At 38.6% G+C, this 144179-nt stretch overlaps 1 protein-coding gene and 1 long non-coding RNA gene across 2 annotated transcripts; both read left to right on the top strand.

Annotated features, from left to right (window-relative positions):
• The first annotated feature begins 47510 nt into the window (after positions 1 to 47510).
• Positions 47511 to 121025, top strand: TAFA2 (TAFA chemokine like family member 2). Its single transcript, XM_075153407.1, has 4 exons — positions 47511 to 47619; positions 77485 to 77637; positions 78681 to 78805; positions 120431 to 121025. Exons 1-4 carry the CDS (start codon positions 47514 to 47516, stop codon positions 120836 to 120838), a joined length of 792 nt encoding a protein of 263 aa, XP_075009508.1. The 5' UTR covers positions 47511 to 47513; the 3' UTR covers positions 120839 to 121025.
• On the top strand, positions 90508 to 102967 carry LOC142083691 (uncharacterized). Its single transcript, XR_012674144.1, has 2 exons — positions 90508 to 92971; positions 100786 to 102967. It is a non-coding gene; the product is annotated as an uncharacterized LOC142083691 (long non-coding RNA).
• Positions 121026 to 144179: the final 23154 nt, after the last annotated feature.

Below are 144179 nucleotides of genomic sequence, written 5' to 3'. Positions count from 1 at the left end.
TTTTTATTAACTAGTAATAATATTTTAAAATGTTATACAAATAATATAAATATAAACAGTCACTTTATTTTTTTTTACAAGGCACACAAATTAGTGAATATTCCTTACCTTTATTTTATTTGATTGGATGACTGTTGGTCTTTGAGCTTACGAAAGCAGAAAGTCTTTAACAAAGAAAAAGGGGGGGTGGATAATTTGGACTATGCAGAGGAATGGGGGGAATGCTTGGCAAGAGGTGTGTTCTTGGTTGACCCGGGCTACTGAAAATATAAAATGTGTTGGAAGAATCACAAACCAAAATATTGTGGTTTTGAACTAAAAATTAAAAACTATTTTGTTTGGAATCAAAAGGAAATACTTTGATTTTTGAATGTTTTAAACTTAATAAAAAAGATATTTTTGTAGATGCATTTTGAAGTGAAATAGTCTTTAAAAAGTTACAAGTTGAAGCAGATGTTTGTTTAAAACATTTTGATTGATTCAACATGAATTCATGAATTGTTTGGTTTTCCGCTTAGGGAATGCTCTGCAAAAAAAAAGTTTTCCTGGAAAGTTTCATGGAGCTGTAGTTATGCTACAGCGCATTTTTCATCCTGTGTGCAGCACATATAGCTGTCACATTCCAAAGCTCATGGTAAGAATAGATTCTGTCTAAATAAAGCGATGAGATTTTTATAGCTGCCATTAATTTTTGTGAACTCTTTTTGCAGTTGGATGGCCAAATATTTCTTTCTGTATTGGTACGTGCAGACAATCTTAATAAGCTGACCAGTACAGGATACTAAAGGATGTGTGAAAATGTGTTCTTCAATCTAGGTTGTGTTATTGCCTTGGTGTTTACAACTCCCAAGGATCCTTAGGATGGGAGAATGGATTGTTTAGTGAAATAGTAACAGGATTGGAAGACTTTCACCTCTAGGGCATCGATTTATGTCCCAGGCTAGGTTGGCACTGTCTGAACAGAGTTATCACCTGAGAGCTTTTGTTTGGCCTATGTGAAATGAAAGTCTTAAATTTGTAGTGGACGGCCGTCCAAATTGCAAAATTACCATCTTGTTTTGCACTAATTATGGTCTTTCAAGTTTCAATAAAGAGACAAGGATTAAGTAGACATTAAAACTTCCCTCATATCCCTGGTGAGCAATCTTTGTTAAGGCACTTTGTCAGGATATCCTTGACAGTCAGATGCTGCTGTCACCATGCCAAATACCTGTTTAATCAGTAATGAAAAAACCTTCAAGACTCGAACAACCACAACACTACCTTAAAAAAGCCTTAGAAAAGGTTCAGGATGAGAATTTTTACTGTATAGAAAACTCTTATTCCTCAAGGACTTGGGGGCCAGCAATCTCAAACTCACAGTCACCTCAAATGGTTATCATGTGTCTGATTTCAGTGAAGGAACAGTAAAAAGTTGCATGCATGAATCACATTTATATTTTTGTATCTGCTGCACTACAGACTGATGCCAAATAGCATCAGGATAGAAACAATTCATGCTGAAATATGGGGAAAGTTCTTCTCCGAATTGGCCAAGCAGAATATTAAATACAAGAATAGTACCTGGTCCACTGAAGAAGGCTTTGCATCTTGTACCAGCTCGTTCATAACTTAGTGGGAGGGATATTAAAACTTTGTTCTGGATTTGCTAAAGATTAATCAGCTTGGGGAGAGAGAAATTGAATCTGACTGGAGCGCTCTGCGGGAAAGGGTAATTACTGCATAGTTATAGAAAAGACAGAGCCGGATTCTTCTGGGAGATGCACAGTGGTAGGATGCGAGGCAATGGATGCAACTTAAAACATGGGAATTTGAGCTTAGAAGGAATTTTATTTTATTACATTTTTTTCCCCCCGGAAGGATTGTCAAACGGTGCAACAGGTACCTGAGCAATGCGTGGTTTCAAACGTCAGCGTGTTCCCAAACCAAAGGATAGCGAACCCTACAGCCCAGCTGCTGCAAGAGTAGGATCCAGATCCCCAGGACGTGCAGCTTGAGGAAATCCAAAAGGGAATGGGCTATGTCTCCATAGGAGCTACATAGGTCAGATCTTCTATCTGACGGCTCAGGAATGACAGATGTGTCTTCCAGGGACAAGCATTAATCAGGAAGATTTTCTGAAATATATCAAGTAAGGGAGGAGACTTCTTGACTTTGGGTTCCTAAAACATCATCTAACAAAACCAGAAGACTCTAGATAATTAAAGGTTAATCCTTTTTTTTTTTTTTTTTAAGATCATGGAAGCTCTAGGCTGGTAAAGTACATGCCAACCTATGTACTTGTGGCCATGTAGCTGCACAGTCCCCTTTATTGTAGGAAATTAATAAGACTCAGTGTGAGATTCTGTGGAAGAGGAAGGTGGGTTTATTTTAGACAACACTGTTTTAATTCACATTCATTCTGTCACAGATTTCACTCATTCCTACTCTCACCCTCACATACTCAACAGCACTGAGATAAGTCTATCAAAGTGGTTTGGCCAAGATGACTCGGTGTGACACAAAGGACATGGGATGCTGGCTGCTGAATCCTCATCACAGCATTTGGGTTTTCTTGATTGGTGATGACAAACAGGGTTTTGAGCAGGCCTTTTATATCCTTATAAAGGATATATCCTTATATCCTTAGGATTCAGCTGTTACTATGGCATGATTCTTTTGCCTCAGAATTTTGCACACTTCAGCCATCAAAAATTTTAGGCAAGTTTGCTGGACATTGTTTACGTTTCCTGATTTTAGGTATCTCAGAGTTGTAACCTATCTTCCTGTTGGGCTTGCAAGAAGAGGAACAGCTCATCTTATGTGCTGTAACCTTGCTGTCCTCCTCCTTTAATCAAAGTGTAAGGTCTTCCTCTCTTGAGTCATCTGTGCTGTGGTCTTAACAGAGCACAGGCCCCAGTCTCGATGGAAACATCACGTCCCTGAGTGTTTCATTGCTGTTGTCTGTGTCCTTGGTTGTCAGTGCAGGCCATTCTTCTTTTAACCCTATTCTGCTGTTTCCTCTGGTGCTTTCTCAGGTATATTTGCATTCCTCTTAATATTTGCATTCAATATAATATTTCAGTTCAGGACACATCAATTTTGTTCAGCAAGAAGGCAAAATAGTGGAAGTAATAGGAATATGCAGAGTTTTCAGAGGTCTAGCTTTAAATTTTGTATGTACCTGTGATACACAGAAGGGGATTTTTACACTGAACGAGAATAGTGAGTATTTACTTAGTACAGGTCTGGGGAAAAAAACTCATTAGTGCTCTGCAAGGTGAATTGGTAACGTATTTGGGACTTCCAGTGTACATCAGTGACATTTTTTCAGTAGAATGGGAACAGAATAGCAATAATGTTTCACATGACAAACCAGAAAAGAGACCTTCTCCCTAAACTTGAAAAATGCTGGATTTTTTACAGTTGTTTCTCTAGTTGATTCATTTTACCAATTAAATCACATCTTGTAGATGCAGCTACACTATATTTACATCACCATCTCTTTTTATTGTGTAAGCTACTAAATTGATGATTGGTTCTTTGAAATTAATTGTTTATTACCTCATTTGGGTATTTTTTCTTCATCTTTCATATTTGCCAAGTCAACAAATTGCCTCATTTTTATGAAAGCCAGCTTTTAACATAGGCTCGTTTGTTGGTATCATTAAATAAAAGACATTAAATGATTACTGCAGTTGTAGGGAGTTACACAGTGTAGTTTCAACCTTTAGTGAGTAAAAATTACTATATTTGCAAAATTTTGCTACTGAAATCTATTACTAGCTTCATCAGCTGGCACAGCAATATACTAGAAGAAAAAGAAACATTCTCTTGGAATAGTGCCGTGATAAAGTATGTGTCATTGTCTTTTGGAGAAAACAAAGGTCAAAGGGAAATATGCTGTGGCCTGTGTTGCCCTTGGTTCTCTTTTCCTTTCTGGTTTCTTCCAGGTTCAGTGCTGAATGCTCAAGTCGTTGTTTATTTAAAAATGCCCTGAGGATCTTTTTGTCTGTACAGTTTGTATAGATCTAAATGGATTTCCCCCCACAGATTTCCTCTTCCATAGGAGCTTTCCCCCTTCCACTCCCCCCACCGAGAAACGTCTTTTTAGAGGCAATGCAGGAGGTGGCAGGGCCAAGTGGGGCTAGAGAAAATGGTTGCTGCAGCAACAAAATAAACTTAGCCGGACAGCTGGGGCTCCTGAAAATTGTATTTCAGAGGCAGCTGGGTTGGGTGAGTTCCCCAGGGCACTGCTCTGCCCCGGTGAGGGGCAGCTCCTCGGGCTCAGTGCTGCTGCCGCCTCCTTATGCTGCTGCTGCCCACGTGCAGTTGCCTCCTTATGGGGCTGTGTCCAGGCTGGCACTGCCACCCACGGTCTGGGCTGCCCTGGGACGTGCTGGGAGGGAGCAGTGGCGTAAAGGAAGGGGCAGGGCTGTGGTCCTATGGTGGCTCGATTAAAGCAGGAGGGATCCACTGCCTACCTGCTGCTTGCTGAGCAGACACAAGCTGCTCTGTATGTGCCTGTGAAGGGTGTAACACTAGGTCTGAACCAACATGTCCCATTTCTCCATAGGGCTGGTTAAGAAGATTTATCACTAGGACAATTCAACCACAGCTCCTGGCTGGAGAGCCTGCATAGAGCATGAGCAGGGCCAGCCCTTGCCTACTGGCAAAATTGGTGTTTCCCTTACTGAGCTTACTGAAGGAGGACTTACTTATTTTGCAGGCAGAGAAAAGACCTTAATCTCCTCCTGGAGTTGTTGTCAGAGCACTTCCTGATTACACAGAGGTACCTTAGAATGACTGTTAATTGTGTTCAGCTCTCAGGATGGGCTCTGTGCTGCCCTTGTCCGATTAAGGGCTAACAAGATGATTGCTTTCTCCCTGAGCTACTTATTGGACTCTGCTTATTGAGATTGCCATTGCCACTTCATTTGATAGCCTTAAGCAAGCCTTTGCGTTCTTGTCTGTACCCATCTTTGTTTTGCCTGGGCCAGCAGGCGCAGCTGTTTCTGCGGGTGCTGCTGCTGCGGCTGCAGCAGGGCCAGTGCCTGTCTGACCCTGCTGAAAATGAGAGACTTTGTTGGGCAGACAGCTATTACAAGAGGTTCAGTTCCTCCTCTTGGTGGTGGTCTCAGTTATCCATTTCAGCAAGGTGTTTAGATCCATATTAATTCAATGAGGAGAAATGCCCAGCGCTGCCCCTGGGGAGGAAGCACCCCTGCGGCAGCCCAGGCTGGGGGGGACTGGCTGGGGAGCAGCTCTCTGGGGCCCTGGTGGGCAGCTGAGCATGGGGCAGCCGTGTGGCCTGGCAGCAAGGATGGCCAACAGCCTCCTGGGTTGCACAAACAGGGTCACAAGCAGTAGACTGAGGGAAGGGATCATCCTCCCTTATTCAACACTCATTAGACCTTATCTCACTGTGTCCAGTTTGGGCCCCCCAAAGAAAGACACAAACTGGAGCATGTTCAGCAGAGGGTCCCCACGACGGTCAGGGCTTGAGCATTTGCTCAAGGAGAGCCTGAGGGACTTGGGCTTGTTCACTGTCTGGTGAAAAGGTGGCTTTGGGGGGACCTAACAACAGCTTACTGATACTTACTTGGAAGTTAATGAGAAGATGGAGCCAGGCTTTTTGGGAGACTGAGATAATGGGCATAAGCTGAAAGAGGAGAGGTACAGACTGGACATAAGGAAAACCTTTTTTTCACCATGAGGCTGCCTAGGGTGTTTGTGCTCTCTGTCCTTGGGGGTTTTCAAGACCTGACTGGATAAAGTCCTGAGCTCTGAGGTGACGCTGCTTTGAGCAGGGGGCTGCACTAGAGACCTCCTGCCTCCTGCCGTCCTTTCCAGCCTTGCCTAACTAAAATAACCTTTCCTTTGCTGGTGGGAAAGGAAGTGGATGAAGGAGGTTGAAGTGAGAAACTGTGCCTGTACATCCCATTTTTTTTCCTAGGTCACCAGGTATGGCGTTGACATAGTATTGCCATTGCCTATGGCTTGGACTGTTCTGCTAGTCTGCCAGGCCGATGCATTCACAAGGGATTAACCCTGCGACTGGTTATGTGAAAGTGTTTCTCAGAGGATTATTGGCAATCTGGAGGAAACCAGGCACTAATGGACTAGTATAAAACATGACATGATTCTTTTACTTGTATCCTGCATCAGTGTTGCAACCTTCAGGTCAAGCAGCGTTTCCAGGAGAGGCCGACTGTTGTCATGCCTGGGACTGACTCTGTGGCTTTGCCACAAAGAGGGTGGCAGGTTTTCCATGCAAGACTTTGCCTCGAAGTCAAGCTATGCTTTTGTTCTGTTGTTTTATTACCTGACTGTGCTGTATTCTATTCATTATTGGAAACATTTTTGTTCTCGAATATGTTCTTTTGCATGCCTGTGGCTCAAAAATATACCTTTTACCTGATCAAATACTTCTTAGCAGTTCCTTTAATGCTTATGGGTCATGGAACATTAGGCACCAAATAAGGGCTGTCTCCAATAGAGCAGAATGAATGGTCCTCCTGCTGCAAGGCCTTACTTATCACTGTCATAAAAGAAGCAAAACAATATAGCGCAGTGGGCACTGGTTTTTGCTGCTCAAAGAAATCAGCAAGGCACTTGGAGCAAGCGTTAGGGTGTGGGGGAGAGCCTTGCAGCTGTGTCACAGGTGTTATGGACTATGTGAAGACCTGGAGCTCTTTTTGCAGGGAAATGTGAGTCCAAGGCTTTGGCACCGGTACCCTTGTGAAACCTCAGCTGCTATTGCTAAAGGCCAGGATGAAAAAACAAGAGGCTAGGAAAGGAGGTGGCTTTATTTTTTTATTACATAAAATCTCTCTGCTCAGAAGCCTTTTGGCTTTGATAAAAGAAGAGCTCATCACTTGTAGATTGCTGTCCTGAAATTCAGAAAACAAAGTAATAAGTTCGATTTACTTTGTGGGCTTTTAATCTAGTAATATTTTTCAATAATCCTAGGAAACAGGTTATGCCATCACATGGATTTGCACTAAAGGATACACAGTTTATTTGCTCATGTTCCAAATGTCTAGCTTGTAAATAATTTTCTCTAACTTTGACAATTTACATACAGAGCAGAAGAAAAAACCAAAAAAAGTTATAATTGTAAGCTTGCATCTCAGTGTTCACTGAACCTAGTGCAGACACTGATGCAATTTTTCAGGGATCAGTTCACCAGATTAACTCATAAACAACCAGCAATATCTAGCTGTGAACTGTATAGTGTTTCCTTTCATAGTGTCTTTTGAAATCAACTTCATCTGAAAAAGGTTTTGTCAATACACATCATGTTAAATGCAAGTGGCACTGCACACTTAACATTTTTTCTTTAATTTAAATTAATTTTATTTTTATGAAAGGTTGCATAATTTTGTAGATATCTGTGTAGGTGAATTTTTAATCTCTCCCATCAATTAAAGACAAACCAGTCTGTTCCTTTATTTTGAGAAAACCTATGATTCATTATATAAAACAGAAATGAGATATGCTTAACAAAAATTCTGTTTTTTTCAAATGATATTTCAACAATGAAAGGGTTTGTTGGCATTGCCACTTGCTTACTCAGAAAGATTTTCTGCTGTTATTTACTGTGCTTCTGTTGACACGTGTTCACACACACACACTCACAGACACTTTTCATATATTCTGAACAGACTCGATTAGCAAGAGTTTACAGTCAAAGAGCTGATATTGCATGGTGCTAACTTCCCAAATTGTCTGTACTTGGAGTTGATCCCTTTGTAGGATCTGATTTTCAGGAGAACATTTGTTATAGTTCTAAGCTTTAATTTATGACTCAGTTCTCCAAAGCACTAGTGTTCCCTGCTAAGCTTTCAACAAACATGGGATGTGAAGCGTAATACAGAATGGATGTTTTACTGTTTCTCAGTATTTTGTTAAGTATAGACACTTTATAGTCACTGCCTTTAGTGTTAGAGGTAAGGTTTGAAAATGTTGAACTCTTTGAACATCACTTTATCATGGAGAAATTATGCAATTAGAAGCCTAATATAAGATTCACATTGCTAATACATAGCAAGAAATACCAACAGTTGCTTGTGTTATACACATCAAAATAAGAATGAATTATCTGAAAGACAATGATATTGCATATGAAACTCAGTTATGACTGTACTCTGGCCTATGGATTGTGCATGTGATGAAAAAAAAATTTGCATTTTAATCAGTAAAATAAATACTTCACTTGAAGTAATATAAAATTTCTAGAACAAGCAAACTGGAAAAAATCACATAAGAAGACTTACATATCAAAACATCATCAATAATGTACACTCCTGGTGGTGTTGATGACCAGCATGCCAGAGCCAGGAGAAGGTTGACAAAGAGGTGCAATAAGTTTGCGAGGCCTCGGAGAGAACATAAGAGGAAGAAGTGAGGAGACCTGTGCATCCAGAGTATCAGCAGGAGGATCTGGAGGAGCTGGAAGGGGGACAGTGACCTGGAGCTCTCGGGGTACATGTGTGCCAGGGTCTTCCTTTCGCCAGTGACGGCACATGAATCAGGAATCTATGATCTGCTCCACAAACAGCATGTCTGTGCCCACTGCCTTTGGAGGATTTGCCAGATGATGTCCTGGCATCCCATGGGAAGAGGTCTGAGCAGAGGATGGCTCTCCTAGGCAATTACAAGTACTCTGCCTCTAGAGGGGAAAACAAAGTAGGAACTTATGATAAATCAGTGTAGTTTGGGAAATAGAAAGGGACAAACAGAAATATAGAAAGTTAGAAATCTCCCAGTGGGGGAAGCTAGAGGATATGCCATGAAACAGATGTATTGCAATATAGAAAAAGTAAGGAACATAAAGAAGGTGGGGGCACTGTAGCAGGGAAGAGAGATGAGAAATGAGAAATACAGGTATTACAGCTAGGGTAGAACTCTCTAGACCTACTCAGTTAAGTACAGAAAAATAGAAAATAAGAACCAAAAGAAGTCTACTAATCCAAACCCTGCTTCAGTGCAAGGTTACTACCTAACCATGCATACTTAAATAATTTACACTACTGTATTTCTGGTATGATTTCATGAGAAGCATTCAGCATCATTTTAACAAGTACTGCGTTGCCTCAGGGGTCTTTCTCCTTGGAGAGGCACAGAATAACTACCTTCAGAAAATTGGTTTTTGCTTGTCTTGCAGCGGCCTCCAAAATTCTCTCTCCACGTGAAGGTGAAATTAAAACAGATATCAAACTCCTTCCCTAAAAATCTTGAGAAAGAGTACTTGTTCAATATAATAACTAGAAAATTAAGCTGTGTAAGCGATCTGAGTGGATAACTGAGAGAGCAAAGAGGATTATAATACCACAACCGAAGTGTAAGGGTATATATACTGTTTAGAATGAATTCTGCTTAGGCAGAATATTACTGTTTGTTGCAAGAGAAGAACTTGTCCTTCTTTCTGCTTTTTATTTTATTTTGAGTATTTCTGCTTTTTAGATTTGATCTTCATCAAATGAATTAATATAGTCTTTATAAAGAAATAGGAAACAGTATCAAGTTGCATTGTTATATATGCCAGAGATGGTTATTACAATTTCCAGATTAATTTGCATTCTTCCACTGACTTGGTCTTTGGAGGAACAGCAGATTAGCCCTTGATTAGTAGGGGGTGAACAATTCACAGTGAATAATTTATTTGGCAAATAACTTATGACTTAGAATAATTTATTTCCCTAAATGAATTCATTGTGTGTTGTACAGGGCTTTTAGGTGAACAATTTTCATTCTATAGATTATTCATAATTGGTTATACAATTTCCATAATTACATAAATTTGTATACTGAAAGCAAGATAACAGATCAAGTTATCTCAGTCTCTTTACCCTGCTACTGGATGCCCTACAATGGCAGAGGTTTAGCAAAACTGGAAATCTGCAAGAGTCAACAGGAATTCTGCAATTTGGGGCCAAATGACACAATTTCCATTGACTTCTTTCTATTCCAAGTATGTATTTTTGCTAGCAAACATTACTTTCAACTTGTATCTGGTCACCATGGACAAATGTTTATTGCAACTGTGGAGCTATCTGTGTGATATATTTGCTGTTTATCTGCAGATGGCTTAAGTACAATGTTTACTACCGATACTGAACAGCTTTTCCAGTAGTTTTGGCAGCTGCTTGTAGTGGCTGAAGCAGCAACAGAGTGATGGAGAGCAAGGACAGCATGTGGAAGAGGAGCACACAGAACAACTGTATCTGAAAGTCTGTGTCTTAGATCAGTTTTATTCAAGGCAAAATACAGGCTTGGAGGCACTGGTGGCTGACAATAATGGTGCAGATCTGGAGTGATTAGCAGTGGCTTCCAAACTTGAGAGTAACAAAGACTACTTCTTTGATATTTATGGAAGCCATATACCACTATGAGAGCTCTTAAACTATTTAGTAGTAAGTGGTAACACTCTCCAGAATTCCTACCATTCGTATTAGTCTGTAGGTAGCAGTTAAAGTATAGGTAGATAGACTCTAAGCTCCTGGGAAGGAGATATATATGTACTGATAGAGAACTCAGTACTCAGGCACTGGCTCAGGCATTTGTAGATTTGAGAATGTGGGATTGCAAAATTAAAGTAACTGCTGATAAAATCCATATTTCTCTTTGCTTCTGAGAAGCAGAGAAATCTGAGAACCAGACATCTGGTTATCAGAAATAAATAATTTTCCATTGAGCTGCAAGGTCCAGCTGATCACAGTAGAAGACTCTGATTGTTGTCTGATTGTTGTTGTTTTTTTTTTTGTGTGTGTGGGTTTTTTTTTCTCTTTTCTTGAAGGAACTCAATTCTTTGCTTGGACATTAAAGTGGTGCGATTATCACTACTGTCCTGGGAGACTCAGTTGACCTTTCACTATCCTAATAGAGACACTTTCTTGTTACACAATAGGATTGAGGAAAAGGATTGTTTAACTGTTACCTGCATCCTGACCAACTGTGTATTTGGGAGACTGTAAGGGAAATGGTGCTTTCTCCTGACAAAGATAGGATTTGCTGAACAATAGTTCCTGGAATTACGGCCGTCTGATGTGTGCTGCAAAATATCTGGCAGTGCAGAGAAAGCCTTACTGCAATTTAAGAAATAATATTTGGAGACTTTTCAAGATTTACAAATGGCCAGTGAGATATTGATGCAAAATTACAATCTCTAGGGATATCTCATCAGAGATATTTTGTATTCCTATTTTGAGAAAATAAGATTATTTTAAAAAATTAAGTAAAATTTATTTCATTTATAGTCCAGACTATTGAAAATTTCAGGGATTAGTTCATGAGTGCTTCATGGACTATATCATAAATTGTTCAGTTGTCACTGAAATATTTAAGTAAGAGCATGATGATAGAATAGGAATTGGCAGAGCTGACACTTAATGGCTGTATTCATACTATTCTCTTCACCCTTTTCAGGACTCGAAAAAGAACCAAAAATGATCATGAGATGTTGCACAGTTTGGGATAGGAACTCATCTTCCTACTTAAAACTTTGTTTATTTTTAGAATGTTTTGCATAATTTCTCTTGCTTTACTCATGAATATTTCATGAAAAAAATCAAGGGACATTTCATATACATTTAAATAATTTTTAAATGAAAAATCTTTAATATGGAATTGTATTTTCCTTCTTGGGGATTTTTTAATGGCACTTTTTACAGATTTTATGGAAGTTTTATTAGATTGTTATTCTTTAAAATAAAATTTAAACCAAAAGTAAAAATGAAAATACTTTTATTGCCTTAGGAACCTATGCAAATGTACTGAATTAGAACAGGAAGAAAAAACTGTGACAACACGGCTACAACTTAAACAACAAATGTGTACTAAAAAAATTTGAAACTTGCAGTCGGACACTCAGAGACAGAATAAGACTTGCGGCTGAAGACTTTCAGCTCTCAGCAAGGAGTTGCCATACGCTCTGTGCTTGGCTGCCTCTGGAGAAACTGAAGGTCTGAAATGCATTTAGGCTGGATGGCTGCTGATGCTGAGGAGTGTTGCTTGCAGGGGTCTGCACAGGTTACTGATTATATTTTGGAAAGTTCCCTGCATTCAGCAGTACAGGACCTGAAAGCAGTGCTGGCACAAAACAGAAGTGTGAACTGTAATGGTACTGTTTCCTGCAGTGCATGACAACACTGTTTGAATTTTCATCGTTGCATTACCTCCTTTTACTTCCTCATCCCTGAGACTCTGGCCCCACATCCTCACCTCTCCATGCTTCAGCATAGTCTAGCCTTGTTTCTTTGAGAATTTGAGGACTTCATCCCTTTTCATTCCTTTTCTGTTTTTCCCTTTCTTCTTCTAAAACGTCAGATACTGGGAGTTTAGGTGCCATGTTTTGGAGTTCTGGCTTACTTTGCTGCAGTTCTTCCGGAAAGCGTGAGAAACAGAAATGAAGCAAGTTTGCTCTCTATTCTGTTCCATGTCACTAAAAATATTTCCCCACCCTCATTTCTTTTAGTATACAGCCTCAATTTTCACCGTCTATGCCCTTTTGAACCTTGTTCATGTGAGTTACTGCCTTTTTTTTTTTCCTAAACTAAAGTACCCTGAGGTGCATGGTTTGTTTTTGTATTGAGAAAACTGAGCAGTTAAGGTCACTGGTGGTTTGCGCGGAACAGGTGAATAATTGCACTTGAACCTCTTCCAGTGTCTTATGTTTTGGACAAGCTAATCCCTGTGGTTTGATTAGTGTAGCTAATCCCTGTGGTTTGAAAGCAAAGAAGGCACCTCTCTAGGAAAGCAAAGGGAAGCTTGGACACTGAGCAGAACAGTTCTTCCAGTTTCCCTTCGTAGTTGGAAAGACTATATCTGTTGTGGACTGAGTGACAAGGTTAGTTTGCCCCACAGTGATTCAAGCACTATAGAATAATTTCTATTGCTAAAAGTCCTGAATATACTGTGAAGGAACTGTTTTGCAGCAACTGCTGAAGTTAGATATTTGCCTCATTACGAAGAGTGCAAGACAGCAAGCTGACTAAGCTCAATTTGTTTATTGATTAGGACTATAAAGGCTGTGACCAAGTAGAGACATAAAGCTGTCCTACCAGTTCATCTTTCCTTTGTGATGCTTCAGTGACCGAAACAGAGAAAACTCTGCATCCAGTTTTACAAATCACATTTATATCTTGTTTATAAAATGTAACACTACAGTTTCCAGCCTTCTTCAGCTGCTTATCTGAAAAACAAAAGCACAAAGAAGTATTACCTTCACAGATCATCCGCGTTTGGTATCTGTTTGGCAATCTTGAAAGGGTAAATATGAAAGCACAAAATGCACAAATCATCTGGCTAGTACAAAATGGAAAAACTAAACAAATTTTAAAACCTCTGAAGAATAATGGTCATAGAAAGTTCAGCTAAATCTCTCGATATAAATCTTTTAGTGTTGTGGGGTTCATGTTCATAATGTGCCAGCATAGTCTTATAAATATTTGAATTGTACTGAATGAAAATAAGGTTAGCATAAAACACCCTGAAGGTATAGGACTAGTGAACATTTAAGTCCTAGGAGCTAACATTGAGCTGTGCTTCTGATTTTTTTAGCAGATTACTAATGGTACATTTTCTTGCATTTCAGAAACCATTTATTGTTACTAAGGTTTACTCCACCTCATTTCGAACAAGAAGAAAGAAAAAGTGTGTCACTGCTTTGAGAAACTGAAATGTTAAGATAGGTAGTAAATGGTCTTTTGGGTGGGTGTTGAACTCTCATTATGGAGAGTTAGTTTGGAAACTGGCTAGTAGCACCTTGATAAGGCAACATTATGAGTATGTAACGCAAGAAGTAGGCATGACATTGTGGGACAGGGAAGAGGGAGACCTATCGATATGTTTTCCAAGATTAGCAAGTAACCACAGTAGTTAATGACAGATTTCCTCTATAGCATGATTGCCGTTTTTAGCAGATAACAGGAATGTTAGAACTTGGACAGACTACTAACTCTTAATGTAGCAGCATCCACCATGCATGAAGAGCCAGGGTTATAATGGTATGAGTCCAGAGGGAAATAATTGCTGGCTGTGACTCTTTCCTTGAGCTTCTGTGCTGTATGCATATGCCATCCTTTTACATTTCCAGCATCCTCTTGGATTCTCATGTAATGAAGATGCCTTGCTTTATTAGTGATACCTTTTGACTATTTGGATTTCTGTTGGTATTGGAATCCTTGCCATCCTTTGCTGACCTGGCATTTTCTCCAGTAAACTGTAGCTCACAGCGATATCCTGGGAAAAAAATCCTGATATGCTTCCTGTTACATAGAGGCCAGTGCCACGAGCATTGCTGTTTTTAGAACCTAGCTAAAGCTGAAGTTTGTAAGCTGTTCTGCATTCTTTGGTCTTGATCTGGTACTTCTAGATGTGCCGGGATTTGACCATTCCATGCCTTTGTCTTTGGTAAAGTTTAAAAAGTCTTCTCAACTATGATCTATCATCTCACTAGTAAATGACTTATAAATAATGATACTGTATGGACTGTGGTCATTTCAATGTATAGAAACTGAAAGCACCGAGAACTTGCATCCACTGCCATGTGAGCAAACCCCATGTTTTGGTTTTTATTACCTCACTGTTTGGCCCAAATTGTAAAAAGTTCATTCTTGTGAAGTACTTTTTTGAAGTTCTTAATTGAATAGAACCACGTATATACTTAAAGTTAAGCTCCTTGCCAAACGAAGACCAGAGAGCTTTCAAAGAGGCCTCTGGAGCACTTCCAGAGCAAAAGCTATTATGAATATCGCTTTATCCTTGGATTCATAATGTACATTCAATTCCCTTGAATATTACGAGAAAGCTTTACTTACCAAATTTTCACAAAAAAAAAAAAAAAAAAGGAAAGTGGTGTAATACTATTGAAATGAATTGCTAGGGTAAAAAAAGACCCATAAGTAATTTTTGTCATATTCAGCCAGCTCAGCTACTGGCCAGTGTGATTCAGCCATTTACTTCCAATTAGTTCTATTACTTGGCCATCATAAGAAAGAAACAGAAAATGTCTAACTGACATAAGATTTCTATATAGGAATCGGAAAAGATTAACTGAAAATTATTATTCTTATTAGCACATAATGAAATCAGACAGGATTATTTGATCCTGTATTTTGAATTTTTTAAATGTCCTAATGCCACAATGCACAAAAATGTACCAGAAGATCATTCTGAGGCAGCAAAGTAAGCAAGAAGAAAACAGAAATGAAAATGATCATAAAAAATATTTAATCAACTTATGTAATTTTATGGAAAATTCATTTGGTCAAAAAATCAGAAAATGAAATTCAAATTCACAAATAAATTTTCTTTCACCAAAATAACAAAATATTTGCAAATTATTTCTCAGTTGCATTTGGAAGAGAGGTTTCTAGGAAGATTGTTCATCAAAGCTAGTGAAAAATTAAGCTGCAATGAGATAAGAGGGAGGGTCTTCCCTTAGACTAATAAATGGTTAAATGGTAGGGGAAAAAAAAAAGAAATTATAATTTTTTTCACTAGGGAAAGATCACTGGTGGAGTCCAGAAGAATCTGTGCTAAGCCTGTCTGTTCAAGATGTGCATAAATGATCTGGAAAAAGAGGTGAATTGCGAGGTGACAAAGTGTGCTGATACTAATCTATTCAGTGAAGTGAAAATGGATATTAACTGAGGAGAGTTGCAAAAGATTTCACAATACAGAGGGACTGTGTGATAAAGTGCCAGATGAAATTCAGTGTTGATAGTGATGCACCTTGGGAGAAAAAGCTAACTTTATAAACATAATGATGGGCTCTGAATGAGTTATTTCCACTCAGGGAAGAAATCTTGGAATTATAATAGATAGTTCTATGAAAAAGTCAGCTCAGTGCTTAGAAATAGCCAATGATTCAACAGTGCACAAAGGCGGCACATAAAATGAAAAGAATTGCTAGGAAAGGAATAGAGAACAAAGTTGGCAACATCATTATGGCATTGTACAAATCTCTGGTCTGTCTTCACCCTTAATAATTTGTACACTTCTAGGGTTCTAGTCCTGAAAACCATATAGAAGAATTAGAAAAGATACAGAGAAAGAAGTTGTGACTCATGAAAGGTGTGTAATGATTTCTTTAAATACGTGAAGAGTGACTTTCTATGTCACTGTACTTCAACCTGAAAAAAAGACATTTGACCAGCCCTGTGCTGAAGTTTTCTATAGTTAGGGAGAGTTTATCACGGAATTACCATTACATGCTTTATTTTATACTGTTCCTTGGGTATCATTATTCACCATTGCCAGAGACAGGATATTGAGTTATATGAACGTTTGATCTGACCTATATGCCTCTTCTCCTTTTATGTCTTGTTACTATGAAGAGAAACAACATGAAACATTTTGTTGTGATTCCATGTTCACTTGTCAACTAAGAGTGGACCAGAATTTCTGGACTGAAAAAAAGTTATATGTCTCTCTGTCTGTTTATCTGTCTATATATCTGCACAATAGTTATCTTGGCCTTGACAGTCTGTATAATCAGTATCATCTGTTGTATTCTTGAAGGGGAGACTCTTCTCCTCCAAGTATGACATAATAATAGCACATACTAGGGACTGAAAGCCAATGAAGTGCATGTATAATTTTATATTTTACTCAACCTCTAGAAGATAGTTTGAAATGTGGTGTTCATAGTATAAACCTACACTTCCATTTTATTTGCCTACGACTTCACTATTGTATATGATTAGTTGCAGTTTGACCAGCTCATGGTTGTGATTTGCTTTGCATTTGAGATTTCCATTCAATTGGAAGATTCAACATAAATTAATATCGCACAACTTGAATTAGGAAGAGGACAAAGGAGATAGATACTTACACAGCCTTAATTTTTTGCAAGTACACAGCAGTTTATACAAAGCCTCTTTTAGTGTCAGTAAAGTGTTTAGTTACATGAAATGGGTAACACTGTGTTTGATTTGTATAAATTCTTAGAGAAAAGTAAAACAGCTGTCATTGAATATTTATGACCTAAGAAAATTAAGAATTTGGCTGATGAGAGGTATTTCTGAAAAGTTGTTTTCAATGCAGTCTTTCTGATTAATGCCATATATATATATATACACTCTTCTGGAAATTATTTTGTAATAAGTTCTTCTTGTTTTAGAATAAGAATAGCCACACATGGAATTAATCAGATATAGTTAATATCTTGCAAATAAACACCTTTTCCCAGTTAATGTTTGTTCCCAGCTTTTGGAATAACTGTTTATTAATCTTGCACTTATCTTGAGTAATCAGCAATACAGCGATTTTCCATATACCTCCCTATGTATGTCTTCCAGGTTCAGTTCCATCTCTACATTTCAAGTCTGACCCCCAAGTGAAGAAATGAAAATGGCTAATTTTCAATGAGCGTATTGGTATAAAAGGCATCTCTGAAGTAAAATGGAGAGAAGATAATCAGAAAGACATGTATTGCTGGAGTAGAAAGTAAATAGAAATGACACACTAAGTCATGACGTGGATGGTGCTTAACAGCGTTAAGTCATATAAGGTATCTTTGTTAAAATAAATCACAGATTTGCTAGAGGCTGACATGGCATACCTAAGTAGGGAAAGGCTTATTATACTGCATTACTGAACACCTACCTAAATGCTGACAGTGAATTCCAAAGTCTGAAGAAATACTGGATGAAAAGAGTCCTTCCCATTGCCTGTTGTCAAGTTTCTACTTGACAGTTTCACGTGGCTGCCCGTAGTTCTTGTACTGAAAGAGATAGTAAATGACCATTCCCTAGATGAATAATCATGGACTAGAGAATTTGTAAAAGCAGAAAACACAATGATGTTTAGAGATTTCAGTTGCCTCCAAATATGTTGCACAAAAAAATCTAAAAAGTTCCACTGTACCTTTTAACATTAAAAAGATGGATTGTGAGAAAGATAGAGTGTAAAGACGCTAATTGAAGGGAGTGGCAACAAGGATAAAAATGCTTGCAGGTAACCTTGTACGTTTGAATAAACTATAAACTTAAGTACTAATTGGAGAAATTACTTTCAAAATACTGAAAACATGTTAAATAGCAACCAGAGAGAAGCTGTTAGAACTCATGGACATGCATGTCATGTCCAAATGAGGAAAGTGAAAAATGTAAACTTGGCAGTTTAAATGTCAAATTACAATGAAACAAGCCAAAAACATTTTGAGGGACAACTTGCTAACAGAAACCTACAAATAACCCCTGCCCTCCCCCCCTACATTGGAATTGGGAAGTCTGCCAGAGAATGTTGGTGATAGCTAGGTAGGTAGATAATCAAAGTCATGGAGCGTAATAAGGCCATAGTGCAGAAAATCTGAATTAATTGTATGCATTTATGTTCACTGCAGAGAGGTCAGGAAAATACCTACTCCAGAGTCATTGTTTATGGATGATAAATCTGAGGAACTGTCTCAAATTAGAATGTCAATAAAAGACGTTTTGGAGCAAGTCAATAAAATGAATAGTAACAAATTACCATGATCTAAGGGCTTTCATCCAAATGTTCTAAGGAACTTAAATATAAGTTGCTGAGCTAGTAATAGTGATATGCAACCTACAATTTTGAATGAGTAGAAGGTGGAAAATGTGATGCCAGTGTTTAAAATGGGGTCTCAGGATAATTCTGTGAATTACGTACCAAGAAATCTGACATTTGCATTAAGCAATTTGATGTTATTATAAAGAGCAGAATTAGTGGACATACAGATAAATATATGCAATAAGCACCAAGATGGCTTGGAAACTAGAGGGATGTCATGAGTCAAAAATCTGGAGTTCTTTGAATGTGTCAGTAAACATGGGATAAAGATGATCCAGATGATATAATGTAGTTAGAACTGTGAAAGAGATTATGACAAATTTCTTCAACAAAGACCCATATTGCCACCTTATTAAAAGATTGCTAGTTAGAAATCAGTGGTTTGGTCTTATAATGGAGTGTAGTTACAAACAAAGTCCTGCAAAAGTCTGTGCTGAGCCTGTGCTGTTCAGCATATTCATAAATTTGAATTTCGCAAACTCATAAATTATTCAGAAAACGAGATGAGTATTGTAGCGACAAAGTTTGCAGACAAAACAAAGTAATGCTAGTATTTAAAACAGTCTGTGATGAGATTCTGATGGTACAATACTGAGTTACTGGGTAATAAAATGGCAAATGAAATTCCATGTCAATAAATACCAAGTGATGCATGCAGAGGAAATGGTCTTAACTACACATACAGAATAATGACCTCTAAATTACCATTATTATTATCATTTAGCAATATTAGAATCACATCAGATATTTCATACAGAATGTCACCTCAGTGCTGAACACTGAAAAGGAGAAGTAGATGTTGAAAATTTAGAGGTAAGGTTTTGAGAACAAACACCAGAACTTCATTAAACTACTACAATTACATGTTGCACAAGCTCATTTGAATACTACATGCAAGATTCATTCATTCAATCATAGAAAGGTGTAGCAAAACTAGAAAACGTACAGGGAATTTAACCAAATACGAACCAGAGGCATGGAGCAGCTACTAGAAAAGACAATGTAAATTAGGACTCTTTCCTTTGGAAAACAGACAGCTGTGAAGAAATGTGAAAATATGTACAAAATATGTACAAAATCATAAATGATTACTCTTTTTTGTTACACTACAACTAAAGAGCACCAACTTAATTTAACAATTTAAGACAAAGAAATGGAAGTGCTTTTTCCTACAACTGATAAGTAAATTCTAAAACTCACCACTATAGGATATTTTGAAAGGCAAACAAAGAGATGGTTTCTGAAAGTGATGAAACTAAATTATGGAAAATAGGGCATTTATAGTTATTATTTTTAATGGTCTTGGTACAACATCAGACCCAGTGAGACCCTACGCTGCTGGCTGCTGCATGAAGGAAACACTGTGTGTGAAGTCTGTCCTCTGTTGGAGATTTTTCAATACAGGACAGTGGCCAGACTGAGCAGTCCTAAAGTTGACTTGTCTCAAAGTTCACAAATGAACACGGAGAACCTCATTCTCAACAGCCTTGTGCACGTTTCCCCATGCAGTCATCAGCACTTATGCAAAGAACATCTAATATAGTGCCACTCTTTTTTGGAAGTGGTTTTCTTTTTTGGCTGGAATAGTGTTAATTTTCACCATAGTAGCTTGTAAGTTACTTTGGTTTGCATTTGTGATGAAAACAGTGTTGATAACACTGTTTTAGTTATTGCTGAACAGTGCTTACACAGTTTCAAGGCTTTTGGGCTTCTCATGCTGCCATGCATGCTGCCATGCCAGCAAGTAGGCTGGGGGTGCACAAGAAGTTGGGAGGGGACATAGCTGGGACAGCTGACCCCAACTGACCAAAGGGTTATTCCATACCATATGACATCATGCTCAGCATATAAAGCTGGGGAAAAGAAGGAGCAAGAGGAGACATTTGGAGTTATGGCATTGTCTTCCCAAGAGACCGTTAAGCGTGATGGAGCCCTGCTTTCCTGGAAATGGCTGAACAACCTGCCTACCGATGGGAAGTAGGGAATGAATTCCTTGTTTTGCTTTGCTTGTGTGCCAGGCTTTTGCTTTACCTATTAAACTGTCTTTATCTCAACCCATGAGTTTTCTCACTTTTACTTTTCTGATTCTCTCCCCCATTCCGCCAAGTGGGGGAGTGAGCAAGCAGCTGGGTGGGGCTGAGCTGCTGGCTGGGGTTAAGCCACTACAAGCAGTTTTACAGTACTGACACGCATATAATGATGTTTCCAAACAGCAGTCTTGAGTCCAGTATCTTGTTTTCTGTGATGATTCAGGCACTTAGACACATTGTTCATTGCATAGGAATCCCTTCAATAATGAATCCCTTTAGCATTGTGCAAATTATTTTTTAATGGCTTATTGTACTGAAGAGCAAACGAATTCATTTTAACCAAAAATATCTGACAGCATAGTATAGGTTCAGATTCAGCATGCATTTTACAATTTTACTCCAGCTAACAGTGTATATAAGGCAATGCTTTCTCGCAATTGCAGAGATACCATGTACGTATTGTTTACTTACAGGGTAATATTAATACTTAATTATGTGTGAAGCAGTGACAAAGCTGGGTAATTATCCTGAAAGGACAATGTAATTAACCAGGCTCAGCCCTCTTCTCCCTTTGAGGAAAGGAAGGGAACAGAAAAATTGGAAAGTTTATAGTCTGACAGCTGTATTTTATCTGCAAGGAATTTCCTCTGTGCTTGGACTCTCTTTAAAGTTACCAAGAGACTTGGCCTTCAGTCTCCTTTGTGCGATGTAGAGATACTTAATCTCCTGCTAAATGAACTAACTGGAGTAGCAGAAGCAGTCCAGCTGGAGTGGCGTGGAGCTGTATTTAGGCTGGCTGCTCCATTACATACAATGTATAGGTCTATCCCAAGCACTGGGATTGCTAGTTCCAGAGAGACAAGTGAGACTATAGGCAAGGTAATGATCTTTTTTTGAGTGCTGCTTCAGCAGAACAAGGTTTTCTCTGTGTTGCTTTTAAATTATAGAAATCATCACCAAGATACATATTTGGAAATACATGACATTTAAAAGGGAAAGATTATGTTTAGAACCAACTGTATTTAAATAAAAGTATTTCATTCTTTTATCCTTACGTGTGTCCAAAGCTTTGGCAGTCTGGAGCTCTCCTGGATGGATATCTAAATTACACCTTCTAAGCAAAGAAGGGATAAGAGGCTGGAAGGAGGGGAACATGCAGGAGAAATGCTTCAGGTCACCACCATTATGTGGGGTTTTGTCCATTAGAAGTCAAATATGCCTGCTGTATCCATGTGCAGGTATTTAGATTAATTTGAATAGGAGTTTTATAAGGTAGATTATGTGAGATAGATTTCCATGAATCTTATTTACAATTGGTTTTTCCTAATAATAATTTCAGAATCAAAATTTCCAATTCATACATACATACTGGTGAAAGAAGATGCTTAACTTCACACCTGAAACCCAAGTGAAACAAAAACTGTGTCTGCATCTGTCAGTGTTACAAATTGTGATAAAATATCTAGGAACCAGGACTGATTTCCATGTGGGTGCTATTTTGCATTGCTTTTGTCTCTGCATAAGAAGGAAGGTGAATTAATTGAATACTGTTCTTGAAAAAAACAGAACTGTTTATAGTAGCAAATGAACCCCTTCTAGGTAATGAAACCTGCTGTATTTTAAAATCATAATGTTATCTGGCCTAAAAAGTGGGAAGAATATTGCAGTGCATTTTTCTTCTTGCATTAGGTTCAGGTCTATATTCCTGGAAGGAGTGTCTCAGTCTGTAGAACTTGCTGGCGGTGGCAACTCACTCCTCATGGATTTTGCCAAGGTAGAATCAGTGATGTTTACTAGTTTAGTGAATAAGATCAACCTTATTCTTTAGTATGCTGAATATCTTTGCAAAATAAAAAAAAAGTCAACATTTAAGAAAAACAATATATAAGTGACCGAGTCCTCTCTCTAGAAGTATCTGGTTTGTGTCCCAAATGATATTTTCATCCCTGATCTGAGGCCCAGCCAGCACGGGTTCATGAGAGGCAGGTCCTGCTTGACCAACCTGATCTCCTTCTATGACCAGGTGACCTGCCTAGTGGATGAGGTAAAGGCTGTGGGTGTGGTCTACCTGGACTTCACTAAAGCCTTTGACACTGTCTCCCACAGCATTCTCCTAGAGAAGCTGGCGGCTCACGGCTTAGACAGGTACACTCTTCGCTGGGTAAAAAACTGGCTGGACAGCCAAGCCCAGAGAGTTGTGGTGAACAGAGTTAAATCCAGTTGGCGGCCGGTCATGAGCGGTGTTCCCAGGGAACTGTGTTCAGTTTTGGGCTCCTCACTACAAGAAGGACATTGAGGTGCTGGAGCGTGTCCAGAGAAGGGCAACGAAGCTGGTGAAGGGTCTGGAGAACAAGTCTTTTGAGGAACGCCTGAGGGAACTGGGACTGTTTAGCCTGGAGAAGAGGAGGCTGAGGGCAGACCTCATTGTGCTCTACAACTACCTGAAGGGAGGTTGTAGTGAGGTGGGTGTTGGTCTCTTCTCCCAAGTAACTAGCGATAGGATGAGAGGAAATGGCCTCAAGTTGCACCGAGGGAGGTTTAGATTGGACATTAGGAGAAATTTCTTTACTGAAAGAGTGGTCAGGCCTTGGAACAGGCTGCCCAGGGAAGTGGTGGAGTCACCATCCCTGGAGGTATTTAAAAGATATGTAGATGTGGCGCTTAGTGGGCATGGTGGTGTTGGGTTGACAGTTGGACTCGATGATCTTAGAGGTCTTTTCCAACCTTAATGATTCTATGATTCTATGATTCTATTCTATCTCCCTGAGCTGTAAGCATTTGTATTGTGATAATCATTGTGGGAAATAAAAAGAAAGCGTTACCTGCCAGACTGCCTCCATTGATAGCCATAAGAAATGGAGAAGAGTCCTGGCTGGTCTGCGTATTCTCTGTGTGTCCTTCAAGGGTAGGAGAGGAAGCTGACTAGATCTAACTGTGTTTCTGGAGAGAATGGATTGTGTTCCCTAAGCTTTTTGGATGCAGTGTTTCTGGCCTTCCAGCAGAGAGTGATCAAGACTAACTGAAATGTTCAGATTTATTGGTCAGACATAGGACATCCATTATAGCTCCATCGCAGTGTTATGGTGGTACCAAAAGAACAATACTGAAAATGAGAATGCAGTTTGCCCTGTGAGACCAAAGAATTGTCATATGAATTCTCAAAACTGTGAACTGAGGTTTGAACTGAAATCTGATGTAACAGACTAATTTCCATATTGTGTCACACCATGGACAGCATTGATTTCCGTGTAACTAGAGGAGACCTGAGTCTAGGCAGAAGATATGAATCTATGATATGTTTTTGTATCCCGTTCAGGCTGCAGAGGTAAAGATTTCACATTTTGAACTGGAGATGGTGTATTTTGGCCTGGTATCAACCTGCATGCATTTCTTTGCAATTAATTATTTAGGTAGTGTCTTTGATTCTTTTTCCCTCTAATTTTAATGTTGGCATTTCACCTAGATTTCGCTGAGGTTGATATTGTCCTCTTTGATAGTAGTTCTTACTTTTGAATGTTTCATCCCTAAAGCAGAAGCAGTGAATTCAATTACGTATTAAAATCAAGGATATTTCCTTTTTTTGATTTAACTGTCAAAATTATTTTTTTATGAAGCCTTTCATTTTTTATATTTTTTTGTAGGTTACAATTCTTTGAGCCAGCCACAAGTCCAAAGAACCATTCTAGGCACTTAGGAAGGAACCAGTACAGTTCTTTCACTGATTTGCTCTGCCTTTTTTGTAGTAATATCCAAATTTTAGGCATCTGCTTAACTTTGTGCCCAATGAACACCTTCAGTGAAGCTGCTAGGAACTGGTTATTAAAATCCATCCCACAGGTTGGAAATTCTGTGGCAGTTCCCCCAAACGTAGAAGAAACCAACCTCTGGTATTGCTGCGCTGAAAGGCTGACAGAGCCGGCACGTCACAAACGCTGCCATCTTCTACTGCCCAAGGGGGCAGGTACCACTTGTGCAAACGTTTAATAATACCGTTTAGATGACAATGGAGTTCGACTTTGTAAATAATGAGCTTGTAGTGTTCTGTGGTTAACAAGCAGATGAAAGCACATATCACTTCACTTGAAATCCATACCTGACAGTTTTGAAGATTGCAAGTCTTTTTCAGGCTAATTGTTTTGATATCCTATTCCCTTTGGATGTTCATATGTAAAGACGTGCCGTAGCTAAGATGGCATTGTTCTCTGGACATATAGGTTGTGGCCATAATTTGGCATTCGTCAGATCTCCTGACAGGTTTATGCACGACTGTTTACATTTACAGGACCTAATGCATTCTGAACATTTAACTGGCTGTGCGGATGTTCTGTCATTAGCATTATTTTCATATATAGCTTTCTGTTTGACAGAATATTGCTATTGTAACTGCTAGGGAAACTAACCGGTAATAACTGATGCTATTACCAGGCAGTTAATTTGCAAAAGGCCAAGAATTAACAGTTTTGCTATTTATGTGGCACACTAATTTTTCTGCAAAAGGAAATCCGCATTGATAAATAATTTAAATCCCAGTCTCCCTGCAAGTCTATAATCACGTGCCCTACAGAGACTGGAGTACATTCTACTGTGAGCATTGTGCAAAAGATTAGTAGCTCCGTGGTGGCAATGCTGCTATAACAGTGTGAATTGCACTTTTAATTTGTCTTCCCATCTGACAGAGCATCTCATTATACTTTACAAATTCTATTTTAAATTATACTTTTTAAATTCTCAGTTGAAGGATATTTACATAAAAAAGGTGAAGATTAAATAAATTGTTTTAAGTCATATCAGCAAATCATTTTAATGAGAATGTCCTTTCTTCTTGCATTTGGAAAAGAATGTGCATTTTATTCCCACCGTGTTTAGTTCCAGTCAGTCAAAAGCAGCAATGACTAAGTACAATTTTTTTACAACACAGTCTAGATGTGAAATGTGTGATAAGCCCTACTTTGTGTCATAAAATTATGCAGGCTCTCTAATAAGTAACTTGTTAGCTATCTTGAGGCTGAAAAGCATTTTATACAAAATCTTATATAAGATGAAAACTTGTTTTTTTCACAAGCACTGAGCCAAAAAATACTACTTTCTGTTAATCAGATTAAATTATGAACGAGTATACACACAAGGTCCTTAGGCACACATTTTAAATAACAACATTACATTTCTTTCACTCCTCCTTTTTGCCCTATTTGCTCTTTCTTAACTACATTATTGAAATTTAGGAAGCATAATAGCTGATCTATTTAATGGCACATCATTATCTTCCCATAGCATAATGCATACTATTCATTCTCTCATATTATTCATTAATCCATTATATTTATTCTCTCCTAGTCTTTGTGTAACTATGTAAGGAAACAGACTTTCACTGTACAAATGAATAATATTTTGTAATATTCAAAGATCCCTATTAATATCAGTGACCTGTTAATTTGATGGTTCAGTTGTTGGTAGGATTTCATGTTACGTGGACACTATTTGTTATAGCTCTTGTTTATTTTTCTGGGCATCAGCTGTTAGCGTTAGTACTGTGCTAAACACGGTGCAAAAGCCGTGGATTGACAGCCTCAAAAATATTGCAAACTCACTGAAAATAAGTGATTTGTTAACAACCAATGGACATTTATATAAGGCTTCTGTGTGAATAGGGTTATATTTATGTGAGACAATTGTATTTAATACTTTCTCTTATAAAATATATGGGCCAGGTCCTTCGAGGTAAGGGGAGGTTTTGGAGGCAGTTGCCAGGGCACTTTGCTTCTAGCAATTCCTTTCCAGCAGAGCACACCTTGTGGGCCGTAGCTGCTGATGTAGCCTTGGCTGGGGGCTGCCCATGCCTCGGTGGGGTGGCAGGAGCTCGCTTTGCTGGGGGACAGAGCTCTGAGATCAGGTCAGGGCAGACAGGCTGCTCCAACTCATGTCCCTAGCTGTATTCCAGTGCTGTATATGGGTTGGCAAGAGGTGGTTCTACCGCTTGTAAAGATTTTTTTTATTTGCACACAAGTTATTCTAAAATATTTTTTTACAGTTATTAATGATTGGCAAGGCAATCATTAATCAGTTTGGGTTCAGATCCAGATTTGAACTTCAGAGAGTGCTGGGAGATACTTGGACCTACATTTCTGATTTATGTCACCTATGGTTTTTTCGTATTTCTTATTTGCCAAGCTACAAAAAATGAGTTTATGTAAATTCTTTTTTTTTTACACCGTTGTTTTAAGTTGCTCTTCATTTTGCAGAGCCCATAGATTTGGCTTGGCAGTTAAAGTAGAATTCATTTTAAAATGAGTTTTTATATACCTTTCTGACTTGTATTGTTGTAAATTACCCATATTTAAAACTAATAAAAGAAGATATGTATAATGCAAGGATAAACAACAAAGTCCAAAATGGACACCAGTGTTCATTAAGACCTCGTGTCTCAGGAACTGAAGGTGTATCCCAGTTCCACAGATACTGGAACATGTGCTGAGTTTTAGATACAAAAAGTTGTCCCAGTGCAGAGTTCTAGGTTAGAGTGCTCAACACTTTGCATATTTGGCCCCTAACTGCATACATGCTCATAAGCTGATCTTCTATGTGTATACTGAGCAGCAATTAGACTTCATAAAGCTATGCAAGCATTTTGGAAAAGAAGTCTCACTACAGTTTTAAAAACAACTTCCACCATCTGCTTGGGAAAAGCAGTGGGTCGGTTTCTTGTGAACTTGGCAATTAAATATGCTAAAATATAGTAGTAGCAGGATAAAATGTTTGCCAGACCTATTAAGAACAAAAACTAAAATCCAGTTAAATAACACCAAAACCTCAGACAAAGAACTGCCATCTGGTTACCAGGTAAAAACAAAACTCTTGATACTCGCAAAACACCCTCATTGGAATAGATTTTTAGTGAGGAATTTTAAAGCAACAGGACTTAATTCTGATTAGAAAAGCAAATTTCTTATTTCAAGTCTTTAAAAAGCTGTAAAATATGTAAGGCTGTATATTATGTGCTCTTTCATTTAGACTGTGGTTTTCTGGCTCTAAAGAGGACAGCCAAAACTGCAGAAATTTCAGCAATTCTCTGATCTTACACAGATTGAGAGCTGCACAGAGACACAGTAGACTTAGTGCTCCAGCTCTTGGAAAAATGAAATCACAGCTTTCACTGAGTGAAATGTCATTTCTTCTCCTTACAATAATAAAGGAAAGCTAGCAAACATAGAATACCTTTTAAGGATATGTCAGGACTTCAGATATTCTGGAAAATGGTGTTGAGACGCTTCTAAATCTCAGTGGGGTGTTCAATTTCCAGAGTCGGTGCCTTGGGGTATTCCATCAAGAATAACTTCAGTGGAGAACTCTGTGTATGGCAGAGGAAGAATACGGTGAACACAATGCTCTCAAACGAATACATCTCAGTGGCTGTCACAGGTGTGCAGTTCATTGCTGCTGCTCCTGCCAGGAGGAGGTAGTTGTCTGAACCGTGTGAAAGGAGGAGATCGCAGCTGTTTAATATACTCTTGCCGGGTAAGTAGAGGACTCCATAAGTGGGCTTCATGTCATCTAGCCTTAGACTTCTAAAAGGCAGATCTGTCTGTCTACACTAGTTTCTCTAACTCCTTTTATAATGAATGGAGGGAAACTTGCAATTGCAGGAATGATTCAGCAGCCCTTAGATACCTGTGTTAAGCTGTGAACCAGCTCCTGAAGCTGTCTTTTCCCCTCCATCAACTATAAAAGAAATGTAGACATTTAGATACTTAATCTTTAAAATGTTTTCGCTAGAACAAGTGAATCCCAGCTTATGTGGCTAAAACTATGTTGGTTCTCTACTAAGAGCAGACTACTAAGAGTGGTTGAGGCTGCAGCTACCTTTCCAGCACTGTGCTTGCAGACTGTTTCCAAATGCCCTTTCCAAACTTTTCTTTCCTGGATAATGTTTAATTGCTATGATTAATAGGGCAAAGATTACTTGTACGTAGCTCAAGTTGGTGACATGTCCTTAAGTGTTCTGAACCAGCTTGTCTGAAGGTGTTCTTGCCAATTCTAAGCTACTGATCCTTTTTTAGTGGTGTGACACTCATAGTCTATGTCCCTTGGGGAATGAGGTGGAGGAATCTGTTGTTAAACTCAGCTTTTCTTCTGGGTGTTCAGACCTTGAAATACGCTTCTACAGTCTCTGGAGTGCCAGACGTGTCCGCAGTTACAGGCTTGCCTTCCCTCTGACTTAACTAATTCTGATGTGACACTGAGATCAAATCCCTGACCTTGACTTGGCTGGGAGAGAGTGTCAATCTTTGCAGTCAAGATGTTGTTGCACATCATAGTCAAGTGTATTAGCTACTGAACTGAAAAAGTCCCCTGATAATCTCTCTCGTGTTTTAGAGATTACCTGCATGTTCTCATTGGATCCAGAAATGATTCTGTTGCCCAGAATCAGCAACAAATCTCATTTCTTTACTTAGAGATGATTTTTCAGTGTTTTTGGGATTACTCCGTGGTTAGCTCTTCAGTTTAGCTGAGCCAAATGTCTTATAAATACATCTAATTGCATATTTACAAACATGGCATCAGCCTACTTCAGTGAAGACACACTGAAAATTTAGGTATTTTAAAAGTGACTGCTTCCATGTTGTTGAGCCATGAAGCTCAACTAGATCTTTAATAATCTTTAATAAAAGAGTTGCTTTCAGGGGAATAAACTTGCAAGTAATGTCTGGGTGCTTATTTCAAACCTTCAGTGTGTGTTTGCCATGTAGGTTCTATGCAGCCTTCTGGACAATAATTTTTCTCTCATCTCATGAAGTGTTGAAAACTTCTGCAATTTTCATAAAAAGATGACAGGCTTGTAGTCACTGGATATGTTTTCAATTTATCTTAATACTACTCTGACACTCAATGGCACAATCAAAAGCAGTGATTCCATTTCCCAAACCCAAACTACTTTTCTCCAAACTACTATCTACAAAATATCTAGGTGGACTTTCAGAGACATGTGCATAAACCATTATGGCACATTCAAAGATGCATCATAAATACCCTCTCCTTGCTCAATGGATGTACAGAACAAAATTTAAGAGTAAAATCAAGTCAAGGTCTTTGCAGAAAAGTTTAAAAGTTCAGATTTATTTAAAGCATATTGACAGTGCTTATAAAGAATCATAGAATTGAATGCTCTCTTCTTCAAATTGTGAAAATCCAGTATTCTGTCTCAAAATTAAATTTTGCCTGCCAGACAAAGGCTATGTATGCAGTTAAAACTTTAACATGAAAGACACCAGAATTCTGCATGGCATGGTCATCAGAGGTTTACATTACAAGATGTCAACTGATATGAAAAGAATATCTGGTTAATGAGGACTCTTTAAGTCCATGAAGAAAAGTCTCATTTGCTCTGTGCCCTGTACACCCTGGTAGTTTTGGTGGAAACAGTATCAATGTTCTACTCTTTCCTGGTTATGATGTTCATAAATTCTGAGCCATTCCACATTGTACTGAAGTAGTGGGGACATTTAAGAGGGTAGGTAGATATGCATGGCTTCTTTTTAGTAAGTCTAAACACTTGGCTCACCTTACTTCGATCGCTTCTGGAAAGCCTTTATCTTAAAAAAAAACCCAAAACATAGATCTTTCCTCTCATGCTACTGAAAAAAATGCTAGAGGGATAAGAAATATGGTTTCTCTCACTTTTTTTATATAATGGCCATTATAAACTTAAATACTTTTTGTAATCACACTGAATATTTTTCAAGAATCAGAGTTTGAAGAGACATTGAGTAGATTTTAAATCAGCATTGCACAACACACCAGCTACAGCATAGGCTCATAAATAGAGAGATTAATTATTTCCTTGATTCTTGGATTATAATGGCGTTTTGGTGTGGTGTCTTTTTTGATGAAATGTAGCTAGGTGATTCTTTTTCTGATGAATTGTGAGATAGGCAGTTGCTTTCTACTGATTCTTTTATTGATAGAAAAATAGTACTTCTGGGGATGTCAATTTGAATAATTTCTAATCACTCTGATACTTTGATTTCTTGGCATGCGTTATTGAACATGTAGTTAAGAGATGTTTTTCACACTTTTTTTTTTTTTACTGTGTAGCTGTACACTCCTTTTCTTAGTACTTGAAGTATTCTGTGCACTGAGTTTTAAATTGTGTCTCCAAAATTTGTTTTAGCTGTAGCCAACTAATTCATAATTCTGTAGGTACTCTAGAATTCTGCAAAAATAGGGGAAACTGCATATGGGATTTTACAGTGACTAGATTAACATGTATATAGTATTGTCCACTGTTTGGGGTACATTAGTCAAAAATTAGCAGTTGGAACTTAGTCTTTGAGTCTCGTTCTGAGAGTTTGCAGTGGCTTCTTTCAGCACTATCTAGTGCTTTCATGGCATGGGTATGTCCCACTTTCTTCCTTCACACATGCTCAGATACAATGGCCGTAGCTGTGGTTATCTGTAGAGAGTAGATTGGTCCCCAGAAATGCTGAGAAAAGGAAGTAGGACAGATAAAAGTAGGACAGCTAAAGAGTAGGACAGATTCATCATAAAGCTCCCTGGTTGCACCATACAGACTAAGGTTTTTCTCCAATTATGCAGGACCACTTTCCTCTTCTACTTGAAGGGATTTGAGTTCACTTTTGATGATTATGTCATTATCTTAATGACTGCAGCATATAGTTTTCACTTTTGTCCTGCACAAGGCAGAGTTGAACCCAGCCCTTTACCTGAGGTCAGTGTCGTAACCACCAGAAGAGAGGGTCTTCTGAGGTAAGGCTCCCGCAGCATAGGCCTATGGCGCTAGTACACTACATATATATTAAGTAGTCTTTGAATCAGGGAATGACTTTTTAGTGTGATGGCTGCCTCGGATCATTCAGCTTTCAGTGGAATACAGGTTTTTTCTGTCTGTTCTGATGAATATTTGATCATCTCCTCAAATTGGAACACCTTTAATCAGACAACTTACAAAACTGCTGTAATTCAAGAACAGATTGTGACCAAAAGCTGAACACGAAGTAAAACGGTGTTTTATTTCTAAAACTCACCTCTTCCAATAATATGGTAGAAACCATATTCTGCAGTATGGCAGGACATTCACATATGACTCCAAGCTAACTGAAACTAAGGCTCAGCTTCTATGAGAGTATTTTATTATCACTTTGTCTGTGTAGCTTTCATATAATGTGGTTTTCATAAATGGCCTTAAAGATTCATTTCACCTGCATTGAAAAGTACTACTTTTGGGGTTATAAGAGCTTAATGTTTTGTATTTGGATAATTTTCAGATTTAAGGATTTAGATGCAATAGGATTAAAATAAAATGTGGAAATACTGAAACAGTTTCAGGTTGTTGGCAGTCTATCTACTTGCCTCACCAGTTATATTGCCCCATTGAGACTGTTCCCTGTGCTTCAATTCTACCCTCTGATTTGCCCTTTTTCTCCCTATCTGCATTACATGGTTTCCGTGGGACTGAACAATTGTTATGCCTTGGGGGAATATTCTATCTCCAATTGCCAGAGTCCAAAGGATAATGTGCTGGTGGAGGAGTGACCATTACACACCCAGGGCGATGTAGATGTAGATATATATAGGCGAAAGGGCAGAAAAGGTGAGGTTCTGTGGAAGCTCAAGATCTCAAGATATCACTCGATTTTCATCAAATTTTCATTTCATAAAACCTAAATGAAAGTATTTTTCTGTTTTGCTGTTGCTGAAATACTTTTTTGGGGTTTTGATGCATTTTGTGTTTGCATTGAACAAAATGTTTGAACAAAAGAAAACATCTTACTTTTTTTACAGACAGTATAAAATAACAAAAGGCCTAGTCTTAGTCCTCAAAAATGAGAAGAAACAGCTGCTTCTGTATAAAATTCCTTTAAGACATAGATCACCTGTGTTTAGATCTCTCTTTTTACCTTGAGAAATTTGATCATGCAGTGAAGGTGTGAATGGTTTGCTCCAAAAATTATCCCGTGATGCTTTTTCTGTTTTGTATCAAACATAATTATTCAAAGAAAGAGTGACAACAGTCTGGTGGGTGGGATATTCACCTAGGAGGTGAAATATATGTTTTTGATGTTGCAATGAATAATAAAAGTTTCTAGGGGCAGCATTAGCTATAGAATCTGAGAGTACCGTACACTACTGCATACTCAGCGGGATATTTTTCTGGAAGATGAAGGTTCATATTCCTTCAGCTACATTCAAGGACCTCAACATGGATTTTTCCATATTCTGGATGAATGATTTATGCAGTATTATTAAATTAAAAGTTCTGTTGCCCTGTCCTTCATTTTGTGTATTTAGTTTGATTTATTTTTTTCCTTCTCACAGCTGTCTATGTGACTTCAGTGCAAATTTCTGCATAAATTTTAATCAATGAAACTGTATTTTTTCAGCAAGTAAGCTATAGAACTTTATTCCTGCTATAAAGAATAAATCCCTCTTTTAATGCATTTCACAAGCTGAAAAGAAGAGTTAGGGTGTTTTTTAAATTAGTTCGAACTAAAATTCTCTTCTGGATTTGAACTTTGCTAAAGCACTGTGGTTCTCTGATCTCAAGTTTTAATGTGGGCTCATTTTTATTTTTATCCCCTACTTTTCAGATCATTAATGCATATATACTTATTGGCATCACTCAAGCTAGAAGGCAACAATAATAAAACATAGCATTTTCATTTTTAAATAGTATTTGGCAACAATCATATTTAGAAGAACAGGCCAAAATAGGAAAAAAAAAGTTATACTGAGGCTCAGAGAAGAACTTTTTTTGGTGTGGAGGCTCCTTCTTATAGTGCCTGTAGATGAGTATTTCTGGATTACAGCAATCAGGAGAAATGTCCCATTTATCTTTTGCCTCACGTAGATTTTCATTATAGCTGAACAAAGAATTGATATTTGATGAGCTTAATCTGGCTGACAGTACACTGCAAATATATAGTGGTTTATATTTATGGAAGCAATATATTTTGGGTGAGTTGCTTTCCCACTACATTCCATTGTTTGTTCATGTAAATGCTTTGCACATTGTGCAGTTAATGAGATGATGAATAGTTCGAGATGACTGCTAAACTTTCAGGTCATGGCATACAACTGAGGTTCATCAGCTCTATTTTATCTTAGGTGAAGTACAATGAAAACATAGGATTGGAGAATGACACTGGTCTCATTTAGTGTGTAAAGAAGTGTCCATTAGACACTTATTTTCTTTCAACTAGATTTTGGTGCTCCTTGTTCTTGAAGAAGCTTGAATTGCTACCATCAAATACAATATATTAGACTGGATATACAAGAGCAACCCAGCTACCACTGAAATATCTAAAGACAATAACTTTACAAATTCATGGCTTTTCTTTTTTCCAGAAATATGTCCATGAGAATTCATCCTCATTCCTGCTGTTCACAGGAGACTGAGGCTTAGCAGCATTTGGGTTTGACAGGGAAAACAAAATATGCATTGCTGTGATACCAGTAAAACAGGAAGTGACACCTACTATTACTTATTAAAAAACAGAAGAAAACAAAAGTAGCAGTCTTATTTAATATGCCTTTATTTCCATTTATCTTAATGACTTTTTGTTAAAGATACATATTTCTGTGGTAAGTAATTTTCATCGTTTAGGCAGCATTTTTTAATTCACTTGTGGGCTAACCCATCTTGACCTTGAAATTTCAATTTCATTTTTCGCTGTGAAATTTCAAAACTTACATAGGAAAATGAGGGGAAAATTCCCCTTTCCAGAATTTGTGACTTGATTTATGCAAATTCTTTATATTCCCAGTTGGGCATTTATATTAATTAGACATGAACAACAATGATGTAAGTGAATTTATCATAGTTAATGTAGCTATTCAGAATAAATTTCCATACAGCATCTGTAGCTAATTTGAAAAAAGAAGCATAAAATAAATACATAACCTCCACTGATTGTTTCCAAATGAAAAATTTGGCAATACTTGCCAAATCTGATTGTCCAGAAATTTAGGTTCATCTTTCTCAAGTTCTCAAGGCTTTAATACATGAAAATGGATTCTTTTGTTTTGTGGCCTTTAGAAATCACATTTTCTCTGCAACTACAAAGGATAATTAAAATTGCAGTTCTTATCTAATTATTGGACTCTGGGAGCTTTCAGAGAAAGCAATATCAACCAAATATCAATGGACTAAAGAAAACACTGGGGGAGCTGTGCTTGCTTCACTGTGCAATAGGGTACTGAAACGGAGGCCCATTGTTAGTGATCACAACTGCAAATTATGCAAGGAGGAATATAAAAACAGCAAACATCCTTTGTTGCATCAATGTCATAAGAAGAGTTTTCGCCTTTTACTGGCAAGGATTATGGAAAATGCAAGGCAGATAGCTGTTAAAATGAAATAGAATTAACCGATGCAGAAGGAAATACACGTTGGGTTAGACTGCGCTTTGTTTCTCTTCAAGTTATGAAAGCTGCAGTGATTTTCCAAAATTAAAACAACATCTAATGAACTGCTGATCTCAGTATCATACATATAGTTTCCTGCAAGTCTGGCAAACACATAATCATTTCCTTTGATGGTGATGGCAGTGCAATATCTATAATTGTGACTGAAATGGTATGGAAATATTATTATAACAGTTTTTTCTTAGTAAGTAATGTATGTATGGTATTATACCTGTGCTTTAGTAAATTATAATGCTCCCTTATTAAAATTAAATCATGATTTCACAGAAACAACATTCTAAACCTTTCTATCTCACCATTTATCTTCAGAAGTTTGGGTAATTTTCTGCTGTCTTTCAGTTATGGCTCTTCCTATGTTGCACTAGCTAATTCTCATTCTTATCTGAAGACCCTTGTCAAGTCTTGCACATTTAGAGAATAATGCTCTCTTATACAGGAGACACATGGAAAGCCTTTCTGACACAGCACTAAAAGAATCGTAGTGGACTGTACTGCTCTTGTATGTTATCAAATTTAGATTGTTACTGACAGATGAATAGGCATTACTTGGCTTAGTCCTCAGTTCCAATTAATTATTATAAAATGAAGAATGGAAAGAAAAAAAAAAGCTCTCTTTAAGCATAAATACTACAAACACTGGCTGTAATCCCTTCTTTTGAAACAAGGTGCATGGAATCCTGAACATCTTTGTGTCTAATACTGGTGCTGTTAATGCAATTGTTATGAAAGTATAATGACATAACCCTATTTAATAATGAAATACAAATGAAAGTAAATATTTTTTTTGTTCCACTGAGCATGCATAAGAATGCAAATGCAGAGTTTGTTAGATACAGTTAATCCTGTTGTAAATATGGTAACATCTGAGGATTTTCTTGGCCAAATCTGTATTAGGGAACAAAAAACCTCTTGAGTCAGATTTAATTTACTCTAATAAACTTCTAATTTAAGGACACTTTACATTGCTAGGCTGGAATAAAAGAATTTTAATCTAATTATAAATATGACCTTTATTTTTTTTTATAAGTCAACTGAAATGTACTTGGGCTTGGTCCTTAACTCAAGTTCTGTCTGCCAGGGCAACATGAAGCCGGTGCCTTCCCTCTGGGCCAGGGCACGTAGGGTAGTGGTGGGCAGGGCGGGTCCTTGCTGGCCAGGGGCTGTTCCACCTCCAATCAGTAATTTCTTAGGCTTTCCCTTCTGGCCCGTCGTTTTCTGTTGTTCACCTAAAAGGTCAACCTACACATCTTAAAAGTGTGGTTATTGGTAGCTTGGCTACCAGACTCAGGGAAAAACTGTCAATAATCCAATGGCTGAGAATGGCAGGTATGGAGCCAGTAAAGTATCCAGTTTGACAGTTTTACAATGAGTTGTACTTTCCTTTGACAGTAAAGTTGCTTGTAGATTAGGTAGTACTCAGTGTGAGAAAAGACAGCAAAGCTCTTGTCTTTAATTTTCTGCATTGAAAGACAAGGGTTTTGCTATTTTACAAAAAGGAACAATTCACTGAGTAATTTGAAGTAATTTATTCTGTACTCTGTGCTCTAAATTAGGGGGATGTCCTGCAGGTAGCTGTTCCCTGATTTTGGCACACGAACAGTCCTTCCCTTTGCTGTGGTGTCACAGTAGGAATAATGGCCCTAAAATGCAGATCAGAACTTGTTGGAGGGCCTTCTGAGTGACAGGTCCCTTTCAACATGCCATTGAGGTTTGCTGAGGATTTGAAAATGCTTTTCAGATTAATCACAACCAAAAGGGCATCTTATCCAAGTATAAAGTAACGATGATAATTATCTCCTTTCTCAGGAGATTATCGGATTGCATCTACATTAGCAAATAGTTTATCCCTACAGAAGTGATTTTATAGACCCAAACTGTTGCTGCTGAGAGCACGATGTCCACATTATATTCATTTAGTGGAGAAGGAGGTTGTTTTCAACTAGCTCTTCTCCCCTGAACTGGACACCCCTAAACTGTTGGAGTGCATTAGGTGCACTCTCAGGCACATCTTCTGCTTTATTTTCATCTAAAAGGGATTAATTTTGTGTCCTCCAGAATCATTCCATGATGTGATCCAGATCATAGTAAATGGAGGCAACTCAAAAATTTGTTTGAAAAGTGAAGTCCAGCTCCAAACTGAAATGTTAACACAAATGCAGCTCGTAAGAGTCTCTGATCCAGGGCACTAGAGGAATGGAACACTATTTATTGATATGTTGTGTCATTCACCCTCCTGTCGTGCTCTGCCCGGAAATCCCAAGCTACATATCCTACATACCAGCAGGAAGCTAGGTATAGACTTTTAGGAAGTGCAGGTTTTGGCTGGCTATTTAATGAACTGCCGGGCATATTAAAATGCCATTGCAAGGTTGACATAGTACATGCCAAAGTGAGTGCATTGTTTCTGGAGGTACCCTCACTTGGATGAAACTCAGGATTGTATGGTCGGTATGGCTCTTATATAGCTGCTAGTACCCTTCAAAAGAGGGTGTTTGAAAAGGGGCTGGGAATTTGATTTGATTTTTCAAGGAAGACTGGGTGCCATTTAGATACTTCGGCATCATTAAGCAAATCCTGACCTGACTTGAATCCATTCTTAGCAAACCATCACAGGAATACTGTGATTTTTTTTCCATATGAGCTGGTTATTAATAATTTCTTAACTGTTTCAGAACACTGATGAGGAAATAGAGACTGAGAGGAGACTTCAAAATTGTGTGGCATATAGCATGATTCTCAAGACAGCATTAGTTATTATAGTCTATGTGACAGATTAGATAGCATGCCAGGGCCAAAAAAACACCAATATTTGACAAAATCCTGTGCATAGACAGAAAAGCCACCATACTTTTCTACAAGTAACTTAAAAATTCATGTTTTCCTTGTGTGCCTACGTGGGCATACCTCTGCTGAGTACAAGGCTCTGTATCTGGATTAGCTGCTGGACTTTGTGTTCTACTTCCCAGCTGGTAGCTGCATGTTGTTTGTGCAGCCTGGCTTCCTTTCTTTAGCATCTCTCAGAGCAAAAGAAATCTTTTCCTATGCACTAGCTCAGGAATAGAGATTTGCATTATGTATCAGATCCATATTTTGGAAGAGCCTGCTCTAAATTTGGTCTCACTCTTTTTTCCCTGGAAGTGGTGCCAATGGTGGCTGTGACGAATGAGCATGTGTTAGGACTTGACACTAAAAGAGCGGAGGAATGTGTTCCAACTGTGTTTCAACTAGGTTTAGTCCCAGTGAACAACTCTCCTGTCTTCCTAGTGTGTTATGTCAGCTCTTAGAATTATTTTGGTTATTGCACAAGCAAGCTTCATATTTTTCTGTGATTTGAGCAACCTATCATTTTTTATTTACATTTGAACCCTTGCCTTCAAGTGTGGTCTAAAATGTGTAGGAGTCAGATATAAAACATAGATTGGGCTCAGACCTACCCATTATTTGTCCGAAGTGCTACTATGCCTACTGGCAGATATAATTGTCATGAAAATAGCAGGGGGGAACTTAGTCTGAGTCTTGCTTCCCTGATCATCTGCAGAGGTCTGTCACAGTGTTATTTGCCAGAAGAATTCTTTGGAAGAACAAAATTTAGCCTTCAGTAGGGAAGTCATGCAGTAGAATCTGAACGGTTCCTGTGAACATACTAAATTCCAGGTCTGCCAAGATCGTGTAATATAACCATAGCACTTCATCCATAATCTTACATCCATGTAAGAATCCCAGAATTAGTCCTCCAGTATTGCTTGAAAGACATTATGTTTAAGATGGTAGTCACTTTAAATGGATTTAATAATAATTTTTAAATTCATGTAGTCACACTCTTAAAATACTTTTAATGGTATTGTTTCTTCTGTTTTTATCTTAAAATGCTTAATTGATTTTTGAAAGTACGTAGTTTTTGTTTTCTACATTTGGACTCTTGCAGAAAACAAGACTCCGTATCTTGACAATTGTGATGCTTGCCAGTTTTATGTTTCCATGATGTCAATGTTAAAAACAGGATGACAATAGGAAGATTTTCAATTTAAAGCAAGAAAGTCATAGAAAAGAGAGTGAATTCTAAAAAAAGTGAGGGAGTCTTAATCATGGAATAGTCACCCATGCTCAATAATATGACTTTAATTCACTGAAGTTAGTCAAAAAGCAATTTTAGTACTGAATGGTCCACCAATACAGTACTGTGACTGTTTGGGTCATCTTAAATTTTATGACACAGAGATGACAATTATGCCTTGAAGATGTTGAAAAATAAGGAGGAATAGTCATCTTCATCAGATGTTCATCAGCATGGTCAATTTTTGGATGGAACCCAGCGTGGGTTCAAGTCATCAGTGAGGACCCTCACAGTTTTTTTCACATAGGATATCACAGAGACAAATGCTGTGACTTGTTTTTTTGGGGAGAGTGAAATGACTTGGGAAAAAACACTACTCTAATGCACTTGGAAAGAACTTGTTTATAGTTTTCTTTGTGAAAAAACTAGCACTTGGCTTCCTGTACTAATGTACAAAAAAGGAATCATGATATTGATGTAGAGACAAGATTGGAAGAGACTTCCTGAATCACTGAGCTGAGTGTCCTGATCCTGCCTGCTGGCAAGGTATCATCTAATCCATTTCTTATGGATATGTTTCTTGCCCTCATTGTGTTTATTTCCTTTCCTGGGTTTCTCTGTTTCCCTTCAGCCTTTGATTTGCTTCACAAGCCAAGCTCTTTCAAACCACTCCTGTGGTAGAGTCTTCGTTCCTGTGACCATCATAGAACACTGTCCCCATATGTTTTGTGGGTTCAGTTTTTCTTTCGTGAAAATGGTTGGCCAGAATTGTATAGATTATTCTGAATGATAGTTTAAGAAAATTCATGCTTGTCTTTATTAGAAATATATCATTTAGTAATCTACAGGATTTGCCTTTTTCACAGCCATCTCATGTCATATTGATACTGATGTGCTCTTGGTGATCAACTAAAATAAACTAGTTGGTTTTTACATGTGTTGTTCCATATGATGAATTCCCAACTTGTAGCAGAAATGCTATTAATCCCTGATACTCCCTTTCAGTATCACTCGCTGTTATCGCACCTGGATCCACCTTTCAATTTTTGTAGTAGTCCACAGAGTCTTCAGCTTAATGTGTAAGTTCCGGAGTGACACTGTAGAAAATGCTTTATCTAAATCCAGACAAATTATATCTACTTCATTTCTTTGTCTGGAAAATCAGTTATCTTATCAAAAAAGCTGTCAAGTTAGTCTGGCACAATCTACCCCTGGTAACACTGCTACATTTTATCCTATGTTCTATTTACTTCTCTCTTTAATTTATCTTTTTCTTCAAAGCCTGTTCTAAGCTCTTGCAAACTGAAGAGGTCAGACTAATAGGCTTATGCCTGCCCAGATCATTTTTGTCCTTGCTTTTAAATATGGGCACTTCAGTTGCCATTCTCCACTAATATTTGATGCTTTCTCTGCCTTGTTAGCTTTGGAGGCTTATCTCTGCCACTGCAATGGCCTTTATGAAATCACAGTACACCTAGTGATTCAGGTCTCAGTGAGACACTTTGTTCAAAGCCCATTGAACTGTTATCCTTTTTTTTTCAGTTAAACTTTTGATTGGTTAGTGAGATATGAATAAAGAAAATTTAAATAACCATCTGCAAGAGGATCACATGTAAGATATAAGCAAATACTACTGCCGTGATGATTAAGTGAATAGATAGTACCCCCTACACCTAAAGCTCCCTTAAGCACAGAAACTGGGAGAGAAAGAGTTTAAAGTGGCACAGTAATATCAGAGAAAATGATGTGAATTGGAGCCTAAGTACCTTCTAATATTGAACACTTAACTGTGAGAGCTTATTTCACAAGGGTGTAGGACATCATTGGGCAGATTAAAGATACTAGAATATCTTGGATGTTTAAATATTCTGTAATGTTTTATGTTAGCACTTAAAAACACAATGAATGGCATGTGCAGGTCTAATGCTAGATTATTACTGTTAGTTTTACATTTTCATAAATACATAGAAGTACAGAATCTAACCCCCCAAAAAGTCATGACCTTTTCTTTCTGTGTACTTAGTAATGTGTCAGCATCAATGTTCATCAGGTGAACACTCTTTTGCTGGTCCTGATGAAATGACCAAGAAAGAAATTTAATATATACACAATTAAATACATCTGTATTGTTTGAGTCGAAGATGGCTAGGAGGACAGTGCATTTCTTGTTTACTCTTTCTTGGCTTTCTTTATTGCTTTCAGTTAGGTGTGGCATCTGAAAATTAATGAAGGCGAAAATTACAATCAATTGTGTCTACAAAGAACTGGTGTTAATCTGGAAGCAGGGGAGATTAACATTGATAGCAGTTTAGAGGGAAGGCCATCCATCAGTATCATCTCAGTTTTCAAGGTGGTATCAGCACAATCATACATACCCTTTTGGAAGAAAAAAGTTTTCCCCATAATCTTGCAGGGTTTCTAGCTGTGAGGTGGCATGTGGCTAGGTGGCTAAAGCATTTATACCTCTGGCAATTTAAGCATCCATGCTTGTCAGATTTTGGAAACAATAATATATATGTAAATTTCACATCCAAGTGCTATGAGATACTGTCCCCAAATGTAATTAATTACCTGTATGTGCATCTGTCTCCAGTTTCCTGCTACTGGGAAACTAATTGCAGTATGTAAAGAAAAATGTTTTTTCATTTATTACGTATTTTCATATATTCCATAACTTTTTATTTTTCAGATATTTGAGGTATTTTCTTTTCTTGAAACTGTCTCTTATTATAGAAGCTCACTCGCTAATCTTTTTCAAGAACTCATGTTGTGTACGTACATCTCTGGGAAAGTATGTGCTTAAATTTACGTACGTGCTTAAGTAACTGATTTAAATAAAAGACAAGTATGGGCATGCATGTCAATCATATGCTTAAGTACTTTTGGGAAGAAGAATTCCTTTGCCTCAGTGTCTTAAGTCTTAGCACAGTAGCCTTTGAAAAGCCCTCCTTATGGCGTTAAGCCTGAAATTCTTCAATCTGCTTCCATGGCACACTTCAGCTGAAAGTAACAGTGACAACCTTACTGTATGGATCTGTCAACAATGCTTTAACTATTTCTGAATATTTCTCAATAGTGGGGCTAAGCTCTCTAGGGCTACTTATTTTGCTATTAAAAGATCCACACTGGTAAACGACAACTTGTTGGAAAAAAACCAACAAAACCCACCCCTTTTGCTTTGCACAGAGAGATTTCTCATGTGACTCCTACGTAAGACCTGCTTGCTTTGCTAGGCTAAATGCCTATTCTCTTTCTTTCCTTGCCCACCTAGATCAAAGAAGATAGCTTATGAGAACAGGTCTGTGTTTTTCCCCCAGCTTCATTTCAGAATCAGAATGCACTTTGTGTCTGTTACAGGCTGTGATGTATGAAGCAGAAAGAAGATTGATTTTCACAGGCTACCTTGTACCTGAAGTAATGAGAGTGGCAAATTACTTGTTCACTGAGCAAACATGACAGGAATGTCATAGAGGGAATTTATATATATGCAAACACATGGGGGTCACATCGGTGTTACTTTTACAAAGTGACCTTATCCACCAGAGGGGCATTTTTAAATCTGCATTAGCTTACGTAGGAAAGGCTAAATAAAACTGCAAATACCTGCATTGCGTGGGATGTAGAAACTAACACAACTAATAAATAATGTAAGATTCAACACAGGACAGAACATAATTTAAATGGCTGCATTATTTCTGTACAAGAGACTTGGGGTCAGAAGTGATTTCGACTACTCATTTAGGGTTTCTCTGAAGTAGCAAATAAAATATTTGTCGTAAAAAGAAAAGTAAGAGAATGTGGGACTAATTTTCTATCAGGTTTTTGTCTATTAAACATTTCATCAGGATTCAGTAGAGAAATAGGCTTACACTTCTCTTTATGAACACTTGCATTCATAGGTTGTATGTGTTTGCAGAAGACAAATGGATCTTACTGACACTGAAAGTTTCTACATATGTAAAGCAGGAATGAATGAATTTTGAACAGCTTCACAGAAACTGATGTTTGTAAAGAAAAGAAAGAAAAAGAGCAACAGAGAAAAATGCCATTACTCCTGGGAAACAGATGAGAATTTTATTTGTGTATAAGCTCTTAAGGGAAGAATGAAAGCTATTATTTCCTTACATTTTTTTCTCCTCAACAATAAAGATTACACTTAACTTAAAATAGGAAAGCAAGGCAATTTAGCACTGGCCATACAATGTAAGGTAATCTCCATGTGATTCTCCTCTATTTCTGAACTGTTGGAAAGGTGGCTGATCTCAAGCCCAGAAGCAAAGAAGAAAGAAAGTAGAAACCTAAAAGCTTATGGCTGCTACATTGCTGCCGTGAAATTGAAAATGCACATCTGCGCGTGGCAGTTTCAGTACAGCCGAATAGTTGGGCCACATCTGCTGTCGGGAGGAGGACGGCTGACAGTGAGGTGGAGCAGCGATGAGGAGGGCCTGTGTAACCTATTGGTGTATTCACAGTTTGCTTCTGATGAGCCGCAGAGGCCAGGGAGAAGGATTTCTGCTGACACAGCAGTTTGTGAAGCTTCTCTGCGGCATCAGATGTGCTTTTACCCTGAGAAAAAAATCCTGCAATTTTTAACCTATTTTTGTCACTAATCACCAAAACAGTCTATTCTTGAGTCCATGATACCAGACTGGTGATGGTCTCACGGAGTGCGCTTCGGGGAAAAGGAATCTTATGGAGCAAAAGTAACAAATTCTATGAATTTATTCATTAGTGAAGAGCTGGTCACGGCAGAGTCATCTCACACTCAGCCACTGCCTGCTTGAATTATGTGGGTGACATCTTTTTGTTTTATTTTGAATGTGTCCCTGGAACCACAAAAGGAGCTATCTTTCTTTTTCCTTGCCTCTAAGCACATTGAAAAATGAACTCAAACATGGCAGCCTTTCATGTCCTTTTTGCGTGAAAGTGCTGAGAATTCCTTGGGTTTATTTCCAATATGTTGGGTTTAGAAATTTTTGTTACACATAAAGTTTATATTTTTGTGTAAAATTGATTTTCTAATGTAAACACCTCCTATAGCATGGCTATTCTCAGTTTTGATCGCCTTTGGCTTATGTGGCATTATTGAAGGCTGTAAGGATCACAGCGAGGGAGAGGTTTTGCAGAAAGGAAGGTAAATAGAAGAGGAAAATGTCTCTCAGAGAAAACCATTCAGGTTAATAGCCATAGTTTGTCTGTGGAGCTCTGCATCACCTCTAGTAAAAATAGACCTCATTTCAGAGCTCATTTGTTCTATTTAACACAGCCTGTTATGTTAGTGTAATAACAGTACGGTAATGAATTTTATTTTCTGAATGCACTTACTTGACATGGATCAGGGTTGCAAGAGGCTAATAGTTATGTTTCAGAGCTGAGGTCAAATGCTATCTAGTTCCAGTGTCTTCTCAGTGCTATATCATGGGCTGTTTTGCAAATCCACAAAAAATAACCAGCATCACAGTTTCTGAGCCCAGGTGATAATGAATGCCCTCAGATACTGAGCATATCTCATGGCCTCTCCTTGTTATCTAGCTGTTTGCTTCCTTTGCTGATGAGATGCATCCATCCCAACTGCCTGAGTTTCTTGGACTACAAACCCGTCATTTTTTATTTCTAGGGCTGTATGGCTACAGCGTGGCTTCTGTGTCGTAGCAGGACTGCTGGGAGCAGAATGCTTCGTACTTTGTTTGTGCTTATGCAGCCACTCATTTGTCCTTGGAGTGACCGTTGTGAGTGGCCAACGCACACAACTGCAGGTCTAGTGTTATACTGCAAAATTAGTTTGAAACTTAACATCATCTTCCAACTTTTTCTTATTTGAGCTGCTGTATGTTATGAATGCTTTAACTGCCAAGATACTTTTTTTTGTACTTGTGCTCATGGCCTCTGAACTATTAGTCCCAAGCAAGAACTGCTACTTGCACTGACTTCTCTGTTAATTGTGCCTATTGTGGGACTGCTATAAGACAACGTTATGATTTTTGTCCTTCTAAAGGTGAATACCACAAATAAGTAATGCAGAATAGTGTAACAGGCTTGTGGTACAGAAATGGTGTATTGTTTTTCTCATGATTGGAAAACCTCGCAATGGCATTGAGCCCAGGTTTTCCGCGTCAAAGCTGAAACCCTTCCTTTACTTTTGCAGAACAGTCTCTTCTATATTCAGTGCTGGCTTAGTCCTCTTTCGTATGCTGGGCTGTGGGCAGAGGTTTGTATCTTTGCTCTGCCACCTACCCTGAGAGGCTGCTGGTCACAGGCAGATAGGTTGGTTTTCTCTCTTTCCCCCTGCCGCTACTGTTTGTCCTTATGTATTTGCATTTTCTGCTGTGCATTTGCTGCCAGCCTCGCAGCACAGCGAGTGAATCTGGCATCAGCAGAGTACAGGAAGGAACTGTATTAGATTCAACTTTGCTTAATGGTGCAAGTCCCATTGGGTTTTGAGCAGTGCTGGGTAGGTGAGGAAGAAAGATTTGATTTTAATGAGAGATGACTTGGCACCAGCATCATAACAGGTGCAGTATGAGAATCCAGGAGTGAAAGAGTTAATTCATATTCTGTTCACAGAGATAGCTGTGAAAGAGCATACACTGAATGTGCATTCCAGTTTCATTTTTTTGTTCTTATTTACAGTGACAAATAATATATTTCCCTTTAGCTTTGAGTACTTCATAAACCTGGAGCTGATGATGAATATGCAGTTTACATTCTAAAGGCACTGGAATCAGTGCAAGAAGGCAGAGCTTGGTGTGGTTCACAGCACACTGTGACCTCCACTGTGATTATTAATCAGTCAGGCTTTCAGGGGCACATCCACCATCCTAGATACAGCGCTTGCTTACTCCTCTCTCTTTTTCCCTGATAAATGTGATATCTGAACCTCTGGAAAACACACTGTAGATGTGTGACTTCTGTCAAAGGATGCTGAGTTCTGTTTGCTCTGAATTCAGGTTTAAAGGGGTTTGGTATACTCCTCAGTGGGTTCTTAATTTGAGTCGTAGTGTTTTGTTCCTGGTGTGGAAACCTACTGGTGTTTAACAAGATCGCGTCAATCTCCTGGAGAGCAAGATTGGCAGTTTTGGGGGAAGTGGTCTGGTTACAAGTCTGGAAATCATCAGTGGAGTTGTGGGGTGTGTGGAGGATTGCCTTATCAGCGTATGGTGTTCTGTTAGAAAGCAATTTGCTCAGAGGAAAGGAATTGCTTTGAAGGAATGGAAAGAGATTTGGGACTTTGAACAGGCTACTGGTTAATTCTGTATTAGAGCAGTCTGCCTTTCACAGAGTTGTGGTTGCCCAAGATAGCATTGTACATGAACAGAGCAAAAGAGATGCTCTTAAATTCATTTGGGCTTCTTATGAACATAATAGGAGACAAATGTGCAACCATACTGAAGCAATGCAGTTCTTTCTGCTCAGAAAGGCATCCTGGTTCCAGGCATTACAAAACGGCAATAATTTTGTTCAAGTGATCGAATTTGCAGCTTTTCTAGTATAAGTGATTTGAAATAGGCATCATCGTCCTATTGACCTATCAGTGAAACATGACCATCGTGCAGAGCTGTTTCTTAGCCAGCTCCCTAGGGCTCTTCTACAGAGAATGAAAAGCGAGAGAAGGTTTCATTATTATACCACTTGCCAATTCTCTACACAACTGTAATCCTTAAGCATAGAGCCTATGTTCCTGAACTTGTCTTTTTGAGAGGTGGAGGGGTATTTTGTCTTGGGAGGAAGTTACTGAGAAATAAGTCATGTGTTACCTTGTGCTTGAACCACCACGGTGGCTTGCTGTCACAGTGAAAACATCACTGAGCAAGATGAGGGTAGCTCTGTGCAATTTCCCTTGGTGCAGTAAATCAAATCTTTTCATTACCCAAAGATAGACAGGAGAGACACTAGTGAAGCCGCCCTGCTCAAGTCCATGTTTCCAAACCACTCATGTCTTCCTAACAGGATTTCTCTGTGGGAGGGCTGGTACATGTGCTGCAGGTCTATTCAAATCTGTTATTGCCTTATGACTCATGGGCGCAATCCAAAAAGAATTGCAATCCCGAAAGCTAAAAACTCCACTGCATGGTCAGAGAGAACCACATTGACCATGACTGGCCCCAAACACATTAGTGGAACTGCTCTATTCATCAAAACCTGCTGCATAGCTGCATGGATTCATCCTTCTTGCCAGCTTTGGAGTCTGCTGTGGTTATGAACACTGCTTGTGCCTTGAGAGAAATGTGATGAGTGGAGGTGTTGAATTCTCCTGATCGGAGTGAAGGGACTCTGGCAGACCAGGGAGGAAGGTTATACTGGTGCTCTATATGATGTACCTCATTTAAAGCAAAGCAGAATTTGAGATTTAAGGGTTGTCAGCCAGACACTTACAAAAACTTCTTGAATTCTCCTTAAATTAAGACAAAAAATGTTTTTTAAAGAAGTCTTAAGATAAATACTTATTTTTGTGTATTTTTGTTTTCAGGATGAATAAGAGATACTTACAGAAAGCAACAAAAGGAAAACTGCTAATAATAATATTTGTTGTAACACTGTGGGGGAAATTAGCATCTGGGGCAAATCATCATAAAGGTAAGAAATTTTGTTCTGTTCTATTATACTGTCCTATCTGTGGCCTCTGTCAACAAATTCTGGTGTCCAGTCTATGCGGCCTTTTTTCCTTATGCGTATTTGTGTCTCCTGGTACTCGTCCACTAGCCAGTATCAAAGGAGGAGAGTTTTCAATCGATAGACTTTTATTAATTTCTTGAGAATTTAAGTATTTCAGTCCCGTTTTCAGTGTTCTCTAATTTTAGGTCATTTTGTAATGATAGTACAGTTGAAAAGATGGTAAAAGAAGATGGTAAAGTAAAAAAATCAAATAATGAATACTGCTTGTTTCATAGAAATAAGTATATCAGATAGCACATATGCGTGCTACAAATGAATTCCTGGAATGAACCTTAGAAAGAAACAATTTTTAGTAACGTGTGTACTGCTACTGTGTGCAGTTATCTGTAAAGGCTTACTTCATGGCTAATGTGTGCTGAATGCGATTGTTTCATCACCAAAAAAATACTGTTGCTTTGCAGTGTTGTCTGTCTTCTATGCTTTATTCCTAACACTGGACAAGGAACTTCAGTAGCTTGTGACAATGTGAGATTTGTTTTCTCTTGGTCATTCCAGCCCTTAAAATGTATACACACCAGCAGAAGCTGTGATGGTTTACTGAAGCTTGTAAAAAGGTCTCTTTTTTTTTTGTGTGTGTGTTTCTGTAAACCCCTAATGCAAGGAACAAGCTCTCTGGATTCATGTACTAATATCTTCTTATAGGCTAACTGAAATGTGAACTGCAGTATAATATGGTTTTGAAGTCCACTTCTCATCTTCATATAGTGTCTGTTGGCTGTTTATCCACTTATTCAAGATCAGAATAAACTCTTAACAACTTGGGTAAAGTAAGGGTGGGACATGAACGTTATTGAGAGCTAAGGAGTTAAATACTGGGGAAGGATTTCAATAACACCAGTCAGTTTATCTCTCTATGTTCATGTACATTTTATAACGTTCCCTCTGATGATAGGATTTCATGAGCAGGTGTTTTATATATCTAGCTGCTAGATATTTTTCTGCTGTGTGAAGATATCTTTCTTCAAAATATACCTCACTGATTAAGGAGTTCAGGATGCAGAGGCACTTTCTGCAAAGTCTTTTGCGAGTTGCAATTTGGCTGCAGACAAAACAGATTCTGATGTAGTCCTGCAGGACACCAAAGATGGGCATCATGCCAGACAGGAACCGTGCTGACACCCTTTGCTCAGCCTTTGTTCCCCCTCTGAATCAGAGTATGGATTTGTGCTGTGGCTTGCCAGTTTAGTCGTCTATTGGAAAAGAGCCAAAATATCCTAGCCTGGATCCAGAATTCTTTTGTCTTTGATTATCTTTCTTTAAAATCAAAAAGCCCATCTCCAGATCATTTTGATTCCATGCACAAAAGCTGGTCAAGCTGTGTTTGCCTCAATCCAATTCAAACTTTGCCAAAGTATGCTTGCTACTGTTTTTGAAAAAATGATGAGTAAAATCAGTCACCAAGTATTTCATGGAAACAAATTATAATCCTAAGGACTATTTGGGGAATTAATGCTTCATAACTGAGAATCAAATGATCCCCCACCAATTTTAGCTTTCCAGATATATTCATGCAAGGGGAACCCCAGCAGGGCTATATTATTAATTATCTGGACAGTACTTGGCATTTGAGCCCCAGCCTTAAAGCAGAAATAACTTGAGAAATATTGAATTTGGTGTTTTTAGGTAAAAAAAGTATACATGAGTCCCCTGCAAAATCAGGTTATTAGCTGTAGGGACTTCTTTACATTGCTGCAAGTTAACAAAAAGCTTTGGTTCTTTTTCTTTAAGTTTTAACTTTTTACCCCTTTAGCAAAATATATGAAGTCTTGCAGAGAACAATAATAAGAAGCAGCATGACTTGAGTGTTTAATTTAGAAAAGCATGTATGGTACATGTTCAGATTATCTTGGAAAGAAAAAATATTCAGAAGGATTTTGGCTTGTGGATTTAGTAGATCTGTAAATCAGCTGCACTCACAGTATATGGGGGATTATTTTAAAAAGCACAAATCAGAGTTATGCAGCTCAGCTACCATTGATTTCCAAAGAAACTGGGAGTTTAACTTCCCATTGGGCCAAACAAGATCTTCCCCCTACTCTAACAGCAGAAAAGGAGCTAAGGGGCAGTCAAGGAAAACCTGACACTGTTCACCTTTGCATGGAGTTTCCAAATACTGAGAAATGTGTGACTTTCTTCAGCGATAATTATCCCTAACGTCATTAATCTTCATTTATAGAAGTCCTTACTAACATGTTGACATGACAAACCCTAATGACTTTGAAGGAGCCCTTACAATTTCAAAGCTCGATAATCTACATTTTAAAAAATCTTTACTTTCCTATTGACTTAGTCATATTATGTGTCAGTTGCACCAACTCTTAAACCCATCTCTTTTTGTGAAGGCTATTGTAAAAGAAAAGAAAAAGAAAAAGCAGGAAAGATCATCAATGTGTGAAAAATTGTTTAATGAGCATTCTGCTCTCCAGACAGACTTCAGCAGGGATATAAACAGCTGACTCTGACAGGCCGTCTCTAGGCTTGTTGTGCTTATCTCAGGGATACAGCACAAATGAGAAATCTCGTCAGCGGCAAGTAAAACAGAGGCTGAGGCAGGGCATGGGGAACCAGGCTCTGAGGTCCAGCTGAGCAACCACCAGCGTTACAAACTGGGATTTCAGATTACAACTTTTCAGTGTCAGGTACGTGGGCGCCAAGTCCATCCGCCTTTCTCTTGAGAAGACTGGTTTGAAGAGACGTCTGCTCCCTTTATCTTGGCTGACTGTTAAAGTTTCATCAGTCTGGGCAGAAAGTCCAAGAGCTAAAAGAGATAAGCACTCAGAATGCTTAAAACAAAACACAAAGCTCACTGTTTTGCTGCACACAGGATTATGAGTTCTCCTGCATAGTTCCTGGATGTGCACATACTTACATTCCATTTATCCTGTCTGCTGGAAAGAAGGAGGAACTCTGCTTTTTCTTTCTCATTTTGCTGATGTCACTAATGGGGACCCTAATACTATGGTGATGTGTGCCTTACCTGAGCACATGCACCTGTGAATCAGCCCGCAGTACCAGATCCATTGGTGCTGCAGTAGCTATGTATGAGAAGACAAGTAGAGTGGCATATCAATCTCCAAAAGGATGTTGTCAAGGTTATGAGTCTAAAAACTGACATACCTTGAGGGTGGCTGAAAGAATCCACAAGGATATTTTACTATAAGATTGATCCTGAACCTCCTACTCATTGCTAGCCCTTGGAAAACAAACCTGTGCAAACATATAGTGTTCACTGACAGATATGGCAGGCAGGCATCAGTTCAGCATCACTGCCTGTTTGCTATTTCTGTCATAGGGAACATGAATTGATTTGGTGACCATTGTATCACAGCCTGTGTTTAAGGTTTCAAGTGTTGGACTGGTCCTTTTGAGAAAGAAATATACTGATAGCCCCTTACGAGCACTCCTTTGTAGACAAGAGGCTACTGTGAGACACAGTTTCTACCCTAAAACTAAAAACTCTTTCAAAATTTGGATTTCTTTGAGGTTTTTTGGTTACTAAGTTTTTTTACATTGATAATGCAATAAGGTAATCTAAATAAATTAAGAGTGCTTTTGAATCTGAGCATAGTTTAATATTCCTCAAAATACAAACCAATAAACTTTATATTAAATTTTAAATCTCTGGACAAAATACAAAGCTACTTAAAAATATGTCTAATCATGAATGTTTGCTTGCCAGAATGAATTTGTTATGGAACCAGAAAACGCTTCAGGTAGATAAATAAAGTAATTGCGTATTTTTGGACTTACTAGATGAAAAGGCATGATAATTTATTTTCATTTAAAAAATTTCACTCAGAAGCTGAACTTATTAATCTGATGCCTATCATATAGTTAAAACAAACTAAACTCTTTATTGTTTGTGATGCAGAATTGCTGCTTCTACTTGTCTGTGAATTTGCACTAAATTAGAAGTCTCAGGGAGTATCTTGCTATTCACAAGGAGAAAATGAATCTTGGTTTCTCCTTGCAGAGCAGGAGCTGTTCTGAATCCCAGCTGAATGAAGGAGCCACTGACCCTCAAAAGCTGCTTGTTAGATCACCCTTCCTGGATGAGTTTGCCTTTCTCAGTTGCATTGCCAGGGCAGAAGGAGTGCTGGCACCAGTGTTGGGGTGTAGGATATAGCCTGTGCCACACGTGTGCCTGGAGTGTGGGAATGGGTATGACTATGAGAAGCAAGAAACCCAGTGGTAGCAGTAGCACGCTTTCAAGTGATGCTGATGTGTTTTTTGTCATGGATGGACTTTCATTAGCGGTCATCCTCTTCCTTGGTCCCAGGTTTCTTTCCTTTTGTTTTCTGAAAAGAGTACAAATAAAATGTGCAGGACAGTCCTGGAAAGCCTAAGGAACTGGCGGAAAATTTTAAGTCTTTCTGAAACTGAGTTAGAAATGCAGCTTAATTGTGATAATCATCCCCATGAATCTTGTTTTCTTTGGATAACTCATCATTTCTGTTTGCTTTGCAAGACCTTTTAAGTCTTATGTCTAGATTTGTCATGTTTTCTGATAGGAAAATGAACCAAAAGGTGGCAAGCCCTCAACAGGGCTCCATATAGTCTAACACAAGTCCCACATGTGTGTATCTTTGAGAATGTAAACTTTGTTTAGGGGACGAAATCTCATAGTAATGAACAAACTCAATCAAACGTGATGACATAGGCCAGCATGGGCAGTACTACGCCTGGTTCTGGAGAGGGAGTGGAAGGACTTGTAGCCCTTGTAGATGGATGGGGTGGTACAAGTTCATTCCTTTGGCTTCTAGCATTCAGCGGGGCTCTGTTAGGAAGTGCAGTAATGCTAACGCTGCACTGAATCAGCCTGTGACAGGCTCCTGGCTCTGCCTGACCCCAGGGCTGTGGAATTGATTTGTTCTGAGGAGAGATAATATAGCACTTTGTTAAAAGCTATGGTAATGGCCTGTGTGCATTGCCTCAATGCCCTCATGTCTGTTTCATGCACAAAGGGTGAAATTCACTGCTGAGTTAGGACAGCTGTTTAGATGGCTTAATGGGTGATGTATGTTGTATTTATGGGTTTGTATCACTAGGGCAGTGCAAGGGACTTGAGGCATACTGGTGATCTGGTGCAATGCTTTGAAAACTCTTAGTGTTGTGCATTGTGCCTTAAAGATACCGTTGATCCTCTGATCCTTGCAATAGATTTTCTCCTAGCCAAACTTTCTCCTTACAGTTATCCACTCACTGATATTCATCTAGTTGCCTATGTGTAACTCTATTACTATACATGTGACTCCATGTTCACATGTCAGTATTTAAATTCTAGCACTGGCTTGCACTCCCTGGACTCCCAGGACAAAACTTTATCATCAAAAGTATCATATATTATGGACATGGGTAAAACGTACCTTGAAGTTTACTGAAGACGATGCCTAAGTAGAAATGCTTCTGAGCACTGATGATTAGTTCTGCTTATGTGTCTTCCTGATTTGCTGTATGTTTAAATCTGAAGCAGCAGAGCAAAGGCATTGTTTTTCTTGTGCTGACTGCTTGCTACAGACCAAATGAAACTGTCTTGAGTGGGCTGGGAGAAAGCCTCCAGAGGACACGGGTGGTCAGGTAAAAAAGGAGAGAGACTAGCTTGCAGGAAGCCTGCAGCAGGAGCAAAGACTGGGGGACAGCTGAGAAGGTTGATGAAGAGAGAAACAGCTAGCCTTTTGAGGTGATGGAAAGAAAGGGACTTAAGGAGCCCAATGTGACTGTGTTGAGGGGTTCTGGTCTGAGGGCAGACTTGGAAAGAAGAATCCATCACACCAAGGGCAGTTTTGTTATAAGCTCTTTTATTTATGTTCAATTTTACTCACCACCAGTGAGTTTTCTCTGTTTTAAAATATGTTTTTGTCTAGTTTATAATAATGACTTTGAATTATCAGTGCTGCTGAAGTTTTAGGGTGCTCTGTAAGAAAAGGTCCACCACATACCTCTGACTGACTTTGATCTCATTTCATTTTGTATGAAAAATCATATCAAAAGCTCTTGAACGTTACAACTGGAATGTTGCAGGATATGTAACCGGTTCTACTACTGGGAATCACACCAGAGGTTACAATCATTCAGGAGGGCTGGTGAAAGACTGTATCAGTCCTGTACTCTGGTGTCTTGTTATTCCATTAAGACTGTGCAGGTTACTAACAACAATGTTCAGAAGCTTGGGTAAATACCCACAACACTAAATAATGCAACTAAATAATGCTGTCTAGTTTACTTTATTCAGGCAAATTAGGGGGTTGCCTCTCATTTTGGTGTTTGAGATCTACATTCCTTGCGTTTAGACTCACAGTGTCTAGATAAGAATAGGCCTAACTGATACATGGGAGACCTCTGAAGTACTCAAACCTTTGCCTTTTTGTAGAAGTGCCTTCATCATGAAGTTATAGTATTTTAGTATGAATGTACCTTTGTCCTTTCTGTTGAGGATTTTACTCTGCGTAGAAGACGGCATTCATAATGCAGAAATAGAGGGTGTTTGTATTCAATTCTAAAAGCAATAAATACCCTTGGTGCAGAGGACAGAAACTGAATCAAAACATCCCTCCTTCTAGCTAAGTAACCATTAGATAGCCAAATGCTCCCTCTTGTTCTCCTTCCTTCCTGAAGGAGTCCTACTGGAGGTAATGGCATTCTTTGGGGACATGCCCTGAAGAGGGCACTGAATGCAGACCTCCCAGTTCCATGATATAGGCTGTAATATTAAGGGTAAGCAGCAGCAATACCATCTCTTCCTCAGTTTGCACTTTTTTGAAGTGCCTGTACCATAATACTTGGTGAGGGTTCTGACCCTGTGGGTAGATCGCATGTGTGGGCCTGTCAAAGGATGTAAGAGTTCTGCATATTCCCAGGTTCTTGATTGGAATTAGGTAGGAGAAAACTGCCTAATATTAAGATGAGGGAAGTTGCAAGCATGCAGAGAGATGTGTGTGGGTGCCTTAGGAGCTACCAGATGAGGCTGGAAAATGTCAGTGGGGTCTGTCAAAATATTAGATGGAGGCATCCACTTGTCTATTGTCAATCTGTCGGTCCTCCATCATCAAACTCTTTTGTCATATTTGCTAAATGTGTCAAACATGGATAATCTTATCTCTTGTGGAAGTTTGTCCCAGAGACAGATTCTCTTAAATGAGAATGCTTTGTGTGCAGCTTTCACTAACTTAATTCTGAGTGTAATTAATGTTTAAATATAGAAACAAAGGAAGATGATAGTCATTTTAGCAGACATGCGGAAGAAAGATATTAGATGTTCTTATCTAGCTTGGGCATTAATTGAAAGTTTCAATTATATCAGGATCAGACCTGATCTCAAAATTGCCATTTGCTTGAAGATAAAATAGAACAGTCAGTCAAACACTTTCATATCAGTATCTGTCACTGCAATCTAAAATGTTAATACAATATCTGTTGGAATTCAGGAGATTACATTCCTTGGCTTTCTGCCAGGGTATAAAGGAAAATAATTTTCTCTGATTGCCAAGATGCCAATAGTTCTGATGGTCTGCTGGGACATGGGTGTAGAAATCATGGCAATAGCAGAGTTATGCCTATTTCTTCTCTGTGCTGCCAGCTCCATCACAGCAAATGGCTGCCTTCATGTTTGCCCCCATTCCCACCACCACCTGGACGATGAAACTTGGCTGTCCTTGAGGCAGCTATGGAGAGAGAAGTTGGAGAGTTGCGGTGACATATCATGCATTTTCCTTTATATTAATCACTTTAAAATATTTCTGCTTATATTTGGCAGGTATCATGGTTTCCTGATGTTTTTCTAAGTGAAAGGGAAGTGCATAGCAGTTCTTTATTTTGGGCCTGATCTTGTAATCCCAATGTCAAATTTTTATTAACTTTCCATGAGTGAGTACCCAGGATCTTTTCCTTAAATACATTCAGATTTTGTGTTGTGGTGGGAAGGAGATGATTGCGCAAAAGATTATATTCTTGTAAAAGTTACATACTTAGTTGATTTTACAGTTAGAAATGCCAAACTTTTTTACATTTTCAGCCCTTTCATTTATTAGTAATGCTATCTTCCCTTGGATAGCTGGCCCACCAATCAGCTGATTTTTTAGCCCATTTCTGTTTTGGAAGATTAAGCTTTCCCTTGCTTTTTTGTTAGGAAAATATTGTAAGATGTTAGGACTGAAAAAACATTGATAGTATGCTTATCCTGCTGTTCCTTTTTCCTACCATGAGTAAATGTTGACATTTCCCTAATACTGGAATAAGATCTACTTTTCCAGTTTCATATTCTTTCAAATTAGTCCTGTTCATTTGTTATGTATACTAAGTAATGGATTCTGCTAGATTCCTTTATCCTTGTACTTAGGAAAACAGAGTGGTTACATTTGCATGCCACAGTTTTGACTAAACCCGTAAAAATAGTATGAAAGAAATTTTAACCCCCTAGATAGTCATCTTTATTCAATTAGTCTTGGTTTAATAGTACCACTCTCTTGGATCTGTTGATCAGAATTTTCCTTGTTGTTTCATTAACTTGTTAAGTGCTCAATTAATGTAGCATGTAGTGGTATATTATTGTTAGCATTTCCAGATTTAAAATATTATTTTCTGGGCTTACAGTTTTATTCTGAATTTTTCATTTCCCTAAATGCACATCGTGTAATACATAATGTCTTAAATAAACTTTTTGTTAGAGTAGAAAAGGAAAGCAATGGACGTTAGATGCAGTTGTGATCAGGGGGGAAGAACAAAGGAAGAGAAGGGCTGTTTAGTGACCTGGAGTCTCCTATCATACCCCATGAAGCAGGGTGCTACATCACAGTGAGCTGATGGGATTGCTGCAGCTGCCTGTACCCACTCCCCAGCCCCTTCTCCCATTCTGGAAACATTTTTACCCACTGACTGTATTGGCTACACTGTCTTTAAAGAGGTTCCTTCCAGTACAGACAGATAGTATAGGAGCTGTAAATGGGAAAATGATTGCAAAATTTTCATAGTAAATATCAGAGTGAGTTTACACAAATAAAACCTTTTGAGGAAATGCCATCCTCTATTTTTATATAAATAATTAACGCTGATAACAAGAGACTCCTGAGTTACTCCAAAAGTGTGAATCATTATGTGCAGGTTTCCAGCCTTGGAATTTGCCATGTGTTGTAGAAGAGCTGTGTCTGAATCTTTTGACAGCTTTGGAGCTCAGATGGTAGGATGACCTTGAGGTATATTGGAAGGTCATGACTAGTACAAAGTTTATGTCCAAGACTCTGAAACCACCTTTCTTTGGTGGAGAAACCACGTAGATTTTTCTCCACTGGTATGACAACTTTTCCTGTCTTTTTCCTCATTGCTCATAAAATTTTATTAATGTCTGGGACTATCAAACAAGAATATAATTGAAAAGAAAATCTGAATAGTTTACAGTTTCCCTTACATTATGTTTTCTCCATATTCAACGTGTTAAGATCGTGTCATTTTTATAGGTCAAATATAATGGGTTAATATCACATTATAATTACAGTCTGATCCTTAACAGTATCCAGGTATGTAAAATTACTGTAATGGCAGGATTAGGACCAATTCTATCTTCAAAGCCTAGATCTGGTTTCAGGTATGGAGGCCATATATCCCAGTGCTGGCCTTAGGGTTTTCTGCGCTGCCCCTCAGGCTTTCTAATATACATTCCATACATCCCTCATACATTCCATACATGCAGTGATGACTGCCCCAGTGTCTGCTGGTGTCTACTGCACATCCCTGTTACCCTACTCAGGGGATTTCACATACTCAGGTTGGGAGGTTGCCTGGAAAATCGCATCCCATGTGGAGATTATTTCTATAGCATTCAGGGAATATGTTAATCTAACTTTTATCTGCATTAATTTTCTGCTGATGATGTCTAAAGACTATGCCCTTCTCTCTTGACACCCTTCACTAAATTTACTCTATAGCAGTGTTAAGTGCTTGCGTGTAGAATGTCACGCTTTAGAACAGCTGTTCTTTAGTCATACAAGTGCTAAGGAAATGTTCAGAGACAGTCAGCTATTCTGGAGAATAGCAGGAGAAGAATACTTTGTGTGGTTTTGGGTAGCAATTTATAAAGTTTCTTCCTGAACCAAAATTTTTAGTTCTGTTCTTTGGGGGGCTGAGGGGGATTTACCCTTTTAAGGCTCACTGGGGCAGTCTTCCACTGTAGTAGAGATTTGTAAAAAAGTCTCATCTTTTTGGAAGATCAGGGAATTGATCTGAGCCCAAGCTGCACAAACCAACAGCTCCAAAGCAGCAAAGTCTGTGTCTGTATGCACGCGTATGTGCATGCATATGCACGCAGAGATATGAGAGACTTGGATGAAAGAGAAAAATGCAAGGTCATCTCTGATGAAATAGCTTACGTGGACCATTTTAGTGTTTTTAAAATGCTTATCATTTATTTATGGGAGCTTCACAAACTACTAGGTGCTTTTCAAACATAACTGAAAACTTGGAATTTTCCACAACATCCAGCTTTAGGCACTCTGAAACACCCTTCAGAGTTCATTCCTTTCACAAAGTGCGTACTCAAGCTTTCAGTGTAGGTGTGAATACTTCCCTGAATTCATATACCAAAGAGTTTGCAACCTGTTGGAAACCTTGTGGAACTTTTGGAAAGTCTCTTAGCAGGAGGACTTAGTTTGGATATTGTCTTTTATCTGCCTAATAATTCTTCTCCTGTATCAGGGTCATAATGTCCGAATAAAATTGTAAAGGTCTTATTTTATTTCTACTGTTCAAATGGAGTCTCCTGTTGCAGTTCAGAAGACAGTGAAATTTGGTCTGTGACAGATTCATTTATATCTGCATATCATTCTGCAAATGTCATTCTGTTGTGTTAAAAAAGGTTTGGTTGTAAAACCTGGATTTGGTGTTTGCTCAGTTTTTCCTTGTTGAGCTAAAATACACAGAAAGTCAGGAAGAATTCTTGAAATTTGCAGAGGGATAATACTGAAATTTTGACCTTCCCATTAAAGTGTGAAAGTACCATTTGATAAAGAGGTGGCTGTGACCAAGAAAAACCCACTTCTCCACATAGATGAGGACAAAGCCATGGCATACTTACTGGAGAACAGAGGCTGGCTTGGGGGTTTAGATGACAGAAAGCAGGAAAATCATAAAAGAGCAGTCTGCTTTGTGCAGCTTTCTTTTACCAGGCTGAGCAAGAATTCTGTCTGTAGTGATGAGGAGGCTGAGGCAGGAGCTGCCAAGTCTGTCTTGTTCTTTTTTTCCCCATAGTTTTGTATAACTCTTGTTCTGAAATTGTTCTCAGCTAAAGGCAGTAGACTTAGAATTCTTTCTGCAAAATATTTCTGGCTTCAATATCAAGCGTCCTCGAACGACTGAAGTATAAAGCCGAATGTGTGGGTTATGCTGGGTGAAGGCAGAGCTGCGGAAAGGATATGCCCGAGAAAAGTGTTCTGTTAAGACCAACACAAATCTTGGGTGCATTGTGCCATTGTATTTTTGGGCGCAAGTTATTAGAATTGCTTCAGCTGAGTCTGTGCTCCAGGACTGTGTGTGAGAGGAGAGCTAGGGCTCGTAGGAGGCTGGCTGAGTTGCTGGGAATGTCAGAATTGTTCTGGATCCAGAATTTGAACCCAAGACTATGTATGTTTCTGATGGGAGGGGAGCAGGGATGAAGCAGTTAAGCCTGTAATTCAATCTCAGTGAAAAGAATGAATCATAGAAAACACTGAAATCATCATTAGATTCCTTCAGTGACCTGGAAGACTAAGGAAAACCAAAGTTAAGTTTTAAAAAGATGACAGATAGCAGAAAGCATTGTACCTATGAACAACAAAATGAAAAGATTTTTTAAGTCAAATACTTATTTAAAACTTTGCTCAGTTTTGTTATGTTATGTAAATTTACTACCAATAGGAAAAAAAGATTACTGGTGCTAAACTTTCATCTAAAATGCATTGGCATGTGTCAGATTAACTGTGGAAATTTTGTGAAATGGAACCCAGAAGGTGTGCTAACTGCTAGACACCATAGAGTGGAAAGTAAATATGTTTCCAGTGAGTGAATATTGAGAAAATAAGCATCTGGAAGAAATGGGAATTTTGGCTTCTTAATTGCATCATTCACCCCAGAACATCTGCCAGAGATATTAAGAGCAAATATAACTGTATCTGAGAGAAGATACAAGTTTAAATAAGAAAGGAGGAAGAGTAATATTGTGCCATCTTGTTACACTGCTGCACACTGTGCATACGAAGGCTGTGTAAGTCTCTCTTCTCCTTCTAGTTTTGATTCCAAAACACCTTAGGAGAATAAAAATACAGTTTCCATGCCTATGTTTACCTTTTCAGAACATGGGAGAATCCAGAAAATCTCATTTATGATAAGTAAATAATCCATATTTTTGCATATTTTGTCCTTCTTATAACAATACATAGTATACTAGAAAGCTGGGTTGCAGAAGACAAAGGGCATCCTGCAGAGGTTATGCCCTGGAAACATGTGAGAAAAGAATTAACCTTTCATCCCACTTATGCCATTCCTGTTCATAGTATAGTTTAGATGAGCACAAAGGCTTCTTTACTCTTTGCTGTCACACCAGCCCTGGAAGCTGCTTTTTGGGGACTGCAGGAATGAAGTGCAGTCAGGCCCCGTGCCTGATGTTACAGAAGAAGATGAGATGGGATGTAAACAGCTAAAAAGCGGGGAATTAGGAGGATCCCCATTACGCCAGTGTAAGGACCGCGCTCACCAGTCTTATCTCATGCCTTTCTTGACTTTTCAGTTTTTACCCTGCATCATTAGATGTGCTTTCTGCTAAGCGATTTGAGGACAGTACATATTTCCAACTCTCCCTCTGTCACAACATTACTGTCCTTGCATTTTCCTGGGTTTACTCTGAGAAACAGCTTGTGTAGAGGAAAATGACTGAAGAAAAGAGCTTAGCTACCAGAGAGGGGTTAGGTATATTGTACTTCACAAATCTGAAGTAAAACCTAAATGTTAGAAAAAGAAACAATTTTTAAACTAGTGTCATTTAAATTTTCTTTAAACAAACAAACAAACAAACAAACCAGAAGGACCACTGCATATTATTGCCTGTAAAAATGCCGTATTCTAGAACAGCTGTTCTTTAGTTATTGAAGTACCCAAAAAATGTTCAGAATCAATCAGCTATTTTTGGAAATAGCAAAACACAAAAATCTTTTAATTCTGTTGGACTAAGACCTCCATTAATAGTTTATCAACATGTTCATGTTATAGGTATTTAAAACCAGAGTTTTTTGCTGAAAGTCAGAGAAAAACTAAATTAGAGCAGTCTGAATGGCACATGGAAATCATACTCTTATTTTTTGCTGTTCAGGTGGTTTATTTCATCACAGGTGATATTTTACCATCATTCTTTTTTCATCTTTTTGAAATAAACATTGCTAGTCTATTGGGTACTATTGACAGTAAGTACTGAACGTACTTCTAAAAAGAATGAATTTGTTGAAGCAAATACCTTTCTCAAGTATAGTTCTTGCTTCTATTTTCAAATATAACTCAGTCTAATGAGCATTTTTAACCCGTATATACAATAAATCGTGTGAAGAACTCACATTTAAAACTATCACACCGAACAGTGGTGTAAGGAAAGTAATATAAAAAGCCCCACTTATCAAACTGATCTTGGCTGCCAGAAAAGCTCTCCTAAAATCTGTTCTATTGTCTGAACAGATCTGTAGGAGTGATTATAAACTAATTTGCTCTTCTGCTGGATGCTAGGAATACAACAGTCTACACTAAGCAGCATTATGACCCACACTAAAAATATGAGAAAATGCCAAATTATGGCTTATCCTAATAAAGTCATTGTAGGAGAGGAGTGTTAAACTATAAAATAACAGTCAAAATTTTTCATAACAATAATCACTGGGGGGTAACAATTTCAATAGTTTTTAATGAAGTTTTTATGTTTGGCATTTGTTTTGTACTTTATTTATTTTATGGAAAAATCTCCTAGGTTCATGCATAGCAAATATGAATAATTAAGGAGGAGATAGATGGGACACGTGAGATTTCTTACAGACAACCTGCAGAAAAATGTGGAAATGTTATTTTACAGCTATAGAGTGGGATTTATAAGCTTCAGACTATTTCTGTGTCCTTTTATTAAAGTGAATTGTCTACAATGAGGAAATAAATCAGTGATGTACTTTAAATCCAGGAAGTCTATCTGAGTCCTCTAAGTTTCAATTTTTTTTTTCTTTGAAGGAGAAAGTTCACTGTTTAAAGAGAGCTTTGAAAATCAGTCCAGATATGCTGCTATCATAACTAGTAACATTTTAAAAGCTCCTGAAATAATAGCTAGGGGAGTATGTTCCTCAAATGTCCTTCTGCTTCTTCCTCTGACTTTAGTGTTATATTTGGACCTGAAAGTCGCTCCTCTGCTGAGTCCAGGTAAATGTCTGAGATCTTAGAGGTCATCTTTACAGTGGAGGATAAATCAGTGGATATATTTTAGCTTGCTTTAGTTATACACATAGATTATCAGTATGAGAGCAGACATGGTCGTAAAGCACTGACCTTCTATTAGGCCTGTTTCAGTATTGTGGTAATGTCAGATTCTCAGGAGGGCAATCTCCCAAAAGAAATGACTAGCCAGGGACCAAGTCATGTCTCTGCTGATGTAGCTCTTTCCCTTTGGGAGGATCTAATCTTGCATGCTTAAAATTCAGGTATTACCTCCTGGGGGTGCTTCTTTTCCTAGCTCTGCATTGATCATACAGGGACGTCCAGCTTAGATTATATGCCAAAGCTGTAGATATCCAACATAGGGTGACGTGTCTTTGCTTTTGTAGAGAACAGTGGAAACCCCACTTTCTTTATTGTTATAATAATATAATAAATGATGGTATAAAGATTCAGAAAGTGAATAAAAATCTAAAGATGCATTGCTGTGTTAAAAAAATTTTGGATCCTTCTACTTAGAGACAATTTCTTATGTCCTTGACTGTGTGTGTATGTATGTATGTATGTATGTATGTATATATATGAATAATACTTGAAAAAAATAAGCAGGGACAAAACTCCAGCAAGTCTCTCCCGTGTGCTGGTTCAGGCACTGCTGTGCATTGCTTTTGGGGCTCTGAACCATGCATGCACTGCTGAAATTTGGTTTCTGTTCATTCAGCTGACAACAGATTAATGTAATATGTGTGTTGCTAGACTCTAGAAACAACTGTACGGAAAAGGAAATGTGGATGAACATGCCACTCCCTTGAAGAGGTGAGACAGAGAATCAGAAATGATCAGATAGCATCCATATTATGCAGCATATTTGCCAAAGTAAAAATCTAAGCAAAGAGCACTCACTAACCACAAATATCAGAGTAGTTGTGTTTGAAATAAAAGGAAATTCACAGTGTCCATGTTTACTTTTATATTGTGGGTCTTGTTCCTTAGAAATTATAGGTGCCCAGCCGTAATATAACTCCTAGGCAATGCAGTACTTTCACGTTATGAATTAGCTGTTAAAGCGAGGCTGTACCACTGAAGTCAGGAAAGGCTGGCTCTGCTGCATCTTCAGTTTCTGATTTCCCTATCTTTTTATTTTGTTTTACAATGCTCTGCTAACTACAGCTGCACCTGGAGGATATGCGCTAGGATTATTCTCAAGATTTCCCTGACTTGTGAGCCCTGTGAAGATAAAACTCCCTCTAGATTTGTGTATGCGATCAGACAAGGCATCTCATAAATGGCGTTTTGTCAAATCCTACAGTGTATCCCCTTGCTGTTCAGCTTTTAAGGTGGTGAATTGAAGGGGAAGGCAATTCTTGTTTTGTGATAGTCCCACATGCTTGGCTCCCTTCACAACATATCAGTGCCGCGGACCTGGACAGTTATTTAATGCTCATCTATTTTTTCTGGTGTGCATTTTAGAACTAAAGCAGTAAAAACATTTGTCCTGAGTCAGTGTAGATACTCCTAAGGAACTGTGGGTAGTTGGTTATTTCCCCATAACAATTTCTTCTAACCTTGAAAAAAGGCACGGCCCTACAGATATTTATAAATGGCCACTCGTCTATTGTCATTTTTGACATGTTGTTAGGCACTGGAAGACAAATACACTGTACTGCTCTGTATTGTACATGGCGTTCAGCTTCGCACCTGGGACTTTTTGAAAGGGTATATGCAAACTACCCCACAGATAACAACTGCTTCTCAATCTATTGATCTTTCAGTTATTTAACTAAAATTCACTCTTCAAAGTGATCTGAGGGTTGAAGTTTTGAGGTTCTAATGTTGACTTCTGTGAGGAAAATCCTACGTTGAAGTAGCAAAAAGATCAAAGAATATGCAGCCATAAAAATTTATACAGCCAGTATATGGATGCTATCATCTTATGTGCAGATAGTCATTTGCCTATACATTAAGTGCTTCCTTGCAAGTTCCTATTAGCAACATTTGAATTAAAATTTGAGCATTAGATTTTTTTTTTTAATTTTCATTGCTCCCTGAGGGCCAACCTCTCTCCTTTTCCCCCCTCACCCTTTCACAGTGGTGAGAAAGATGTGAGAACTGTCAATGCCACTTCAGACTCTCCCTGTGGCACAGGCAGTCTCTGGCACTGACACGACGCCTTGGAGGGTGCCTCGTTCCCGGGGGCTGAGGGAGCGTTGCTGTGGCTCTTGTGGGGAAAGGATGGATCTGGGTGTTGGGTAACACGGCAGAGGAGGAGCTGTGGGAGCTGGACCTGGTGAGGGGTGGGAAGCTTGCCTTAAACAGCGGCCCCTTCACCACCCCTTTCAGCAGCTGCAGCACAGCACTGTAGCCTTCCTTCTGCTCCATGGTAGGAGGCATGGCTGGTCTGTGAGTCTCATGTTTAATGCAGGAGGCTTGACCAGTCTGGGGTAATGTAAAATTAGTTTACTAATATTTTACTTACAGCCTGCTCCAGGTGTGCTTTTTATGGTCCTGGAAGGCTCATGCCCAAGAGTTGCCCAGCGAGCTCTTGCTGCGCTCTACACTTGCATCTCAGCAGTGGTCTAGATACACAAGGTGCCTGGCTTATTTCATGGATGGACAGTAATGAAAAGGGATCATGAGCTGGCTTGGCATGGCCTCTCACATCCCTGGATGCACTGTATGAGCTTCTGTAGACATACAGGGTAAAATGCCAAGCATGAAGCCATGTCCTCATTCTCCGAAAAAGTCCCTGAATAATCATGATTTTGTTTTCCTATATCTTGGTTTTTAATAGGTTTCTCTTGAAGGTGCTTCAGATGCTTTCATTACCTGATAGTTTTTATAAAGCAGGCTTCTGGAGTTCTAGGAACTGTGATATTTTTGCAGCTTCTGACTTTGGATAGCAATGAGAGTGGTGTATATGATTCTTATCAACAGCTTCGATTAGCCAGAGATCATTCAGAAACAAGTGCCAGGGAGTCTGCTAGGAGCATCTTAAAAGATACCTTTTCAGCAAGAAGAGATATCTGAAAGTATTATCTTCTGGGAATCCTTGAGCAAAAATATTCTTGATTGCACAGGTCTGAATGGTTCTCCTGGCAGTTTCTCTTCTTTTATTTTGCTTGTTGAAATGTGCTTTCTTTTCCTCTGTCTTGAAGAATAGCCAGCCTCTTCCCAGGCCATCCAGTTTCAATTCATAAACTCTGTCTAGATACTTGTTGATTCATCATGTCCATGGCTTAGAGACTTGCTATTTATATGGAATCAATAATGTAGTGGGAAGGTTGTGGCAGGGGAGATCAGTCTAAAAGAGGGGATTTCACAGGACTAGACATGTGCCTTGTTAGCAGTTTTTTTCTAAAGGTCTGAGTTAAGTTCCTCCCCTGACTGCACTTCAGAGAGCTTGCCTGGGGCTCTACAGAAGCAAGCTGAAACTTAAAATTAAGATCTTTCTTTCAGATGGTGAACTGTGTGCTGGGACATCCTACGGAGTTTCTCTTAACACACATGGGAGAGTCTGAAGCACTGTGGGGAAGTCCTAGAAGGCAGGGGTGGAAAAAGAAAAAGAAAAAAACCAGTTATGTAGTTTTCAGAAAGGCGAGTATGCATGCATACATGTGCCTGCAGTTTCTGGGAGGAGTATTTCAAGGTATATTTGATAATTTGGTTTAACTGACAGATTAAGTAAAAATGCATTAGAGATCTGCAAAATGGAATGTTACGTATTATAAAAATATGTTACAGAATTAAAGAAACTTTCAATTAGTACAGAGATACCATTCTATCCAGTCATGAAAACAGATAAAACAAAGCAAAACAAAGCCAAAACAAACCCTAAAAGAAAAAAAATTGACGCACCAGCTAAAACTCTATCTGTAAAAGACAACCAGTAAACCAACCAACCAAACAAGCAGGCAAAAATCTTGGAGAGTTTTTAAAATGTGGAATTTCAAAACTTAAATGCTTTTTACAGATAAGTTGTGTTAAATTTCATCACATATTTATCTGATGAATGTACACACATGAATGTAAAAAATTATTTTCAGATTCTTATGGTATATTTTTATTTAAATAACCTTTCTGCACAGGTATACATAACTGCCTTTCTGTATAGAAGAGGGATATAAAGTGACTCAGTATTATGAATATTATGTTTGGAAAAATTCTGCACAATGGGAGTCTTGAAGTTGGCAGAATTTTCGGAAGTCCACCTTGACCTCACTGAGTAGTTTCTATCAGGTCATCACTAAAGTCCTTGAGTGCTTCTGTTATAGCATATATTCTCGTTTTGATCAGCTTAATAGTTCTTCAATACAGATATTAAACAAGCGATGTTCATATTCATCCTTAGAAAAAAAATCTTTGTGCTTCTTACTTTGAAAGTCATTCCTTTTTCTTTACTCTTCTTTTTTGGTGGAATTTATTAAAGACTTTCCAAATAAATTTTGGGGGCTGTTGCTTTTTCTAACCTTGAAGAAACTTAGCATGGGGTGAATAAGGGGCACTAAGCATAATATTTTAAAAAGAAAAGTGGAATAAAACATAAAGACTTTGATAATGGAATTCATGGTGACATTCAGGTGCTTAAATATGAATCGACCTTCTTATTACCAAGATCTATTACCTAAATAAGTTTCTGCACCTTAATAAATAAATAAATACCTTAACTGTGAAAGCAAGATCACACATAAGGAGCTAGATGCGTGTTGAGATGGAAATAGAGCACAGGGACCCCGCTGCATCCTTCTTTGGGGAAACTGTGGTTGTCCCTCCCTTGGCTTCAGCTGATGTCTCCACAGAGGCACCTAAAGTCCGCTGAGGTGGTTGAGCTATTTTCTGATAAGCACGAGAAGCCTGAAAGCAGGCTGTTCACAAGGACTATTGAATTTACCTCTTCACCTTGTTACACTAATCCTATTTCATACAGACTCCTATACACAGCACTTTTCTTAAGACATTACTTCAGGTGAGGCTTGGGTGCCAGAGGGTCATTCAAATACATGGGGGTAGAAAAAATCTTTCACTTCTTTTTTGTCTGATGCGTCCCTGAGAACATGTTAATTTGTCAAGTAGTACAATGTGCCCTGAGACCATTTGGGTCAGCTGGAAAGAAAAGAAAATTAATAATGAGAGTCATCTAAGGAAACAGGGGAAACATATTCCCCATAAACTGTGTAAACTACAGGCTTCTGAAGCCTTGAGACTGAGGAAAAAATGTGGGATTTTTTGTATTCTGTCAGATGCTGAAGGCTGCTCTGAGACATGTGCTGCTGCTTCTTGCTGAGTCGAGATATTTGGCAGAAGGCCCACAGAGAGAGTAGGAGAGAATAAAAAGTCTTTGTGCCAAATGTTCTTTTGAGTGCCTGAGAGCTGGATTGGTCTTTTTTCTCTGTGAAATCATATAATTAGTAATCTCAAACCTCAGCCTGTTAATTTACAGAATGTCTGCACACTTTAATATATCGTTTGCTTAACATGTTTGATAACAACCTCAGAGATACTGGGGCTTTTGACTTCTTGTAGTATTTATAAACTGCGCTTTGCCCTGGGTGTTTCTCTGCCGGCTCTACACAGGCTCGTCTCGTGGATGGTGTCAGCCCGCAGCTGCTAGAGAAGAAACGTGGGAAGCGTCTTGCCTGCAAAAAGCAAAGCGGCTCCATTTCTGGCCCGAAGGGAAACACGCAGCCTTCCCTGCCATCAGCGTCCTCCCCTGTCTGCTCCACTGCTCAGCAAACGGGCTGGCTATGGTGCGGCCGGTCCACCTTGGGCACCTGCGGCAGGAGGCAGCGAAAGACCTAGTGGGCTGGCTGCAGCCAGGGAGCCGAGCTTGTTGTGAGGACTGGGCGAATGTGCAGAGGTCTCTTCTTCTCCTCCTCGTCCAGCGGGTGAATATATAAAGAGCTGCAAGATCCCAAACGATTGCTGCTTGTGATCTTGTCTCCGAACACTCTGCGGTTTCGTGAGCCTAGTGGTCATCTGATTTCAAAATGGAAAGCAGGACCTAGGGAGCGTGACACTCTAGGCTGAGAGGGGGTCACATGAAGAAAAGGAAATTATCCTTCAGGCTACCTGAAAATTAGTTGCTTTTTGAGTTCCTGTGTCTTTGCCTAAAAGTTTGGCATGAAGGCATCATTTGTAGCCATTGCCATAAAAAGGCCCTGACTTTTGTGAGAGAGGAGATAAGCTTATTTGAGAAATACTGGCTCACTCCTGCCAAAGAACTGATTGAATAAAATTAGCCTCAGTAAGGCCAGGAGGATAGAGTCAGATGGCTGTGAGCTCTCCAGGTCCAAGAGATCCTACATGAAGGGCTCCATCTGTGGTTTTATGTTTGTAAAGTTCGTGTGACCAGCTGGGACCGTGCCAGCTTGCTGTGTTATTCCAGCAAGTCTTTTTCTCTCGTAGGGGAGATAACTCAATCCTTCAGTCCATTTCAGTGCATAGGTTTTGCTATGGGAATACCTGAAGCTTGATCTCACAGGGTCATTAATGGGTTCTTCTTGGGGGAATGCTTACATTGTAGTTTTCCTTGATTTTTTTCCAAAAGGGAAAAAGTCTTCCCACACAGATGGCTATAACTGGTGGCTGGCAGACAAGCTGATGGATGAGATTTTTCTTTGGCACGGTGCAGAAAAGTATGCTTGGCAATGTGACTGTGGCAAAGCATTCATTAGCTCTGTTTTTAAAGGCTACCAGAGATGCTGTCTGCGTAGGGTTGTCATATGAACTCTGCTTACCATCCTTCACCCAGGTGGACTAACCAGGTTAATTGCATGGTAGAGGCAGCCCGATGAGAGGAGCTGGGCTGACATCTGCAGAATAAACACTTATCAAGAATTACTCTTGTTATTTTAAAATGGTTCTCTCAGGAGAGAAAACACATTGAATCCAAGAAGCCTGGGAGGGGCTGCAGTTAGCAGGATCTTTTGTGTATGTGTTGCCTACAGGTGGCACTGCAAAAATAATCAGTCCAAGCAATCAGCTCAGTTTTTTAACAATTCACCTGAGAACCTGTTCCAGGATGCAGGAGACATCAGAACAAAACAGAAATGAAAAGCAATGATGTACTTTTAAGTTAAACTGATTCTCTACTGGTGTAGGCAGAGCATAGTGTGTGCTCTGTCTATCTGGACTTTTTCAGGGCCCAAGGTGACCAAGTGACTTTTGGTCACGGAGCTGAGTTGCAAGGCATGGAAATGCGAATGCGGTAAATACAGCCTCAAAGCCCTGTCAATAAGGTGTGTTTATAGGGGTTTAGGATATATTTGCGTGGGAAGGAGTTGTCCACATCACAGCTTTACCCAAATCAAGCAAAAAAGAGGTCTGCATGGCCTCTGGCGTGGGATGGATGGTTCTGATCAAACAGGGCAACTCTTCTGCTTGACTCACTGCAGTGTTTTGGCATGTGTCTCTTGACAGCTATTGATCTGCTGATCTAGTAGGTAACCTGCCTAATATGAGAGAATTATCTTGACAGTCTGTGTACATTTCTTAGAAGCAAAGGTTGAGGGCTAAATGTGATTTTGCCAAATGCTGCCTGTGTCTTCCTTGCTTGTTTTTTCTTTCCAAAAGGTTTCTAATGCTTGCATTTGAGTAGATGTGAAGCTGCTGCGGCTCCTTATCCCCAGGTTCTGCCGATGGTGAGGCTGAGCGTGTATGCTCCTTAGACACACATGGATGAACATACAGACACACAGACTCACACACGCACAGTACACACAGAGCCAGCCACACAGATCGATGCAGACAAAACTAAACACTTTTCCTGGCACCCATGTTAATGCACAGAGCAATCACACAACGGACGGCCCAATCCTCTTGCTCTTCCCTGGCTGATTAGGATTGAAGTCTGCTAGTGGAGGGAGATACATATATATACAAATACACAAAATGGATCACTCCAGTAGCTGGTCTTAGACATCAGCTGGTATCTGGTCCAGGATGCCCCCATATTGCCAGTTGCTTTCACTTGGATTCATGAGCCCATGAGATTTGTGGTCTCATGCCAGTTGCAGGTAATCAGATCTCTTAATCTATCACCAACTAGTCTGGCTTAAATTTCCCTAGCATTCACACATACCCACTCAGAGAAGAGAGAAGTGGGATTTAATGAGAATGTAGGATAGCTTGCAGTGTCTAAGCACAGGGCTCAGCCAGGCAAGTGTATGGATCAGTTGCTGTTTATACTTCACTGGCCCCTCTTATCCTGTCTCCTTTATTGACTCATGCTTGTTCATCCCTAGTCCACCCTGACCCCCTCCCATTCCCTGCCCCTGGTCCTTCCACTAAGCATCCCATGATGAGTCTCACACATTTCCACAAAATGTCTGATGGCAAATTTTACACAGTCCCAAAATTCTGTTACCCTTCTTCTGATAACAGGTTCCATACCCTTGTAGGCAGTAACTCCCTCTAGTCTGCAAGGCTTTCTGGGGAGGCACTTTCTTGGGTTGACTCATCTAGGTGAGTTTCCTCCAAGGCCCAGGGGCTGATCGCTCCCCATGGATGGCGCTGGGAGCAGCAGGTCAGGGTGCTCCGTTGGTGCTCGTGAGCATCCTGGGGCCTCTCTGGTCCTCCAGGATCTCTGTGTTTAGCCAATAGCTGTGCAAAGGTGAGGACTATTTGGCACATCCTCTAGCTAATTGGAAAAGAGATCCTCAAGAGACTTAGAGAGCAGCTTCTCCCTACAGAAAATTTTCTCTTTCAAAGTAAAATTTGGTATTTGTTTTTAGTTGTACACTACTTTTAAATTACATGAATATTTTAAATGCGTGTGGCATCAATGGAATAGATAGCTAAATAAGTTTTTAAGTAGCCATGTGAAATGTAATGATAGTGTAGAATAAGACAGCACAAAATTATCATTTTTTATTGCTGATTCTATAGCACAGCACCATGTGTCATCTGGAAAATAAAGCAGCATGAGTGCCTTTCCTGAGATGCTCCACAACTGTGGCATGCCTCATTGTCACCACTGAGGACACAGGAATTACTGCTGTGTCTGTAATTGATTTTTCAGTTCACTGGTCAAACAGGAAAAAAAAAAACAAAACACCAAGTAGGTTTTTTTTTTTCAAATAAAATAAAATATTTTGCTTTGTTTTGAGAAATTTTACAGTTTAAAAAATCCCTTAAGTTTGTCATAGCAATAAAAAATATTGTAAAAAGAAAAATTAAAAAACATGGTGAAACAATTTTTTTTTGCCCCCCTCTGAGGGTGCCTACTTTTAGGTTCAATGTACAACCAAATTTAACTAGATTTCAACAATAGTTACACTGCTTGGATACTGTACTTTTAGTAAATAAACTGTTCAATGAAAAACACATGACAACTCTAATGATGGTTTAGAACATGATTTAATAATCTTAATTCATCATATTGTTCAGTCACATATTAGACTATATGTCATCATTTGCTCAATCACTGCAATAGGTGCTACATATGCAATCATCAGAATGAATATCTCAGTTGCAAATCCAGATGTCACCTGTACTGAAAATAAATAATTTTAACTCTATCGTTGAAATTCTGATCCAAAACCACTGATCAAACCAAAACCATTGTTTTCAAAGGGTTTTGAATCCAATCTTTAAAGGCCGTGTTCAGTAAGGTTACTATCAATGTGTATCTCCCAGTGCTTGCTTGGGAGTTAGTGGCTTGCTGCATGCCAGAGGTAACGAGATTATGACTGGTATGGGAGACACCTCTGCTTTTACCTGATGTCTGTGTTGCTAGTTCTCCCTCTGGCCCATGGAGCTGAAATGAAGGTGTGCTTTGTTTTGTGTTCACACAAGCAAACTGAAGCTTGTGTTCCCAAAATCTTGTCTGCTTTTTTCCCAATTACACTAATGACTGGTCAAATCAAAGATTTTATCTTTAACAAAAAGCTTCACATTTCTTATGTTCTTAGATCACACAACTGCAGCAATATCACCACCATTGCTGATAGAGTATGAATAAACCAAATTCAGGTTTTTCCCTACCAGCTTTTAGGTGGATATAACAGAAAATACTGAAAAATATTGAAATTAATTAATGAAGAAACTGGACAGTGTATTTCTTTTCATATATCTTTGTCTGATGTTTAAACAGAGAAATCTTAGATGGAAATCCTGGCTTAGCTGTGGTTGCACAAGATTTTGATTGCTTAGATGTGGCAACTACTAACACTTAATAAGCTATTGAAAAAATGTAACAATACTCTGTGTGAGTGTGCCTTTTTGTGTGTGAGAGATTTTGCAAATTTATTTGTATCCTTCCTACCTACAGTGATGCACTGAGACTGATATGACATATTGAAATTGCCGAAGTGTAGCAGAAATATAATCTACATTTGTTTTTCACGTCAATCAGTATGAACAAAGCAAGTAGACTATACGAACAAGAAAACACACTTTTTTCCTGGTCACTTAAGAGTAGGACAGTGATTTAGAGCCTAAACTGGAAACTACCAATTTTATTTATTTTTCTGATATCAATAACCCCCCCTCACACACTTGTTTGAATATTGTGGTATAGAATAGTGACTAATCACTCAGGGAAACGGATGAAGCAGGTTGATAATCTGCTGAAATATTGTTTGTTTTTCCTTGCAAGTGGTTATTAAAAAAAGTAGTTCCATTATAGTCCATAATGCAATTACTCATGTGGATATGGTTTATGTGAATAAAGACTACTTATGTGCCTACTTTGAAAGACTATACACTATAGTATTTCATATGGGACATCTTCCTGATTATACCCAAGATGACAAGAAGGCCAAAGTTTGTATAGTATTAGATGTAATATGGATTGAAACGCATGCCTAAGAGTAACTTCCATTCCTCTCCTTATTGCTGATCTGTTGCTTCTTGTTTCAACTAAAGCTTTGTTTTTGTGAAAAGCTTTAAAAAACACACAGACACAAGCAAACGAAGCTTTGCACACTTTACATAGTCTCTCTGACCTCAGAGGAATCACCTGAAATGGCATAAAATAAGATACATTTATTCCATGTAACAGTGCGGAGCTGCAGTGCTTATAAGCTGGTATAGGAACTGGTTTCCACAGAAGGAGGTAATGACGTACCCGTGGCTGCCTGCTCCTGCTGCTTCCCTATGGATGAAGCTTACTAGTCTCTGCACTCAGTTGTAGGAGCTAAACCGGTAGAGAACTAACCCTACAAAAAGAGGGGATATTCTTCTGCCAGTCTAAATCCCTGGCTTACCATCAAATGACAGTGTTTATGCAAGCAAGGGATGAAAGAGTGCGGGAAAAGGGACAAGGGATCTTCTTTTTCTTCCAGTAGCTGATAGTCATTAGATTGGTTCAGCTGTATCACCCAGTTGTGCCAGTGTCTTTGCAGAGAGCATATAATAGAGCCTTTTTGATGTTTTTTTTTCACTATTTGTATGTGGCTACTGCAATGATGGGGAACCTGGGGACAGAAACACCCTGTGACTTTATTTCATCTAGTCCGTGGCAACATGATTTCTTCCTCTTTGTTAATGGCCAGTGTATGTGTTAATGCATGATCTGTGCAACTTTCAGGAAAGAAAAGGTTCAAACAGCCAAGCAGATGGGTGTCAGAATTGAACATGAATGTTTAAGTGGCGAGGTTAGGAAATGGTGATCATAACAAACAATGGAATTCAGAAGACTTTCCTTGATTTAATGCTAGGTTTGTGTATAACACTGCATCTATGCTAAATACATTATATTCATATTTGCGAGTTGTGAAATAATAATGTCGAACAGTATCTTGCCTTCTTGCCTGGACAAACTTCCCACAGAAGTAAAGGAGTAAGGGCCGCAACATAGTGGCAGATGCACTGTGCCAGTATGACTGAAATTTCATTCACATGAAGGAAAGAAATTTAAAGTTGCCGTGAAGGAACAAGAACAGGTAGAATTTATATATATTTAAAGGTCTTTGCTGTGTATGGTTAAACATACTCTTTAAGTGGATTCAATTTTATGTAAAACGAGGAATAATAATAATTAATTATCTTTATTTTTTCCAGGAGCATGATTATGAACACTTAAGTTTTTGGTGTACCAATATCATACTGATTTATGAGATAGCTATTGATGATTTCACTACAAGAAAAACGCTATAAAAGTGGCAGGTTAATTACAGGATACACCGTTAATGGGTGAGATGTGGTTATGTCGGTTTTCCAAGTTACACTCTCATAACACAGGGTTACATCTTCTGGAACGTACTATATACATATGTTATGCATAATCATCAGGAAAACTTCACAGTCTGTACACATAGATATCTCTGAGTCTCTTTCTTCAGTCCTTCTTCAGATTGATTTCAGGAAGGATTACTTGCATTAGCAGAGAATGCAGGACTGAGTGTTTGCAGTGGTTTTGAATAATGAATTTCTGTAGGATTCATTCAGTTCCTCAAACATTCTCTGTAAAGCAAGCAGCATACTTTGAAGTCTGTGCTAGGAGAAAAAGAAACAAAACCAAAATGCGATTCTCCTGAAGTACTATCCTCCTTTTGTGGAATGATTCAGCGGCTTAATGAGGTTAATTTGTATTAGGTTGTGGGAAATCCTTTATCTACTGTATAGAGGCTTTCGTTTCACATGAATGTGACAGATACTGTACTTACTGCACTGGAACTTAATTATTTGATAGCATAAGGAGCTGAAATCCCTACATTTCCTCTCAAGGAATATTCATTGCATACTCCAGATGGTAAATAGAAACTAGAGGATGGTTGGCCTAGATTTTCAACGTTTGAAATATTCTTGTATACTTTTCTAGGTTGTTTTGGTTTTATATCTAGAAAATTTCAAAGCAGTTTTATTAAAGATTCCCCAAAATACTATCAATAGTATGTGATTATTTTTTGTTCTCTCCCATTTTCACATATCTTTTCACCCTTTGAAATGCTTTTTCTGTATTGTACATGAATGTAAATGACCATTTCATTTAATTACACTCTCTTGCCATAAAAGTCTTAAAATGCCCGATTTCCTCTCCCTAATTACTACAAACCAAGCCTTCCAAAAGTTTTGTTTCAGTATGAATATTTCTCTCACAACATTTTACAGCAGCTCTTTTAACTGGCTTCCATTCCAGGTGGCTATTGGTGCACATTGTACTTTATTTTCTCTACAGGCATTTCTGTAGACCTGGTAGAGCTGTGTAAAGCTATTTAATAAGAGAATGAGGAAACAAAATTTCAGGATCAGTGATACACATCAGAATACAAATATGGACTGAAAACTAATATACTGAAAGATTAAGTGGGACGAAGTTCACATCCTACCACTAAATTTACTTTCTTTTTTAGATTCAGTGTCTGAGTTTTTTATGTACCTTTCATAAAATACAAATAAGTGAATTTGTGTTAACATATGTGGGTATAAGATGTGTAATTGCCTATCAAAATAAAAATTAATGCGAACTTACGAAAGCAGCATGTGTTTGTTCTACTGTATATTATACATTAGAAATATATCTTAGAATAATTTTTTTAGCATATTCAGAAATAAAAAAACCTTATAACAGTTTTATTGAGAAAAATGAAATGTATTTATTTAAATTGTTTTATTGGCATACATACCAGTGAAATTATTTGGAAAATAATTAAAAGTAATTTTTACAGCAGACTGTGCTGGTAGCTGTGAAAATATTTGCTCATCAGCAAAGGTATGAAAATATCAGAGACTGCAAAGTTCACACAGATAGTACGAATTGCTTTCCTCATCCTCTATTGAATTAAAAGTGATAAATAGTCAAAAAACAAAGAAAAGCATTTTTATGCAAAAAAGATTTTTTTTCTCCTACATTTCTGATTTATATGTAACATTTCAGTGTATCACAATATGATGGATCATGGGTTAATTGTTTGCGTTGTGTTATATCATTTCAGCTGTAATACAGCATGATGTGATAGAGTATAATCTAACCTGACATAGTACAATGCAGTGAGTGATCAACAACAAAGATCACAGACTGTTCAGTGGACTTTGTTCTACTGAAAAACGCATAATTGCCTGCATGAAATGTTTAGTAGTTTATGTTTTGTTGATGAAGATGCAGTGTCTAATTGCTGCCTGTGGCTTTTGTCTCTAGGCACATTCTTGGGGTCCATAGCCTACATCAAGTTTGTTTTCCTTCCTCAGCCCTTTTGGGAGCTGATACCGTGCAATAACAACTGAGTGGATCCAGGGATCAATGTTGGGCTCCTGAAAGCATGTTAGTAGGGCCTTCTCCTCGTGGAAGCTCTCATTTATTGTTTGCCATTAGGGATATAAAAGGTAGCTGAAGCGTTCAGTACATAGGCTTTGCATAAAGCATACAAAAAGTTAAGCAGCAGATAAAATAGAGGACTTAGGGGCACTGTTAAAACACATATTGCTTTGCATAATGAATATTCCTCCCTGTACAAGGTTGTAGGTCAATTCCAGCTAAAAGTTCAGATTTCTTTCTCTCTTCCTTCTGATGGAAATGAACGATCCCCAGAAATATCTGGTCTTGTATCAGTCACCACTGCAAGTTCAGTTAAAATGACTTTTTCTGAACTCCAGATCCTTTGGTAACCGGCTGCTGAACCAGAAAGGGTAGTTTGGTAATTCTCCTCCTACCAAATTGGTCCTCTCATATGACTCCAGTAGCATGATTCTGGTGATCAGTTAGAGCAGCATGGGTGGGGGTGATGGGTACTGGATATGGGATAATGAAAATTGTCCTGTTGCCTCCCCGTGTTTGAAAAATTTGGTTCCCCATGTTCCCAGACTTTCTTTGCAGTGCCAGGCAGAAAGACTTAAAATGCAATTCCTTAGTAGATTTTATTTCTGGGTTTTGTTTGAGCGCTGTCCCTGTATCCTGCCAGTTCTTCCCTGTCCATCTGTAGGAAGGTTTTGGGATATCGTCAAGAACGGCATCTGTCCTGGACATAAAATCTGGAGACATAGATTCTGAAAACATATGCATGTATGGGTATTTTAACATTGATACACTTCCATTTCAAGATTTCTCCCTTAGGGAAAAGAAAAAAAAAATTTGGTAGAGATACACAGCTGTTTATGGGAGTCCAGAAATTAATATATTTTCTAGGTTACTTTTATAATGTTTCTGCTTCCTGCTTCACTGGAACAGTCCCATATGCAGCCTTCTCCAATTGTTCTTCTTTAGCCAGTGTTTTCTGCCTGAGATAGTTATACTACGTTTGGAAAAGAAATCAACTTTACATTCTAGTGTTAGTAGCATTGTAATTGTAGTTTCATGCATGGCAGATTGCCTTACAGAGCCAAGTTTAACGCATTTCTAATTAAAAAAATCCCCCAAACAGTGTGATGCTACCTCGCAATGTTATCAAATTGCTCATCTTCTTATTTTCACAGCTCACCATGTTAAAACTGGGACTTGTGAAGTGGTGGCACTCCACAGATGTTGCAATAAGAACAAGATAGAAGAAAGATCACAGACGGTGAAGTGCTCCTGCTTCCCTGGGCAGGTAGCAGGTACCACCCGGGCAGCTCCTTCTTGTGTTGATGGTGCGACTACTCTATTGCTTCTTTTCGTTGCATGTTCCTAGAGGGTTTTGCTGGCTTAATGTCATCAGTGAGAACCACACCATTAGAGTTAGCTATTTAAAATAAGAATAGGAAGCCTTCTGCGTTTTGAAGGGCATGCCCAAGGTGAATGGGAGGAAGATGGGAAAAATGAATTATTTGCTATTACTCTGTGGAAATGCTAAGCAAAATTATTAGATGCCAGTAAAAGAGACCTCTTGAGAAGCTGAATTTGATCTAACTAACAGAGTGCCCTCAGAGTTGTATGAAATTGACTTAATTAAAAGTGTTTATGCAAAATCTACATGAGCATCTCATTTTCATGTGCTGCAGTCTTACATTTTATTTATATATTTATTTTTATCATACAGGAACAAACAAGCAAGGAAACAGAACACAGTTCTGGCTGTTTTTTAGTCTTCTTAGACCAACACTATTTTTCCTATTCACAGTGCAATATTAATGTTTTACTTAACAAATCTGGCATAGGCTTATATGTTTTATTTGGGAAAATACTAGCTGATCTTTCACATCTCTTCCTCTGAAAGAGGAGCAGGATGGATTCACCCTTTACATGATCTCTTTACTGTTGATATGTTGTTGGCTGTCAGAGAAGCTGTAAATATGTCATCACTGGCGAATAAATTTAATCAGGCTATGCTAGACTGTATAGTAGATCAGGCAAAATACACTAACTCAAAAGGAGATATTCTACTTAAAACTTTGAAATCTGGCTAAGCAAGAAAAAACAAGGGTTGGAAAGAAATGCTGTGAAATTAGTTCCTGAGCTGCAGTAAATTAAAAAAAAAAAACAGTAAAGAGATTGACTTTGAAGCACATAGCACCTTCTGCAAATTGAGACCTAATTTCTTATGAAGATTCTGAGCTGGCTGAAAATCACAGACTAGCTGTCAGTCAATATTTCTAACATTTTCCTGGAAAAGAAAATAAATGTTGCAACATAATGACATATTAAAGTGTTCATTTCAACAACATGCAAATGTGTTTGTGTTCCTCCTTTGTAGCTTCAATAGTGGAGCAGAAATGGTGGTGCCACATGCAACCATGTCTTGAAGGGGAGGAATGTAAAGTTCTTCCAGATCGTAAGGGATGGAGCTGTTCCTCTGGGAATAAAGTGAAAACAACTAGGGTAGGTATGATACCAACCTTACATGTTACCAACAGGTGAGAAAAAAAAGTGCACAGGAAATTGGGTGCACATAGAAGACATCAGTTGAGAAGACTAAAGAAGTGTGGGAAGAGAGTCATACTGGGATTGGACTTCCTGGTCCTGCACACTTTTCTCAGCACACTTTGCAATTGCTTGAACATGGTAAGCAGTGTGCCAGACCTTCTGAGGTAAGCAGTGGAGATGATAGAGTTGACCCATTTTTCAGCCACCTGTAATGATCAAATGTATTATAATCTGATATGTATTTCTCTCTGAAACCAGTTGCACAAAGTCTATACACCCTGCTAAGATCTTCATTCACAGGATAACAAACAGGTGCATTTTTATCAATAACATGGAATTACCGTGTTTCTACATAGAAACTGCTGAGTATGGTAAGCAATTGATGTGTCATGACAGTATGATCTTCTGGTTCTTTCCATCTTGTATGACTGGGATTTCCTAAAAGATTTTGACAGAGTTTCAGTGAGTTCCTTTTCTCCATTTGACACTTTTTATATTATTGGTTCAAAATTACGTTAACAGAAATGCATCTTACAGTCATCATATACAATGCCTGACAATAAAGTAAACCTCTTGTCATCTCAGATTTTAATGGCTAACAGAAACAACAAATTCTTCAGATAAGCATTAAGGGCTCACACTTCCTAAAACTACAGCGTTGTATCTCTATAGGGTCAACACAATTCTTTATTAACATAAAACAGATTAAAACACACTCTGAAGACACACATGCATGTGTGTAAGCATAAACACCTCTACCCCTAACGCCACCACACATACTGATGACTGGTTTTCCTTGTAAGTATTTAGTAATTGTTTGCAGTGTCGGGCCATAATTTGCTAGTGTGGTGTTTAGTCTATGCAGGTGTTTGAGTGTCTAAGTCATTTGATGGAAATCCTCCTTGCATAGGCACTAAATTTCTGGTACACTTTAGTTGTAGTGAAATGTAGTGTGCATTGAGTGAATTATATTTCTTCTGTTCTACAGAGAGGTCTATATGTCTCAGTTTCTGTATGCATAAGTCTTTAAAACATTTTGACGTTCTTTGAAGGAAGGATACTTCCTAAATGTTTGATATATAATGTGTTTCTTCTGAAGCTAACCTTGCTTGCATGCTGCCCACACTTAACTTTGTACGTGCCAATGCAAATCTGATTATATGCACATAAAATATGTATGTGTGTGATTATAACCAAAAGGAACTAGATAGAATTTAATAATAGTAATAGAAATAGAAAAAGAATTGTGTGTGTGTGTGTTTTGACATTTGTCCTGGCTACTGCTACATGGCACTATTAGTGTTGAAGAACACATGTGATTTTGTATTTAATGTGAGTGTTTAACAAGCAGTAAGTAAAAATGTGGGTCTGGATTACAAAGAGGTCACAAAAGGGGGAGATATCAATTAAAATCGCCTTGAGGAGATTTCTTCCTAACATTTTGTCAGAAGATAGGTTTTTCTATGTTGGTCAAGGTTATGAAGTTCTGCCCACTGTTAGGAGTCTACAGAAGCCCAAGGCTCTTGTTTTTAAGGGCTTATGCCTCTGCTGCAGACTCGTAGGTCTGGCTCTTTGCAGGAGTTGGATGGTGGCAATCCTCAGGACTCATTTCATACCTCTTCAAAAGAGAAGCTGTAAAAAAGCCAGTCCTATTCACTATTTGCCATCATATGCACTGATTCAGTACAATGACTACCATAACCCGCTTGCAGATCTAAAGGATCTAACTAAAGGAACCACTAAAAGGAAAATACTAATCCCCTTAAATCCCCCCCCATTTGTTCTGCCTTCTAGTTTGTCCAGATATTATGTTTGCCCCCTTCTTCCTTTGTTTCCCACACAGCTGCAAAGCTGTTTTGAGACAATAGCAAACTTGAATTCAAATTTCTGACAGAGAGTTGGATTCAGTTATTGAAACCAGGTGGCAGGTGAGTGAAGGTCTGTCTTTCCAGACGCAGGAGGCTGAGATTTTAACAGATGACATTCTGATGCCCAGAAAAATATACATTGCTATTGGAAATGTAAGTGATTCTTTGTGTTAAGAGAGTAACTTATTATCAAAAAGCAAGTACTTTTCCCTAACATGTAGTGACTACAATGTTTTTGTAGCTCTTCTTTCTGCTCCCCAAAGTCTATATAAATAAAAGGAAAAATTCTGAAGTGCTTCGTGGTTTCAAAACCCCCCTTTTTTGAGAAAAATAAAAAGACTGTAGAGAGTCAGTATTAAGAAGTCATGAATAATAAGTTTCTGATTGTGGAATGAAATAACCCATATGTGATTATCATGTATAATGTAAAAGCATAAAGAAACAAAGGGAACTGAACAGCTTGGGTGATTTAAGTGTATTGCAGAAAAGCCTTGTGAAGGCTTTCCTGAAAGGTCTAAGAAAGTCTATATTCACCTCCAAACATTTTCTGTAAGTTTGCCTCCTTCATGTGCAGAAAAAGTAACCCAATTAACCGCTGAAGTACTGCCTTCTCTTCTACAGGATACCAAGTTCAAAAGCAGCACCTACGTTTCCACATCTCAAGCTATTAATAGTTAGGCATTCTATTAGAGGTAACACTAGTGGAGGAAGGAGGTATTTTGCTAGTCCACCTCTGTTAGCATATTTAATCACACTGTTGTAAAAAAGATGATACCAACTTCTTAATACTTATGGTGTCGGTCACTAAGCAAAAAGGCCAAGTGAATAATGGGAGAAAACTAATTGATTTTTAAAAATGTGGTCTACTTGAGGTTTTGCATTTTGTTCAGATACAGGGATCTAATAAGGTAATACATGAATAATGAATTAGAAATAGCATGAATGTCATGATACTCAGAATTCAGATGTTAAGAAAAGTCAGGTGGAAATTATTTACCTTCAGAATGCAAAAAACGATATTATGGAAAGATTAAATTGTTTTTCCTAATTTGTCTGCATATTAGTGGGAGACATTAGGAGTTAACTATGGAAGAGGAATGAATACGGGGGGGAAAGTGTGTATGAATAAGCTGAGTACTGAGTTAATTTGTGCTGGTTTAGAATTGACTATTTTGGGTCTACGTAGCCTGCGGGAGGGGAAGGGGAGAAAAGGCAATGACAATTTAGCTAAAACAGTAAATTTTTTGACTTCATATAAAGAAATGTGTGTTTGCATTCCTGAGCATTATACCACAACAAAAAAGGATGTTCAGGAATGCCTTAGGAGAATAATGAAATTATTATGTGCATAGCTGAGATTTACCAGGCACATTGCGCATTCTCCTCCAGACTGAGAAACTGTTGTGAGAGGAAGCAATTGAATTTTTTTCTGTATGGCTAGCCTCAATGTTTTGATAAATAAACACAAAATTTTTGTCACATTACCCTCTTTAATTGATGTCAAAAGTGTTAAAACAGGGGAAAATCCAAAGACTTTTTTTTTGACCTTTGAAATATTTTTTCTTCTTACAGCCTTTTTCTAATATAATTATTTTCATTCAAAAAGCTTGCTTGGTTGTGTTTCCTTTCCTTTTTGCAAAATAAAACAGGGGAATTTTCCCGTCAGTTGAAAACTCCAAAATATAGCAGTATTATGTATAAAATTGACAATGACATTAAAAAAATGCTAAGATTTTGTATTAAACAAAGGAGCCCTTTACAAAGACTGGAAAACAACATTCTGCAGTCAGATAAGAGCTAAGGAGAAAGAATTTCATATTTGTCTCAGTTATGGGATGTATTCCATACCAAAGGTCTCTGCACAGGGGTTTTTCAAGCGCAGATCCAGATGTCAGGCTTTACTTGTATTTTTAAGAACAGTACATTGTCCGTTATCTTCATAATAGAGACTTTAAATAAGAAAGCTGCATGTAACCTGCATGAAAGTGCATGCTGCAATGCCTCCTGGGGTCCCAGTTCCCCGGGCATCCACCCTGTGACTAGCTTGGAGCATGTCGTGGCTCCTGGGCAGCCCGTAAACCCTTGTGTCTTTCCTGCAGAAACTAGAGCACAGGAACAGAGGTAAAGTGGTGCATTGTGGGTCTCATCTTGAGATCCTGGACCTGCAACATGACTGAAGAAGTGTGCACTTGTGCCTGGGAGTGCCTAGGAGCCCCACTCTCTGGGCTGATATTTTACGAAGATGTAGAGAAATATGCATTGATATTTTTCATGTGAAATAGAATAGAATAGAATAGACTATTTCAGTTGGAAGGGACCTACAACGATCGTCTAGTCCAACTGCCTGACCAATTCAGGGCTGACCAAAAGTTAAAGCATGTTGTTAAGGGCATTGTCCAAACGTCTCTTAATCACTGACAGGCTTGGGTCATTGACCACTTCTCTAGGAAGCTTGTTCCAGTGTTTGACCACCCTCTCAGTAAAGAAATGTTTCCTAACGTCCAGTCTAAACTCCCCCTGGTGCAGCTTTGAACCATTGCACGGTAATGAAATAGTACCTCGTCCTTAAGCTTTTAGTCTGATTTGGTAGAACTGCTTGTGGAATAAGGCATAGTTTAACGCTAAGTACCAAGTTCTGATTAAAATATGTGGAGTGGAATTTACTGGGATTTGCTTGGGTTGGGACTCTCTAGAGTGATATGACTAGCCTAAGCTCTAGGCTGTCTTTTTAGTATTGGAGAGAACTGTTCAATTCCAAAGGACAATTCATTTTGTCCGAAGTCAGATAATTATCTTCTGAAGATGCTTATGTCTCCCTAATAACTAAAGGAAAGCTATGGTGACTAGCTTAGCGCCTAACATTTAGATACTTAATGTTGAATAGGAAGATGCTGGCTCAAAGACTTTACTCTCTGTAATGTGGTCTTCAGTAGGAAGATGATCAAAAAAGCCCCTTCATTCTTTGTCAGTTTGAGAAGCTTGGGACTTTGACCACTATCAAATGTGATATAATACAAGAGAAGTTTCAAAAATGTTCATGTTCTGAGGATACACAGCTATGAGCTAAATTGGTGAATCATATTATGATGAGTAACTTGTCCAGTATCTATTATTCAGCAAAAATTGGCAACCAGTGGATGTCCTTTTAGAATTGACTTGTTGGTATAATACTACTAATAATACTTATACTAATAATATAAATTAACCCAAAAGATCAGATGTAATGCATAGCAGGTATTGATTATTAACCTCTGAAAATCTCTCAAAGGTGAAGGTGAATGTTTTCCTAAACAAGTGAAAGTAGTATTTTCAGACAGGTCATAAAGGGCCATCTTTTGGAAATAAGCATCCATCTTCTGGAATAGCTGAGCACCCACACTTTTATGAGGGGCAGAAGGAACTGCAATTGTCACTCTGAAAACTGGCTATTATTTTTAATATGTGGAGAAAAGCACACTGCAGAACAGAGAGAAATCAATATCTAATATATTACTATGTAACTATATGCCAAACCAATATTAGAAATAGAGTACTGTTAAAAAAAAAATTACAAGGACAGAGAGAAATAAAAGAGAAATATTACAGGGCCAAAAATAAATCCATATTGAGTATATTTATCTACATTCCAAATCCAAATCTGCTTTCCAAATCAATACCAGAGATAGACGACTAGTATGAAAAGAACAGAAATATTGCCAGGATGGAGAGAAATCCATACTGAGAGTGTTTATCTACATTCCAAAACAATATGGGAGAGAGCCTGAAGTCAGATATTTGTAATATTCCATTTAATCTAATTTTACATTATGGCATCCAGAGTTTAAAAGAAACTAAAAATTGAATAACATTCTTGGAAGAGGAGAAAGTGTACCATACAACCACACCAACTGGCTGTGTATGAAGCCAAATGGTGTTCAATATGTGCATTCCACTACTCTGAATCAATGCAGTTCTGTTGCTATCTATAAATACTGCTTACATTCTCACTTGCAGATGCTGGATTGTTTCTAAATTAATTACAGCTGCTGAAAGGAGAGGCGGTAATTTTATTTATGTTTCAATTTATAAAATGTGCTGTTTATAACCCTTTCAGCACAAGGAATGAAAGGACCTCTGTTAGGTACCTTTACGTAGTAATGCTTTGCAGCGGGCTACTGAGATTCCCAGTGTCAGGAGGCAGCATTAGTGGTGGCTCAACTACTACCAGTGCTGTCATAACCACTGCTTGAGTAAGACAACATAATACAAGAGAGCTAAAATGTGTCCCTGGACATGAGAAGAAACTGGCATTTTTCTTGTAACTGAGTCTGACATCAGTGTTAGCAATGCGGCTACGTTAGTTGTTGATCTGTGCTTCTGCGCATGAGCAACAGATGCATAGGCTCTTTAAACAGCAGCAGAGGGGAAGAAAATGGAACAAGTATTAGTTTTTTTTCTGGCAAAGTTGAAAAGAAATATTGCCTTGTGGTAGCCTCTTCCCTCATGTCTTCCTCTTTCTCCTCCAGGCTTTTCAAAAACAGCAGTAGTAATGACACACAATTAGAAAAAGCAGAAATTCATCATATAAACATTGTGTATAGGTTATACTAGGATGTTTCCAACAGGCTGGACGTATGGTAGTTGTGATCAGTCAGTGCTAATACGGCAGTGTATTTCTCAAATGACATTTTTTCAGTGTAAAACTGCTGCTAACTTCCGTCACATGAAACAATTTGGCTTTTGCTTTGACTGCTGTGAAACGTGAAATACATACAGGATAAATCAATGATCTGCCATGTGTCAGTAGTAAATAATGACAGGAAGTGCTTTTCCTAATATTATTTAAGGGGCTTTATGAACAAATTAAGAAACAACCTCACTGTAAAACTGCTCTATCCCCCTGCCTCACTTCAGAGCCTCTGTCTATAGACTCCTCACCTTCTCCTTTAATTTCAGATGAAGATTTATAGGAATAATACACATATATACAGTGACTAGCAATACTCTGTGGTTCATAAAAAGGATGTGATTACAATGTAAGTAAGTGCACAGACTGTAGCAAAATATTACCTACGGAAAAGAGTGATTGCACTTGTGACAGCCTCTTTGTTGCTATGGTATCTCTTTCCATGCCTTTGGCTAATCTGTCACTAGGAGAAATTTGCAGCTGTCTCAGCATGTTTCTCATTGCTAACTCAGAGACTCGCTGTATCTAATTCGTCATTAAAACAGCAATAAGTGGTGTGTACACATTTTCCTAAAAATATGTACATGTTTCAGGAGGCAAATGAGCTGGTAATGGAAATAGGATGACTTTTTCTGGGGTCAAGGTAGCTTTTTGTATTAGTCAGTAATTATTGTTTTGATCTAGCATCACAATTCTTTCATATCAAAGCTCTGTATTTTTTCTAGGGCACCTAAACACTAATCTTTTGGGACACATGGACATTTTGATGAAAATAGCATTCCAGCCAACACATGTTACAAGGAATCATCAGTATTCAGGGCTATACAAGTCACTTATTTTCTTAAAAATAGCTGCTATATACCAAATTTACTTCTTTAATGTGAAGTTGGCGTGCCTAGTTCTACCTTATGAAAAGGTTCGTGTTGCAAGACTGCATTTGACATGAGTTTAGGCCTACAGCTTGATGATGTTCATTTGTAGGTCACAGAAACCTAGGCAAGTTATAGATCTTTTCCCCAAAGGCAAATGTACTTAAAAATACCCACAAAACACAAGTTTTGATGAAAAGGATTAAAGGAAGAAGTGTTGTGGTGTGAAGTGTTATAAGCAAAGTCATAGACTGAGACGTCAGTAAAACTTGTTGGGCAGGTGAAGATAATCTGTACATTCAACTCCCAAGACATTTTCAGTCTCAAATTTTGTTTAGTTCTGTTCTGACTTTGAGTCCTATGGATACTGATATTAAGAACTGAAAGTGAGGAACATCAAAAGAGAGAATGGGTTAAAGGCAATATTCATAGGTACAGCTCTTCTGGAAAGACGGAGCCTGTTAATGCATTACTTGAAAGAAAATAATTTCTAAAAACAGAATAGTATTTTTATGTTTTTAATTAGGCTTTTGCCTAGAAGGCTTGCAATTTTTTCTTACTTTTTTTTCAATCGCTTTCTCATCTCCTTGTGAATACACTGGGTCTTGTCTCTAGCTATTCAGAAGTGTTACTCTGATTTTTCTGTGAGTAGACACACTGTACAAATAATGAGAAATGAAATATTTTGCAATCCCTTCATCATGCTCGCAGAGTGTTAGTAATATATGCTGTGGTTTATACATGTTTATGAGGGAATAGTTTTTCCTAAGGTAAGACTGCAGCTAGCATCCATTGTAAAGCATAATTTCTGCGTTCTGCAGAACCTGAAAATTGACAGAATTACTCTGAAATAAAAGGAAAATATTTCTGCAATATTTAAAGAAAAATGCAAGTGGATTTCAGTTGCATGTCACTAATTAACTAATCAGTGATTTTTGCAAGCATTACTTTCTTCCACGTGGGAATCCTCCACTCCATCAGTCCAGCCAAGAGGTTTTCTGCCTTTGTCCCAAAAGATGCGACTTGTGATTTATTTTTCTTTTTTTTCTTTTTTCCCCCAATTGTCCTTTGCTGGCATGTTTGAGGTATTGACCTCATGTGTGAAGAATAATTTTCTGCCTCTGTGATGGAAAATAAGAATGAGTTCTGAAGGCTGTATGTAAATTACTGGTTTTCTCCACTTCTCCACAAAGTGGAAAAGTCCTGACACCGAAATCAAAGACGTTTCCACTCTCATTTGCAGCTCCATTTTCTGGCAGTCTCTTTGCCCTTTCATAGCTGTGCAGGAAGGGGTCTTTGAATATCTAGCAGTCCTTTTTAGTTTTCCTGGGAAATATTTGTCAGCTTCTACTACCTCACAAGTTACCGTATAGGAAGATGATATTCAAATGCCAGTATCGTGTGAGTCATGCTGGCATGCTTTGAAACTAGTGCTTCTTCCTTGTCTCACCCTCCTTTGCAGTCTGTAAGGGCTTCTTTGGATCATTTCTGCAAGTCAGAAATGATACATTTCAGCTCAGAAAGACCGGAGTGTTCTAAACCTCACATTACCTACTACCTAAACAGCTGCAGGCAGAACTCTTGCCTCTTTCCATGGGTATTTGGCACAGGCTTCAAAAACTGTGCGTCACTGCTTAGTTGCAGAACTGATATGAGGAATTGGAAAAGCGGCCCCCCAACTGTCCAAAAGCTATTACTTTCAATTCTCAAAAATCCCGTATTTTTCTTGAGGTATTTCCTTACTCATTAGGACTGTTTATAGAAAACCTCAGAAGTACTGCCCTGTTGCAGCTCTGTTTTTCTGCCTTCTAATAGGGAAGGAAAGAAATGGATAACAATCAATATCAAGCGGAGAAAGTCAATCATACAGAGCATTATGCACAGTCACTGTTGGAGGAGTGAACAACTCTCAAACCAGTTGAAATCGGATTACTCAGATATTATTCCCTTGCAGAGTAAAGTGAGCATGATTATAAATCTTACTTATTTCTCCATAAGAATAATGAAGATAGTCCTGTCCTATCTAAGAACTGTTCAACATGAAGAAAAAATGTATTTCAGGCAAGAGTAAGTGGAAGATTGATTCCATAAGAATTTCAAAATTGTTCATTTTTTTCATAGCTTGTAGTTTACTCCTTCTTCCATCTTGGTGAACACCAGGTTCATGTTAGGAAAGACACTACTGCTGTCTATAGAGAAAAGACTCCAAAGGACTTTATATGTTCTATAGAATGGACTTTAAGATTTCTTCTACTGCATTATTAGCATACACAGATGATTCCTTCTCCGATCTTATAGTCCTGACCATCATACATCCCCTTCCATATCTGCAGTGAGAAGTATCATAGAGCTCTGAAGTGGAGATTCTGTGTGAAGCTACAAAATACCCAGTTCACCATGACTTATTTGTATAATGTGACCGGTAGACACATCACGGCAAGACGTCTAAAACCAGAAGTGAACACAAGTGTGTCTCCAGTTTATGAAGGTGGATATGGTCTCAAGGAAACAATGGATTGTGTCTAACCAACATGTATCTACAAACTCAGTAATAGAAGATTTGAGAATTTTAATGGAGCTGCATATTTTAAGAGGTCCAAAACAGCTTTGCCTCTTCAGGTTCAAGAATGCCAGAAAATATCTTACTGATGCCAGCTAGAAGAACAACAGCTTGTTCCTTCATCTTGAATTCAAGCTTTGTGGCTCAGGAACATCTCCCTGCCAGAAGAAGACCAAAGAACTTTACTTCTGCTTGTGCTGTTACCTGTGCCTGCTGTTCAGGCAAATTCACTGAAAAATCAGAGTAGTTGTTCTAGAATTCTGAGATCCGTCTGTCCCGCCTCCTTATCGTCTTTTCACAGTGACCTTGGAAAATGAGAGCATAGCAAATTTATCATCTTCAAGGCATCATTCTAATTCCAGTTGTTAATAATTATTGTTCAACATTTTCAAAGTATGAAAAAGGAACAGGAGACTTTCTCCTAGAATGCAACTTGGCAAATTTGAAGCTGATTACTTGCAAAGCCAATTTCTTTTTTGTTCGTCATTCAAGAAATTACCAGAGTCCTTTTTCTCTCTCTGGACCTTAAAGCACATCATTGATACTTACATTCCTGAAATTTGAAGGCAACAACCTCTTCAGAGCCTTTTGGTCTTATTTTCATTACTTGAGATTTTAGAATAGCAGTGGCTAATTGTAATTAGCTACTCTGATTCATTCATACTTACCTTGTCTTGGGTCACACACTAGTCAGAAGATAATGAGAAGATGCAGGTATGAAGACAACTGGCCAGGTTCTTTAAGAAAGACAAATTAAATTGAATACCAAAGCAGGTTCTTAGTTAAATTTCTAGAGTTCTTTTTTCCTTTGACAGGATACATCTTTTCTGTGTTCTGTGATGTTCAGAAACAGTATCAAGGTGATGCCCGGTACAGAGGAGTTATAGGAAGTTGTAGCTTTCACCTGGAAATCTCCATAGTACTCAAACAAGAAGACATTTCTAACCAGTTCAGAAGTGATGCTAGTAACGTGCATCAGTTTATCATGAGTTCAGGGCAAATGCCAGGGAAAAGTATCAAAGCCATCATTTTCTGGAATTAATACCAGTGTGTTATGCTATCTGCTTCCAAGAATGCCACAGGAACTTGTGACCACTACATGTAAAAAACGCAAGAGAATGACAGTGAAATTTTGTCGCCTACACACAACTTCAAGCATGGATGGTGGATATGCTCTCTGTTTTGTGTTTAATTTATTTACTTATTAAATTGACGGTACTAGTTTCTCTTTTCCCTTCTTTTTCTCTGATGACCAAGATGACTACAACTATTAGTTGGGAATCAGCAACCATAATCTTGACTACTTCTTAGTGAACCAGACTTTATGTATTTTTCCCTGGGCAATATGAAATCCTTCTAATTATTCATCTATGACATCTTTTAGGTGAAAAGCCCTTGAGTCTTCCTTTTCTCTGGTTCTATTAAGACTTGAGACAAGGTGACAGGGATTTTTCTGAAATCCTCCAAATCTGCCACCTTTCTTTTGTTTCTTCTCTGAATTAGAGTGATGGCATGATGGGTACTTATACTGGAGAAAGTTAAAATTAAACTTAAATAATTTTATATTCTCTGAATGGGTACCCACTACGCTGTCAGCACCCACTACTTTGGCTAAAATTTCTGCAAGCATGGGAAAGTCTTTTCTTCATGTGAAGATTCTAAATGGATGGAAAGAGAGGAAAATGATCGAAGGGTTTCAAGTTGATGACTGATTCATTGTTTTTAAACATTTTTTTTCCTGCCTGGATATTGCTCTGCTGTTTTCTAACTTGTTTTTTAGTTGTCTTATATTCCCTCAGCTGTGGCAGTATTCCTGGAGCCAAATGTGAGTGCACTACCTCAAAATGCCAGCAGTGGAAGCTGGTAAGCAAGTGGGGAAAAATCACCAGAGGAATCTCTGAAGCTTGGGACAAAGGCAGAAAACACATCAGTACTGCACTAACAGAGCAGCAGGTACCCTCATAGAGAAGATAAAATTACAGGTAAGGAAATAATTTACATTTCTATTTTGATCTCGTCCAAATGGCTTTTTACTCTCCATTCAAAATCCGAGAAAAAATAACACACCATAAACAGCTGAAGAAGAAAAAAATATCAAATGTGATGAATTTAGACTACCTGATTTTTTCATGGGGATAATTTGAAGTTCAATCTTACCCATTTTCTGGAAAAAATATATTAAAAGATGAAAATCTGTTATACCTATTAGACAATTTAAAACCTCATCCTAGTTTTAAAACAAGCTGGTTTTTTTTGTTTTGTTGGGTTTTTTTTTTTTTTCATTTTTAGAATATTAAACACAGGAAACTGCTTGTTACAGGTTTTCCTTTCCAATCAAGAACAACAGCAGGCTTTTTTTTTAGGTAAGTGAGGTCAGATAAAGCCAAAGACAGAAGGACTCTGTTCCCATCCCTCCTTCTCCATTTACTTTCTCACAGTTGGAAGGGTAGCATGAGTCTTTATTATGCTTCAGTTTCCTCATCTGTAAAAAGGAAGGAGGTTGTTTTTATCTTCCACTTGAGATGACTAGGTGGAATAAGTGGTGTAAAAGAGAAGAAAATTACATTTATTTAATTAATTGTCTTGCAGTCTTTTATGCCGCCATGCTGCAGTCCCAATATGGAATTGTGATCACCACAAAAACCTCAAGAGGATATATCCTTGTCTGAATTGCTACAGTTATTATCTGTTACAGAAAGTAAAATAAGGTTTATGTTTAAGTGATCTTTTAATATAAAACTGTTGTCTGTAAATGAAAAATTTTGTGACGTTAAAACAATTCTACCATAAACTTAATTTCTCTGCTGAGTTACAGAAACATTGAGAAAGTTTAGGTATGTGCATTGTAGTGGCATTACATTTTGGAAGAGAATAATAATGAAGTACACTTGAAAGACTAATGAATTAGATTTAGCCTTGATATAACTAATATATCTTCATTAGATACACTATGATAATTGTCCCAGTGAGTTGTATCAATTAAGTTTATTTTGTAAACTATCAAGTTCAAGGAAATATGAATACATAGCCATATTAATTTGTTTCATAGTATTTAAATGTGTAGAGATTTTATTAAAGCAACAAGTTATCAAAGTTATGAGTTTAATCTTGTAATGTATGTTTCTAATGAGCTGCAGCAAGTCATTTAAGTTAAAAAGCCTAAATTAAAAAAAAAGGAAAATAATATTTTTTTTAAGCATTATTTAAAGACATTTAGGTGATCTTTTGAGGTGCTGTGCAACCATTATCAGCAGGTCCAAAAACTACCTCAAATATCTAGATAAGTAACTAGCTGTCTGAAGTGAATATTGTCTTTTGACATGTGTCATCTGTTACTTTATGGTGTTTCCTGTAACCTACTATGCATAGAAATGACTGTAAGTAGAGTTCTCCTCAAAATGCTCACATTTTTCAAATTTTAAACTTTCGGCGTTTTTTGTTTTGGGTTTTGTTTTTTTTTTCCTAATTTAAACATATATGGGAAGAACACAGTCAAATCTTTCATTTAGAAGGAATCGTATTCTGACTTCATGGCTCTTTTCTGTACCACAGGTCTATCCATGGATTTATTTTCAAAGAACTTTTCCACTTCTATTTTATCATAGTTAAAGATTGCTGATATACTTGCAAAAATGAGTGTTATCTACCAGTTTCTATTGTTTTTTGGTGACAAATCAATTAGTTTGAATTTGAGTATGTTTAAACCTTTTCCTTTGGGGTAACTGTTATTGCTTGGGGGTGTTTTTGAGACCATGCTCTTTTGCTAAGAGAAGTTGCTCTGATTCTGAAATATGTTTTTTTCCTGTCATTTTGTACTTTTCCTTGTAAGTTAAAATTCCATCTATCCCAATTTTGCTTTCTGTAACTAATTCCATAACAGTGTAGTACTTGACATGTGTTTGTTTCTTAGGCAAACGTGTAAAACTCCTCAAGTCCGAATGGAGAAGTAGAGAAAGGAGGTTTCTGCTGTGCCTGATGACAATTTTTGATTTTTCCACACACACAAAATATTCTGGCTCCATGTTGGAGCACTAGTTGTGATGAATCCTAGTCTTGGTCGGATTCTAAGGAAGGGCCAGAACGTTCGCTGAGGAATAAAGAGTCAAACCACTCCAGAAAATGTGTTCCAGCCCTGGTTTATTGCTCACAGAGCAGCAGGTGTGTACAAATACAGGTTTACACAGTATTAACAGGAATTGTTGTAGCTTACTCATCATTGTAGTCGCTTAGTTTGCTGCAGATGCCCAGGAATCGTGGGTTGTTTGGGCAGAGCTTCAGGAGGGTGGTTGGAGAGACTCTGCATTGAGCTCCTAAGCAGCCTCAGTGTGTCAGTCGGATGCTTCTGGGAGCCTTTAAACGTCTTTCTTCACTCACTCTCCTTTCAAAGGTAGACCCAATTGATAAGTTACTCACTATCACGGGAAAGCAACAGGTGCTTTGGAGCCGAGAACAGCGCTTAAAAAGGAAGTACCTCTTGGGACATTCAGTTAGGTGTCATTTTGTAGTTGAAAGCTCAGCATGCCGTACTGGATTACTTAAAATTCAGAAAAAGTTGGGAAAGGAATATTTCCACTATATTCCTAAGATATGGTAGATGTTGTCTGTTTAGTCTTAAAACCATGTTTAAGATTAAGAACTCTGCCATTTTCAGGAACATATGCCATGCTCTGAAGTATTTTTCCTTTACCTATTTTTCTAGTCCTAACTTTAGGATTATTTGGAGCAAGTGGAAAGCTCAATTTACATGTGAAAAATTTCCAAACCCTTTTAGTTTTAATTACAATTTTTAATACTGATTTCTAGGTCTTAATTTTAACACCAAAAATCTCCTGCTGAAATCATTAAGAGCAGTGGGAGAACATGAAATACAGAATTATACTTCAAATGGCATTGTGTGAAATGAGTTTTCAGCATGTTTGTTTCTTTCTAATGGAAGGTCCTAAACACAAGAATTATCATAAATGCAGTTCTGATTAGTCACAGTGCAATAAAAGTATGAAAGAATTAAAAGCTTTAGAGTCTGGTAGTTATCAAAGACATTGGAAACTTTTGAGCCATTTAAGTGTACTGGGAAATGTTCTGTTTAATTAATAAAATGAGTTAGAGATGTTTGCCAAAGGACAGTCCTGAGCATCTAGAATTCTAAATTGCTCTATTACAGGCTTGGGAACATGTTTAGACTAACACTTTTCATACTGCAGTGTCTAAAATAAGGTCAAGGGAAAAATTTAAAGCTCTTGCGTCTTGACATCAAAAGTTAGGTAGGGCCAAAGTTTTACGAGCAGGAATGAAACATGTGAAGACTTGGAAAAAAGTCTATCAATATGTAATACTCAGTGAAGGTAAATGAATCCATGTAGTCATCATTAAATATCTGTTTTCCAAACTGCTCACAAATCACTCAAATTTTGCCTTTTGTCATTAGCCAAAGTCAAATAGCAGTCTATAAGATTGAAACAAAAGCCTATTTCCTAACTCATAGTTCTCTGCTGCAGTTACTTTATCAAGCATGCCCTTGAAATATGGTTGAATCACCTTAACATTGCTCAGACTTTTGTAATGGTTCCTTGTGCACCCAAGAAGCTTAGTTATCTAACATAAACACCCAAATGCACACCTATCTGCTGTTAAGTGCATATGCATGTAGGTGCCCTATTGCAAAAATGCCTCTAACAGCTCTTTTTGTCCAGCGGCCCCACTTCTTTAGAAAATAAATTACAGGATTCGCAAGCTGTGAGGAAATTGTGAGTCTGTCCTTTGTGAACAAAGTACTTTTGAGTATCATTGGTACAAGGTAGTAGTATTAGATCGGAAGCTTCCAAGCTTACAAGTTGAACTGTTTCAGTGAATAAACATGCACAAGTGGCGATGCAAACTGTCATTTGCTTTCATAAGCCGCGTATGAATGATAGTGCATGGCACACACACTGTATGGATTTTGAAGTTCCAGGAAATAGTGCGTGTCCATCTGTTCGAAAGATTCATTTCCAACCTCAACCTCATTCACAGAGGGCATAAGTGGAAAAAATGCATTGGCAGATGTTTGTTTCTGGTCGTATGGCCCCTTCTGTTTCTGCATTGTAATATTCATATTAGGTTTTCACTACCAAAACAAAGTTATTTATGTCATGGAAAAAATATGACTGATATAGCCTTTTTTAAGTCCATTCCTTATTAGGAAAGGTTTGCTAAAGAATCACTTTGTTGACCACGTTTTATTAATTTTTTTTGTGGTCTGTTTATGTACAGTATAAGAAAGAATATAAAAATAAGGACGCAAAATGGATGGAAATGTACTGCATACAAATAAGGGCTGCCTTGGTATGAGATCTGTGTCTTATCTCCATGTCTTGGAGGACAATCCATAGCTAGGCATTTCTTCAAGCCATTTCTTAGGCCTCTTTCTTCAAGCATTTATTTAAGGGATTCTTGTGTTTTTCCCTGTATTTATCTTATCTCATGTTGTTCATTAAATATATTTGTGAGACCCTTTTTATTTTTTAAAGAAATCCCCATGCCATTTTTTTTACAGAAGATATGCTAGGGGTGCCAAGATGGCTTTTCTTTGTCTCATGAAATTCCACTTAGCTCAGGGTGAGCTATTAATTGCTTTTAAAAAAAAAAATTTCCTTTCCCTCTCTTACATATCTCAGGGAAAAAAAAAAGATAGCTTGATGATTCCTAAGTATGCTCAAACGACACTCAGGCTATGACCCCACACACAATCATATACAGTTGATGGAACAGTTCTAATTAAAAAGAAAACCCCCAGTATTAAGTTCTTTCTGTTTCTTGTGTTTATTTATATTCTTTGGCAAAAACCTGGAAGAGAAGGTCCATCATACTGCTGAATCACCTGTGGAGGGAAGAAACACTGGCTTAAAAATTTGCCTCTTTTTGCATTTGCATTGATACATAGTCCTGACGACATTATAATAGGCTTCCCTCCAACAGTCCTCCCCCACTAAATTCTGTTGTTTACTGTGCACGATGGAAAAGAGATAGAATTGGAGTTGCAAGGGCACCCGCAGAAAGGCAAGCTGCTAACTTTCAAGTGCCTGACTTTGCAAACTCGTCTGTTTTTAATATGGATTTTGTGTATGGTTTGCGATAAACATAGAAAAAACCTGAAAGAACTGCTAGTCAAAAAAATAGTAATGTACAAAGTTGTGTTATGAAATGTTCCAGCACACACTTATTTTAATATACCGTATATTGTTATCTATTTTCTTCTAACATTATTAAATAATAATTAATTACATGCCTCATTTGCATGTATAAACTATTCTGTAGTTAGCAAATAATTAGTGATACATTTGTTTCCCCGAAGAAACAGAAGATTTGTACTATACTTAACTGTGATACTGTAACTTTGATGCTTAAGTGCCTGAAAGTAAGGAGAAGTGCTTTACTATTCAGAGAATATTCACTCAGCCATTCTTTACATCCTATAGCCTTGATTTTCCTCCCTTCCTCTTCTAAGGCAGAAGGAAGTCTTGAGTAAAAGTATCAGGCTGGGATTTACTGGGAATCTATTCTTATGGAATAGATGGTGTATCTGCTGTATTCATCAGCTGTGGGGATTTCACAAGTGAGGACATTTTTCACCCATTGTCAGTAGCACTGGAATGGAGACTGTCCAGAAAATCTCTTGAGCTGTATCTTTTCTAATGCATTGCATTTGAGGTCTTTTCATCTCTGGTCCATTCTGGGTTACCCTGGCAAAAATATTCTACCCAAAAACTGAATCTGTTTTGAACATTTAGTGAGCAGAAGAAATGTGGAAAACTTGAGCTTTATTTAATTATATATTGTTGTTTTAAAATAAAACAAGTGAGTTCACATACAATTACAGCCAATTTACAGCAGCCACTCACTAATTTAAATTTAAAAGTCTGCAACTGCAGAGTAATTATACTTTAATTGCACATTCAGTACAAGAAAGCGAAGAGAGTCTAATGCATTGTATCTATGATATAATAACCATGTGAAAAAATATATTAGCATAAAGGGAGTAATTATGTTCCAAGAATGAACAAATTAATTCAGATCAACACCTAGGATGCTAAAGGTTTTATGTCCTTTTTTTCATTTGTATTGTTAAACAGCAGCAAAGTTAATTTTCCATACATATTAATTATTAACTGAGAAATTGATTGGACTTGATTTGCACCCATTCAGTGTGTTACTGTTAGGATTTTAAAGATCAGACACATACTCCTATTAGTCCCCCTTTTCCTATAAAGACCTTTAGCACGATACCTTGCTTCCCAGCCACTCAAACCAAATAGCTTTTACTATGTCCAAAATTAAGCATTTCTGGGAATACCATCACTAGATATTAGCTAAAATTTCATTGCTTCTTTATGAAACTGCCTTTAGCATTTGAGAGGTCTATTCTCTCCCTAATGTGTGTGGGTAAATAACTTCCATGAATGTTAATGTCTGGTCTGTGATTGCACATAACAAGTATTACCTTCTTACATAGAGGCAAATGTGGACCACTATGCATGTTACTCAGAGGAGCATTGTGTGACCTGGAAGTTAACAGAAAAAAAGAGAAGGAAAAAAAAGAAAAGAGGGCAAGCAGAATAATAAAAATTCTGGCAAGGGAAAGCAGTTAAAAACTCCAATCATGTAATCGCAAAAACTAGGAATATGCAGCTTGACTTCTGAGCAGTCTGTATAAACAAAATTACCTTTGTATATGATTAGCCACCTGTTATAGAGCAGAGGTTTGAATGGCTATCTGATTTTTTTTCTTCTTTATATCATCTTTTTATCCTATGTGACAGTGTATGTTACTTTTATAGGGATATTTTCACCACGCAGTTGTAGAGCTAGATGGGGGGTAACAGATAGGCCTGCAGATTATGATTTTACTGAGTTTCTTTGTGACTGAAGAGAACAGATTTGCACTTCCAAACAGCCATGGAACTGAGCACTCATGTATGTGTGAAAATACACTTTTTGCTAGCTGCAGTTGTCCTGGTTTCGGCTGGGATAGGGTTAAATTTCTTCCTAGTGCTGTGTTTTGGATTTAGTATGAGGAGAATGTTGATAACACACTGATGTTTTCAGTTGTTGCTAAGCGCCCTCCTAGTCCAAGGACAGCTCCCGTGCCTACTGACTGAGCTAGGTACACAAGATGGGAGGGAACATAATCAGGACAGCCAGCCCAGCTGGCTAATGGGGTATTCCATACCATGTGACGTCATGCTCAGTATATGAAGGGTAGGCGTGATCCAGGAAGTGCCGATCGCTACTTGGTTATCGGTCAGCGCGGGTGGTGAGCAATTGCATTGTGCATCACTCATTTTGTATATTTTATCATTATCATTATTATTTTCCCTCTTCTGTTCTATTAAACTGTCTTTATCTCAACCCACGAGTTTTTCTCACTCTTACCCTTCCGATTCTCTCCCCGTCCCGCTGAGGCGGGGGGGGAGTGAGTGAGCGACTGCGTGGTATTTGGCTGCCTGCCAGGTTAAACCACGACAGCAGTATATCACATTAGCCCATGCATTGGCAGAGCTGGATGTAGTAGAAATAATAAATCGCAGAATGGTTGAGGTTGGAAGGGACCTCTGGAAGTTCAAGTCTCCTGCTCAAGCAGAGCCACCTAGAGCCGGTTGTCCAGGACCAGATGGCTTTTGAATATCTTCAAGGATGGAGACTCTGAAACCTCCCTGGGCAACCTGTGCCAGTGCTCAGTCACCCTCATAGTAAAAAAGTGTTTCCTGAGCGGGAACCTCCTGTGTTTCAGTTTGTGCCCATTGCCTCTTGTCCTGTCACTGGGCACCACTTGAAAAGAGCCTGGCTCCATCTTCTTTGCACTCCCCTTCAGGTATTTATACACATTGATGAGATTCCCCCTGAGCCTCCTCTTCTGCAGGCTGAACAGTCCCAGCTCTCTCAGCCTTTCCTCATATGAAGATGTTCCAGTCCCTTATTTGCCTTAGTGGCCTTTTACTGGACTCTCTCCAGTAGCCCTACTGGGGAGCCCAAAACTGGACACACTACTGCAGGTGTGGCCTCACCAGTACTGAGCAGAGGTGAAGGTCCCTCGACCTGCTGACAATACTTTGTCTAATGCAGCCCGGGATACCATTAGCCTTCTTTGCAGCAAGGGCACATTGCTTGGTCATGGTCAACTCGGTCTCTCAAAAGTCAGCTGACACCCTCTCTTTTTAATAGCAAAGGTCTACTCTGTGGGTATGTAGGCAGAATAGAGAATTCAGCTGAGTTCCAGTGACTGTGCCTGTCCGGTTGTGCCTCTGAGGAAACGGTCCTCTGATTCTGCTTTGGTTTTGGTCTACTCTGTTGTTTGGAAAAGTAAGAAGCTTTGACCCTGCATCTACATGGTCTCTTTGGGAGTCTCAAATCCTTTGATCTGTCTTCAGTGTGCTTTGCATCAGTCGATTTTATATATATATATTTTTTTTTTAAAAATATATATATATGTGTGTATATACGTATATCAAGTGAAGGTAATAAAAATCCACCTGTGGATAGGATCAGAAGATGTGTATTTTACATTATGTAGCTCAGTGGCACCTGGGTCCATGAGTAGAATTCCAACTTGTTACAATAAAGCAAAAAATAAATAACAATAAGATGCTGTGTCAGCCTTTTGAGCTTTGGTGTAGGGCATAGAAATATGTTGCCTGACTTTTAAATTAATTCTTCATTATTTTTTCAGGCAATCTTCTACTATAGAAGGGGCCACATGAGGCTGTTTCCAACAGCAAGAACAAAACAAAATAAGAACAGTGTAATAAATAAACCCATGTATCATAAAAATCACAAAGCACAATTTTATTATTGCCTTCTGAAGTGCAGTTCCTAGAAACAACTTGGTGGAGAAGGCAAACTGAAGTAATGAACTCCTTGAACAATCCTTTTAATATTCTGCTCTATGTTCATGCTCTGCAGAGCCGATGAGAGCTATATGCAAACAGTTTTGCTGAGGGCAAAAGAATGTTTCATCATTAAGGAGCATGACCCTTCTCTCTGTAATCAAAATGAAAAGCATATGCCCCTTGATGTCATAAAGCATTATTGTGACCATTCCAATGGGTTGTTCCTCAAGAGTTGGGATGTTGTCCCCTGACACAATTTGATATTAAAATGTTACATGATCATTAATTGTATCCACTGACACAGCAGAAATATTCCTCAAAGTTATGTTTCTTTGATATGATGGATTTTTTTTTCTTTTAATGTTTAAAATCCAAATCAGACACAGGGAAAGTCCAATTACTGTGAAATGCTTTGTCTCCCACTCTTTCTCTTTGGTCCTTCTGTTCCACTCTTTTGTCTTGTTAGGCTGGGTGAAACCACTCTAAGTGATCTCCTTGGTAGTTATTTTATACCTTGTGAATAACAGGATATATCTATCTCTTGTTTATGTATGCATGATTTTTGTCCTGTTTCTCCACGAAGTGATTATTGCTTGCTAAGATGCATTTAGCCCTTAACAGGACATTCCATTTTAAAGTAGCATGCAAAGAACAGAAGAATACATCTCCAATATCAGTCACTGCTTTACTCAATGGGTAATATTTTAAAAGCATAGTTGTTACTAACATTGTTAGTAACATTGTTACAACAAGTAATTCAATGTTCTTACATTGAAAAGGATGACAAAATGCAGAAATTTTTCTTGAAACCAATGCTTTTCACATTTGTGGGTTTGTAATTTGTGACCTTCAGGTTTTTTTATTATATTTTAAAATATGGTCACATTTCAATTTCTCCATGTCAGGTCCAATTCCAACAAGAAACTTAAACACATAATTTAAGCTGGGGAGCAATCTCATCTATTACCACTGGGAATTATTCACTTATTTAAAAACAATTGAAAGACCTTTGCTGGACAGAGATCTTATATTTCAGTCTCAGTTTCCAGTACTTCGGAAGTAGATTCTCTATGTACAGTTTTGATTTTCTGATTTTCTTTTTCTTTACAGGTAACCCGATAGCTAAAGACAAATCAAGTCAGTCTCAAGGCTGATAACATTAAATACAACACATAGGAATTTAATTCCTCCAGGCAATCTTTGAAGTGAAATTTTATATTGCTGGGGTGTATCCTTCAGAATCAATTGTTTCAACGAGAACCTGGCTTGTAATCAGCAACAGCTTTGAGATCAAAACTACTGGAAAGTTATTTTGAACTTCTGTGTCACAAAGTTTTCAACTGATTGAACTCTGTACACTTGTAAAATTGCACTTGCTGAGGAATTTGCAGCTGTAATCACAAGAGTTGATATTCAAACGGTGCAGAAAAGCAGCAATCTTTCGGATTCTCCATTCCAGACCAGTGGCTTTTCATCTTGATGAAGTCAACCTCCAAAATGTATTGGTTCCTTCTCTCCAAAATGATCCCTGGTCCACCATTCAGATTGCTGGTGGGACTGCACACTGCTTTAATTAAATTTCTGTTGCAGAAATTGTCCTCTGGCATGGCGCAGTTTTAGACATTTTTATTTGTATTCTAATCTTGGAGCTCTCAAAGGTACATATTTCAACATCTTGAAGTTGCTTTTGTTATAGGAATGGAAATATATATCCATTGTTAATAATTATTGTTGACAAATAATAGTTATCTGAATACATCAGTCATATTAGAATGTATAGTCAGGTTGACATGTTTCCCTAAGGCTAACCAACTACTGCAGCTCTCTGGCAGTTAAAAATGTAGTGGTCAAAACTCAATTACCACTTCCATTATAAGGCATTTTATACCTTTAAGGTATACATTTCCATTTAGTTTGAAGGAGATGGGTGTTCCTGATATGTACTTTACTTTCCCAACCTTTAATTCATTGGAATTCACTGTAAGCAGTCAATGACAGTATTTCATCCCTTTTTATAAAGGTAGGCAGGGGTATAAATGAGTTTTGCGATTATGAAATTGGGTGGTAATGATTCGGAATTTTTGTCTTTTTATTAAAAAATAAAATCTCTTGCTTGAACCTAAGTACTGTTGGATGCTTATGTAGATGTCTGCTCAGTCTGTTTGCTATAAAGGAAAAAAGTCCTAGTGCCCTCCCAGATTTACAGTTTGTGGGTATTTTGCTTGCTTACAGTCATCCAATTCAGATCTGATCCTTGCCAAAATTGCATTTACTTTTTTATTTTCTGTTTCAGTAGCAATTTTTGAGCTTCGTGATGTGCTGTTACATGAAAAAATCCTCAATATTTAAAGGCCTTAAGCATCTATGAGCTTTTTTCCCAAGTTATTACAGAATGTATAATTTTATACTCCATTTAATGTACATTGTACCATCTGTAATATTGATACAAGAGAAATTTGGCAATTCTTTCAGTGACACTGCATAAGCATGCTGACTGGAGAGGGTGAGGGAGTTCTGACTGTTTGCTTTGGTACATTGAAATGAAAACCACACACACTTAACAGTAGTCAAAAATATATAGGGGCAAGCTGATTTAAAAGTCCTGTGTGGTTATCAGACTCCCAGAAAAAAGAGGGAAATGATTTTATCATTACAAGCCTTTGACATGGCTAGGTAGTTGTATATTAAGTTCCATGATGGATGAACACCCTGGAGTGCTCTGCCTGTCACAGTAGCCCTGCTGGTCCCAAACCATTTCATTACCTCTGCTGTATTACTGCACAGGAGAGCTTAAATAAAATAAATGACTGTTGGGAATAAAATTGGGAAGTATATTCTATCATTCTGCTGAGAAATAATAAAAAAATGTTGGCAGGGAAAGATATTTTCTGATTAAAATTTAATTAGGATAAACTGTTTGTAGCAGCAACTAGGTATCTCAGTATCTTAGGATGGATTAATATTGTATGGATTTGTGCTAACAGGTGCAGGACAGAAGGTAGCATCTTAAAGAGATTGTCTGGGACAGTGCAAAGTGTAAATGTGCTGTTTTGTAAAATCTGAGTATGGCCTCTCTTTGGACAAAAATCTACATCATGCTTCTCAATACTTGTTTTCTTTGTTTCTTTGTTCTTAAACCGACACTGAAAATATTGTATTATATACAAGTGTAACACATGCATATCAATAAGTGAAAATAAATGGATTTTCAAATATACTGAATAGATTATCTGCAGTAGATTAGTGTTGTGAATATTCATAACAAGTGAATAAAATTGTAATATAAAATAGAGTTCCCTGTATGGATGTGCACTTTGGAGATCTATTCCGTTTACCCATGGAACCAAATAATTTTTTTTCACTGAATAAGAATCTCAAGGATTATATTAATTTTGTATTTCTTCAGTACAGCTGGGAATATCTCCTACCGCTTTGAAAGGTCCTTTTCCAAAGGAAACTGATATCTAGCAGAACTGTTCTAGCATTGTCATGGGAACTTCTGGTGGGTGTACTGTAGTTTTCAGGCCTGACTGAATAAATTTTTTTTCTTCACAAAATGGGAATCCTGAAAAATTCTAATTTAGACCTTGTCAGTAGCAACAGAACACAGTAGACATTCCTGAAAAGGTAATGTTTCAGGTTAATTTGTTGAGCTGTTTAAAAAAAAAGCCAGTTCAACAGTGAACTCTGCTTGCGCATCTCGAAGCAAGCTGGGAACCATAGTTCAGCTCAGCTGTCCATAGCGCCTGTTTTAGTGCTGCCTTTGAAAATGGAGTACAGGTGACTAGATCAGCTGTGGGCATTCATGTTGTAGGCATGTGAAGATGAATCCTGCTTCAAGTACTCCTTTATTCCTTATATACCACTTCCCAGATTATTTGATATACCCAGCTTCATCCGATTTACAAAGATGATCAGGCATTATGATCAGAGGGAAATCCATGTTACCCGTTGAATTCAGTAATCGTCAAGAACTCTAAACTGCAGGAGAATATGGGTTCCTATTCTGCAGTTCCATATGGCAGTGCATCGCCAGGGAAAGAAAACTCACTGCTTTCTTCAAACCTTTCAAAATGAAATGTATTGGATCAGTTCAAGAAAAGAAAAAGGAAATCCTGATATGATTCTTAATGAAAAAAATTTCCAAATCAGATCTAATAAATCTAAAATAGAGCTTAAAAAACATTCAAGACTATATCTTGGTTGTATCTGGCTTATTGGTCATAAGTAAGTGCTAAACTTTGAAACAGCACTGCTACAGATACCGCTGTTACTACCTTCAAATCCACCTATTATCCTATATCCTTTAAATCTTCCTATCTATCCTATATCTTTTAAATCTCCAGCTCTTCTCAAGAACGTTACTGGTGTAGGGTTTCAGTACTTCACCAAGCCAATGCAGCTCTTTTTCGTGTAGAAGCTATATGCTTTAAAACTGGAGACAGAGTGCGTCAGAGAGATTTGTTTTGAAACTAAAAATCGACTATAAAACATGTTATTTTGTTAGGTTTCATAAAAATATATGCAGGGTTTTTTTGCTCATTATGATTGTACAGCTGGCTTTTATAGTTTCCAGGTAATGCATGGATGTCTATAACAACAAAACAGAAAGATGTGATTGGCATCCTTTTCTGTTGATTTACTGCCTCCTCCTTCATGCCTTGAATTTTACACATATGTTGTTAACCAATATATTGGCAAGGAAAAGGAGCACAGTTTTGGTTTGTAATAGAAGTGTTGCCTTAATCTATAGTTTCTTTTTGCCAATAGTTAGATAGCTCTGTGTCAAACATGTCACACCTGAACACTCTAATGGTATTAAATGATTTCTCATGGTTTCAGTTGTATTAAAGTGAATAATGAGAATTACATAATCACTTTGTTAGTCTTTATAACAGTTTGTATTCTGAGAAACTTTTCTGTTTATTCTTTTATAGAATGAGAAAACATTTCCAAATTACATTTTTGATCTTGTTTCTGTAAGAGGTTATGTAACTTTCTGATACCACTTTACAGTCAGTCATTGCAAATGTTTTAGCAAAAACGTCTTCCATGGCTGTTTGTTTTGCATCTACTGTATTCATCTGCACTGCTTATGCGGTGATTACAAGAGGTAGTATATGAAAAGGCTGAATTTCCCACAACTTTGTTTTGATAGGTGATGACAAGTGTTGCCAACATCTCTTAATCCTGACTGTCTGGCAAGAGGACCACTGATGGTGACAGCTGGAAACTACTGTATAAGGGAATGAATGTTCTTCTTTCTCAGACTGCTGTTAGTGTGCCAGGCTAGGCAAAACCATTGTAGTATGGTTTCATCACCAGAGATGTAGGTTCTGGGGGTGTGGATCCTGCATGGGAGCACTGGGGTACAGTCGGCATCCTGAAGCTGGGGCTGTGGTGGTGGCAGCAGGTCCTTGGGCCTGTTCTCTGGAGTGGTGGAAAGGTCAGTCTCATGTGTCTCTAGGATTTGCTCCAAAGCCAGACTGCAGAAATTGCAAGGTACCTTGGTGATTTCAGTGGGGTTTGGATAAGGCCTTCAGCTGCAGTTGAGTGTTCAGCATTTTGCTCAGAAAATTCTGAATGAGCAAGTTCATTAAAGTTCACATGCCAGTCCCTGTTCAGGTTAATGGTTAAAGAACCTTCCCTCTATTTTCAAGCCCTCCTTGCTCCTACACAGGTAATTCTGTGTGGCGATGGGGAGTGAAATCCAGTTATTCCTTGATAATAGATTTTCTTGATTAAATATCACTAATCACATCAATATTAGCCACGATTGAAAGACTTGAAATGTATCTGGTTTTCAATTCTGAAAACCAGTTTATTGCCCAACTAAGTTCAAGAAATAATTTGTGTAATAGAAATATTACTGCCCATATGTAACCTTAACTGAAAAAGTTATATATTAACTCTTTAAATTATGTTTATATTCGTAACTGTAAAATTCTGTTTAGATCTTCTGTAACAGCAGGGCCATTCTTTTTTTCCCTATGACATTGAGGTAACCTAAAGACCCTGTAGTTTGGGATTTATGGCTTTGCTTTCACTGCTTCAACTGCACAGCTGGGAAAACAACATGTAAAAATTCTGATGTAACTCGCATTACTGAGACATTTTTCTTGAATATGATGAACAGGTGGAGTTGCACGTTTACCCCATATCAGCATATTGGTTGAATCTCTTGATCCCTTTTCTCCGTACTGTCATAACAAATATGATGAAAACTGAACTTGAATTTTCCAACCTCATGTCTTAGTATTTAGATCTGATATCCAGAACTCGCAAAATGTACGCTAGTTGTTTTAGTTGCTGTGACTCCATATAAAGGATTTTTTTTTGTCTGTTTCTCTATTTATGATTAATTCTGGCTTGCCAATATTTGGGTGTAGAGAATATAATCCTTCCTATTACTGATTTAGAGTTTGGGCCTCTTTTTTTTTGTTGTTGTTCTTTTTACTTTTCTTTGGTCATTTTCTCTTTACCTGGGATCCAGTCAGTTCTTACGAAACTTCAGCAGTAAAAAGCTTTTTAATAAATAATGGCCTGGAACTGAACACAGGCTCTTCATAGTTCTTCTTGGAAAGAAGAGAAAGAGAGAGATGATGTGTGTCTATCATTTTCTTTTAAATGGTTTCCAGCTTAAACTATTCTGTCTGAATAGAAGCATTTTTTCCTGACTATAAATGGTCTGTGTTTCAATATGCTCTCTGATCGTAAAGCTGATGAAATGGTCCTCTCTGTATGGCAGATTACCTCAGCAGAATTTACAAATGGAAGATGATGATTTTGCTAATGTCCATGGGCAGGTAGACAGAATTTGGTCCCAGATGCTCTGCCTAATGTTCATGGCAAAAGCGACTCAAAAACAAAGCCTCCATATGCCGTAATTGCTGGAATTATTTCTCAGGCATATTCCCTTGTCATCCCTCATATGTAGAACTCATTAGATTCCTAGTGGGAGAACATATGGAGAGGAGAGATGATGGAAAACATTGTAAAACAGATTGTGTATTTAAATTTATATTATAAAAGACCTCCGTGCACAGGCAAACTTAGTGGAGAAAGTTCAAACTCTTTCTTCCCACTTCATAAGGAATTCGACATTTATGGAGCTGTTATCTCAGTGCATTCAAAGACACTTATAGATGATGGGTTAAAGCCTGGCTTTAGTGATGCTAATGGGAATTTTGCTGCTAATTTGAGGTCAACACTGTATTTCCTACATTATTTTTCCAAATGTGTAGTTAAACTATAGCTGTGTAAGATCTTTTCGCTAATAGGAATGACCAGAAGTCAAAGTTCCACCCATACAAATCTGTTGGCGTGATCAGGCCTTTGGCTGTGGGTTTGTGATTTCAGTGTCAACACAATGACTTTTAGGAATACCATGTTTGTGTTTCACAAAAAAAGCAATAAAGTTTCTTTAATCCAGCTCAGCTGACAGATGGATGGGGATCATATCCAGTGCAGACTACTGAATATTAATAATTAATTCTTTATCCTTTCTTATAGTTAAATAAAGCAAAAATAAGCTAATCACACATGAATTCAAAATATTATACGCTGACGTTTGTGATGCTTTTTTAATTACAGTTATGACTCTTTCCTGTTTTATGGTAAATTTTTTCTCTTCTTATTTTTTACTCAATACTGACCATGAAGCTGGTTTCAATGGGGAGCATTTGGGGTACTATGAAGAGTCCCAGTGGTGGAGGTGGGCACTAGTAGAAGTTACCCAGTGGACAGGTGGGAGGTGGATAGACTCATGTCTGGGAAGACCATGACTTTACTGCAGTGGCTGGTGAAATACGGCCTATCACCTAGAGAAACACTTCTGCAGACATCATGGTTGCCCAGCTCCTAAAGAAACAATTCTGACAGGATATGTCTTATTGCAAGGAGCTGAATCAAATGTCATACATAAACGAATATTGGAAGGACACAAAGAAACAGTGTGGACATTTCTTACAGTGTGGCTCTACAGGCCTTAAAAATGCCAGATACGTCCACAGAATGTTTCCATCTAGGTCATTGCCTTTCTAAAAGGAAACACAAAATGACTGTTTAGGTAGCATTTGTGGTAGAGCTGTCTGTGTATTTGCTGGCAAATATCCCTGTCTAAAGCCGAGATTTGGTGTCATGTCTTGAGAGAGGGCCTCCAGAAATTCAGATCCAACCCTCCTCCATTACTACTGAAATTGGACTGTATTACTATACTGTTCCTCTAAGTCAGAGTTGCACAGTATGCTGCTGGCAAGCTGCACCACTTGACCTGCACCAGAATAGTTGCTCTGACAATCCTCAGCAGGAAGCAAAACATGCATTACCATACATGCTTTTGTCTTATACTGACAAGCCTGATCGTCCTATATGTTTTTTTCTGACAGGATAAATGTTTATTATTAGGTGAAGGTTTAAAATTTATTATTTTGCACCAGTCTGAACAATGCACTCGAAAGATGTATTTTGCAGCTTCTTATTTGTTCATCCTATTACATTTTATTCATTTGTGCTATATATGTATTAGCCTCTCTGTCAGCTACTGGTGGTACCTTTTAAAATAGTGTCATTGGTTAGTGACTTTTTAGTCACTGCAGGAGAATGCTTTTTGGGTTGTAAGTCTTTCATTAGCATGTTGTGGTTTTTCCATTCTGTCAGTACCAGCATTAGAAACTAGATGATGAAGTCGTAAAAGAACCTCGAAGATGTACTGATTTAATTACTCTCAGGCAAACAGCTAGACCTTGCTCAGCGAAGGAAGTTATAGCTCCTATGTGTAAGATTGTGTTCCCTCATTCAGAATATCCAGCCCTCTGCTTTGATTCAAATTTGATTATACAGAAATCTGTGCAGTAGTAATATTAATGTAAAAGATTAATAGCTACTTGAAAGATGGATCCTTAAGTATTGATGTATGCAATGAAATATCCAGGACATTTCAAATTCAGGGCTTTACCTAGTGTTCCTAATGGATAAGGAAAGTAGCAAGTATTTTCCCCATTTTTATGTCTTTGGAAGGAAATATAGGTATACCAGAAGACTAGGAGCTAAAGTGCTGACTGAACTTCAGTTAATGATGTGTTTATTGCCCAAGTCCATATAGCTTGGACCTTACCTCACATTTTGTTAAAGCATGTAACACAAGGATCTTAAACTAATCAATTTCTGCAATTAGCAGTTCTGAAGGGAAACACAAAAGGAAGTACAAGGCAGTTTGTGCCTTGGTTAGCTCCACTGTCTTTAATGAAGTTATTCTCCGTGTAAATTTGGTCTTAAGCATTCTAGCTAAATAATTTAGAAAATTAGGCTGCAGTTAATTTGAACACCTAGATGAAAGGGCATATGGAACATCAAGGGATTGGGTAAGAACAAAATGCAGGTGACAAAAAATTTGGATCTCCTTTACAGTTTCGCCACATATCATATTGCTGTATAATTGTGGAAATTATATGGTCCTGGTCCCACCTCCAACAGAGAAATATGTGAAATTCAGTCCTGCTCCTAGTCCTCTCATAAAACACATACCAAAGGCAATTTATGAAAGGTATTTGGCATAAAACTGTTCCTCTCAAAGCCTCAGTTCAAGGTCTCTACTCTATGTCTGTGCTCCTTAAATCCTGAAAATAGAGCTTTCTGAGAACCTTGCTGGTGACTTAAGCTCCTTATGGACTTCTGCTCAGGTTTAAATTTCATACTGACTACCTGTGCCAGCTGTCCAAAAACTTTATCATTGGTTCAAACTCCTACCTGTCCCCACTTTGTTGTTGGTCAATATAGTCAAAAAATGCTTTGAAAATATTGTCTTTACATTTGACGTATTTGATCATCTGCAGCAATTCCAAAATGGCATTTCTTACTTTGTGTCAAACTTTGAAATTATTAAAATATCCTGAATAGTCATAAACTCAGTCGACTCATTCACAATAAAGAACTGTGATGCCTTAAGCTACTTTTTACCAGTCAGAGTATTGTCAAGGTGACCTTTCATGCTGTTTCAACTGCAGAGCCTTGCCATTATTTAACTATTAGAATGATGGAAAGCTTGCACTTTGCTATTTGAGTGGCAACATTTCTAGATACAGGGACCTGAAAGAATGGAACATATGAGGGGCTATAATTAATGTGCCACATTAAGGAGTTAAGGGTAAGCAGCCAAAGAAAGACTAAACCTGGTGGAGCAAAGCAGCTACAGTCTAGTCTTGAAAAATAAAAATCCATTTGCAATGCTTTCTAGAATCCTAATATCTCCTGATGGTGACAAGTCATTAACGGTAGCTCATTTTTCCTGCACGGTGTCTTGACCATCCATCATTATTGAAATGTACAGGAAAATGCAGCCTCTGGAATGCTATTAAAATTCCTCTCAAATTTAAATATTAGTGAGGTTAATGCCATATTACATTTTTGCCTTCGAGTTAAAAAAGAGAGAATTAATTTCTATTTATTTTAACATTTTTACATATGTATTTATACAAATAGAAAGAGTTAGGAAATACTAAACATCTGAAAGCCTTTTTTTTTTTTTGTGTAGAAGTAATGAGTGTTAAAAAAGTTTTAAACTATATAAAAGCCTACTAGGGACTAATATACTAGACTAGAATTAGTGATACACAACATGGTTTAATATTGTCTTGCCTACCCAGGACACACCTGCTGTGTAAAGAGGAAAGGTAAGCTAAAGCAAAGGGGACCTCTTGTACACTGCTCTATAATTCTGCATATGTATGTTTGTGCATGTCTTCATTGTAGGACAAGGGATTTTGTGTGATGTAAAGGCAACATGAAGCAATCATAGAAGGAGGTGAAAAATCCATCTTTTGGGGGGCAGAGGGGTAGAAAAAGGGAAATAGTTATCTTTGTTAGTTAAAATGCAAATTTAGGAAAAGAATTTTTCTTTCTTTTAAGTGAATTGAAAAGAAAAATGTGTTGTTACTGTACTTCAACAATAATTGAGAAATAATAATCATTTGCCTTCTAGGAAATAATTTTGCTGTAATTTTAAGTCTGTTCATTACCGTGTTAAAACGTAATTGTTTCATGACTGTATGATTAAATGTATTCTGTCTACATGAAGCTTGACTCATGTTGACAGAAAGCAAAATCATTAGAAAGACGTGGCTGTTGAAAAACCTTTTGTCTTCACAATGCTATTGGAGGAGGATGAACATCACAGACTGTGGAGGCTGTGTAAAAAGCAGAACAGAAAAAGGTTTCTTTTTCCAACAGTGGTTAGGTGATTTATATACATGACTCTCATTAACATTAAAGGGAGTTATCTGCCTCATTTTTTATGAGCCTGATGTGAAGTTAATGGCAGTCTTCCCATTGTCTCTAGTGGGCTGTGGATCAACCACTAAGTGCACAAATGAGTTTGGTTGAAATATTGGTGCTTGTAGGCTTAGAATTTCAACATGCTTCATTCACGGTTACAACAAAAAATGCTGTGTGAATGCCTAAGAGTGTGAGCTGAGGAGTTTAATATTGCAGAGTCTGCTGATCTGTGTGCACTTTGGGGCATCCACACAGCAGACTGCAGAGATGCCTGAGCCAGCTTGCAATGAGCTCGTGTGAGCAGGAGCAGTAATCTGCCCAGCAGCATGAGCTGATTTACTTTTCAGAGATCTGAGCGGGAGTAGGTGTAATGGGGTCTGTGGTCTGGGCCACGTGACGGGGGAGTTGCAGTGCCATGCGGTGCTGTACTCCCATCAATATTATGGTAATGTGCAACCCTGCTTTTTTGAAATCTACCCTGGGATCTGTCTTTGTGCTGTGCTCTCCTCTCTTTTTATTTGGTTTTGGTTTGGGTTTTTTTGTTTTTTTTTTTAATAGAGGAATCATATTTTCTTTGCAATAAACCTTTCATTGAGTACATATGCTTTGCAGTTGTAACAAAACTAGACTGTATTGCTTTTTCTTCTGTGAGGAAGGGAAGGAATCCTCATATTACCAGCAAAACTGGAAGGACTTCTAGTCACATCCATGTTCCTTACTATGAGCCAACCACTACAGGGACAGACGACCAGCCTCGCCATCAGTGAAGAACGTTTCTGGCCACACACAACTGTCTGCCACACAAGATGATAGCTTGCCGGTGGATTAGGAACTGCTCTTATGGTGACTCATGTTCATGCTAAAGTATTCCCAGCAGATTTTTCCTTATCACAATGTCCCGTTGGTGCATGCATGAAAAACTGGCCTCCAGAAGAACTTATATTTTGAAGCTGAACTTATAGGGAAGCTAGATCCTGAGGACTTTAAGACACAGAGGGTTTCTCCTCCCAGTCTGCCAGACATGGCTGCTGCTGGTCCCAATTCCAGGCCCAGGCTGTAGCAAGCTGGTGTCCTGGTTTCGGCTGGGATAGGGTTAAATTTCTTCCTAGTGCTGTGTTTTGGATTTAGTATGAGGAGAATGTTGATAACACACTGATGTTTTCAGTTGTTGCTAAGCGCCCTCCTAGTCCAAGGACAGCTCCCGTGCCTACTGACTGAGCTAGGTACACAAGATGGGAGGGAACATAATCAGGACAGCCAGCCCAGCTGGCTAATGGGGTATTCCATACCATGTGACGTCATGCTCAGTATATGAAGGGTAGGCGTGATCCAGGAAGTGCCGATCGCTACTTGGTTATCGGTCAGCGCAGGTGGTGAGCAATTGCATTGTGCATCACTCATTTTGTATATTTTATCATTATCATTATTGTTTTCCCTTTTTCTGTTCTATTAAACTGTCTTTATCTCAACCCACGAGTTTTTCTCACTCTTACCTTTCCGATTCTCTCCCTGTCCCGCTGAGGCGGGGGGGGAGTGAGTGAGCGACTGCGTGGTATTTGGCTGCCTGCCAGGTTAAACCACGACAGCTGGGCATGTACTTTGAAGATACAAATATACACAAAATACAATGCAGACCAACACAGGCAAGAGACCCGTGCCTTTTTCAGCACCTACTTAAACATACACAAAGTATGCACACAACCACATGCAACAGAGACCGCCCAATCCCTTCCTCCTCTCCGGCTGATCAGGATTTAAATTTGGTAGTGGGGCCTATGCAAACCCCCAGTCTCCCAGTTCCCAGGCGCTCCCACATCTGCAGGTCCATTGACTCTTCACAAGCTATCTAACAGGCATGCAACTGTCCCATCTGACTTTGTGGTGGAGTGGGAGTCCTTCACCATGACAGTGCAAAATCAGGGCTCTCAGCTTAATCCATCTGGCGTAAAAAATGGCCTAATTCAAATGGCCCAAATGCACCTACATAGCTTGCTGCAGCCGAAAGGCACAACAAAATGCAGTTAATTTCCACCTCAGGCTGAGATTTTGCTATGGTCTTTCTATCTGTGCAACATCATGAAATGTCAGCTATTGCAGATGGATTGGATTTTCCCCAGCTCTAGGTTCCTCACAGAGTTTCAAAATATGAGGAGAGACAATCAGGGAAGGTGCCGCATAGTATAGGTAATCCATTAGGTAGGGAACAAGCAAGTACCCAAACATGGGATTTACTAGCTACATTCACATATTTTAGGAAATGCACAGTTCAAGTAACTGTGGGAGGAACAAATACTTCCCATTTGTTCAGCTCTCATATGGCCTCACAATGTGCATAGGAGAAAAGGTAGGTGCAGGGAAGAAAACAGAGATTGCTGCCATTCAGTTTGCCTGTAGGAAGTTTTAAAATGTTATTTACAAGCTGTGCTTTAGTTTCTATTAACACTTTTTTTTTTTTCCTTTTTAAACTAAGAATTGTTTGATAATTTTAAAAAGCACTTTTATACCTTGTTAGCAATCAGCAGGTTGGACTGCACTGCTTCGGAATTTTTTTATTGCATATATTTGTAAGTTTAATAAAGTTCTGCATTTGTATTAAGGACTTGCTTTCTGCTTAATTGTAAGGAAATGGGAAACCACAGCAATGCCAAAGGGTTTTATTAAAGTATCAAAAATCAGCAAGCAATCTACACAGGCCAATTAAATAGCACTCTATGTCCCTGTAGTAGAAAGCATAGAGGCTTGCATTTAAATTGATACTTTCTTTGACAAAGAAATCAACCCTTATACAATCAAACCCATAACATTTATCATTTGCAATATACTAAGTGCAGATTAGCAGTCCCCTCACCGTAGAAATGAAAATAAATTAAACACACAGTCCTTTAAAAACCTTATAACATATCAATACAGCGGGTTCTAAGGTATTTCACATTTGCAGTCAATGACTGATCTAAATCACCTTGTGCACCATAGATGTAAGCATTCACGTGGGTGCCAGAGTTTTCTTGCCTGCATTCACCCAGGGATTCTACTGCTTCTAGGGTGCTTTCTAGGTGCCATGGAGTACACTGCAGTACGTGGAGCCCACTCAACAAGTAAAATTGCTGTCCTTGGTGATGCAGATGCTTCTTTGGTGCCTGAGAGCTGGGACAGCCCCTCTGAAAGGTCGTTCTATATGATTAGTATCGGAGCGTGCTTACAGAAAGCTCTTCCGATGGATCCTGCTTTTGACTTCACAGCAGAGACACTGTGAAGTGCTTAGAGCACTGATGAGTGCTTAGCCAACAAAAATCCCTATCACACTAGGACGAGTCCTTCCCCACTGTGCATCATGTAGCTATTCTTTGTACAGTTCCATACATTACTAGTAAACCTGCGATGGTCCTCAAAGCATTCTTGTGCTAGAGGTGAGAATCAGTAGGGATATTTGAATGTGGGTACTCAGGACTATGTGCTTTTTAGACAAATTTATGAGGATGGGGTAGAAGTATTTTGCTCACTGTCTGCGTGCTGGATGTAGTTCCAGTCAGCCTTTCCTGGGCCAGAGAAAAGCCTACTATAAAGCTAATAACCATTACAAATTAGACTAATTCCTTGCCGTCTGTCTCTGAATGAGAAAGTGGTTTCCATTTCACGGGGATTTTTTTTCCCCAGTGGATCTTGCAAATCTGTTCACTCTTTCACTCATTTCTATCGCATGAGTGTTCATATTTCAAAGTCATCATCATTAAGATCTTTTGCGGGCAGCTTTATCGCAAAGGGTAAGGGTAGAATGATCATGAAGTCTTCAGTCTTCACTTTCAAGATGACACTTTATTGTAGGACAGAAGCATGCAGTGTGATCTGTGGACACTATTTTTCTAGCACTAAATGTGACTTAGCTCTTTAGTGGATTGGCAGAGTTTTTTAGATTCCAGAACTGTTAATAATCAGCTGTATAACCAAAAATATTAAGGCAGTTTTCAGTTAAAATGCTTTAAACCTTTGGGGATTTTTTTATGGTTACATCACCACTACAGTTTACCCTTCATGAAAGCATAAGAAATGAGGCTCAAAGAGGATTCATTTTCCCCAATGTTTAATCTCCTCAGTCCACAAGACGAAGTGAACTGATGTAATCTAATATATGTTAATGGAAAATACCAGCTAAAGTTATTAACAATTATCACATCTGAGCAACAAACAAAATATGTGCCATTATTTGATCCACCTGAATTAACTATAAATTTTAGATTAGCTAAAGATTAACCCCCAGAAAGGTGTGAATTTGTTTAATTTGACAGGATTTGAAACACATGCAGCAGATTCTGATTGGAAGTCAATATACAAAGTCTGGAAACCAGTGCAGAAAATAGATTAATGATCAACATCCAGCTGTATGTGTGCATCTGCTAATATTTTAAACTCCTATTCTGTCTTTGTCTTTGCAAAACTCTTCTGTATGTAGTAATATATAATATACTTTCTTGGAAGAAAGGAAATAAGAATCACACATTGACAGGCAAACATAATGACATTCCATACCATTGTAAGAAAGTTCTGTATCATTATAACCATCTATTGAGATGGCAACTGATAAAACAAGAAAGAGTCTATACACAACTTTTATATGACTTTCCAAGATAGTTTATTTATCCTTTCTTGGTTCATATATGTCCACCAGTAACAAATGCTTTGTCAACCACTTCATAGCTCTTAATTGCCATGGACATAATTTAAATGGAAAGAACAACCTTGTTCTCAGGAACACTTTAGGAAGTCTAAATCTTCCACACCACCAAACCTTCCTTAACTCTATTTTACTTTTAACATATTTACTCTTCAGTAGTTTCATGTCCTTACAGAAAAAACATGACATTTGAGCATCCCACCAGCCGCTGCATGTTCAGCATAGTGAGAATTTTCCCCAGTGTTATGAATGACTGCTTTTAAAGGGCATCAATTTCTCGCTTGAATGGAAATCAGAATCTTGTACATAGTAAGTCTTCTTGTTGTTCTCATCAATACTCATAATGCCATATTTATGGAAGGGACATCATTTTGTCAGTAATTGTTCTGATTGCTCCCAATTCTTGCATGATCATGTATCTTTTACATTCTGTTCTACATTTACAAAAAAATTTTAAGGTAGGACTGAAGGAACTTGAAATAAAAATATGAACCATTCACAAGCCGTATGAGCTAAACAGATTAAACAGGGACAGCAGGAGCAGAGTTTTAGCTACATCTGAGCTTTACTCAGGTGCAGTAAGGAGATGTTTACAACTTTTCATTTTTGCTTCCTATTGCTGGTTAAACAGTTCCCAAGCAGCATCCCCAGTTTATATTTATCAGATGACTTTACACACTGTTTCAAAATTGTTTCAGCACTGTTACTGTGAACTTTTCCTTCCTATCCATTACATTAAATAGGATGCCATGGAGATGGCAATTCCACCTTCACCATCTTTCTGCCAGTGGAAAGCTCCTTGGCATAGGCATAATTCTTGCCAGTTATCAGTGATAGTCTTCATGCTGCTTGAACAGTGGAAAGTAGGTTTAGCAGACAGAAGAGTCCATCCCAGAAGGTCACAATGAACTGAAAAAAATAATGCAAACATGAACTTTGCAGCAACACTGTTACGGCAACTTAGAAAAGCTAGTACTTCAAGTGTTTGCTCATAGACAATTGTCAAGAGAGGAGCTATTGGTACAGGTCCAAGATCTCTTGCCTCATCCCTGCAGGCTAAAGAGACTGACAGCTCCTCTGGGTGCATGGCTCCTCCCTGAAACTCACCCTCTTCTTGTGTCGTAGTTTGATGACATTTATACTGACAGATGTCACAAAAATGACATTCTAAGATAATTTGGGTTCAGGCTCAATGGACTCTTTGGTTCGAACTCAAAAGTTCTTGAGGTAAAAACACCCGAAACTTCTACACCATGCATCTATCCACAGTTGTAACTGATAGCCTGCGGAAGACACATCCATAGATATGACATGTTTACAAACTTTTCAGAACCTGACTGCTGCCTTGGCTGCTTTCAGATATGCGAATGAACTTTCTGATGTACAAAGTTTTTTACGATCACAGAATCGCAGGACAATTCAGGCTGGAAGAAACCTCAGGACGTCTCTAGTGTAACCTCCAACACAAAGCAGCATCATGTCTGAGATCAGATCTGGTTACTCAGGGCTTCATCCAGACTAGTCTTAATGGATACTGCACAACTTTTTCAATAAACCTTTAACTGGTATTTTCATAAGAAGTCTAATTAGAAAAAAAGGTTGTTATGGTATCTTTATGCAGGGAAGATTAGTATAGAGAAAGTTTCCGACAAAATGGACTTGACATCTTTTCCCTATTCTATTGCTCAAAACATCCATTTCTATTACTCTTTCCGTTTGTTTGCCTTCCTCTTGTGCAGGCTTCTCTTCCATTACACACAAGATGCTGTGAAGGGCCATGGCATGAGGCATGCATAAATTGGCAAACATCTGGCAGGCTTTCTTTGTTGTGAACTGTAGGGCACCTCCCGTGTTGTATAAATATCACAGTCCCACAGTTTCTTTTCAAGTCATGGTTGAGAATTTTATTTCTCCTTACGTTCTTTTGCCAATCCCAATCAAATAATTGGGTAAGTAACTGGGATGAGTAAGTAACATTCCCAAACACTAGTTTGAGCTTCTGCCCACTGTGTGTTTTGGCAACCTTTTATTAAAAAAGTAACATGTCCATGGTATTGCACATTGTTACATAGTTTTGACAGCTTTGTGATACAACAGTAGAGAACAAGGGTACGTGTTTTATCTTTTTTCAAAACCAAACCAAGTCCATGAATCCTCATCTGTTTTCTCCTGCTTTTATTGAAGTTAGTTCAGAATTTCCCTCAGTTTTCTGCAGATTTGCCTTCCCTCTTTTATAATCCTGAACGGGCTTCTTTCCTGCCTAATCAACTACCTCCTTCCCATCTCTGAATGCGATTCCCGGTCACTGACTGCCTTTCCTCTGTTAGGTTATGTGGTAAAAGCTGGTCTGCACATCCAAAAAGGAGCACAGAAGGTGAGACCACTGCAGGATTGGCTGCTGGGGACCATAGGAGACTTGGCCAGATTGTGTGTGTGTCTGCATGTGTGTCTGTGTGAGTGGGTACGTTCCAGCAGATGGAGAGGGACTGTGGCCTCAGGGACTCATCCGTACCCAGGTGCCAGCAGCTGGGGAGACTGGGGGATCCAGGGGCCAATTACTGGTCAGAATGGTGTCTGAGCATGTTGGAGGGGTCCACATTGCACATGTGTGTTATCTCTCTCTCTCTCTCTCTGTATATATATGTGTATATATATATATAGATATATATACATTCTCACTGGTGGTCTTCCATTCTGCTCAGCCAGAGAGGGCAGCAGGATGAGGCTGCTGGTGCTGCCTGTGTTAGTGTGAGTGCTGTGCATGTTATCTGCGTGGCCAGTGGCGTATATTTGTATATATGTGGTGCATACATGTACTCTGTGTGTGCCTACTGGGAGTCCATGCTCAGCCTCACTACTGGCTGGACCCAGGCTGTGGAGCTGCAGCAGCCTCACCTCCCTCAGGCTGCCGGATCTGGCCTGATTTCTCCTAACATTCTCCCTTTTACTCTGGGCTCTGTGCTACAAATGAGCTAAGTTTCTTCTGTGAAAATGCATACATTGTTTATGGTACTATGGGAGCAAGGTAGTGTCAAAGAAGTGGAAATCAGCCGAGAAGTGTAATTTCAACTGATATGATTTTGGAGCTGATTTAGAATGGCTTCCTGATAACAGGCTGTATTTTTATCTTTATCTGTCTTGCATATTTTAAGGATTATGCATATTATCAAGTATCTGGTCCTAAAAATGACAGATGAATTTATGCTCATAAATGTCCCAATTAATAAATAATGCACCGAACTAAATCTAGTCAGTAATGTCTATTTGTGCTTTTTCAAAGGCAGATTAATTTACATACTACAGGCACAGAATTATTAAGAAAAGCTGAAAGAAATCAGGATTTAGGTGGGGAAGTCTAAAGATGGGACAATTGGCTTGTCAAAGTAAATAGGCTCTTTCAGTTTTAATTCACCCAGCTATTGGTTTGCTGGTAATATGGAAGAATTTAGTCTAGATTCTTTTTTTTTTTTTTCTTCTTCAACTGACAAGGAAAAGAGACACACTCAGGAGGAGTCAGCTGAGCCATGAAGATTGTGACAGACCATGCAGTGGCAATGATGGATTGGATCTTGCCTTTCCTTTTGACTTTTCCAGCCTAAAAATACTCCGTTCTTTCAACCTCTTTTTACAGTTTGTGTTTTCTAAACCATTTCATTGTTATTGCTGTCTTCTGCATTTTCTTTGGTTTATTTGCATCTTTCTGAAAGCATGCTGCTGAAAACTGGACTCCACCCGATACCACTTTAGTGCCTTGTACAGCAGGATGGTTGCCTTCTCTTTCTTATATGCCATACTCCTACTAATACATCCCAAAATATTCACTTTCTTTGCAACAGCAGGACACTGTGGACTTGTATCCAGTTTTCAGTCCTTATATACCCCAGCTCCTTTTTTACAGTGTAGCTACCTAGTCACTTTTTTCCCATGTTATGTGTGCACTTGAGTTTCCTGTAGTACTTCACAGGTGTTGTTATTGAATTTTGCCATATTGATCTGAGCCCATTTCACCAATTTATCAAGATTATTTTGAATTCTAAACCTACTCTCCAAAGTGCTTGCAGCCCCTCCCAGCTCAGTTATCCCCAAATGTTATAAGGAGCTTTTCCACTATTCATATTGTTCATGAAAACACTGACTAGAATTATACCTAGTGCAGCCTTATGTCGTCTCTACCTAATATGATCTTCCAGTGTGATGCAACCTAATGATAATTGCCTTAAAAATGGCTCTTTTACCTGCTATGCATCTGTGTTCAGGCAGAACCAAAATGCCAGACACTGATCATTCTCATTAACTCCTTCAGTGGCTGGGGTGATGTCATGGCAGAACACTTCCTCCTGTTTTTTCTCCTGAGAGTGACTGTGCCAAGAAAATTCCCTAGTTCAATATACAGCTCGGCTTGTGCTTCTTCTCTGTTTACTGAGGAAGAGACAGTCAGAAAATGCAAACAGGTTAGTCATTGAAAAGGTTTTGTCTAAAGAAACGGATAGAGGATGCTTAATGTTACTTCACTGTTTTTAGAAGCTTATAAATTGATTATTTAAGCATTTGCTTCAGTATCATTCTGCATAACAAAGTTGTGTTTACTGATCTTTAATTCCCCAGGTGTTTATTTTTCCTTTTCTTAAAGATAAGATCATTATTTATCCTTCTCCATCCCTTTCAGGTTTCATCTATTCTCCATGAAGTCTAGAAGATAATCACTAACAATTCAAAGATTGCTTTGCTCTACAATAAATTTTCTCAAGCCTTGTGACTTGAATATATATAACTTTCCTGAATACCTAAACATTCTCTGATGTATTCTTATTCTAGTCTGGCCTATGTTCACATCCCTTTGTTGTTAACAGCAATCTTGTGAAGCATCTGATCACTATTAACCTTTTTGTGGAAAAGGAAGTGAAAAACCCTGGGACATTTCTGCCTTTACGATGTCATCTGTTAATAGCTCACCTTCTCCATAAAGCTCAAGACATTTTACTTTGCTTTGCCATACCCTCTGATGTTTTTATATATTGTCTTTTTTTTTTTTACTATCCTTTGCTAGCTTATTATCCATTGCTGGATTTTACACATTTACACTTATCCACTCCTGGTTTTGTCTATTTGTGCTTCTGTACTACTGTCTTAATCACCCTAAGCAATTTTTGCCTGTTTATACTTTTTGGACAATCCTTTTTTGATTCCAAAATACTCAGAGAGCTCCCTGTAAGCCCAAATTAGTCTTACCACATTTCCTTTTTGGAATTGTATAACTTCTTCAATATTGTTTGGTTTTGCACTGGTTGCAGTCCTAAAAATAATTTTCCCCGTTATTCCCTTGTCCAGGACTTTATTTACCAAATACAGAGTTTATTTAAGTCTTCTTTTGTTTTAAGCTCATTGTCAATAACTTCCTACTCTTACTCTTGTTTACTGAGAAATCATGAATTTTAAAGAAATGAAAGCTACTGTTGCAGGAGCTATGGTTTGAAAAAGCTGGGGTGGTTTTTTTTTCAGTGTTCCTGCTGGGGCATCATGCTACTGAACAGGATTAATCTGCCATGGTATTTTGTGATACCAAACATAAGAGAGAAAGAGGATATTCTACAATGTGATAGCTGAAAAGTGCGAACTTTGCATTATGAAGAATGGTTTGGAAAGGGACCAATAATAAAAATTACATTCTCTTTACATGGTAGTTTTTTGGCATATATATTTGGAAGAATGTTATTTCACCTCTTATTGAAATGCGACAATTTCAGAGTGGGTAGAATGCAATAATACCATATATTTTAAGACTGAAAGCAGTAGAGCCATTATCAGGAAGGATAAAATCCCTTTTGTGGAAAGTGTTATTTGCAATTCACAGACTGTTATCTTTGAAACTGACCAGGAGTTCAGCTCCTCCTTCTGAAAATGGATATTATTTATTGATAATTCATATTAGAAAATGAGTTTTGCATTCAAATGTACCATAATTATTATATGTTGAAAGCAGTGCAATTTCCTTTAAATGTAGAGTAAGAATTCATAACTGAGTCTGTAAATAGGGGTATTATTGCTGGCAGGGAACGTATGAGCTCCTGGAGAACTTACAGTGCTTCACTCTGGGAATGGAATTGAAGGGTTAAGAGAGGACCATGTAGCTTATGGCCGTCCACGCACGTGCCTTAGGATCCGACCAGGCTCTCTGTCTCACTATGCTCAAAATTCAGTTATGAGCAAAAGGCATTAACATCATATATAGAGAGCTAAGAATTTGTTGCTAGCCCAGTTAATGTTTTAACAGCCTAATAGTCCCAACTAACACACAGAATCTTCATCAATAGTATTCTTAACATTTTTATACTAAGCCTTCCTAGTACCTTCCCCTTGTTCATTGGTGTTGTGCTCACCCTTTCAATGTCCCTCTGGGTCCAAGGTTGACCCTTCAGTACTTCTGAAGAAGAATGGAGAAGGGAGGTCTATAACAAGTCATCAGACTCCTGAGGTCTTTGTCAGATGGAGTGTGGTGTTCATATGGGTTTCTTCCTCAGTCTGCATCTGCATGGATTTATTTTTATATGTTTTCTTCACACAGACTTCTTATATGTTGCTTATTTTAATTGTTTCCAGATCATTCAGTTTTTCTGTTTGCTTTTTAATTTGCAACTGGTGTCACATTACTCGTGAGGCTGCACTTCTACACTTCTATCGCTTGTTGACCATTATCATTGGTATTTACAATCTGGGACTTCAGATCATCCTTCCAATTTTTGCTCTAGAGTCCTAGATTGTTCAGTCTACAAAGAATAACTACTTGTTTTTATGAACTAAAACTAAGCTAAAGCAAATTTTGACAATAGTTACCTCACTCCTAGACAACCGATATCATGGTTAAGCCATGCCAAGACAAGCCCTGGCAAGTCCTCAGACCCAGCACTGTAAGGGCAATAAAAAGTCTATGACCTTTTCTCAATAATGGCAAAATTGTATTTACTGGGCTACCCTCTATCTCGATGAAGGGAATGTGGTGTGACTAGCTTGACCCAGCTAAGTGATGTTAAATGAATCTGTGTCACCATTTCTGTTCTTTTATGTCTTATATGTGATTTGCCATTTATGTTTGGTCTAATAGCATTTCTATTCCTCAATTTCCTCAGTTTAAAATGCAAATAATGCTATTTCCTGGACTGTCATTTGTAAAGTAATTTAACAGCCCTTCAGGATATGTGTCTTATTAACTACTAATATTACCAAATTGCCAGTATAGGGAAGGTCCTAAAAAAAGTTTGTTACCTCTGTTTTAGACAACTTAATTATTTGGTACGACATTTAGAGACATTAATATAACCTTTCCCTTTCCAGCAGTTGTTCGTGTTTAAGGTACCAAGAGAACTAATGGAGCTCTGGGAGACACAGCATACATTGCAGCTGACTGATTTTATTTGGGAGTTCTGAAACAGGTAATAATAACAGAGCAAGTCTGTTGAATCACTTTGTCATACTGTATTAATTTATCTTGGCTAATGGAACTGCAAATTGTGATATGTGCTATAATTTTTTTGGTAGCTATAAAATGCATTTTATCTAAAAATTCAGCAAAGAAAAGATGAGAAACCTTAAATCCTCATCTACTGTAGAATTAGTTATTACTTCTCATCTTGCCTTTGGCCATGAAAATCAGCCAAGAGTCAGATGGGCACTATTATATTGCTACAGCATATATTTCTGCTGAAATGTTTCTTATACCTTTCAATGGTGCCATGTGTACAGTTATGCAGACACGCTACCGGTAAACGCAGGGTTAATGAGCTGTGGTGAGATCAAGCAGTTCTACCACAACGTACCACCAAGAAAATCAGAATTAAGGGAAGGAAAAGGAAAAGAGAAACCATGAGCAAGTGGAACAGGGGAAGACGCAGGCTCATTGGGAGTCCTCTGTGCCTAGCGAAGACGGTGTAAAACGACTGTCTCTGTGGTGACTGTTTTCTTCTGTGCTTTTGCAGAGGGAGGAGGGGCCCTGTGACCTGATCCGTGTTTCGGGTGGAGAGTTCCATCAAGGAATATCTAAAGGACAAGTGCTTCACTCTGTTTTTAGTTCTGCATCTGTTTTTCCTTCTGATCACTGATAAACCCAGAAAGGAAGGGTTCCATGTCAATAGCTGGAGGGCTAAGTTTCCTACGGTGAGTGTAGAGGACCTTCCAGATGCTGCAGGGCTCAATTCTGGGTGAAGATAAAGCCTTTTTATCCCTTAAAAGCTTCAGGGGAGGAAACCCATTAGAGCTGTGAAACAATTTACAGTTAGTATGCAATTGGACTGGGAGCAAAAAATGACTGATTTTATTCATTAAGGCAACCACAAGAAATGCTGTCATATTCTCTGTAGAAACAAATGTCTCCCTGACCTCTAATGGTTCCAAATTAGAGTCTGACTTACAAGATATATCGTTGTACATATTTATATGTTATATTATTTAATATATGCATGTTTACCAGTATACTAGTTTGCTGTTATATCTGTAGTACTATACAGTTTCTAAATGATTGTATGGAGTAATTCTGTTCAATGTGACATCTACACAAGTACAGCAACCTTTCTGATAATGAACATCAACATTTTTAATAAAAGAAGCAACCAGAAAAGGGCACAAGAGGACATTTTAAAAAATGCTTGAAATCAGACATGAAAAAACACCACCTCTGTAGCTATAAATGCTGGTTGAAACACTGTGTGCTCTCCTTCCATCTCTTCCCAGCCTCCCCCGATTATGAAGGCAGTACTACTGATTCATTAAAAGAGAAGGGCTTAGCCTCTAGTTTCACACTGGTAGTTTGTTAAAAGGAAGGGCTCAGCTAGTGTTCTTACACTAGTGTTTAATGAGCTGATATGTCTATAATCAGAGGAGAGAATGGTACCAAATGTACCTGTAACGTTACATGAGTGAGTTATTAGCCATTTTTAACTACTGCGTTCTGTACATTGGAGTAGAATCAATGAGATTACATACACCTAGCAATAGGGCATTTATATGAAAAGCAATCCTGAAATATAATTGGTAATAAAAGATCTATTAATGTCTTATAATATGTTAACAGAGTCTTAACACTGAGTTGGTGAATGATGTAATAATTAAGAAATCAGAGGTTAGAATGTTATTAGCAGCCATATGTGTGGATATGGCTAAAGTCTGACTGCTTGCAGCAGACCTACATGTGCTGACTCAGGGTGAGATGGAAATACTGTGTCATGTCATGGGCAATTTTTAAGGATATTTTCTATATTATTCTCCTCTTTCTGCAGCAATAGAGCTAGAAATTTTAGCACACGCTGCAGTTCTTGGCAGCAGCAAAATGCATTTCTAAAATATTCACTAAAGAGAGGATGAGAAACCCTGAATCCTCATTTACTGAGGAGTTTGTTATCACTTCTCATCTTGCCTTTGGCCATGAAAATCAGCCAAGAATAAAATGGCTACTCTTCTGTTTACTACTTTGTATATTTCTACCATAATTCTTATACAAATAAATTGTATCCTGTGATGGGTTATACAAAGCTCATATCAATCAACACAGAGTTAATATGAAGCACTGACTCACTGTAACAGTGAGTGGCATCAAACTGAGAGGGAGACTCTAAACCAGGAAAACATTACACAGCTGGGAAGAGACTAGATAACAGTCCCTAAATCTTGGGAAGGGCATCTGGCTAACAGAAGTATCTCTTGGAGACTGGTTTCTGATGTTTCTTCACTGTCTGGGGGACGGACCAATTCTTTGGGGCTATTAACCCAACTGGAGACTGTGCCAGTTCTTTCAGCTTTCATTCTAACTATTTATGTGTAATTTCAAAATTTCTGCTACCAACTTCCCAAGGAAGTTGATAGAAGCAGAGAAGTTATTAAGGGAGAAGCTAAACTGATGTAACTCTTGTAGGTCAACCTGCACATGGGGTTGTGATATCTTAGCAAGCTCTTCTGTATGCGCAAGGGTGATTAAAAAGCATCTAGCAAACCTCAGTGTTACCTTCATCCATAATGCCCTGAAGCCTAAAGCAGAGGGCCACAAGTGGTACATTCACTCCTCAAAAGCAGCCAGTCACACCCCAGACTATCTCTGAAACTGGGATCACTGACAATCGTTGATTAAAACTAGAGCGCAGAAGAGGGTTTACTGCTGCCTGTTGAACTCACCATACAGATTTTAACTGAGGAAATAATACACTTCTCTGCTTTCTGGATTTCTCTTGACCTTCCTAATTTCTGTCTGGACAACATTTAGGACAGAATTAAATGAAGCTTCATAGATGTCAGGCTGAATTTCCCATTTTGCCACCATGAGAATCCTTCTAGTTTAGCAGGTCAAAAATTAATGCCCTAGATTGCAAACACTTGTCACAGAATTGCAGCCAAGAACAAAAAGCAAGTTCCTTGCCAACATTGTTAGCTAGTGAAGATGGCTAATAAAAGCAAGCAGAGCAGCATTAGTGGCTTCCCCAAACTACAGTTTAGAGTGCACTCTTCTGGGACACTCTTAGTTCTTGTCAAGCTGGGACAGAAGGCTTAATAGGGGGGAACATATTGCAAAAATAATCCACTTGACTTTCACTAAGCCACTAAAGCAGTCAGCCATAAATGAACTTTTTTTGAAATGCTGTCATATTTATAGTAACACGCCATACATTTAAGTAGCAGAGGAATCATAAAGCACGCTCAGACATAAGAGTTTTGAAGCAGAAACTAAATTAGGTTTAACTAAATTATCTCCTGACTCCCCGTGACTGCTCCTTTTGTCCAAGGAATTTTTCTCAGTCTCAGGGTTGTATGAACTCACCTACCTAAACAAAACCTTCCAAAGACAATTCAGGAATGATACAACATTACCTCACAAACAATTATGTTGAATGCATTTCCTAGTCCTGTGAACACAGAAAAATTCTGAATATATAGGACCTAAAACCCCTTCTTCCACGTAATCCAGTTGGTGAAGATTTGCAGGTTTAGGAGTTCCTTTTGAGTGCCAGATGGATATCACCTTTAGGAAAAATAAGAGGAATTGTCTCTGGATGCAGGCAAATCAAAAGTTCCTGCTATTGCAGTCTACCATGTGATAGATTTAATTAGTTCTACAGTTTTCTGCTATAGCACTCTACTTTGTGATAGGCTTTTTTTATTTTCCACCCTAAATTTAGTCATGGTCACTTTATACTCATTTGTTATCCTTCTGTTCTGCTAATGCATATCATTATAGCCTCTGTTAGGCTAGGCTAAACAAATCTTTTTTTTCCTTGTCATCCTAGTGACCACACTCTGCAATGGTTCTAGTTTGAATGTATCTTTCTTAAGCACGGCTGATTACAATTATATTGAGAATCCAGATTTCTTGTTTTAATTTAGTTTCCCTAATTAAAATTTAACTGGCTCAGTAGATCTAATATTCTACAGGGTAATAATTTGGAGTCCTCCAAAATCTGGAAAACCTGAGAAACAGATCTTAAAGATTTTGTCTTCAGAAAGCTCCAGGAATTGGCTCTCTGATCTCTCTAAATGGTGTCAGTTTGAATACTCAATGGCACTCAGTTCCCAATACTCTAAATTGCTGTATTTATTTAAATATTTATATAATTGATACATGCCTACCTCATTAATAAAATGTTTAATTTTTTATATATTGTCTTCTGGATAAATAATGGAATTCATAGTTTTTTAATAACACCATATATTAGATCTCGAAAATGGCAAATGAAAAAAAAGCCCCATGTTTTGGAATGGCGTTAACTAGTTGATTTACTGGCTTGAAATCAAAACAGTGCATTCTAACACAACACACTGACACTGAAATCAAAGCATTGACTTTTTCTGACCTGAAACAGGATGGTGTCTCTTGGTCAATTTGGCTTTAATTTTATTGCACCATGGGGAGATAGCTGAGTGGTAAGCTGAAGATTTAACTCTTGTTCTGCAGAGATTGATATATTTCAAACCTTGGCTGGTATGGGCAAAGACTGTGTGAAAATGAGGAAAAAGGGAGCTGGACCAGTGTGTTGTAGAGAAGAGAGGGTTTTGGCCCAAGAAGGTGTTTGCTCTCTGTCCTTTGATCCAGTACTTGCGAGCACTTAACAGTGGTGGCAGATGTTGCCGACTGCCACTGCTGCTCACATAGTCCTGATCCTTTGCATTTCTGGGTGCGATACCTCTTTTCTGAGTGCGTGCATCCCCCAGATGGTGCTTGGATCCTGCTTTTAAAGGGTAAATCAAGGAATGACTATGCTTGCACTGGGACAGTCAGCTTGGCATGCTCCTTGCTGGACAAGGGCGAGAGAAGGTGCATGCTCATGTCAGGGGACAGAAGAATTAGTTGTGTGCAAGGAGTGGATTTTGGAGTCTCAAGTCTGAATTAAGGAAAGGAAAGAGGCATTTCCCAGGGGCAGGGTGTCGTTGTGTCCAATTTCTAGACATGGGTGTCGTCCTGAGCTCTGAGCTGTCCCAGTTTCATCAGTAGAGGATAGAATTATGATCTCCCTTTCTTTGTATATACGTATGGTAAAAAACCCCAGTTAATATGTTATTATTTAATTGTTATTTATTAATAATTCAGTTTTCTGTGTTTCCTCCCTTGGGATTGGTACTCCCAGCTATTAGGCCGCATGTTAGATCACAGCATAAAATTCATCCTTACATCCTATACTTCATACTCTTTCCTCACATCCTCTGTGAATTCTACCTTAGTATCTAGGGTAGAATAGAGTAGAGGAGATTCTCATTTAGTATACACATCCAGACTAAATGGGAGAAAGTTATGACAAAATCTAGATGTGTGTTTCATTTAGTGAAATGAGCCCCATAGAATAAGAAGCAAACGCAGACTGTTTTATTTGTGGCTGGGGGGGAAGGTAAATAGGGAAGAAAAACATTACCTCTTCTTCGTATGCAATTAGTCTAATACTATCTCCCTTTTGAGAAGATGAAATCCCAGAACATACAACTGTGATGGTAATGACCACTCTGAGCCATCCAAACCAAGTAAATCACTTGTTGTCATCTATTATTTCAAATTAATTATCTTTGGAGAAGGTACTTCTGATAAGTGGGTGCGAAAAACTACTGACAAATTCTTGGAAGAGAGATATGTTGTACACTGGCAAACATGAGGACCATTATACCATCTCCAGAAGCAAGGAAACCATCCCAGGAGATATTTTTCTTTGTAATGAACTGTAAAGATGCTGGATTTAAAGATTTTTGATGCAACAGAGTTTTATTTAGCCTTTTAAAACAATTTTCCTTGAAAGTTGCTTCCTCAGACTTTTCTGTAGAAGGAGGACCATATATTCTTTGAAAAATTGACAAATCAATAAAAAAAAAGAAAAGCAGGTACCCTTGCTACATAATTTCAAAATCATCAAAATTGATATTATAGGATAGAATGAGACACAGCAGCAGGATGTGTTTTGAAATAGCAAGAAGTTCCCCACTGAAAGGGGATTAGCAAAATTTGTTATTAAGGGTGAGACAATAAAGAGTAATCTTCATAGTTTCGGTCAAATTGACTGGATTAAATATTGTTGAAGAAGGCACGTTGCTTCACTGAAGTCTCTTCTTCTGTTTCACACCTATGGAGGCCTATTATACAAAAAAGGAAAAGAAAAGGGAAAAAACTCCTTTTCCTTTCCTTCTTTTACATGGCCTCAGAATTTTCAGACTGGAAGGCGATGATGTTCCCCCTTGTGCACAGGCTGGGTTTTGCTGGAATATTATTAATTCATAAAACTGAAATTCATTGGATGTTTTCCACTGAGATGTGTCTGTTGTAGTCTGTGGTCTGTGTTGAATTCAGTTGTGTGCTTAGTAAATGCCTGATGGTGAGCAAAGCTGTGGGAGATGATAAATGCAGCACTTGAGCTGGTATTGACAAAGTCAGAGTCAGTCACTGACAGTGTCTTTTCTGAAAAATACACCTCCACTGGCCTCGGCACAGTAATGCCAGTGCCCATGCCTTTGGAAGGGAACATGAACCAATCTGTTGTCTTCCTCCCTGTGCTAAATGGCTGAGTACTTTGTGTTTCATCATTCAGCAACACTCCTGTCTTGTCACTTCCCAGTGCAGAGGCCTGATTTCAGTGGCAGGGTAGGAAGGAAGCTTTCTGCCTACCTCCGAGCTCTGAGAAAGAACCTCATCCCTTGCAGAATTGAGACTCATGTTTTTGAAAACTGATAATCACTGGATAACAGCTGGGGAAAGATGCCACCTTATCATGTTGCTTGATAAACTGTGCATGTATTAACTGCTTTCTTTCATGTTTCATTAATGTCAGCAGCTTTTTTACCCAATGGATAAGTCTTTTTCACCACAGTTCAGGTAAAGTAATTTCTGCTGGTTTCTTCTCTGAGATTCATTTTGCAGAAATAGTCCCTTTTCCCTGAGAAATTTTCTTTCTTTTTCCTGCTTTCAGAAGACTGTAGTTTAGGAGGAGCCTTACTCTCTGGTAGGAACAACAGGGCAAAACTGCCCAAATAGACTCGATGGCCCATATTCCCTCTTTCGAATTTGAAAGAAATTCTGTTTCACTCCCCTTTTCCCCTCAATTTTGTAAAACTGAAGAAGAAAAATGGAGAAGGGAAATTTAGATTATGCAGGTGTCAGGTAAAAGTCACATGCTGCTGCTTGCTACAAGAGGATGGTGTAACAACTCGTGTGGGTATGGGGACTTAAGAAAGGAAACGTTGCACTGTTCTGAAATGCTGGAGGAATTACACTTATAACTTGCTCTCCCTGTTTCTTTCACTGAAGATATAACCACAATGATACAGAGATAAGGACCAACTTAGCTTCAGACAAACTTAAATGGCCTATCTGAAGTGTGACTTGGAGTGTGACTTGAAGTGTCTACCCTGAGCTGGTCAAAACTGAAAGCAGGCTTACCTGAGGAGATAATGAATGGGGTGATGTGGCACTGAAAAGGACTTTTCTATCCTCTGGTGGAAACAAAGCCACACAACTAGTAAAAAAAAGCTAAAATGGTGTCAAATCAGCAGCGGACTTTCCAAGCTGCCACACAACAGTCTTGCCAGAAAAGTCCTCAAACTCAAAATGGATAGGGGAAAGCCTCTACGTTCAACAGATCCATGTTTGGTGAAAAATGGGATGTTTAACACAGCTGAGGATAAATTGCTCTGACCTTACTATTTGTACTGTGTTTTTTAAAATTACTGAGCATGTTTTGTAGTGAGCTAGGATCAAAGACAGAAACATATATTAGAGGCTGGGAACCTCTTTTTCCAAAGTGGTGTTGTGAAAGATGTGACCATTTATCAAGAGTTGGGGTCCAATCTGGAAGACCTTGAGCTGGAGTAGTGCAACAGTCACCGTCATGGGAAGGGGGCTCACACAGGGAAGGTGGGGTGGGCAGGAGGACTTCTGCTATGGCAACTTCTTAGCCACATGTCTGCCACATGTCTACCACTCTGGGAGGAGTAGCATATGCGGCATTACAGCTTCAAGCATTACAGCCATGTAGGAGATCTTTCTGCACAGGGACTAATATTCTGCAAGATTGCAAGTGTATATCCTTGAAGTCTGCTTGCTGTAACACTTTTAAAAAACAGAACTGGTTTAGAAACTGCCTTTTCATGTTCCTCCTCCCTTGTGAAACTCCAAGGACTGCATCCTCTTTTGAGAAGTAGCAGTAAACCTGAACTCCCTCTGCTGCCTGTCTGTAGCAGTCTGTTGGTTTCCAATGACTGACATATTAATAAACTATTAAAGCAGTTCTCCAAAGGACAGTAATGGAATGATTCTTTGGTATATGCCTATCATTTGTTTGAGTATATTCCTCTGTGCATGTCAACATTTCATTTTATCACTTAATTACAAAATCAAGCAGTAGGTTTTTGCTACTTTAATCCACATCAGACACATTTACGCTTTTTGCGGCATTTATGTGCAAAAGAACATTCTTGTTTGAATGAAGCTTAAGCTTTGTCAGTTTGTGTAAGTGAACAGTCCATATTACACATTATCTTCAAAAATGTAATGGAAAGATATTGTGCTGTCACTCTCCTGTACCATTCTAGTAGTACAAATAGAGTAACTTGACAAAATTACAAGAAGGAATAAAACTCTGTAACTATTAATGCTAACAGAATAGAGATAAATTACAGTTCTATATGAAATGGAAAACACTAATTATCAAGGGCAAGCAGTTTTCTCTTATGATATATTACTAGGCAGTTTTTTTCATTCTTGCTCTTTTCTTTGAGTTTATTAAAAAGAAAACAAATATTACAACTTTATAGGTGTGCATCTGTGTAAGTATTGATATCAGGGAAGCGGACTACAAATAAGACACTCTTCTAGAAGGAAACAAAACGTAATGTTTAAAGTCAATCTTAATACCAGTTTTTCCAGATTGCTGATTTTTCAGTTACATTCACAGTGGCCTGGTAATTATATGTTACCTAACACTGAATGATAATCTTCACATAAAGTTTAATGAAATTATGATAACTTTAATTAGAAAGTACTTTGTTATTATGCATGTAAGTTTGTTATGCCTTGGAGTCATTTTGCGTTCAGAATAATTTACCATTTTCACTATACTTTTTATGTTAAAGCAGCACTATGAAAAATATTCTGTGCAAACTGACCAAATTATCTATGCTTGCAAATCTTGCTTTTTAAAAATAGATAGTATTTTATACTGCTTCCAAAAAAATGTGACTATGTTTATACCAATGACAGATGATGAGACTGGTGAAGTGCTATCCTTTGCTTTCCAGATTACATTAAGCCTTGGACAGCCTTCTCTACTGGTCTTCTCCTGCTTCTGCTTAAGAAAGAGCAGGGATGTTTCCCTCTCCCTTTCTCTTTCATTTTGGTTATCTATATCTCTGAACTCCATTGTGGGAAATCCTGCTTGTCAGACTGCACAGTCACCAGCCTATGCTGGTCATTTCTCAGGCAAAAAAAGCTGCTGATGGGTAACGTTTCTTTTAGCAGGGCTTTTCTTGGACTGGTAGCCCTGCTAGGAAAGGTTTCCTAAATGCAGAACAGCACCACAGCTTCTCTACTGCTCTACAGGATGCAGATGCTGAGTAAAAAGTTGTCATGCCTTGCTACCAAATGTGGATTATCAGTGTGCGGTAGGAGAACATAAGTGCGAACAACTGCATTCATCACAGAAAGTGTGAGACTTGATACACCCCTAACACACTCAAGAAACTAATGCATTTGTGATGTTTCTAAATCAACACATGGGACCCCCCCATATGTTCCCCACGCTTTCCACTCTCTGAACCAATGTGTTTTGCGTGAACTAGAAGATCTTTTAGGGAGGATCTCTCTTGATCTTTGTTTGTAAAATCCTTGACCTAATATCATCCTTCTTTAAGAAGGATGATAGCAGTGATAATAATTGATAACATTGATAATAATGTAGAAATAAGCACATGAACGTAAGGTTCTGACTGCCCTGAATTTATCTCATAATGCCTTTGTTTCCTGATTCTCTCATGCGTGAGCAAAACAACCATTAGTTACTGATCTTTTTCTTAGTCTAGTTGTTTGCCATCATGCTGTTTAAATAGTTATCTTGGTATTCTACCACTGAAAATGTGGAAAAGTAACTAAATCTTAGTACTGCAGCACAGTCTTGGCTCTGCCAGTCTCCCAAAATTTTGGATATGTTAAAAGCCCATGTGACTGAAATTCCTCAGTATCTCATTCATCAATAACAAATGGCTGTTCTCAAGTCGCAAAAAGGTTAGCCAAGACCTCTACCCACAAGTAGTCAAATTAGAACATATAGTGATTGGTGGAAATAGTGTCATTAGAAATGTAATTATGTTGCCCAATTTAGGCAGTCAGATACGGATCCCCAAAACAATGTCATTTAAAATGCAAAAATAATACATAAATGGTTTCATTTTCCTTTTTTATGACTTGGGTCACATAATAAATATTTTCTGTGAAAATGTTACAAAAAAAAATCTTAATTTTTTTAAAGAAAACTTATTTAAAATTACTCTTTGGACCCAAATTTTAGCTATGATTTCTATATTTTGCAATTATAATTGCAAAAAAGCAAAATACTGTATAATACATAAAATAATATTTTATTCAATAATGGTGCAACATCATGATACACAACTATATAAAATGTCATAGTCATAAATATAAATATCTGAGAGTTGAGGCATAAAGTTCTCCAAAGCCATAAGGAATAAGCTTTATGACAGCGAAAAATCAAATGGAATTTCAGGAATTATCGAGTAAGAATAAAGTAGAAAACACTTCCATGCCAGTATTTTATAACAGTTTATGGGGAGCTCAAACTTGGCATACTAGCCCTAGAAGAAATGCGAATTTGGGGAAGAATAGGATAAGAAATGTAAGGGTATGTGGAAGGAGAGAGTATCTACTCCCTTGAGGGTATCTGGTCAAGGACCTTTTCAATACAAAAGGGGGTAATAAGAAAAGGAGGAAGCCATAAAAAGAATATACAGAGACACAAACCTGACAGATGAAAATAAGGGAGGCAAAGAGAAGAACAAACCTCCTCAGACACACTAATTGATGGTCTGTATAGAACCTGCAGGCAAACTGGCACTTTGCATCCCATAAGGATGCAAACCTGAGCATCCAGGGTGTTGGGGGGGGGGGAGGGTGTCGGTGGGATTGTACAAACTGATAGGGGAACAAGCAGGGGAAGGGGGTTGGGGAGTAACAAAGGGGGAATAGACAAAAAGGGGTGTGAAAGGACCAGTTGCCTGTAAACTGGGGCTAGTCAGTACGTAGTCTGTCCTGTCTTCTTATTAAGTCCTTTCCAACTACCTCTCTGTGTAATCTCACTCCCGTGTGTCCTGCAAGGACCAGGTGCCAGTTACCAGGGGGACCGGTGTGAGCAGATTTGGCGCCAGCAGCTGGAGTCAGACTGGGGGTGCGGGTGCCTCGCAGCCTGTGGTGTCAGCTACTGGAGTGAGTGGGGTCTCAGCATCAGCTGCTGCAGCAGGTGGGCGTCTTTGCCACCTCTCACCACTGGGGTGGGAAGGGTGTGTCTTCCAAAAAAACAGCTACTGAGGGGGACCAGCGTGAGTGAGGCAAGTGAGGGGCTCAGTGCCGATGGCTGGAGAGGGACCACAGTCACATCCCATGAGCCTGGTGCCAGCTGCTGGGGTAACCAGTGTCTGCATCTTCCCCAGACCAGGTGTGCACCATTTGTGCATGTGTCATTTGCTAGCAAACCTCAGGCTGGAGCAGCTGGTGAGCATGGGGGCCTGCGCCCAGGCAGGGGGATTAGGCAGGCCGAGGGTCCGTGCTGGTATTCAGGGGATCTGCAAACCTCTGCGTGTGTGTGTGACTCCAGAGAGTGCCATGTGTGTGCCTTCACTAGCGTGTCGCTGGGGAGTGTGTGTGTGTGTTTGGGGGGGGTATGTTCTCACCTTCACTACTGGTTGAACCTGCAAACCCGAGCAGACACTCTGGGTCCCCAGGTGTACTAGGCTGGGATCCAGCAGTTGGGCAGGAGTCCTGGGCCAGAGGTGCTGGAGATACTATCTGCTCCTAACATCCCGTAACAAGAAACACAAAAAAGCTTCTAAATAAGGAGAAAAGATAGGAAAACTCTAGCTTGGAAAAGGGATATTGTGGAGGATTATAAAACCATGAATAGTTTGGAGAAGGTGAACAAAGGCTGATTACTTCATCATACAAGAAACAAGAGCAACAGTTGGGTGAAGATAGACTCTTCTTTCACATAATTCATAAAAAAATTATTGCATTTGTTGTCACAAGAAGCTGTGGAGACCAGGAGTAAAAATGGATTCAAAGACAGATTAAACAAGCTCATGGAAGGCAGTTCCCTTGGTAGCTGTTAAATGTGATGTCCAGATGCAATGTCCAGCTCATGAAATCTCCAGGCACTTATTGCTGGAAGCTGTGAAGCTATGCTTGGATCACAGGATTCCTACTCTTCTTGTTACAATCTTTCCCAAAGCATCTATTAGCAGACTACTATTGGAAGCAGGACTGACCTAGTTTGGCAATTTTTATGCCCTTATATTACTGAGGCTTGAGCAAGTTGGCAGTTCTGAGTTAATCTTGACTCGCCCTGAGTATTGCTATAAAAGCTTCAAATATAATCCCCCAGTACTGAGAATAGACATGTCCTCCAGGTCTTTTGCCAGGGGATAATGTTGACCTGTTTTGTGACAGCCTGTGTTTAAACTTGTTCATTTACCATGTGCTGTATCTAATTGTTGAATATATTCCTTTAAAAGGCTGTGATTTAAGAGAAAAGAGGAAAGCTGCCATTTTCCTTTGTTAGGTGGAGTCCTCTCAGGGTAGAAGATGAGAGCCCTTTTCTGAGCAGCTGGATATGGAGGCGAGCAGAGGGAGCTGGCAGAGAGAAAGGCACACTCTGCAGGATGCTCCAGTGGGAGCCAGACTGGGAGGTTACTGAGAAGTGAGATAGACCAAAACACAGCCAAAGCTGTGCTGGAGAGTAGGTTTTTTTCCTCATGGACCAGAGGAGAATGTATTGTAGAAGGCCATTGCAAGTTGCTGGGCTGAGAACAAAGATGATCTATGAAGTACACAGGACTAGGGGTATTTAGTTATTTTCTTCTCACGCAGCAGATCACACTTTTTCTATTTAAAATGTTATTTTTTTTTGAATTTAAGTTCTAGTAAAATGGACCTTTTGAAATTCAGATTTGGTGTGGGACATAGGTGTGCTTACTTTAGGAATAACATGTAGGAAACTCATCTCAAATCTTTGGCTCCACTGGAGTCCTGTCACATGGTCCGGTGTAATTTGGCTACTATAGAGAAAGACTTGCTGAAAGAAGCAAACCTAGACCGTAGTGAATATGGCATTTATTAAATCTGTTGCTGTCTGAACTAATTTTCTTTTCAGCTGGCTTGAGCTACATCCATAGCACTACCCTTTTATGGTAACTGACCATTCAAACTGCATTACAGTTAAACTATGAATGAGAGGCTTTTGGTGTTGGCATAATATTTAGTTCAACTTTGTAGTTAAATTCCAATATAACATGGCAGTTTGGAATCAAGTTGTTTTCCTCTTTGTAGTCTTAATTTGTGGCAAGGATGGGACTAGAATCTGGGAAATATATCTCTTTTGTAATTAGCAGCAACTTAAAGTAGGACAAAAATCTCTAGAAGGATGATTTTGGAAAAGGAAGAGAAGGCTAATATGTTTGTGCATGGGTTGAATGCTGCCTGCAATTACAGCAAATCATTCTCATACTAAGGAGTCAGTTTAGTTTAGGAGACCTTTTCTTTGATTAGTCTGCATGTATATGAAATGTAGTGACAGTCAGTCAAGTGAGACCCACAGCAGGGAGGAGAGAGGTATGAGAGAGAACAGCAGCTACAAACAGAACAAGCCAGCATCATTGGAGGAATGATCCTTAGGAAAAGACAGATTTCTGGACAGAAAGTCCCACATAAGGTTTTAAAACAGTGGAAGCAAAAGCTGCATCAGTTTGCAGAACTGACCGTTGAAAACAAAGATGGAAAAAAAAAAAAACAAGTTATCGTTGCCAGGGATAATGCTGCTGTTGTGGGAAAGGCTGATAACAGTATGCGTGTACTGGAATGAGACTGCAGAGAGAGAGGTTGCTTTGATTTTCATTTATTTTAATCTGAAACCAGGAAGTAGAATAATGAATTAATGCATTAGAGGACTAAGCATTCTGGCATGTCTAACTGCTGCTCTGAAATCTCCTACTCTGTAATTCCCTAACTAGAAATAGGCTCAATTGTGGAAAACTTGATTCCACGGTATGCAAGAAACTATTTACAGGATGAGAGCTAAACCTGGGAAACTGACCCCAAATAGCAAGGTTTTTGAACTGCTCAAGGAGAGAATTACGATAATAATAGCCAGGAGTGGAGACCTCTGGGTCTGTTGAAAGAATCCTTGGATTTGGAGCAGGGACAGACTGCGATGATGTTCTTACTGCAGCTTTTCGTGAAAGGGACAAAGAGGAATGCTGAGATTACAATAATATTGCCAGGATTATGGGATACAAACCCTCTTTTTTTAATCTCCCAGTATTGCAGCAATAAAGGAAATTGATGCAGTAACAGAGCAATGGCTTTTTTCACTGGAAGTCTGTAGGTGTAGGGTGACTTGACAGATCCAAACCCTCTTGAAATACTCATAAGGCAGGAGAATGCTTCTGGCCTTTATGCTGTGTTCACATGGCTCTAGATCTGAATTTTACAAGCCCTACTGAGAAGCTGACCTGTGTGGGTTTGCTGAATGTCCGTTAGCTTGGGAATGTTTGCACTGAGCTCTGCTGCATGACACAAATGCATCCAGTAGCTTTCTGGGTGTTGAGGAAGTCTTTATAGAGGAAGTAATTTAAATCTTGCAGAAAACAAGCTACTAATTAGAAGATAAAGGCAGGCAAATTTATGGAAACATAAGGGGACTTATTTTTAATTAATGGGAAGTATATCTTATTCTGGAATATGATGGATTCTTCATCATGCAAAATTCTCAGATCAAGATTCAACATCTTTCTAAAGGTACGGGCACTAGCTTCCCTGGGGTTATTGATTTGATGCAGGAAAGGGTGGGTGGAATTCAGTGACATATATTATGCAGGTCAGATTACATGTTGCCCATTGATGCCTGTTGGCTTTAATATCCTTGAATCTATAGAACTTTGTGCAGTGGAGTAGCTAACAATGCTGACATTTTAAATTGTCATCTTCAGATTTCAGAGCTGGAAAAAAAGGGTGCAGTTCATCCATGTGTTTGCTGTTTTCTTAGCAAGAATGAAGGTCAGAAACTTTCTTCTCAAATATAAAATCTTTGATTATATAGCAAGAGGTCCTTGTTCTAGAGAGGAGGAGTTCTTACCCTGGTATTGTTAAGTCCAATACAATGTAAAAATCCATCCCATTTTTTTGGGGGAATACTTTTATAAGAGTATCATGGTTTGTCAGCTGTACAAAAAACATTATATATTAAGTCAACAAACCCTGTCGTGCCTCTGGTCTATTAGGGTTTTGTAGCAAGCTAACTCCATCTTGGAATGGTACATGCAGTTGAATGCAACCCTGAATTGGTAGAGGGCCTGGGACTCCACTCAAAATGCATGTGGCCCTGGGTAGGGGTAACTCCCTGACCTTTGATGAATCATGGGAAGGATATGGAGACAGGAACTAGAGCTAAAATCATTCCAGTCAACCGAGTTGTGAATGTATGTTACAAGGGTTTGGTAGTTAAAAGCAGACAGGAGCAGTCTGTCTAACATGTCAGTCTGTAGTGTATTGATGGCAACTGAAGCCAGTGTGCCTTACTCAGGCTAGCAGGGTGGGCTGTGTAGGGCTGTGCTTCTCAAATAATTAAGCAATTAAGCAATATAAAGCAGTACAGGTTTCCACTTCTGTTTCACATAGCTATGGTGTAGCATACCATTATTCCCTCAAACGAGAAGCAGCACAGTTCTCATGGGTCCTCCAACTTCATTTGCTCTTGAATGAAGGGAATCCACCACACACATCTATCTTTTGACAAGAAACAAAATCTGTGCTCCCTGTTTCTTCATCTTATTAAAAATTATTGCATTAATTCAAGTGTAATTTAATTCTTTAAGCCATGGTGTAAATTGTTATTGTCAGAAATAGTCATACTTATTTCACTTGATTTTCAGCACAGGTGAAGCTGTAAAGCTCTTTTGATAACACATTGGTGATGTTGCTATAACTAGTAGATATCGGTGGCAGGTGGATACCAGAACATTGTGTCTATGTGTTTCTGTAGATATATACATCTAATGGATCATTATTTTTGTAGAGGTAAACTATTCAATGCCCCTAGAACAGAGATGTATGCGTGACTAAGTTATGCTAATAAAACTTTAAGGTGTGCTATCAGAAAGCCACAGCCTGAAGGCCATTGAAGAGAAATGGGATTGTAACATAGGCTTACAGAAGTACAAAAGCAGAACAATAAAAAGAGCTTTAGAAGTGCAAGCATAGACTGATAACAGAGGTCCCTGGGCTATAAACACAAATCACAGTCAATTACAGGTCACTAAAGGAATGAAACCTTGGGAGCTGGGTAAAACTGGTTCTAAGGATGAAAAAGAGAGCAAAGAAGTCTCTACAGACCATACAAAATGAAACTCAGATATAACATGGAATTAGAGCAAATGATCTGTGTTAGCAAACATAAAAATAACCCCAAGCAAACCCAAGAATGACAAAGAACACACCCCAGCCTTTCCCCCACCCCAGATCTCCCATCAGTTTCATATTCCCAGTGAAGAACTTGGGGTGCTGACAGCTCACTGGAAACCCTTTCACCTTCTTGAGACAGAGTAGTACTATCAATCCTAACATCATGAGGGACTTAGGAAAGGTTGAGCATAACACCAGAAGAAGGGGGAGATATCAGAAACTTTGCTTACATCATTTTGACTGTATCATTATTGGGAATAAAGTGTAAAAATTTGAGCTGTGTTAGTATTATTGTAAGTGGACGGATCTTTGATTAGATTGCCAGTACTTTAATTAGACTGACTAACAATAAAATCTTGGTTCTGCATGTAAGGTATGTTTCTTTAGCTTACTGAATTACATGGGGTGTTTAGTCTTATACTTACCTGTGAGACTTGATTGTAATTTATATGCAATAAGTATCCTGGAGTGTTAGACACTAACATTTTCAAGTTTTCATTCTGAATGAAGAAGACTATTCTAAATAGGGGGAAGAAAGAGAACAAATGCAGAGAAACTGTAGAATGAAAAAAAAAAGGAAACACAAACTTCAATTGATTATCTGTTGGAGCCCCTCCTCCCCCCTCTGCCACTTTGGTTTAAAACAGGGAACTAAAAGACTTTTCAAACTTATGGAGAGTTTACATTACCCTAAGAGTACTATATAATATTTGCTTAATGTTCAGTGATTTGTACCTAACACCTTCTCAAAGTGTGCTCTCTTGTGCCTCTTGGTACAGATATGAAAAACATTGTGCTTGCTTCAGAGATCCTGTCTACATTTGAATGTAGTCGACCATGATTGAAAGTGATTGAATTAGCGTGGCTTAATGAGTCAGCTGAACCTCGGCAGCTGATGGTGAGCCTGTTGTTACACACACCTGCTGTAAAGTAAAATCTACTAAGTTTAGCCATCTTTTTGGTGGACATGATTAGGAGCAGAGGAGAAAGGAAGGATTGAAATGTGTTTAACTTTTCAAACAATAGTTTCACTTTAGCATTTCCATGCATGTATTTTTTTTGAATATTTCTTTATTTCACTAGAGTATAAATGTTTAACTGTTATAGCAGTATAATGAACTCCTGCTAACTTTGCATCTTAAACTGCAATGAAAAGTCTAAGGGACTCAACCATGCAATATATTTGGTATAAATGTCTCAGCTTTATCTTGAAGGTTTTCAGCAGAAGGTGACTTGCTAGTTTCTAAACAGGAAACATTTTAATTTACCTTGAAATATAGAATCATAGAATAGTTTAGATTGGAAAAAACTTTTAAGATCATTGAGCTCAACTGTTAGCCTAACACTGCCAAGTCCACCACTCAACCACGTCCCTAAGCACCACATCCACATGTCTTTTAAATACCTCCAGGGATGGTGACTCAACCACTTCCCCAGGCAGCCTGTTCCAATGAAGAAATTTTTCCTAATATCCAATCTAAACCTCCCCTGGCACAACTTGAGGCCATTTCCTCTCACTTGTTACTTGGGAGAAGACACCGACACTCACCTCGCTTCAACCTCCTTTCAGGTAGTTGGAGAGCGCGATGAGGTCTCCCCTCAGCCTCCTCTTCTCCAGGCTAAACAACCCCAGTTCTCTCAGCCACTCCTCATAAGACTTGTGCTCCAGGCCCTTCACCAGCTTCGTTGCCCTTCTCTGGACACGCTCCAGCACCTCGATGCCCTTCTTGTAGTGAGGGGCCCAAAACTGAACACAGTATTTGAGGTGCAGCCTCACCAGTGCCGAGTACAGGGTCACGATCACCTCCCTACTCCCGCTGGCCACACTAGTTCTGATACAAGCCAGGATGCTATTGGTCTTCTTGGCCACTGCTGGCTCATATTCAGCCGCATGCTGACCAATACCCCTAGGTCCTTTTCCTCTGGGCAGCTTTCCAGCCACTCTTCCCCAAGCCTGTAGTGTTGCATGGGGTTGTTGTGACCCAAGAGCAGGACCTGGCATTTGGCCTTGTTGATGAACCTCATACAATTGGCCTTAGCCCAATGATCCAGCCCATCCAGATCCCTCTGTAGACCCTTCCTACCGTCAAGCAGATCTCAACACTCCTGCCCAACTTGGTGTCACCTGCAAACTTACTGAAGGTGACTGGATCCCCTCATCCAGATCATTGATAAAGATATTGAACAGAACTGGCCCCAATACTGAGCCCCCGGGAACACCACTTGTGACTGGCTGCCAACTGGCTCCATTCACTCCATTCACTCCATTAACTCCATTCACCACAACTCTTTGGGCCCAGCCATCCAGCCAGTTTTTTACCCAGCGAAGAGTACACCCGTGCAAGCCATGAGCAGCCAGTTTCTCCAGGAGAATGCCATGGGAAACGGTGTCAAAGGCTTTACTTTTTGTCAAAGTCCAGGTAGACCACATCCACAACCTTTCCCTCATCCACGAGGCGGGTCACCTTGTCATAGAAGGAGATCAAGTTAGTCAAGCAGGACCTGCCTTTCATAAAGCCATGCTGACTGGGCCTGATCACCTGGTTGTCTGGTATGTGCCATGTGATGGCACTCAAGATGATTTGCTCCATAACCTTCCCCAGCACCGAGATCAGACTGACAGGGCTGTAGTTCTCCGAATCCTCCTTCCGGCCCTTCTTGTGGATGGGCGTCACATTTGCTGACTTACAGTCAACTGGGACCTCCCTGGTTAGCCAGGACTGCTGATAAAGATTGAAAGTGGCTTGGTGAGCACTTCCGCCACCTCCTTGGGTGGATCCCATCCGGCCCCACAGACTTGTGTGTGTCTAAGTGGTGTAGCAGGTTGCTAACCATTTCCTCTTGGATTATGGGGGCTTCATTATGCTCTCCGTCCCTGTCTGCCAGCTCAGGGGGCTGAGAGACAACTGGTCTTACTATTAAAGATGGAGGCAAAGAAGGCATTAAGTACCTCAGCCTTTTCCTCATCTTTTGTCGCTATGTTTCCCTGCATCCAATAAAGGATGGAGATTCTCCTTAGCCCTCCCTGTGTTGCTAATGTATTTATAGAAACATTTTCTATTGTCTTTTACGGCAGTAGCCAGATTAAGCTCTAGTTGGGCTTCGGTCCTTCTACTTTTCTCCCTGCATAACCTCATGACATCCTTGTAGTCCTCCTGAGTTGCCTGCCCCTTCTTCCAAGGTCATAAACTCTCCTTTTTTTCCTGAGTTCCAGCCAAAGCTCTCTGTTCAGCCAGGTCGATCTTCTTCCCTGCCAGCTTGTCTTTCGGCACATGGGGACAGCCTGCTCCTGCGCCTTCTTGAAGAATGTCCAGCCTTCCTGGACTCCTTTGCCCTTCAAGACTGCCTCCCAAGAGACTCTGTCAACCAGTCTCCTAAACAGGCCAAAGTCTGCCCTCCAGAAGTCCAAAATAGTGGTTCTGCTGACCCCTCTCCTTACTTCTCCAAGAATCGAAAACTCTATCATTTTGTGATTGCTGTGCCCAAGACAGCCTCCAACCATCATATCACCCACAAGTCCTTCTCTGTTCACAAACAACAGTTCCAGAGGGGCACCTTCCCTAGTTGGCTCACTTACCAGCTGTGTCAGGAACTTATCTTCCACACACTCCAGGAACCTCCTCGACTGTTTCCTCTCTGCTGTATTGTATTTCCAGCAGACATCTGGTAAGTTGAAAACCCCCACGAGAACAAGGGCTAGCGATTGTGAGACTTCTCCCAGCTGCTTATAGAATATTTTGTCTGTCTCTTCATCCTGGTTGGGTGGTCTATAACAGACTCCCACCATGATATCTGCCTTGTTGGCCTGCCCCCTGATTCTTACCCATAAACACTCAACCCTATCGTCACCATCATTAAGCTCTAGGCAATCAAAACACTCCCCAAAATACAGGGGTACCCCACCGCCTCTCCTTCCTTGCCTATCTCTTCTGAAGCATTTATAGCCATCCATTGCAGCACTGCAGTTGTGTGAGTCACCCCACAATGTTTCCGTGATGGCAACTATATCATAGTTTTCCTGCTGCACAATGGCTTCCAGCTCCTCCTGTTTGTTGCCCGTGCTGCGTGCATTGGTGTAGATGTACTTCAGTTGGGCTGTTGATCCTGTGACTGTTTTGGGGGGAGAAGCCCTAATTCCTACGTGACCATTCTCAGGCGCTTCCGTGGTTTCTAACACATCCGTAACCCTTGTGTCTTTGCTGCCGCATGGATCTCCATCCCCTACCTCCACTGCAGAGACTACAGACTGAAGGACCTCGCTAGCACCTTGTCCCTCAAACATTGGCGTGCCGCCCCCAGGCTTAACTGGTTAACCAGTGAGCCTCGTTTTATCCCTTTCCCCCTTCAAATCTAGTTTAAAGCTCTTTCAATGAGCCCTGTTAA

The sequence above is a fragment of the Calonectris borealis genome, chromosome 1, assembly GCF_964195595.1.
Source record: "Calonectris borealis chromosome 1, bCalBor7.hap1.2, whole genome shotgun sequence".
Lineage (NCBI taxonomy): Eukaryota > Metazoa > Chordata > Aves > Procellariiformes > Procellariidae > Calonectris > Calonectris borealis.
The sequence above is the reverse complement of the archived record's forward strand: the minus strand, read 5'-3'. Positions and strand labels throughout refer to the sequence as shown.

What these genes read in the sequence shown, in the direction of transcription:
- TAFA2 (XM_075153407.1), top strand. Translation starts at nt 47,514, where the DNA reads ATGAATAAGAGATACTTACAGAAAGCAACAAAAGGAAAACTGCTAATA. An exon ending in TGGGGCAAATCATCATAAAG is followed by an intron (nt 47,620 to 77,484) that starts GTAAGAAATTTT and finishes TTATTTTCACAG; the next exon opens with CTCACCATGTTAAAACTGGG. An exon ending in AGCTCCTTCTTGTGTTGATG is followed by an intron (nt 77,638 to 78,680) that starts GTGCGACTACTC and finishes CCTCCTTTGTAG; the next exon opens with CTTCAATAGTGGAGCAGAAA.